The following is a 139782-nucleotide window of genomic DNA, read 5'->3' as shown; positions in this document are numbered from 1 at the left end:
TGTAAGAGGAATATTTAGATTCAGATTGTAGACTGAAAACATGCTTGTATGAATCACAGGGCTTTGGTACACATTATGGTATGCTAATAAATATTGTTTATTTATTGTTAAAATAAATAGATACTATATATGTTTGTATATATAATCTATAAATTATATATGATTATGTGTTATATTTATCAAAATTTATTTTGTCATGTATTTATTCATGCATGTAAATTATGCATATGTTATATACACATACATCTATACATGGCAGGTTAATGCGTTATATGTTATATCCAATGTTTACACACCTATATTTGTGTATGTGTATGCATGTGTGTGTTTGTACATACTTATGAGGATATATATTATGTACACATGCATATGTATTCTCAGTGTCTGAATTTGATGACTCAACACGTGACTTCTGTCCCTCCATGCATCTGCAGTTGGTGGGGCACGTGGCCTCAGGTACGGCGGTGGCTGTATATCATAAGATGCATAAATTATACTTCATGTCTTCCTAATATCATTCTCGGAGTTTAATTTTGGTTCTAGTTTGGGGCCCCCTTGATACTACGTGTTCTGTTCAACCTCCTCCGCCTCTGTGTGTGTTTACAGTAACGACAGATGTTATGGGCTGAACCGTGTCCCTAAAGTTCTGGTCTCAGTGTGACCGCGTTTGGAGGAAGGGTCCTCCATCTCCCGCAACCCCACCCTTCCCTACAGAGGGCCGTCTTTGTACTGCATGCCGATACGGACACACCTAGGAATGCATCCTGATCCTTTTTGCTAGCAGCGCCATGCAGGTGTATTTATTTTTCAGAACGTTGATCTTTTTCAGTTAGAATTACGTCTTGGAGATCCTCGCAGGCCAGTTCACGCCAATCTGCCTCGCACATGCGCACTGTTCTCTGGTCGCTCCCCGCATCTTCAGGTCAGACTCTCTCAGCCTGGGCTCTGTGGTGAGCGAGGTCGCTCTTTGCAGTCGGGCTGTGCTCTGTGTTCATGGTAGGAGGCTGAGCAGCACCCCTGGCCTCCGTCACTAGGCCCTCGGTGTCACCACCACCCTTCTCCTCGTCACGGTGGCCACCAAAGATGTCTTCGGACATTGCCAACGTTACCTGGAGAGCCAAACTGTCCCTGGTTGAAAAATAAGGTTGTGTGTGTACATACATATATATGTTTTCTCTGTCTCTGTCTCTCTCTGTCCTAGTCCAAGGCCCTTCCCCGTGAAAGTCATTTTCCAAGCACATTTTCTGCACTTTGAATGCTACGGAGATCGTGTTAAATGGGTCTCCACTTTCTCTGCCCGACTTGGTTGGGAGAAACCGTGACGTCCACTGCTCTGTCCATTCTAGCTGTGAGGAGCATTGCATACTATATATTCCTCTGCATTAATCTTTCGTCTCAACTTGGATTTACGTAGCTCTATTTTTCCTTTGCTGTGATTTCATCAACTCTTTATCTGTCTGTGTGTTTTTTGAAAGCCATCTCGAATCCTTTGTGAAATGAAGTGGACTACGGGTAAGCAAGCAAGAAGATATTCCGTCAAACAAAAGCCGCCTGTGCTTCAGCAGGAAACATGTTGCTGGTTACTTTTCTTTCCTGGAGCTTCCGGAGTTCGGCTTCTCTGATTGGCCCTGATGGGTAGACCCTGAGCCCTTTCCTTCCTGCAGGTGAAATGCGTACTTTGTGAACACCTGTCACTTTTCTCTACGATAATTTCCCCCACACTCTCAGCTGCCTTATTTTGATGCATAGTACAAGATGGACTGCATGATTCCTCAAAGTAGCAAATTGTGCATTATGCCAAAGTGGCAGGTGAGGCTGGAGGAGACACTCACCTGCACCGTGATAAAGGCCTCGCCCTCCTCTCGTCCACAGAGGTGGGGCTGCACGCTTCACAGTCATACCTCGTTTGTGGAAATCCAGGTAGATTATGTTTTTGATGGTCCCTGAAATTATTCTTATCCTGAAAGGCACACCTGCTAACACAGACTTTGAGTAAGGGTCACCCAAGTAAGGGAGAAAAGCGATTGGCTGAAGTCCCCCGAGACGCACCCCAGCCTCTCGTTCTGAGGTCCAGTCAGGGGTTGAACCACTTGTCTGTTCGTCTTCCCGTGCTGTGACCTGTTCCCCAAATCCAAATCATTACTCCGTGGTGTTTTCTCATACTTGTTTGTGCAAACACTGCTTTTTGGGACATTCACCCCAATTTGAGATCCTTGGTTAAGATTACACAGTCCTTTTTCTGTATGAAATTCACTCTTGACTTCATTTTCTTGATGTTACTGCATTTTTATTTCTGCACGTGAAAAAAACAGCATATATATATATAAAATCATGTATGTGGAATCAACTAGAACATGACTACTAAATAAAAACAATATTGGAAAAATATTTTTTCTTATTATTATACAAGACAGACATAACTTTTCTGGTGGCTTATTTTTTTGCTTATAAAAAACCAAAACCTTATTAGTTTTTAAAAAATAGCTTATAAGTACTTGAATATCTTCACAACCCCATCGTTCATGCATATCCTCTGTTCAAGAGACAGCTCTTTTCACTGGACTGTTTTGGGGCTAAGCCTCCAATCACGGAACAGACCTTGATGTATTTGGGATCCCGTGAGCCCTGGGCCTGTCTGCAGAACCGGAGCTTTGCAGGGGAAGACACGGAGGGAATCCCACAGAGGGACAGCTTCCCGCAGCACGGCATCCAGAGGCGACCATGGCCATAGACGTGCCCGCGCTGGCTGTGCATCCCTGTGAAGCTATTTTACGGGGGCAGTTGGCTGGAGCCCAGGGAAGGGGCCTCTTAGCGTTAGCCAGGAGCGACTGCTGAAGAAGATGAAGGCTGATCCTGGTGCCCTCACTCCTGTGCCCATTTGGGCCTCCCATCGGTGGTGACGGTGGTGAGGAGGGCGCATGCCTTCCAAGGGGTGCAGTGATGGAGGTGTCCCAGTCTTTTCTAGGACCTTCTCCCAGCAACTGTTTGATAGCAGAAGTCAGTTACTAAACACTGTGTACATTTATTGAAGCTGATGAGTCCCGGAGACATTTTCACTGAACATTTTACTGGTACCTGGGCACCGCTGGCCTTTGCAGGAATGTCAGGCACGGTTGCTATTGGTGCGGGAGCACTTCTCCGACTTCTGCACAAGGTCGGCCTAGAGAGGAAAGCTGGTGTCACACACAGCACAAGCAATGCTCATTTGTTTAAATACCAAGCATGCGAAGTAAGGGTTAACAGCACGTTAGATAACCGTCGATGTTTCTGTGCTGAGCTCTGGCACGCAATGCGGGAGAGCGAAGTGCACCCGGGCCAGGGAAGGGCAGAGTGTAGTATTTGGCTCCGATCCATCTTTATAGCCATTTCCTCAGACTCTCTTTTTAAAGTGGGGAAAGTAGCTTCTTAAAGGATTAACGTAGTTGGTAGGTACTGTTCTTTGTCTTCAAAAGGGCATGTAGTATAATGCATATTTGTGCATGCTCATGGTTGGGGGTTTGATTCCTCGTCGGGGCACATATCTCGGTTGTGAGTTTGATCCCTGGTTGGGGCACGTGTAGGGGGCAGCTGATTGATGTTTCTCTCTCTCACAGCAATGCTCCTCTCTCTCTAGGAGCAGTGGGAAGGTGTTCCTGGGTGAGGGTCAGAATGAAGAAATGGAAGTATGTCAATCAAATATTTTTTTAAATATATTTTATTGATCATGCTATTATAGTTGTTCAATCTCCCCCTTTATTCCCCTCCACCCTGCACACCCCCTCCCACCTGTATTCCTGCTCCAACCTCCCCCCACCATTAGTTCATGCCCATGGGTTGCACATATAAGTTCTTTGGCTTCTACATTTCCTATCCTATTCTTAACCCCACCCTGTCTATTTTCTACCTACCGTCTATGCTACTTACTCCCTGTACCTTTCTCCTCACTCTCCCCTTTCCCCCTTTCCCTCTGATAACCCTCCATGTGGTCTCCATTTCTGTGATTCTGTTCCTGTTCTAGTTGTTTGCTTAGTTTGTTTTTGGTTTTCTTTTTTTAGGTTCAGTTGTTGAGAGTCGTGAGTCTGTTGTCATTTCACTCTTCATATTTTTTATCTTCTTTTTCTTAGATAAGTCCCTTTAACATTTCATATAATAAGGACTTGGTGTTGATGAACTCCTTTAACTTGACCTTATCTGTGAAGCACTTTATCTGCTCTTTCATTCTAAATGATAGTTTTTCTGGGTAGAGTAATCTTGGATATAGGTCCTTGACTTCATGACTTTGAATACTTCTTGCCAGCTCCTTCTTGCCTGCAAGGTTTCTTTTGAGAAATCAGCTGATAGTCTTATGGGAACTCCTTTGTAGGTAACTATCTCCTTTTCTTTTGCTGCTTTTAGGATTCTCTCCTTACCTTTAATCTTGGCTAATGTAATTATGATGTGCCTTGGTGTGTGCTTACTTGGGTCCAACTTCTTTGGGACTCTCTGAGCTCCCTGGACTTCCTGGAAGTCTATTTCCTTGGCCAGACTGGGAAGTTCTTCATTATTTTTTCAAATAAGTTTTCAATTTCTTGCTCTTCTTCTTCTCCTTCTGGCATCCCTATGATTCAGATGTTGGAATGTTTAAAGTTGTCCTGGATGTTCTGAAGCCTTTCCTCATTTTTTTGAATTCTTGTTTCTTCATTCTCTTCTGGTTGAATGTTTCTTTCTTCCTTCTGCTCCAAACCATTGATTTGAGTCCTGGTTTCCTTCCCATCATTGTTGGTTCCCTGTACATTTTCTATTACTTCACTTTCCATAGCCTTCACTTTTTCCTTTATTTTGCAACCATACTCAACCAATCCCGTGAGCATCCTGATTGCCAGTGTTTTGAACTGTGCATCTGATATGTTGGTTATCTCTTCATCACTTAGTTATATTTTTTTCTGGAGCTTTGATCTGTTCTTTCATTTGGGCCATATTTCTTTGTCTCAGTGCACCTGTTACATAGTAAGGGGCGGAGCCTTAGGTGTTCACCAGGGTGGAGCAATCCACTTGGCTGTGCTGTGACGCTTTATGTGGGGAGGGGTCCAAGAGGGAACAATGCAGCCCACTCAGCTCTCAGCTGGCTTTCAGTCACTTCCCCCACCACCCACAAGCAAATTGGGCCCTTCTGGTGCTGATCCCCAGGTGGGTGGGTTTGTGTACAATCTAGGACCCTGTGGGTCTCTCCAATGAGCTCTCCTGTGAGGCTGGGAGTTCCTCCCACCACCTCAACACCCACAGGTGTTTTTAGTCAGGGGCTTTGAGGCTTTATTTCCCCGCACTGGAACCCTGGGTTGCGTGGTCTGCCTCACTCCCCAGTTGTTCCTCCCAGTTTGTCCGCTCAGAAATGTGGGACTGCCTGGTCTGCCAGCCACCTCACTGGGTCCATCAGCTGCCACCTGCCCACCTGGTCCTTTAGCTGCCTTCTTGCTGCGAGTCCTCTCCGCCCGGCTGCCCGGCTCTGCCCCTCCTACAGGTCTGGGTGAGTGTTTCTTCTTTATCTCCTTGGTTGTCGGCCTTCCACACAGTTCGATTTTCTGTCAGCTTTGGTTGTTTTTTTGTGTTTAAATTTGTCGTTGACATTTTTTTGGTTGTGCAAGGAGGTACAGTGTATTCACCTATGCCCCCATCTTGGCCAGAAGTTCTATAAATCAAATATTAACAAATAACATCAGAGATCCTTGTTATCTTTTCTTACACTTGGCTTCTTGCGGCTCACGCATTTCTGGGGGAAATAACCGAGGCAGGATCACCGTGGTACATAGAGGTGTGTGCAGAGTCTCTGTCCAAGGTGTGGCATGGGTCACACAGGTAAATGCCAGCATGGTAAACATGCTTGTCCGCCCCTCTACCCCATAGCTTTTGGGATAGCCAGTGAGTGCAGAACTGAACGTCAAGTCCAAAAAGATGAACTCTATTTCTATTTGGAGGACAGGAAAGGATTTGACGAGGAAGGAATACTGGTGGGGCCCTCAGAAGAAAGCCAAGACTGAGTTCTTCAGGAATTTGGGGGTGGCTTTGAAAGAGTGGGGGACATGAGGACTCGTGCCGTGCTCTGGTGTGGAGGGCACCAGAGAGACAGAGGGACAAGGACGTTTAGGATGTTTCTCTCTGGCTTCTGTAACTCACTGCCCACTTTGGACTTTGCTAAGAGGTTGCTGTGACTATTTATATTGTTATTATTCTTTCCTGATAACTAGGATTCGGAACGGACACGAACCACAAGGCACTGTAGCCTTCCGAAGAATGCGCACATTCTGTCTACCTACCCCTCCGCACCTATGTTCATTGTATGTTGCACAAATAGATCATGATAATGGAGAAATTTAAACAGTCCACAATTAGACACAATAATAAGTAGACGTCCAGCAGGAATCTGGTCACCTAGCTGTAACCACGTTTACATTTGGGGGCTACTCTCACAGGTTTTGTTCCTGTGCGTCTGCTAACATCCACGTCACCGCCCAGCTTGCGGATATCATCAGGAGGTGGTGACCTTGTGTCTTCCCTTTCTTTTCTGATGCTTCAACAATCATAGCTCATTCCCTGGCCAGAGTCGTGTGTTTAGGTTTCACCTGTGGCTGAAATCTCACGTGTAGATCTCAAGCCCACAGATACGTCTTCAGCATTTTCATTTCAGAAAGTATGTGAGGGTGCTTACGCAAACAAATGCTAGTCCCCTGCCACCACCACCGCCACCCCCGCCACCGCCGCTGAGCTTACCAACTTTTCATGATTTCCACAGAAAGTGAGAGCAATAAACCTAAGTCACGTGGGAGGAATTTATGTTCAGTTCAGCTTAATCATTACACATTGAACAGGCACCGATGGTTTTCCTTCCCTGTGTTCAGAGAAGAATAAGGCTCCCCTGTCCTTGCCCTGGAGGGTGTCTGATGATCGTCGGGCTGATTAGTATCGGATCTAGACAGCTGAGTCTGCTAAAACAGCTACTCATGTACTGACCACACACATCAGCGTGGGGCAGTTCTGGTCCGTCAAAATTCAGGGTCGTCGACAGGAGGCCAAGGTGCTAATTCTTATCTTTCGGAAAACTCATTCGTAACTGAGAATGGCTGCTTCCACAATCTGTTGTTGAATCACAAATCACCCCAAGACTCGGTGGCTTAAAACACAGCCGTTGCCTTGTTCCTTGCAGTGCTGCGGGCCGACGGGCTCAGCTTGGTGCTTGTCCCGTTCACCTCACTTGTTGGCTCTCAGAAAGTGAGTGGGGCGGGACCCTCCAGGTCCTACGTGGGGCAGCAGCACAGACCTCTCCCCCCCCCATCAGCCCCAGGCCCCTCCTCTTCACGGGACCCCCTCCTCTGGAAAGGGGAGTGGAAGGAACTCGGGGTCACCTGTACTCTACCACACTGGCTTAGGCTGAGATCCTTTTGTTTGTGGCTCAGCCAAATTTCCTGAGCGTTTAAGGTCAAATCTCTGTTTATTTCTGGCTCCCCACACTGTTACTGTTAATGGAGGAAAAAAAAAGATGCATTTACCTACAGCCAGATGCTGTCTCGACTGAAAAATTGATGAACTTGGACTAGCTGCATGAAAATCCGTCCGTACAAGTCAGCTGCCAGCACCGACAACTGGGAGACAGTTCTTGTCAGAGGGACAGAAGCACCTGCACTGGAAACACAGAGACGGGAAGAGATGATTTGGGGGTGCTGGGGGGCTGTGGGGCGGGGGAAAGCCCCGTGAGGACAGAGTCAGTGTCCCCAGGCAGAAACCTCTGGGAACACACAGCCGTGAGTGTGAGAAAGGCCGGCGGAGCCAGGACGCGTGTGCCACGGGCGGTGCAGGCGTGCAGATGCCCCGCAGTAACCTCGAAGCCCTGCGGCCTTGGTGAGCAGGGCTGAGGCTTTTGGACTCTACCCTCCAAACAACCGAGAACCAGACAGGACTTTGGACCAAGGGAGTGGTGAGATTAGAACTGCCCTTAAAATCCCCTCTGATAAGGAAATAAAAGAGGAAAGGGTTTGGGAAAAAGAAATGCACAGCGGGAGGTGGGCGTGGGGGGTGGGGCGAGGGGTGGGCAGTGTTATTACAAATGGAAAATGTAAACCCTAAGGACAGAATTAAGAGACTCCTGGGAGAAGTGGCCTGGCTGCTATTAATGCTTAAACAGGGACTATTAATCCCCGTCTTCTGGGAGGCAGACATCTCAACAGAAAATAATTGGGCATTTTCCATGGGAATTTCTTTTCTTTCTTTCTTTTTTTTTTTTTTTAAGATTTATTTATTTATTTTTAGAGAGGGAAGGGAGGGAGAGAGAGAAACATCGATGTGCGGTTGCTGGGGGCCGTGGCCTGCAACCCAGGTGTGTGGCCTGAGTGGGAATCGAACCTGTGATACTTTGGTTTGCAGCCTGAGCTCAATCCACTGAGCTATGCCAGCCAGGGCTACCATGGGAATTTCTGGGCACTTTTTATTTACTAGCTCATATCACCCACACAGTGATTTTAGGAAATAAGAGTCCATTTTACCCTCACCTTTATAGATCAGGAAAACAAGGCACAGAGAGGCATTAGATGACCTACCCAGAGTCCTTTTAACGGGTGGTTGCAGACAGTTCAATTTAGGCAGCCTCGCTGGTGGAGCGGAAGCTCTTAAACACAACCCCGTGCTGCCACCTCGTGGCTGTAAGCGGGAGGTGCAACAGTACAAGGGCCCGGGGCCCGCTGGGGAGGTCAGGCTCCTTAGAAGATGTGAACTTGCAGGAAATTAGGAAGGTTGGGCTGGAAGACGTCCAGACAGACGGAACAGCATGTGCAGGCTGCAGTCATGGAGCCATGCGCGGGGAACAAGACGATCTTAGTGAGTCAAGAGGAGAGGGGTGTGTTAGGAGGTACGCTGAGAGGTCTCCGCGGACCAGGTCCTGGGAGAGGCCTGGACTTTGTCCTGGAGCCAATGGGAAAGCACCGAAGACCTTTCTGTCTCGGGGGAGCTGTGATGCGGTTTGCTCTGGATATAAATTCCCTAGTAGCTACAGGACAATGGGCGCGGGAACCCAGGGAGGAGCAGCCTCTTGGAGAGGGGCAGTGGCTGAATCTCTGGGGGCTGATGGAGGGGGCGGAGAGCGTGGGTTGAAGAAGTGAGTGGGAGGCAGAGCGGTCGGGGTGAGAGGAGAAGAGAGAGTGGGCGCCAGTGGTCCGGTTGGTAGTCTGGTCCTAGGATCTGAAACAAAGAGAAAGCAGGACAGCAGGTTCAGGGACACCAAGAAAAAGACATGGTCACAGCAGTCACGGACTGCGCCTGGACCTCATCGCAGCCCACACCATTGGGGGCGTTTTGCCCCCCAGGAGAGATTTGGCACTGTCTGGAGACATCTGTGGTCGTTACAGCTGGTGGGGGTGCGCGCTAGTGGGTGCTAGGGGGAGCCCCCACAGCAAAGCATTCTGCACCCCCAAGAGTCAAAGGTGCCGGCCTCAGCATGCACCCAGCGCCGTGCCAGTGCTCAGCTGTGTGGCTGCTGGCGAGGAACCTGGTGCAGGCTGTGTGCAGGCCCCTTCCCCTGCATCTGTGCCCTGCATCTGTCTCCCATGCAGCGTGTGGGCCACAGCAGAAGAGACATTGCCCACACAATGCCTGTTTCAGAAGTCAGGCTGTGTTCGGGACAGATTCCCAGGCTGGGCACCCTAGCCGGTCTCTGGCCTACAATGGGGCTGTGTTCATCCAGGCTCCCAGCCCCTGTGAGGGGTTCATAGGCCTCTGTGGGTCCAGGACTACATTCTGAAGCTCAGACAGCTAGATTATGGCCCATTTCAGGGAAGTCCCTGGATATAGCAGGCAGCTAACAGGAGTCAGGATCTCCTGCACAGGTGTTCATTGTTCTGAGGGTAAGTTCCAGGCTTTTCTCAGGAGGCCATCCTTCCTGGGAGCAGAGAGTGGGGCCCCTGGGCCACCGCCCAACAGGACGGTCTTGTGGTGGAGACCTTGGGACAGAGGGTCAGGGGACAGTTTAAAAGTGGGGCTGGCCACAGGCATTTTAACCAAGTTATTTTCAGTTGAAAAGTTGTCTGAGAATATGAAACATATTAGAGCTAGGGGACAAAGGGTTTCTCCTTAGTGCAGATTCAGGGTGTGGCATTCAGAAGGCAGGTGACAGGACCCTGGGTGGGTGTCACCCAGATTTACTCCACCCACTGCCTGTGGGGCCTCAGCTGCCGGCTCAGAGGACAGTCCCAGCCTCCAGCCAACCTCCCCCGTCGTCTGATCGGCCTGCCATGCACTGGGCCTCCATCAGCCCTGTGAGGAGCCGGAGAGCAGGCACCTGGGTCTCCTCTGACCAGCTCTGCAGAGGGTTGGGGGTCATGGTCATGGCCTTGAGAGGCGGACGGCATGACCCAGAACGGCATGGACTTGGACTGACCAGAGCTGGGAGAGCAGGTGTTTTTCTTTGCCTTTCCCCCCCGGGAGCTGTTGGGAAGCACAGGGTCTTCCTCGGCCCAGCAGCTGTGGGGTGTGCTGTGAGGCTGGCCCTCCCTCCCAGCCAGCCTCCCGCCCTGCTCCTGCCCTGGAGTGGCCCTGTGCTGAGCTTCGGCACAGGCTCTGCTCTTAAAGGAGCCCAGTCTGGAAACACCGAGATGGTCTCCCCAATATCCACACTGCAATATAAAGTAAAGATGGGTAGCTGTGAATTGAGATCTGAAGCACTAGCTCAACTATGTAAAACACTGGTGTGTACTCATTTGTGTATATGCAGAAGGGAGAGAAAAAAAGATGAGCAACCCCTCCCCACCTCCCTGCAAAACAGCAAAGGGACAGAAATGAATCTCCATGTCCCCTGCTGAGGATGAACTACCAGGTCACCCCATGGTAAATCATTTAAAGAAATTCTGTTGGTTTGTGTTTATTTCAAAGGTAACACATACTTATTGTGGAAAAATTAGAAAAATGGAGAAAACTGACAAAACAAAAAGAATTCACTTGAACGTTACCTTCCCTAGAGATAAGCAGGAACGTCCGGTTTCTCCCAGGCCCGTTCCTTGCAGAACTCCCCCAGGGAGCGTCTCCCTGCCGCCAGCCCCGGGCACTGCAGGGGACTACTGGAGGCCAAGAAGTTTGGATGTGACATCGGCGGCCTTGACAAGGGTCCTTGGCTGAGACAGGAAAGTGGTTGCTTCGTGTGAGTCTGGATTCAGGAGGTCGCTTCTGGAGCAGAAGGGCCCGTGCATTTGCCTGTGAGGGCGGCCAGTCTTGTCAGTTACCGCGTGTGTGACCCCAGTGCTTCGGCCATTGGAGCTGGACGGAGAGATGACCATCGACCATTTCCTACGAAAGGCGCTGCTATGGGCTGATGGTGTCCTTCCAACCCTACTTCATATATTCACGTCCTAACCCCATGGCATCTCAGAATACGACCCTATGTAGTGATAGGACCTTTAAAGAAATAATTTAGATGAAAAGAGGTCATTGGAATGGGCCCTAATCCAATAAGCCTGGTGTCCCTCTAAGAAGAGGTGATTAGGACACCGAGAGAGATGGCCATCCACAGGCCACAGAGAGAGGTCTCAGCAAACAGGAACCACGCTGGCACCGTGATCTTGGACTCCCAGCCTCCAGAACCCTAAGGCGGTAGACTTGTGCTGTTGAAGTCGCTCAGTCTGGGGCCTTGGTTGAAACCGTGCAAGCAGTCTTACCCGGGCGTCTTTGCGAAAACGGTCACTTGTGGTGATGGCTGGAGTGAGCAGTGTGGATTCCCAGTTATACTCCGTGTCCTCTAATGCCTGAGAGTCCCTCTGCGGCCAGGTGGCTCAGGGAGGTTTCCTGCCACAAAACCTGAGTAGCAGGGCCTTGCCCGGGCTTTTCAAGGGCAGGGGATTCAGAGCGAGTTGACACACTGCGGCCCGTGGGCCAGATCGGACCTGCACCAGTTTTTGTTTGACCCATGCGCTAAGACTTAGTTTCATCATTTTTAGATGGTTGGGAAAACGTCAAGAGAACATAATATTTTGTGACAAATGAGAACAATATGAACTTCCAACTTCTGTGTCACAGAGTTTTGTCGGAACCCGGTCACGTCCATGCATTTTACTCACTGTTGGGCGTTTTGTGTGACCACGGCAGAGCTGAGTACTTGTGACAGAGACCGGGGCCTGCAGAGCCTGACATACTGCTATCCAGGGCTTCGCAGAAAACGTTGGCTGACCCCTGATGGGAGCACCGCCCGAGTCAGCGACGGGAAGGCGGCCTTGTCTGTCTGGAAAGGTCATTTCCTTCCAAGGCCACACGGCTGCAGGCCAGAGGCAAGATGAGGCTGCAGGCGCCGCCAGGAACCCGGCCGCCCAGGCCTTGGCCCCGTTGGGCATTGGGACTTCATCCCAACAGCGATGGGGAGCCATGACTGCGCATTAACTGGCACTCTTTCAGGCCAGCCTGGCCAGGCGCTAAAACATCACGTGTTGCACTGATCTAGGAGTAGAAAACCCTTTTTTACACTGCACTTCCTGGCAAGAGATGAGTTATTCTCCACCGATGGTGCTGTGAACAACCCGGTTCCAAGAAGAATGCTGCAAACCCACAGTGGTGGGTAGGTGCGCCGAGGGGGCTGGCTGGACTCCCTCCGCCCGTGGATGCTCGTGGACCCCCTGCCTCGGCTCAACACTTTTTGGTCGCAGCCTCAGCCCAGGTGGAAATGCACCGCCTTCTGACGCCTGACATCCCCCAGGCTGTCGGAGTGACGGTAACCCGATTCCCCCACCTGACAGCCCTGCCCCTTCTAAGAACTGTTTTAAAAACTCTGTGTATAGAGGTGCAGGAGGAGCTGAAGGACAGAGAGAAAAGTAACTGCCTGACAGGACTTCGCAGACTCTTCAGGCCTTGAAGGTTTGCAGACTCTCATATTTACCTTCTCTCCTTGTGGCAAAGTCAATGCTTAAGAGTTTGCGACTCTGGGGTACCAGTTTTAGGTAGAAAACCACCGGTTGAAGCCTGGACGGCCGTGGCAATAACATGGAGGTTCTTTAAAGAAACAGACACTCTCCTTGGGCACCCAGGACGAAGCAAGGCAGTGTGTGTGTGTGTGTGTGAAGCACGCCGAGCTCGCATTTGCTAGGAGCAAACTTTGTGGCTTTAGAACTCTGCTTGGCTCAGTTTCTCCACGGGGTCTGAAAAGGGACAGTATTTGCTGATATCGGGGGCGTGCAGGAGCCTGGTTCCAGTGTTTTGTCATGATAAGAGAGACAGGAAGTAAGGGGAGCAAATTGCAGGTTGTCAGAGCCAGGGAGGATACGCATTGTTCCTAATGTCAAGGAATGCAGAAACGCTTCCTCCCTTCACAGTCCTCCCCCCACCACCCCCCCAAACTAATTCCCATCGGAAATGCACTGGGGGAAGCCTGGCGGGTGCTTTAGAGGAAATGGGAAAACGGGAAGGGGAGGGGTGCTGTGAAGTCTCCTGGGTTTATGAACGTCGCAAGTGCCTTTCCCGTTGTCTCCCAGTGTTACTCCTGAGCTCTTTCTGTTTAGCAAATAAATGGATGAAGAGACGAAATGAACCGCCCTGCCACTGCTCACTGCTCACGTGGCCTTGGCCTTCCCTTTCTTCATACAAGGAGTGCGCTCTCTCCCACCGCTGGTGCCGAGGGCGAGGCTTTGAGGCCTGGGTCCCAGCAGACACCAGAGGGTGGGCCCTGAGGCGGGAGCCTGGTCTTTTAAGCACAAAGTCGCCGGTGCCTTTACCTGATAGGAACGGGACTGACTCACTCCCAGGCGTCATCTTTGTGATGTGAGACTTTCCAAAGAAAGATCTGGAACCCTAAGAAGCTGAGTGGGGTAATGTTGTGACCCTCCTTTTCTGCTCAAGTTCACTCTTGCGGAATACCGTGCATGTTTTTCATTTGGCCACGACTTTAAAACAGTATTGAAAGGGAATTGCTTGGAAATTGTTCCTTTGTGGTTGGTAATTTGTCAGTAACATTATACTCCAGGCTCCTTTATGAATGTGGAAATTCTTTATGCCCTGGAATGGGTGTTAGGGCAACTAGAAAAGTAGGAGGAGAAGGTCCTGTAAACAGACTCCGAGCAAGGCGTCGGGGGCCAGACCAGGGGCGTGGGGCTCCCTGTGTGCCTGGTTCCTACTCTGCTGGTTTCTATGCAGTAGAGTTCGTTTCTGTTTCTGTATCTCTTTTTTAAAAAAACAATTTACTGCTCTGGCTGGTGCAGCTCAGTGGATTGAGTGTGGGCTGCAAACCAGGCATCACAGGTTCGATTCCCAGTCAGGGCACATGCCTGGGTTGCAGACCATGGTCCCCAGCAACTGCACATTGATGTTTCTCTCTCTCTCTCCTTTCCCTCTCTAAAATATATATATATAAATAAAATCTTTAAAAAATTAAAAAAAAACAAAAAAACCCAATTTACTGCATTTTCCCATTACTGTTTAGCCCCCATATACCCCCGTTCTTCCCAATCACCACACTGCTGTCCATGCCCAGGAGTCCTTTCCCTTTTTGCCCGATTCTTTCACCCCCCACCCCCTTCCCCCCACAGCTGTCATCCTGCTCTCCATCTATGAGTCTGTCTCTATTTTGCTTGGTAGTTCAGTTTGTTTATTAGATTCCACATATGAGTGAAACCCACGGGATGGGAGAACATATTTGCCGGTACCTCTGATAAGGGGTTAATATCCAAAGTTTATAAGGAACTTACAAAACTCAACATCAAAAGAACAAACAATCCAATGAAAAAGGGGCTAAGGGCCTGAACAGAGACTTCCCCAAAGAGGACATACAGATGGCCAACAGACATTTGAAAAGATGCTCAGTGTCACTAATCATTGGAGAAACGCAGTTAAAAACCACAGATATCACCTCACACTGGTCAGAATGCCTATCATCTTTGTCTTTCAGTGGTAATGTGTGCCCTGGCTCACCCTGTAAAAGTTCATCACAAATCGTGTTTACTGTCCACGGCCACTGTCTACAGACTTGGGGGCTCCATATGAGACTCCCCGATATTCCTCCAGTTCTGGGGACCGGAAGTCGGAAACCCGCCTCACTGGGGGAGATCTGGGCATCATCAGCAGGACCTGGCCCTGCAGTGGGCTCTCAGGGGGGAATCTGCTTCCTGGCCTTGTCTGGATTCCGGAGGCTCCGTGCATTCCTTGAGGCAAAAACTGTGCTCACATCTCTTCGACCTCTTTCCATTCGCTGGTCCCTTTCTTCCTTCCGTGGAGTCAGAGCTCCCTCTGTCTTCTTTGCATCAGGACACTTGAGATTCCGTTCAGGTCCCACCCTGATAATCCAGGATAACCTTCCCAGTCTGGGATCTTTCATCACGTCTGCAGAGGCAGTGTGGCCTGCTGCTTTCAGAGTGGAAGGTTTCTGGGATGAGGGGACCATCATTCAGCGACCACGGCACCTTTTACTTGAACTTGAGTCACACCGAAGACTGAGAGGAGGATCATGCTTAGTTGGGGGGAAATCTCACAAGATCTGAAAATATTTGCAAAATAAACGGCCAGTGTCACTGCCTTAACAGTTAAGGTTTTTGCTTTAGGACATGTAGTTCGGTCAAAGAAAATGCTTCCGCCCTGGCTGGTGTGGCTCAGTGGATGGAGTGTCTACCTGTGAACTGAAAGGTCGTCAGTTTGATTCCAGGTCAGGGCACATGCCTGGGTTGCGGGCCAGGTCACCAGTTGGGGGCGTGTGGGAGGCAGCCGAACCATGTATCTCTCGTACATTGATGTTTCTCTCCCCCTCTTTCTCCCTCCCTTTCTAAAAATGAATAACTAAATAAAATCTTTAAAGAAAACCACAACTCTTGTTCTAAAAAAAAAAAAAAAGAAAGAAAGTGCTTCCTTTAGCATTCTTTAGAAATGTGACCTGCTAGCAAACAAAACATTTGTTTGCTGGAAATATGTTTTATTGGAATAGCAGCTCTTCATTATCAATTCTTATCTGTATTTCATGGATTGTTGCCATTGGCCCTGTCGTGACGACTTCCACTAATCCCCCCACTGGCCTGCACGCGAGGGGTTTTCCTTCGAGTTTCCCCATTTCTGGGACTTCCTTTCCCCAGTGGGTTCACAAGCCCATGGAGCTGTGGCAAAGTTCTGTTTTGCTCACACGAACTCATACAGGCAACAGGCTCCAGCCGAGGACACAGCCTGCTGGCGTTTGGCACCGTGTTTCATTTCCTCCGTGCCAGAAACAGGGAACGTCCTGTGGGTGGTGGCTGAAGGCTTGCTGGTGTGGAGGCATGTTTTAAATTGAGTCAACGTAGTTGTTTCAGCATTGATCTCAGTATCAGGAGATCCGGCTCTGCTCCCACTCCCTGAATAACTCGGGGCCAGCCCCTTGCCTTCTTGAGCCGTTGGGGCCTCCCTGTATAGCGAAGGACTTTGCTAGGTTGTCTGTTAGTGCCCCGTTGGGCTTCTCGTAAGGGAAGTCTAGCTGGCAAAGGCCGGCGTGAGGTCTCCTGGGTCATTACTGAGGCTCTCCCTCTGGCGCTTCTCTCCCGGAGGTCCCCAGAGTAACACAAATACCACTCAAAGTGCAGAGCCAAAAAACAAAGCCAGAATACACATAAAGAGAGAGAGAGAGTTTGGAAGCTGTAGGAAGTCATATCTGTTTGTTCTTTGGCCCGTGTGATGAAAGGGGCAGGCTATAGTCTGTGAACAAAGTTCGTGCTTCTCAGCGGCCCAGTCAAGCCCTGTGCCCGCACAGCCCGTCCCACCGCATGAACACTGACCCTCTTTCACTCATCACATGCCATACGATTTACGTACATGGCGTGAGCCAGGGATTGCTCTGGTCCTTAGGCTCTATTAACAGAGGTTTTAGGTTCACAGCACAATTGAGAGGAAGGTGCAGAAATTTCCTATCGACACCCTCCCTCATGGTGACATCAACATCTGAGACCAGAGTGGGGCATCTGGTGCGAATGACAAACCTGTAGTGACGCATCATTGTCATCCAAAGTACAGAGTTCACAGCACGGTTCACTCTCAGTGCTGTACATCCTACGGGTTTGTGCAAATACGTGAGGAAGTGTACCCATGATCATGGTTGGTATTGTAGTATTTTTTTACTGCCTTAAAAATTTCCTGTGCTCGGTGCCTGTTCACCCTTCCCCTCCATCCGCTAATTTCCTGGCAACCACCGATCCTTTTCCCGACTCTGTAGTTTTGCCTTTTCCCGAATGTCCGTGTCATTGAAATCACACATGATGTAGCCTTTCACGTTGGCTTTTTCAACTTAGTAATATGCGTTCAAGTTTCTTCACATCTTTTCCCTGGCTTTTTTTTTTCTTTTTCTTTAGCTCATTTCTTTTGGTGTTGAATGTGCCACTGTTTATTGATCTATTCACCTCTTGAAGGACATTGTGGTTGCTTCCAAATTTGGGATTTATGGCTAGAGCTGCTGGAAATATCTGTTTTTCTGTAGACATAAGTTTTCAACTTTTTTTGGATAAATACCAATGAGTCCAATGGCTGGGTTGAGTATGTTTGGGTTTTTTAAGAAACTGTCTTTCAAACTGTACTATTTGGTATTCCTACCAGCAACGACTAAGAGTTCTCATGCTCCACATCCCCCCAGCACCTGGTGCTGACTGTGTTTTGGATTTTGGCCATTCTGATAGGTAGGGAGTGGTGTCTCAATATTGTTTTCATTTGGGGTTTTCCTGATGACAGGTGGTGTGAGCATCTTTTCATGTGCTTATTTGCCGTCTACACTTCTTCTTTGGTAAGTTGTCTATTAAGGTCTTGGTCCGTTTTTTAACTGGGTTGTTTTTCTCCTCACTGTTGAGTTTTAAGAGTTCTTGGTATATTTTGGTAACAATCCTGTATTACATGTCTGTTTAGCAACTATTACCTCCCAGCCTGTGGTTTTCTTATCTTCTCATTCTCTTGACAATGTCTTTCACAGAGCTGACATTTTTATTTTGAATGAAGTCCAGCTTCCCAGTGATTGTGTTTATGGATGGTGCTCTTGGGATTATATTTTATAAATTCATTTTCATAGCCAAGATCATCTAGATTTTCTCCATGTTACCTTCCAGGAATTTTACAGTTTTTGTTTTTGTTTTTGTTGATTTGTAATGCAAAGCAGCTTAGCTATTTCTTTTGTGTCCTTGTCATCACTCATTGTGAGTTTATCCACTTCCATGACATTTTGCTTATGCAAGCGGTTCCCTTTCTTAGGTTATTTTTGGCAGCAGGTGTTAAGATTGTGACATACTGTTCTCTGCAGCTTAGTGACGTTATAATGTTCACGGGGGTGGGGTGGGGTGGAGTATAGCCTGGGGTAAGAGGGTCTTGGGCTGGAATATAAAAGCAATTTTGCTTTGAAATCATCACTTTATTTTTCTGAACCAAATAGTACAAAATAAATTGCTTAGAACATGATAATTAAAAAGTTGCTTTTTCTGCCCTGGCTGGTGTGGCTCAGTGGATTGAGTGCTGGCCTATGAACTTAAACGGTTGCTGGTTCGACTCCTGGTCGGGGCACATGCCTGGGTTGTGGGCCAGGTCCCCAGTGCAGGGTGCATGAGAGGCAACCACACATGGATGTTTCTCTCCCTCTTTCTCCCTCCCTTCCCCTCTGTCTAAAAATAAATAAATAAAGTTTTTTAAAAAAGTTGCTTTTCCATAACAGATAACTAGTCTCTCATTTCTCTTTTGGCTTTCTTCTTATGATTATGAATACCTCCCCTTTTTAAAAGAGTGTAATGATGAATGACTTTAACCTTTCTCCGTATCTGGCCATCTTATTTTATTTTTCTGCCTGAAGTGAACGGAGGAGAAAGGAGACCGAGGCGTAGACGAGAGAGCCTCAGATGGCATTAGAAGGCCTGGCGTGGAGGCCTGGCTCCCCATTCACTAGTTACCTCGTGCGGGAAAACTTACTCACCAGCCTGGGCCCCGTTCCCTTGTCTGAGACACGAGTGGTCGTCCTCGATGAGCACTAAGGTTCCTATGAAAATAACGCTGAACTCTAAGTAGGTCACTTTTTATAGTAGATATTCCCGCTCTAAGTGGACCCTTGAAAGACTTTTCAAATCTAGGTGTCTTAAAAGGGAGACCAAGATTACAGAGGAGGAAATGATGAGTCTACTGTTTTCCATTTCTTAATTTTTAAAATTCGAGTTCTGCTAAAATGGGTCACAGTTTCCACTAATCATGAAAAGGGCACTGGGCCTCTCTTGATCTCTGTCGCTGAGTAATCATCTTCCATTTCATTCCACCTGGAATTACAGGAGTTTTCTATGTTCATAACCTTTTTGGTGGTTCGGTAAAAGAGTGTCAACGCTGTCAGTGCTGATTTCCAGGAAACATGGATGTTAACCTTTTATCTTTCGTGTTGCAGTGTTTTACCTGCTCTGATAGAAACTCTAAGCGTTCTCTCCCACACCTTGAACTTGGGTGGGAAAAGTGATGCTAACAGTGACGATCTTTCCTGTAATAATAAAAAAGAAAGAAGTTGACATTTGCATGCTTTGGTGCAGCTTTCTCTTCCTGCCCGTTCGCTGACAGGTGCAGTCCCACTGCCCATGATTCATCGTCTACCTGTTGCTCTTACTCCGCATTGTGTCCAACAAGCATCTGTTTAGAAGGACAGAAGTCCAGGAATGTGCCACTCTGAGCTCGTGGCTTCTGCTCCAAAAGTTGAGGCTGCTAGGGGATGGCTCGACCTTTAAAAAAGACCGGTTAAAAAGCAGGTGGGATTCTACAGTGTTTGAAGTATTATATAATTATTGTTTTTAGAAAATAGATTTTATTTGTTTATTTTTAGGGAGATGGGAAGAGAGGAAGAGAGGGTGAGAAACATCAGTGTGAGCGAAAAACATCGTACGTGCCCCCACAGGGGACTGAACCCACAACCCGGGCATGCGCCCTGATTGAAAATCCAACCACTGACCTTTGGCTTTGCAGGATGATGTCTGAGCAACTGAGCCACACTGGTCAGGGCTGAAGTATTACATAATTCTTGCTGAGAAGGTGTGTGTGGAGTGGAGTTAGAAGTCAGTAGAAGTTACCCAGCTAAGCAAGCCAGCAGTCCCAAAGTGACTCCGTTTTCTCTGAATCCTTTTGTCGGTGAAGATGGCAATGAAAAGGAAAAGCAGCAAGTGAGACAGAGGAAAAGGCCAGAGAGGCTCGGGCGGGGCTTTAGGAACCACCAGGAGGAAGGCCTGGTTCTTGCCTCTGGCTGTGCAGAAAGGTCTTGTGTGAGTTATTTCCTGAAAAGCAGGAGCAATGATAAACTAAGCGAAGGAGATAATAATAGGTGGAAAACTGTACTTGGACAACAGTAAAAAAAAAAGAAGATAATAATAAAGAAGTCTGCTTTGCCTGAGCTCAAATCTGTGCATAGATGTTCTATTTATTTTATATTTTGGTCTTTTATTTTGGGACAATGTTGGACTTACGGAAAGTTATGGACACAGTGACCTAGCTCGCCCGAACGTGGCCAGCTCACCCAACTGTGGCACAAAGATCAAGACAGAGAGGACCTCCCCGGCACCAAGCTGTGGATTAAACTCCAGACCGGCTGGGATTTCACTGGTTTTCCTCACGTGTCCTTCTGACTAAGCTCCCCTCTAGGCGACCACAGTGCATTTAGTCACCCTGTCTCCTTAGGCTCCTCTGGTCTGTGACAGATTCAGTTTTTCCTTCTTTTTCATGACCTTGTCTACTTGGAGGAGTCAAAGCTTTTCAATTGTTTATCTTTGGAATTTAATCAGTTTGTTTTCTAAAAGTAGGTTTAAAAAGAAGTGGCGGCCCAGTGAGTCCCTTGTAGGGGGTGGAGTCTACCCCCACAGACCTGCTGTGACATTCCGAGAGGATCACGGTGGGGCGTGCCTGGAAGACGGCTGGCCTCAAGGAAGAATGTCTTGCAAGTCACTTTATTTGATCGAGGTCGTGGGTTCCTGGGGTAGCGCCGGAGCGGGGCTGTTTCTCCCCCACTCAGAGTTTCAGGGACCACGACCAGCAGAGGCGTGTCCGTTTCTTGAAACCCTGAGCTCACGGGAAGGAAGGAAAGTGCTTCCCTTTGCTCCCAGGGTGAGCAGGCAAGCGGAAGGTTCCCTGCAAATCTTAACAAAGCTGGGTTGTTTGGAGGAGGCTTTGTTTTGTTTTGTTAACATTTAACCCACCTGTCATTTAAAGTGTACCGTGTAACGTTTTGAGTCTATTGACAGGGCTGTGCAATCATCAAAACCATATTACGGGAGAACATTTCATTCCCCTCCCCCCCAAAGAGACCCCGTGCTTTGGTCGGCACTCCCGGTTTCTTCCCCTCGTCCAGCCCCTGCCTGCCACTCAGCCGTCTCGGGCCTCTCTGGGTTTCCCTGTTTTGGACATTTATGTAAGTGGAACCGGACACCACGTCCGGCTTCTTTCGCTTAACATAACGTTTTTGAGGTTCATCTACCTCGTAGCGTGTACCAGTAGTTCCTTTGTAAGTTTTGATGGATAAATTGTCCACTGTACGGATGCAGCACGTTGGATGTTCAGTGGCTGGCTCCATGAAAAGGGGAGGAGAAAGCTGGCAGAACTGCCACCTGGATGAGGGTGTGGCCTGGGCGAAAAAAGAGGGAAAGGACCGCTGTTTCCTCAAAGGGACTGGAGATGCAGAGAGCGGACACTTCTTGAAAGCAGGAACGGTTGTTCCCACATATCACGGGCCTTGTGTCTGTCTGTCTGTCCCTGCCTGGGGCCCAGCCCCGCTGCAGCCGCTCTGTGCGGCTGGGACACCCAGGTCCCCACCTGCTGAGACAGCGTTGCTCCATGTTAAGGACCTGTCCTCAGCCTTGGGGATGGGGAAACATTACCTCACTTTTTCCCAAATTCTGTTTTGATGTTCCAGAAGATAACACTAGGTGATGGGTTAAAAAAAAAACAAAAGGAGGAATTCTGTGATTAAATACTTTTGGGAAATGCCTTATGTTGCCCCCCTGGAGATTTGAAATGAATCCCAGGGTACAAATGCCTCTACAAAGACATCAGTTCAGTGTTTGGTTAATTTTCCTTAGCCCAGGGCCACCCGCAGTTACCCTTCCTCATCCCCAGGGACAGTGGTGGTCCACGGGAAAGGGTGGACAGTGCTTCTTCTCTGGGCGGCGCACTAGGACTCTGTCCCCTTGCCACTGAGCCAGGCTGATGACACAGCTCTGAAGGTGAGCTTTCTGTCCTGATCACTGGGCCAAGGCCACCTCCCAGGTCACAGTCCTGGAGACTACCCCTGTCTTGTTCTCCGTGTCACTCTGCTTTCATCGGTGCACCCCAGGGACCCGGCCCTGCCCTGGAAACTCAGCCCAGGGCTGGGGCTCTGTTAGCTCTTGTTGGCTTTCCCCATTGTTCTCTGCATCCTTGCCCACTTTACTGGGAAGGGCCCTCCCCAGGCTACTTGACATCCCTTGGGAAACTCCAGTTTCCTTCGTGCGGAGTGTCCCGACAACACGTCCTTCTGCCCGGATGACCTACAACTTACACAACGTCAAATTGCTGTGGTTTCCAACCACTCCACCCAAGTGCCCGGGTCCACACCCCCTTGTCCTGACATAGTTTATTAATTCCAAGGTACCATGTTTGAGACATGGCAGTGCCCTCCTGGAGTGTCTTGCAGATTTGTTGCTGACGTTGACATTGCACCAGGGCAGCATCAGTGCGTCCTCCTGGGAGTTCAGCTCTGTGCTGTGTTATTGCTGAAACACCGTGCACTTTAGAACCAGGCAGACTCAGGTTTTGATCTTGGCCGTGGCACTTAGTAACCATGTGACCTTGGCCCAGATACAAATTTCTCTGAGTTTCACTTTTCTCCTCTGTAGGATGAGGATTCACAAGCCTATCTCACGTGGTTGTTGTAAGGATTGGTTTAGAATTTGTTTATACACCATCACTATCAACAAGAATCCTATGATTTTGGGTATGAGCAGTTCTCAAATATTATTTTGAGAGACCCTGGAATAAACAATAGATATGCAATTCCCCAATAAAGACATTTTGTATGTTATGAGTTAATATTTGAAAATCACTTAAACAAGCCTGGAACGCGTGTACGAGCTCCGTCAGTGTTAAAAGAAGGGAAATTTATCTTTCTTCTTCCTTCTAGATTGTAAAGATTTTTGACCCACTGGCTTAGAGAAAAAAATGTAAAATCACTTCTATGGGGCTGCTGGTCACACCAGGACTTGGAGGTGGTGACCCCCTGCTTGGAGTGAGTTCCACCCCGAGATCACTGGACCACAGAAGACAAGCAGAACTCCCAGCAGCATGGGAGATCTGGGAAGTGGGCTACCTGAGAGGTGAAGTTCATGTGTTTTTAAAGAAATTCTAAGTAGGTATCCAGCACACTTCTGATTCCCATTCCATGTAGCAAACCCCCACGCATGCCCTTCTCTCAGGACGTGCCCCTTGCTCTTCCACCTCCACTTAGCTTCAACCCCAGGGTCACAACCTTTCCCCCTTAACCTGCCTCTGGTTATCCATGTCCTGTCCCCTAGACCCACATTAACACCAAGGAGAGACAACCCGCAATACCTAAGGACAAGCGGGATGTGACCGTGTGAGCATGGATTTCACAGTGGCCTCCAGAGAGGAAGATGAGAACCTGGTCAGCAGTCTCTCTCTCTCTCTCTCTCTCTCACCCTGGGGGAGCGGCCCCTGGGGGCAAGGGAGTTTGGCTGAGATGGTAGCACTTTTGAGGTGGGTTGTTTCTCCCTGGAAAGAAACTGAGTATGGGAGCTGCTGAACAAAGAGCCTCTGCCCTGCCTTTGGGGGGCTCGCTGGACCGCAGAGCCGGCCTTCTGCCCCAGAGCTCTCCTGGCAGATGCAGCATTTCAGCGAGAAGCTGCGATCCTGCAGCTGTGCCCAGGACAGAGGCAGCCTGTAGACCTTGAGCTGTGCAGCCAGCTGGCAAATCGTCAGTTGTGAGCCGTTTGCATGTGTCCATAACTTTGGTCTTTTTTTTTTTTCTTTTAAACTTTATTGGGGTGGCATTGGTTAATAAAATTATACAGGTTTCAGGTGTAAAACTCTGTCATACATCATGCGTGTATCGCATTGTGCACCAGCAGCTCGAGTCAAGTCTCCTTCCGCCACCAGGCGTGCCCTCTTCACCCCCTCCTGCCTCCCCCGCCTTAACTTACCTTTTGAAAAAATAAGCAGGAAATCTTCCACACCGGGTGCTATACAGTCTGCGTATCTCCTCTGTGTTACTCAGCTTAGGCATCCGGCCAGGAAAATTCCCCCTATCTAATGCGTCCACACGTTCCTGGTTTTATGGCTGAGCAGCTTGGGGACACGGGATCGGGAAAACACTGGTGTAAGTCAGAAAACAGCAGGTGTGTATCTTGGAGTGGCTGGTGCAGGTGGTTTGGGAAAAAGATGATCTTGACTCTGCAATGAACTTGTGTTAAGACTTTTACGAAACTATTCAGCGTGAGGTTGACTTATTGGTTGAGTTGAGGGAGTGAATCCTGAAGTTGCTCCCAACGCTGCAATCTTACCATGGATTTGAACACCTTCTCTCCTCCAAACCGATGTGCACTGGTAGAAAGTAGATGACAGGAATGAAATGGGTCTATATCCTTCACATTTCTCCACCAGGCTGGGTTTTCCTTTTTGGGAACTGACAAAAAGCACCAGAGTTGATTGGCTTTGGGCCCAGCACCAGGAAACTACCTGCTCAGCCCGGCAAGGGGGGTGGGGGGTGCTGCCGGGATGAAGGGCCTGGGAACAGTGCATCATTTGGTTTTCTAAGGAGAGGGAATTAAGTAACTCTCAGCACTGCGTGGTTATCTGAAAGAGGATAAATAAAAGGCAGAGAGCAGTGCCAAGGCTGGGAAATCACCATCTCAAGTGATATGAACCCTGGAATTCTGCCCAAAGGAAACAACCGCGCACAACTGGGAGCCCACTTTGTTACAGAAAAGACTCTGGGCAACGGAAAGTCCTTTTTGCGTGGTGGACTTGGGGAAAGGAATTCAGAGGAATACGCACTTTTTTTTTTTGGAGTAAACCCAAGGATTTGCAGAAATACTCCAAGGCTGTTATACTATCAGTGAAGCCTCTAATAAAAATTGTGACCTGCCTTCTCAGAAACATGAATGCTCCTACACACATAGACCCAACCTATTTTTTTAAAGACTTAATTCTTTTGAGCAGTTTCAGATTCACAGCAAACAGAGAGAAAAATGCGTAGATTCCCCTGCCCACCCTGCCCCCACATGCATAGCTCCCCCCACCGTCAGCATCCTGCATCACAGCGGTCCATTTGTCAACAATCAACGAACCTACGGTGACATGATATTATCACCTGAAGTTCATGGGTTACATAAGGATTCCCTCTTGGTGGTGTACATTCCATGAGTTTTGACAAGTGTATGATGACATGTATCTACCATTGTAGTATCATACTGAGTATCTCCACTGCCCTACAGTCCTGTGTTCCGCCTGTTCATCCCTCCCACCCTGGCAACCGTGATCTTTTTGTTGTGTCCATAGTTTTGTCTTTTCCAGAATGCCATGTATTCAGAATTGTACAGTAGGTACACTTTTCAGATTGGCTTCTTTCATCTAGTAACATGCATTTCAAGTTCCTCCATATCTTTTCATGGCTTGATAGCTTATTTCTTTTTAGTGCTGAATATTATTTCACCATCTGGATATACAACAGTTTATTTATCCATTCACTTACCGAAGGACATCTTGGTTACTTTCAAGTCTTGAAATTAAGAGTAAAGATGCTATGAACAGTTATGTGCAGGTTTCCTTCGTGTGGACCTAAACTTTCAACTCATTTGGGGAGATACTAAGGAGTACAATTGCTGGATCTTAGGATAGAAGTATGTCTGGTTTTGTAAGACACTGCCAAACTGCACCGTTCTGCATCCCCACCAGCAATGAACAAGGGTCCCTGGTGCTCTACACCCTCTTTAGCACCACAGTGGGAAACTTCTGCGGTGCTGAAGACAATGTTGAGAGAATGGGAAGACAGGACATAGGCTGGGAGGGAGTATTTGCAAAAGATACATGTGATAAGTAACTGTTACCCAAAATATACAAATAACTCTTAAAATTCAACAATAAGAAAACAAAAAAAACCCCATTAAAAATTGGCCAAAGATCTTCTTTAACAGACAGCTCACTAGAAAAGAAATAGCCAGCAAATTAACCTACGAAAAGATGCTCCACATTATATGTCATTGGGGAAATCCCAAATCTTTTACAGAGAAGGAGATTTAATGGCAATGAAATCTTATTTGTATATTATTTCTTTCAAGGACTATGCCTTTGAGGTTGTATCTAGATGTCATTGCTCTACCCAAGTTCATTTAAATTTTCTCCCATTTTATCTTCTAGGAGCTCTACAGGTGCAAAAGTATTTTATATTTGGGTCTAATATCCATTTTGAATTAATTTTTGTGAGGGTTTAAGGTCTGCATCTAGATTTGTGTGTGTGTTCTGTTTTGTACATGAATGTCCAAATTTTTTAGCGCTATCTGTTGAAAAGACTATCTTTGCTCCATTGTATTACTTTAGCTCCTTTGTCAAAGATCAATAGACTACACATATGTGGGTCTATTTCTAGTCTCTCTACTCTGTTCTATTGATCTGTTTGTCTATTCTTTCACCAATACTACACTGTCTTGATTACTGTAGTTTTATTTTAAGTCTTGAAGTTGGGTAGTATCAGTCCTCTGACTTTGTTCTTCTCCTTCAAAATTGTGTTGGCTACACCCAACATTTATGTACCATTTCTGGGATTTAATAAGTATCCTAAAGCACATCCATGGGTCTTAGGTATTCACACATTAAGATAAATAATCCTTTAGTTTAGAAGTATTATAGCAAAACTTCAGTAAGTGATAAAAGTAATAAAGCAAGAACAGTGAGGAAAGGTTTCATGGAAGACAGGATTACTTCTGGCAACCCCATGGAAGTCTGGGAAAGGTTACGGAGGAACAGAGGAATCAAGGTTGCTAAGATGGAAATTGAAGCAGAATAGTTGAAGAACTTTGGATTTGGGAATAAGGTAGATCAGGGTTGAAATTCCAATTCTGTTACAAGGTAGCCATGTGAATTCTGGCAAGGGTGGCTTAGCTTGATGCTTGACAGTGAGGTGTGCACTGATAACCCCCATCTTCCTCCTTCTATGTGGAAGAGACAGCTGTTGGAGAAAAGCATGGGTTGTAGGTTTGGACTGTTCTGGGCTCAAGTCCCAGCTCTGATGTTATGAGTTGGGTGACATGGGACAAGTTACTCAGTTTTCCAGATCTTCTCTCTCTAAGAGAGGCATAGAAAGATATACCCAAAGAATGATGAATATACATGTTATTGTAACAATTAAATAAATTAGTAAAAGTAAAATGTTACATAGGGAATACATTAATTAACAGCCATTAGTATGACAAAGGAGGCCAACTTCGTTTCAATGGAAGATATATCTTAAGAAGAAGTGGTGGATCTATGAAGGACTTAATGCCAAATCATAAATATTAGAGAGCTATTAATTTCCATTTTTCCCTTTCTCTAAAATTTCAAACTCAGTGTTGCTGCCAACCCTTCCACCCAAACTCTTCACCTCATTCTCTTTGTGTAACCCCTTCATCACCAGTTTTTGTTCACATTTCCTTCTTTACTTAAGGTCAAGCTTCTATAAAATAATCTTTTTTCCCCCCCAAAACAGCCCCCTAGGGAAGGTGAACTAGTCCACGATCCTCTTTTTCTGTCCTTGAGAACCAACTGGCTGGAACAATGGAGACCATGTGTCTCCACCTCATTATGATAATCTTCAGATCTAAGAGGTGAGGAGGCTGCTTCAATTTACCACCTTATTAACTCAGACATGAGTCCTGAGCCCCGAGGCCGAGGCCAAGGCCGTGGCAGCTGCGGTGGGAGGGAGGGGAATGAGTCAGAAGCCAAGTGTGAAGTGTGTAAAAGAATTTGTGACCAACAGATGTGGGAAATGAGGGCTGAGAGTCTTACTTGGAAGGTGACTTCAGTTGGTTCAGTCATCTGGCACACACCTAGAATCTCTATGTTCTGTGAGGTGTGGTACAGAGAAAGACAGAACAATACAGGTATTTACATGGTGCAAAAACGCAAAGTCTCATAGAAATTCAATCTTAAAAACTACTTCATTCAATTATGAAAATTGCATTGGAAAAGGAACCTTTGGATCACGTCTTGAGTGATCGATGGGACATGAACATCTCACAGCAGTGATGGGCCATGCAGGGGTAGGCGAATGGGAGGAATGAGTCCAGAAGTGGGCGAAGATAGAGTGGGGAGAGTCCCTTGAATCAGTATGTCCATGTTGCTGAGTGACAGACAAGATAAGAAGGGTTCTTAGGTTTCTTAATACTTCCTGGGTCATGGCATTGTCCATCAAGGGGCGTGGGCAGAGCTCCTGCAAGTGAGGACCCTCCTGCCTCCTAGGAGTCTCCCCTAGCCTGTGGATCTGTATGGTGAATCTTGTTCACCTTGGTTATACACACCTTCAGAGCCAGGGGCGGGCAAGGGGAGGCTGAATGCTTGGCTCCAAGAAGGGTGGGGCAGCCCTCAGAGACAGAAAAACAGTCCCTCTTTCCTCCACTCTTGTCTCTCTCCAAAGTCTCAGGCTGACAGGTGTTTTGCTCTCATTTTCCTAAGTAATGTTTCCCTTTTCTTCCTCATCTCCAAATCCTCATTTTGAATCATACCAACTTTTCCTCTTTCATTTTGACCACAGCCCCTGGGGCTGGTTCTGAGATGCGCATCTGAGATCCCTGGTTGAGTCTGTGAGCCTCATCCTCCCAGCCTGAGTAAGAGGAGGGGACTGGATGGTGCGTGTTGGGTCGTGCTCGGCTGCCTAGTCAGTCCTGCAAGCTGGATTCGGTTCAAGTGCTCAAGTATCGACCGTGACTGCATGCTGACAGAGGACTTTCTCCTCTAAAAGTCAAGTCTCTTCCTGAAATACAGGAAATCGTAAGTAGGTCACAAGAGAGGCAAGACTAAGAAGATCAGCAGTCTTTAAACGGCAGGAGTAGTTGAAGCCAAGGAGGAAGCTGGAGGAGGACTCCTTGCCAGGCCTGCTGGCAGAATGGCACACGTGCTGGGGAAAATTCTGTCCAGCGGTGTCACTCACGCTGTGGGTGGATTGCACACTCGTGTGGAATGACGGGACAGGTGTGGGCTGGGATTTGCTGTTTTTTTTTTTTACACAAGAAATTTTTACAGGTGCCGGAAGGTGGTCTTCTACATACATTTCAAAGTTTTTTTTTGCACCAACGCTGAGAGTGTTTTATTTATTTAACCCCCTTGCCCCCATACACATGTGAGTACATATTTTCACTCTGAGCCAAGGAAACACTAACTCTTGTTAATGGCTCAGATAAGTTTTGAAATACTAGTGAGAGAAAAGTGGACAACATCATTTCTCCTTTTGTATAAATTGTCACCTGTTAGATTTCCATATCCCACCATGTCATTTTTTTCTTTTTTTACAGATTTTATTTATTTATTTTTAGAGAGGAAAGGGAGGGAGATAGAGAGAGAGAGAAACATCAATGTGCGGTTGCTGGGGGTCATGGCCTGCAACCCAGGCATGTACCCTGACTGGGAATCCACCATGTCATTTTTAATATTTTCATGCATCACTAAATTTTCTAAGGACAGAGAGTAGTTCCAAAATATCTTTGTTTCCCTGACTGTGCCCAGCAGAGTGGACCTTCAATATGTCATTGGTTTCCTGTGTAAGAAATCTCCTTGAATAACTTAAAACCCGAAACACAGAATTTAGTACCTTATTTTCCTCTTCCTCTTTATTTTCTTCTCCTCTCTTCCCTTTTCCTTCTCTCCTTCCCCCCCTTCCCCTTGTATCCCGCTCAACTTCTGGGTTCAAATCTCACTTCTGTCACTTTCTACCTGCGACTCTGGGCAAGTTACTTCATATTTCTCTGTTGCAGTTTCCTCACGTGTTCAATAGAAATGACACCAGCATGTTATAAAGTATCTACCTTATAATGTTATTGTAATGATCAAATACATTCATATACATGAAGTACTTATAAAAGTGCCTGCTAATAAGTTGTTATGTAAGTGCTTGCTGTTAGTGCTTTTTTTTTCATTGATTTATCTTTCTAACTAAATTCATATGTTTTTTCTTTCCAACTACATTATGAGCCTCTCAACCACCAAGATGGTTTCTTGTGTCGACCACATTACTTAGTGTGGTGCAGGGGTGTCCAACCTTTTGGTGTCTCTGGGCCACACGGGAAGAAGAGTTGTCTTGGGCTACACCTTAGATATGCTGTGACACGTCATCACAAAAAAAAATCTCATAATGTTTTAAGTAAATTCACGATTTCATTTTGGACCACATTCACAGCCAACCTGGGCTGCATGAGGCCCACAGGCCGCGGGTTGGATACCCCTGCACTGTGGTAGAAACAATATCAGCCACAGTAGCTTGCGCTTCATTCTTCTTTGCATGGGACAAAGCACTTTCACTGTGATCGCCACCCCAGTCCGCTCAGTGACACTTGGATATGCATTTATTTGCACTTTGGTTGCAGAACTGAGGCTACAATGTGGTGGCTTGGTCAGGGCCACATGGCTAGTGTGTGACACAGGTGACACTAGCACTTAGTCCTTCTGAGGTCTGGTCCAGCGCTATTTTCTCTAGCCAGCTGGACAACATGGCAGATGTTCAACAAACACTTGTATCCGTTCATATGTGCATCTCTGAAATGTTTCTTTTTTCTCATTCTATAGAGGTATTTGGCCATTTTTTAAAATCAGTGTTGATTTCTCACTTATATATTTTGGCATAATTAAAATTCCTAAAAGTTTTTCAATTTTTCTAAAAAGTTTTCCTGCTAAAGTGTAAAGTTCAGTCTTCTCCTCTCCTCTGCTCCTCCTTCAATGAAAGCTGTCACTAGCTTTACTTCTCCAGGTGCTCAACATTATTCTCTACATTCCTGTAATTACTCTTACTCATCATGACATTCAACATGAGCCAGATGTCCTTGGAGGTGGAAGGATGAAGAGTATCACGTCTGAGTTACTTTCTTAGTTGCCTTCACTTGAAGACAAATACATTCCCTTTTGCATTGGCTAAATTGTGTGTCTAAGCCATCAACATATTCTGAACTACCAAACGTTGTGTGGAAGAATTACATTTTCTACTAGAGGCAGAGATGGGAAGTACATAGTGACATTTTTATCAATAAGTACAAGGGCCAGCACGTTTTGTAAAGTTGAGTAAGCACATTCTACTCTTGAATACCATTCTTTGGCACCGAAAAAGAAAAAGGAAATAAAGAGAAGTCAAAAGAGTGGTAAAAATACATCTTTTTTTTTTGATATAAGGAAAAGAATGGGGTGGGTGACAAAGAAAGAAAAGGAGAGAAAACAGGAAGAGGAAAAAGGAGAGAGAAAATAAGCTGAAATCCCAAGAGAAAGCCAAAGCAATATTAAAATGAAATAAATGAAAGAAAGAGACTCAAATGAAGATGTTTCCTGTGCTTGGCGTCAATGGGGCTTTGAGTTATCTGTTCTTGTAATAATCATATTTTAGAAGTGATTAGGAAACTCTATTAATTAGCAACTCCCTAAATAGTTTCAGGGTGGAGAAGCCTCCAGTGACTTTCATGGTGAGACACACAATTTCATAAAATTATATTACAGCTTTTTTTTTTTTTAACTTTTTACTCCCCAGTGGTCCTGCTCACCCTGTAGCTTGGGTAAAAACCATCTATTTCCATTGGCTAATATGTGGGAGAAAATTCCCTAGAAAACGTGGCCTGTATGACACAGAAGTTTGAGACAGACGATGTTCACCTGTCATCGTCCACCGAAGGTGTTGCGCGTGGGTCACCGGCCAGCAGTGACCACGGCACACTGTGGATGGCTCGACAATACGCGAGAAAAAACACACATGCACAGAGACAAACCAGTTTCTGTGGGGAAGTAGGGACAGAATGGCCACCCCCCCTAGTGGGGAGCGCGCTGATCCACCGTCCATACCTGCTTTTATTAGGCTCATGCTACATAATAACTCAGGTAACGTACAATACTCATTAGGGGAAGTAAGGAACATATAAAACAAAGAACTCTGCCGGTCTATTGAGTTGGGGGGTCAAAGAGCTGTAAGGCTGAGGAACAAACTAGCTTCCTCCTAAGACCCTCCTCATTCAACTAAGAGCATTCTTGGACAAAGAAGGTTTCACAGTAATTTACATGTTCTTTCTTAGGCCCGATCACCCCGGGAAATCCGCACTTCCCAGTACCGAGCTGCACTTCCCCGTCATTGTTTCAGGCTTAGGTGGAGCGCGGGAACTAAAGCCACCGAGAGATAAGGAGATTTTCTTCCGGACGCTGAGAACTCAGACTTTGTCAAAGCCGAGGAGTGAGGGTCCATCACCCCCTTTTTGCTGCAGCCCCCCAAGTCCTTCTTTTGGGGGGGGGGCCTCCCAAAAGTGATCGTGCCTGGCTTGGGTTGTTCCCCCGTGGGGAATCTTACCCGTCTTTGGCTAACCGACCAAGCTTTTTTGGGGGTTCCGCAGCAGAAACAGCATTACTGCCAGGGAGATAAGCTTTTTTCTCCTTGCCGGCTCACGGTTCCAAGGGCGTTCCCTTTAGCTTTAGCCTAGGCGGGGGTCTCAGCTTCTAATACCAGTCAGGGCGGTTCCCAACATATCCCCCCTTTTTTTAGTTTTTTTTAAAATCAATTGTGGTCGTTAAGCCTGTGAAACCTACTTTTGCTGTTTTCGAATGCAAATCAGAAGAAAAGCAACATCTACATACATCATAAGGCAATAATAGAAATATAAAGCAGAAACTAAATTCTATGGGTGGTGAATACCTAAATTTCTAAATTCAGTGCAAGAAAACATATTAAGGGAAAAAACAAAAGTAATAGGTCTGATTACATTTCAATCTTTGAGAGAAATTACACAGATATCAGGAAAGGCAAATTACAAGGCAGTTTGAGCATAATGCAAAGCCTGACTTTTTACAAGAGGATTTCTTAACAGGTGCAGTTCTGCGCACCGACTCATCACCTACTTTCTTACGTGGGTGTTGAGTTTTAATTTTACGCCTGCCAGAGTGGTTTCTCATACCTTCTCCCTTGTTTTCAGTTAGGACTGCTAAGGGTTCCATAAAGGTGGCTACCTGCTGGTCTCTGACACGACCCTGGGAAAACAATTTGCAAATACACCGAAGTACACAAATCAATATCACAATCAGTAAACAACCAGCAGCTCCAAAAACCCAAATTCTCAAATTAATTCCATCAAACCATGTTTTAGGATTCAGCCAATTAATATTTTCATTAAGGGCTTGAAAAATGTCCTGTTTGGTTAAACGTTGAATGTCCTGCAGCTGATGATGTAACTCCAACTGCAATTTATCAATTTGTCCTTTTAAGTTAGTGGAGAAAGCTCCCCTCAAGCGATGTTGTATATCAGTCCAAGTATGTTGGCTGGAATTCCACTGTAGCGGTGTGACACACAGTCTGGAGAAACCAGGGTCACAGGTTAGGTGTTGACGAATCACGAGAGCGTCCCTGGCGTTCGCCAATCCAGTCCAGTGCTGATTCAACTGCAGAAAGGCGGGTCAGGATCTCCTGATCTATTGAGCCTGTTGGACTAATTCTAAAGTAGCATTGATTAAACCATAAGTGCAACCAGGTGTTAACAAACTGTCGGACTCATAAGGAGAGCAGTGCATTGTTAAATGCTATAATGCCATTTGGATTCATTCATTTTTTTGGTCATATTCTGGAGATAACAGATTTGGAAAGAGTTGGAAGGCACAATTAAATCATAACCACTATTAACGACTGATCTTGTTAGATTTATGCAAAGAGACCTTATGTCATCATTCACTCCTTTAGAATGCCAAATTCTGGAGGGATCAGGTAGGGAGAAAAATATAAAGTGTGAAGGAAAATCCTTTTCCTTCTGCTATCTACCAGGCTTCTTAAAACTTTCACTTTCCACAGACCTTCTGCAATCATTCACAAACTCTCTATTCTTTTTCATTCACTTTCTGATATCCACCAAGATTGCATCTCCATGTCTTATACCTTCAATTACTAACACACACCACATAATTCTTTCTTAAAACGTTTACTTCCACAGACTTTCTGCAACATTCACAAACCTTCTAATCTTTCTTTCATACTCCTTCTGATATTCACCAAGATTGCATTTCCATGCCTTATACCTTCAATTATTAACTAACATCACATAACTTCTTTCCTAAAACTTTTACTTTTCCATTTATCTTTACAGTTTCCCATTTACATTCCTAGAGTGTGAAGTTTCAACCTTCCCTGGAATCCTCAATTTTCCTTTTTTCAGAGCAGATACAGAGCAAAATCCATCCTTCTCTGTGGGGGGGTGAAGGTGGGGGCCTCCGTGATCTGCTCACTCAATTTGCACACCGTTTCACTGTCAGAATCAGATTCATCATCATCTAGCTCTGTTTTCTTTGCCCAAATGAACTCGAGAGAATCCCTGACAAGCCTCCAGGTTACAAAGGTGTGTGCACCAATAGATATACCACTGTTTTGCAAAGATTTCAACCTTTCACCCACTTTTTCCCAAAACATCAATGTCTAACGTCCCTCTATCAGGAAATGAAGGACAACATTTTCTTATAGATTGCAAAAAGCTGCACCAAATGCTTTTCTTTCTTATACTTTGTTATACTTTCTTATACTTCCTTATACTTTGCTTCTTTAAGAACTTGTTGTAATATACGCAGAAAAGATTTCTGCCCTTTAGATAAGTTACAACCTATGTTTACCTCCCTTCTTTTTTTTTAAAGAAAAAAGCTTACTTTTATTTACTTTTTAATTGGCCAAAACAAATCACCTGATTACTTTTTTCAAGGCAAATCTTTTTTTTTTCCCCAAACTTGAGAATTAAATTACTATTTACCCAATTATAGGCGGTCGCGAAGAGAGAAACGACCTAGAAAAGAAAGACCTACTTCCCTGAAAATTCAACGCATCCCACGACAAGCCCGAAAAGAGTTCGGGGTCGTTGGCCCTTACCTGGGCTGTTAGCGCGCAAATCCACCCGAAGTTGATGCGTTGTCCACAGCGACGGCTCGTAGCCGCTGGTTCCAAGTGGTCTCGAACGGGGTCCCACCTCTGTGGTCCCGAATCGCTGCCCCACGCTTTGGGCGCCAGCTGTTGCGCGTGGGTCACCGGCCAGCAGTGACCACGGCACACTGTGGATGGCTCGACAATACGCGAGAAAAACACACATGCACAGAGACAAACCAGTTTCTGTGGGGAAGTAGGGACAGAATGGCCACCCCCTCTAGTGGGGAGCGCGCTGATCCACCGTCCATACCTGCTTTTATTAGGCTCATGCTACATAATAACTCAGGTAACGTACAATACTCATTAGGGAAGTAAGGAACATATAAAACAAAGAACTCTGCCGGTCTATTGAGTTGGGGGGTCAAAGAGCTGTAAGGCTGAGGAACAAACTAGCTTCCTCCTAAGACCCTCCTCATTCAACTAAGAGCATTCTTGGACAAAGAAGGTTTCACAGTAATTTACATGTTCTTTCTTAGGCCCGATCACCCCGGGAAATCCGCACTTCCCAGTACCGAGCTGCACTTCCCCGTCATTGTTTCAGGCTTAGGTGGAGCGCGGGAACTAAAGCCACCGAGAGATAAGGAGATTTTCTTCCGGACGCTGAGAACTCAGACTTTGTCAAAGCCGAGGAGTGAGGGTCCATCACCCCCTTTTTGCTGCAGCCCCCCCCAAGTCCTTCTTTGGGGGGCCTCCCAAAGTGATCGTGCCTGGCTTGGGTTGTTCCCTCCCGTGGGGAATCTTACCCGTCTTTGGCTAACCGACCAAGCTTTTTTGGGGGTTCCGCAGCAGAAACAGCATTACTGCCAGGGAGATAAGCTTTTTTCTCCTTGCCGGCTCACGGTTCCAAGGGCGTTCCCTTAGCTTTAGCCTAGGCGGGGGTCTCAGCTTCTAATACCAGTCAGGGCGGTTCCCAACACGAAGGAACGCAGCAGCAGCGCTCAGAAATTTTGAGTGGAAATATTGCAGAAGATGCTTAACTCGATCATCATGCGGGGTGTGACCTTTGAGGTGAGCTTCATGACTGTTTTGGGGTTTGCTCTGAAGCATTTGTACTGGTTGTTAACCCAGCACAGACCACAGTTTGTTCTGACTCATCTGCCATCGCTCACCCGAGACCCTTGCCTGGGAAGGGTTTGGGGTAAGGTCTGTAAGACAGAGGCAAACAGATGGGTCCTCTTGGTAATGAGGCCAAAGCTACCGTATCACCCCACGTAGCTGTAGTAGCTATTGAAACAATGATTTATTTACTTTTCCTGAACTGATATGTAGACCAAGCAGGTCGGCAGCTCCTGGATTGCGCTGGAGGGCATGGAGCGACATTCCAGTTGCTTATCTCGTTCTACTACTGGGTTTGCTCCCCGCGGGCACCTGGGAGCTCTGAAGAAATGTGCCCTACATGGTCACGTATGCAGTTGGAAGTGTCAAGGTAGGCACCTTGCCTACCTTCAGCAGAAGAAGAATGATCAGTATGGTGTGATGTAACACATTCAAGAAAAATAATAATATTCAAAATGGAAGCTTGCTTAGGGTCAGACCATGGTGCAACAAAGGGCAGTTTCATAAGCCTACTGGTTAACCTGGCTTATAAGCTGGTTACAATCATAAGGCTATAAAGAACACGTAGGAACGGAGAGTGGAATGATTACCAGACATGGGGGGATAGAGAAATCTCTATTTGGGGAGAAGGAAGTCAAATGGTACAAACCTGCAGTTCAAAGGTGAATGGCCATTTCTTCTTATTTAGTGGAAATGATGCTGCTAATTAATAAGATCGATAAAAGAACTTCTTTATATCATCGAACAGTATATTACTTCCAAGAGGGGTATTAGAGAGCAGGTATTTGCCCATTGCTCCTTTTCTGATGGAGATGCTGAGACCCAGAGAACTCAACGGCTGGCCCAGTCACTCAGCAAGCTGCTGGTGTGGTTAAGTAGTCATTATTCGGCTCTCATTCTCAAAGTAGCCCATTTTTCTAAAATTGTTTTATGGACACATTTTTCTAACTTAACAAAGCAACTTCACAATTGAAGTGTGAGAAAGCTACTAGCCCATTAAGCTACTTCCATTTAGGGTTTGCCTATGTTATCCTGCATATTCCAACACAACATATAATATAGTGTTGAGGTTCTCCCAGGGCTATTGATGAAGTTAGGAGTACAGTGAAAATTTTTTAAGGCTTACTGCGGTATTTTCATGAAAGTCTGGTATGACATGTTCCAAGAAATAAGGTTATTCTTTTTCCATCAGAGGCAATTTTTACTAGAAAACACTAAAACTATGAATACAAATAGCATTTAAAAATTGTGTTTCTAAATTCATTACTGCCTATACTAAGAAATGGGGTTCTTTTTATGTGTAGTTTCGAAAAGAGTTTATTTTTTCTAATTATAAAAGCAAGATGTGTTGTTGTAAGAAAATTGATAAATATAGAAACAATATGAAAATAAGGGGCAAGAGCCTCCTACTACTGGAGATAATTTCTGTTTCCACTCCAGTGAATTTCCTTCCAGTCTTTTTTTTTTACATGCATGAGTGTAAATATACGCAATTTCCGGTAATTAGTTAACATGTTATTTATAATTTTGAGGCCTACAATTCTCATTATCATTATGTTGCTAGCCATTTCCCCTTTCATAAAATGCTTCAGAATTATTTAAATGGCAACACATTATTCAATCTTATTGATAGCCTATACTTTATTTTAACCACATTACATTCTATTAGTAACCATTTGGGTATTTTCATTTTCTTTCTTTCTAAGTAGTGCTGCAAAGAACAGTTGTGTGTGTGTAATTTTTGCAAACATTTCGGATTAGATTCTTAGTAGGCATGGATGGGCTTAAGTAAGTGATCGGTCTCAGTCTTTCCTAGAGTAAGTCTAGAAATGTATAACAAATGGACAGCTGACCTCTTTTCTACAGAAGCATTGTAAACTTATGTAATACTGGAGTATTTAAACACCCCCTATTAGAACTGGGAACATGGGCTTTGAGCAGATGCCAGGCATAAGGACCTCATGAAACTGTGAGCTCTTATGTAAAGAACAGGACCTGCTCCAGTGGAGCGTGTGGCTGTGGTCCGTGACGGAGCAGCGTTCCCTCGCAAGTTGTTTTCTGCCTTGTCAGATTATCACAGATGATTTCTTCATGTCAGCTTTGCGAAAGCACGCAGGGGAATTTTCAATGTACAATAGACAGCTACCAAGATTTCATCACCAGAGCAATAACTGAGCTACATATTTAAAACCTTTGATCGTTTAAATAAATATATTCCGTACCCAGAGGCTCCTTTGGAAAGTACGGGAGTGCTAGGGCCTGCCCTCCACCTTTCCACTGGTTCTCTTCTTCCGGTTCTTCGATTTCCCTGGCAAATATTTACTTTGCGAGTTCAGGGTGTGGCATGCACATTTCAAAGAGCAGGCTCTCTTTGTGCCAGAAATAGAAAATTAAAAGTTCCCCTCCGTTAATGAGATAGAAGCTCAGCCATATCGCAGTAGCTGATAACGCTCAGGTGTTCACCACAGTTTAGACTCATAAACTGATAAAGAGGAGGCTGTCATTGGTTCCACAAAACCCTGAGTAAGTGCGTCAACTTCTGGATGTTGGGAAATGGACAGGGAATAGGGGCCTACCCAGCTGGAGGGTTCTGGTAAGCCTCTTTGCCATCTCAGGACAATTAAACTTGTGAACATTTTTGACCCTAAATTTCCATTTCTTGGATAGATGTGTGCATTTGTGTGTGCGTGTGTGCGTGTGCACGCACATATATGTGTCTGAGTGCATACGCATGTTTTATCATCCAAGACTAAGCAGAGGTGATTTTGGCAGCAGGAAAGAAGTGTCCCCGGCAATTTCACAAACCAGAACTGCACTGGGAGTTCTGTCAGAAACATTCATTGCATCCCATGGCAGCACAGTGGAGGAAAACAATTTTCTAGATGTCGGCAAAGAACATTTTTGTTTTTCCAATGTCAAAAACAAGCGTGAAAGTTTCATCTACTGGGCCTTCCAAAGACTGTGTGGGATGTTAGATGTTTGACCTGTGTTAAGTTTTCGTGATATTTGCTTTCAAGTGAAGGGACAGAGTGATTTCCTAGCTGGTCAAAATAGTTGAGAAGGAGATGGTAAAAGATGTTAGTGGGGTGATGGAGCATGCTATGAATGCTACCTTGAGACCCCAGAGGGTGGGCAAATCCTCACTGTTACGCATATCGGCTGCATAAGAGGACCCCGTGGTCTTCCTGGAGCTACTGTGCTGAGTGGAACCCTTCGACCTGCCATCTTAAAAAGTACTGCAGGTTATGTAGCCCAGTGTAATAATATGATGGGGACTTGGACAGGGAGAGGAAACAGGATTTTCAGCAGCCCTTTGGCAAGGCTGAACAGTCAGGCAAACAAAAGAACACAGTAACAAAATCATGCAAGAACTGGACATGAGCAGAGCGGTGGACCCCGCTGTGGGAAACCAGCTCATTTGGAGGAGAGAGAGAAGGAAGACCACCATGGCAATGAAGGTGATTACAGATCCAATTTTGCTGTTTCTGGGTGAGCCCACCACTGACTGGGAGGCTGGCACATTACATGTGGTTCTGCTGCTCCTGCAGAAGATGTGAAGGTAGGGAAGGAGCGCATCATCTTTGTTCATCAGGCTTGCTACGCCGTCTTTGAACAGCGCCACAGGCTACCCTGCTGGCTCTGGGAAAGAGGATGTTTTACGGTCCTGCGCAGGGAGCTTTGGCATAGTTTGCATCAGCTGGTAACCAGGGTGAGTCCTATAGCAACCTTGTGGATTTCTTCCCACATGTCGTTCATGAAGATTCCCCTTCTGTGACTACACTGAACCCCAGAAGGTGGGAAACTGGGTGCAACTGAAAAGTCTCCAAAAGGTAAAAAAAAAAAAAAAGAAAGCAATGCAGGGAGGAGTTAGCTGAATTTTATATCAATTCCTCTTCCCACAGAGAAACTATAAATCTGAACTGGATGGTTTCACAGCAGGTCAAAAGAGGAGCATGTGGTTTTCACATATCCAACCTATACCACATTTTTTGGTCATCAGTTCCAGTGGGTGTTCAAATACTCACTCAAAAATTGGCTTGGTGACTCCCAAACCTCCATTCCTGAGATAACAGCACCTGGTGTAAGTCGACTGGCTACAGGGGCTTTGACTTTGGTTTGCACAACAATGCTGCAGAAATTCAGAATGGAGCTGGCTTCTGGTTTCCCTGGACCTGCAAGGATTGCTTGAACAGTAGCACCTCAGGGGCACCTGCTTTGATTCTTGAAAATAAATAGTTTATGCATGAGTATAACAGTGGCTACTATAGAGTGGCATCATATACTTTTTTTGTTGAAAACTGTTATCTGACCTACTCCCTGTAAGGATTTTAGGGTACACCATGTATTGACAAATAGGTTGTATTTAACATTGGGCAGAAGCTGCAGGTCAGAGTGACATCCTGTGGCTACTCCTGTCTCGACTGTCTCTTTAGTAGTGACAGGTATTTTTTTGGCCTCTTTGAGAGCCTCAGAACTGTTAGGCCTTGGTTGTCCTGCATCTAATCTGTAAGTATTCCTCAGCATGACTAGACAGCTTTGCAACATAATGAATTTATGGGCCAAAGCTCTGTCTCAGGATAAATGGGACACGATAAACAAGGCTAATGCCTATGCAGGACATTCTGCAGAAGACCATTTTTACAAAACCAAGCTGTTCTCTTGGGGTCTGGAGAAATCATCTGGCATTAGCGTGTACAATGTTATTTTCTTCACAATTGGCTGCCTAAAATTGCTGTTTCTAAAAAAAAGCTTTTAGAAGCCATTTGTAGGAGTTATCTCTAGAATCCCAGGTCACATTATTTTTTTCAGACCACCTTTGATTTCGGCCCCAGGTATAGTGTCATGAGTTTAGACCACGTCACACTGACAACTCACCTTGAGCATGCTTGGTAAGCAGTCTTTCTGCTCTAAGACCTTCCCGGAGACTGCAGAAGAATGCTGAACCAATGTCTCCTCCCTCAAGCACAGCTTCAAGTCCAAGGGGGATTAACGCTCCTGTGGACAATCTTTAAGAGATGAGGGGTATGAACCAGCTGAAAAAGACTTCATCCACCATCATTCAGGGCAATAATTCTGGAAGACAGCTGTTTGTTTCTCAGGAGGTTAGAGTGGAATAAATTCCCCAGAGCTCACAGAATGACCTTGAATGTTTGTCCCCTCTCCACATCGCTGCCTCGCTCTTGGTTCCTGGGATTGTCTCATGAATAAGTGGTCTGCTCCCCAAGCTCTGCTTTAAGGGCAACCCGAACTAAGGTGTAAAGAAACAAGATGCAGCCCTGGCTGGTGTAGCTCAGTGGATTGAGCACAGGCTGTGAACCAAAGTGTCGCAGGTTCAATTCCCAGCCAGGGCACATGCCTGGGTTGCAGGCCATAACTCCCAGCAACCACACATTGATGTTTCTCTCTCTCTCTCTATCTCCCTCCCTTCCCTCTCTAAGAATAAATAAATAAAATCTTTAAAAAAAAGAAAAAAAAGAAACAAGATGCTTGGTTCGTTTCAAGCAGTCATTGTGAGAACTTGCATTTTTTTCATTGAAGTTATGGCTATTATTTTTATTTTTAATGATCTCTGCAATACCTCAGACTTTGGTATATACGATTAAGTTTGCATGGAAAGTACCATTTGTACTACCGTCTGGAAGAAATAAAAGCACAGGCTAATGACATACAATGCCATCCATTTGAGAACCAGAAAATAAGCCCTTGAGGAGGAAATGAACAACAATCCATTGACTTAGAGAAGAGGATCCCATGTCTAGATTCAGCTCAGGTCCTCGTGGCTGGACACTGATGAAGTCAAACACCTGTCTGGCTTCGGTGTCCTCATCTTTAAAGTTAAGGTATGGAACTAGATGGCCTCCACACTTCTCTAGCTTAGAAATTCTATAATTTGTCATTCCTCAAAACCATGGTAAAGACCATGTCTGTCCGTGAAGCTCAGCAACAGTCAAGACCCACCGGTGTGAAAATGGCAAACTTAGAGCTGTCTGGTTCTTTGTCCCCAACTCCCTTGTCAGAATAAAATATCATGCCTCCTTGCTTTCATGGCCCATTCCTTACTAAAATAACGGTCACCTAGTCGGTGCCCAATACATGCTGTTATAAAAAGAACTCCTACCATCTTCCAAAAGCTTTTCATGGCACCAATATCAGAAAGAGAACAGAAAGATGGAACTACCTTGGTCAGCATGACATAGCGTATGGTCATCTGTCATAGATGTGGAAAGGGAGTTAGGCAACAAATGGTCACATATCGTGAACAATGTCTATGAAAATGTTTCATACAGTATGAGTATGGCACCCTATATTGCCTTGTTACATAGTTATTGGTGTGTGTTTTAACTCTCTTATTATATGTAGTCTTGAATTCAGCCATTATCATATACTACTGAATACCTCACACTGAAGTCACTCGTCACATTTTTTTTTTTTTTGGAAAAAAAATAGAGTAAGAAACTGAGGTTCTACTATAACAGGCATTAGGACTCATCAGGAATGAGTCTGAGATTTGAAAAGAATGTTTAGAAAATAAAGTCCAGTGTGATAAATAGCCTTTTTAACAAATTAGGTTTGAAATAATTTTCTCATGTTAACCTCTCAGTGGTATGTACATTGACCTAAAAAATCCACTGAAGGTCACCTTTAAAAATTTTGTGAGGACTTTGAAATAGCACACCTATCAAACTAAGCGTGGGGAAATAAAATTGCAATCATTATAAAAATGTCAGAACTCAGTTCTCTTCTACAGTTATCAAAGGGAGAGGAAAGGAGAGACGTGCTTCAAAGATGAGGGAGGGAGGAGAAGAGGGAGAACACAGGAATGGGGGAAGAAGAAGAAGTGAGCACAGAACATGAGCAAGGATGAGTAGTCACAAGGAGGGAGGATCGTGGGCTGGAGCGTGTCAGATGTAGGTGGGTGGAGATTTTTTTCTGGTTATGAGCTTTACCGGGATATAATTCATGTACCATACAATTCAACCTTTTAAAGTGCACAGATCAATGTGTTTTAGCCTGTTCATAGGGTTATGCAAGCACCATCACTATTTTTAGAATAAAAAGAAACCACAGAACCATTAGCTGTCATTCTCCATTCCTCTCCCTTGACCCCGACACCCCAACCTAACCCTAGACAATCACTATTCTACATCTGTTTCTATAGCGTTGACGATTTTGAATGTTTCTTATAAATGAAATCGTATAACATGTGGTTGGTTTTCTTTCACTTGGTGTAATGTTTTCAAAGTTCGTCCATGCTCTAGTATCCATCAATACTACTGTCATCGTTATTGCCAAATACTGTTCTATTGTACATATTTGCTGAATTTGATTTTTCTGTTCATTAGTTTATGACATGTGGGTCGTTTCCACTTTTTGGCTGGTATGAATAATTCTGCCACAAACATTCATATACAAGGTTTTTTGTGGACATACCTTATCATTTCTCTTGGGTACAGATCTAGGAGTGGGATTGCTCAGGTGTATGGTAGTTCTAGGATCAACCCTTTGGGAACCGTCAAACTGTTTTCCAAAGTGACTGCTGCATTACTTCATCATCAACTGTGTATGAAGGGTTAGTTTCTCTACATCACCGCCAACACTTATCATCAGTCTTTTTGATTGTGCCATTCCCGTGGGTGTGAAGTGGCATGTCATTGTGGTTTTTATTTACAATTTCCTAAGGACTAAGGGTGGGGAGCGTTTTCTCCTGTGCTTCTTGGCCGTTTATTTATCTTTGTAGGAATGTCTATTCAGATATTTTAAAGTTGGGTTACTTATAATTTTGCTTTTAATTTGCAAAATCTTTTCACATATCCTGGATACACGTATAAGTCCTTTACAGATACTTGATTTGCAAATATTTCCTACCTTTCTGTGGGTTGCTTTTTTACATCTTTATAGTATCCTTAGAAGCACAAAAGATTGTAGCTTTGATATAGTTCAGTATATTTGTATTTTTTTATTTTGTTGTTTGAGATTTTGGTGCTGTATCTGAAAAATCATTGCCCAACCCAAGGTCATAAAGACTTACTCCCATGCTTTCTTTTAAGAGTTTCATAGTTTTAGTATATGTAGGTCTATGATCCATTTCGAGTTAATTTTTGTGTATGGGTGAGGTAGTGGTTTAACATCATTCTTTTGCATGTGGATGCCTAGTTGTGCCATCACCATTTGTTGAAAAGACCATTCTTTCCCCCATTGAATAGGTAAGCTGACCATTCACATGGAGGTTTATACCTGGCCTGTCAATTCCATTCCATTGATCTGTAGGTCTACCCTTATTCCGGTAGCACATGTCTTGATTGGTGTAGTTTTGCAGTAAGTTTTAGAACCAGGGAGTGTAAGTTCTTTGACATTGTTCTTCCTTTTCAACATTGTTTTGGCTATTTGGGATCCCTTGCAATTCCACATGAATTTGAGTGTTGGCTCTACCATTTCTGCTAAGAAGCTAGCTGGGATTTTGTCAGGAACTGTGTTGACTCTGTAGGTCAGTTTGGGAGAAGTGCCATTTTGACAATGTTACTTAAGTCTTCTAATCCATGACATCATATGTCTTTTTATTTATTTGGAAGTCTTTAATAATTTTTAGTTTTCAGTTATAATTTTAATTAATTTTGTTAAATTTAAACCAAAGTATTTTTAATATTTTTGATGCTATTATAATAGTCATTGTTTTCTTAATTTTATTTTCAGGTTATTCATTGATAGTGTATGGAAATATAATTGGTTTCTGTATATTGGTCTTGAATCTTGTAACTTTGTTGAACTCATAGGGTCCAATAGTTTTTTAGTGTTTTTTTTAGGATTTTCTATATACAAGATTACTTCATCTGCAAATTAAGATAGGTACTAATTCCTTTCTTATCTGGGTGCCTTTTCCCTCTTTTTTTGCTTAATTGTTCTGGCTAGAAACTCCAGCACAATGTTGACCAGAGGTGTGAGATCAGATATCCTTGTCTTGTTCTTAAACTCAGGTGGAAAGTATTCTGCCTTTCAGTATTGAGTATGGTGTTAGCTGTGGGATTTTCATAGATGATCTTTATCAGGTTGAGGAAGTTCTATACTACTCCTAATTTAGTGAGTCAATTCCTGGTTAGATTTTATCAAATGATTTTCATATGGTTTTTGTTTTTTATTGTTAGTATGTGTGCTACATATCCTAGGAAAAATCCCGCTTGGTTATATTTATATATGTTGCTGGATACAGCTTATTAGTATTTTATTGAGAATTTTTGTGTCTATATGAGATATTAGCCTGTAGTTTTCTTGTGATTTTTTTTCTTGTTTTCAAGAAAATCAATGTAAGACTGTCTTTATAGAATGAGTTAGAAATTCTTCCTTCTTCTACTTTCCGAAAACATTTGTGAAAAATTGATTTTAATTTTTTTGAGTGTTTGGTATAATTTACTAGTGAAGTCATCTGGGTCTGGACTTTTCTTTATAGAAATAGTTTTAGTTACCAATTTGGTATCTTTACTTATTATGAAATTATTCAAATATATTACATTTACTTGAGTCAGTCTCAGTAATTTTTGTCTGTCCAATAGTTTGTCCCTTTCATTTACATTATGTAATTTATTGGCATTCAGTTATTTATAGTATTCTCTTTAAGTCCTTTTTCATGTCTTCAATTTGGTATGGATATTCTCTTTTCAATTCTGGAGTTCAGCAATTTATCTTCTCTTCATTCTTCAGGCCAGCCTGCTCTTATTTCTTGATTAGTTCAGTTAAAGCTTGTTAATTTTGTTGATCTTTCTGAAGAACCAGTTCTTGGTTCCACTGATTTATTGTTTTGCTGTTCCCTATTTCTCTTATCTCTGCTATGTTTCCCTCTGAGCGGTGCTTTTTCTGAATCACATAAGTTTTTTTATTTTATCTTAAAGATTTTATTTATTTTTAGAGAGGGGAAGGGAGGGAGAAAAAGGAGAGAAACATTAATGCATGGCTGTCTCTCATGGGCCCTGTACTGGGGACCTGGCCTGTACCCCAGGCATGTGCCCTGACTGGGAATCAAACTGGAGACCCTTTGGTTCACAGGCCAGCCCTCAATCCATTGAGCCACACCAGCTAGGGCAGAATCACATGTTTTTGTATGTTGTATTTCATTTTCATTCATCTCAATGTATTTTCTCCTGTATTGATTTCTTCTTTGACATATTGCTGGCTTAGGAACATATTGTTTAATATCCATGTATTTGTGAACTTCCCAAATTTCCTTCTGTTACTGAATTCTCATTTAATTCCATTGTGGTTTGAAAACATACTTTGTATGATTGCAATCATTTTAAATTTATGAAGACTTGTTCTATGTCCTAGCATATGATTTCTACTGGAGAATGTTCTGTATGCACTTGAGAAGAATGCCTATTATGTTGATGTTGGATGAAGTGTTTTATAGATGTCTGTTAGTTGTATTTGGTGTAGAGTATTGCTCAAATATTTATTTTCTTATGGATCTTTTGTCTAGTTTTTAAAAATTATTATTTTATTAAATTATTTTATTAATTATTTTATTAATTATTTATTATTTTATTGTTCAATTACAGTTGTCTGCATTTACCCTCCACCACTCCCCCGAACCCCAGCCATCCCTACCTCCCTCCCTTGCTTCCACCTCCTGCCCTTGGTTTTGTCCATGTGTCCTTTATAGTTGTTCCTGAAAACCCTTCCCCCTTCTCCCCATTATCCCCTCCCCTCTCCCCTCTGAACTCTGTCAGTCTGTTCTTTATTTCAGTGTCTTTGGTTACATTTTGCTTGTTTCTTTGCTTTGTTGTTTAGGTTCCTGTTAAAGGTGAGACCATATGGTATTTTGTCTTTCACTGCCTGGCTTGTTTTGCTTAGCATAATGCTTTCCAGCTCCATCCATACTGTTGCAAAGGGTAGGAGCGCCTTCTTTCTTTTTGCTGAATAGAATTCCATTGTGTAAATGTACCACAGTTTTTTGATCCACTCATTTACTGATGGGCACTTAGGTTGCTTCCAACACTTGGCTATTGTAAATTGTGCTGCTGTGAACATTGGGGTGCATAGGTTCTTTTGGATTGATGTTTCAGGGTTCTTAGGATATAATCCCAGCAGTGGAATTCTACTTATTATTAAAAATATGGTATTGATGTATTCAAATTTTGTATAATTGTCTATTTTTCTTTTCAATTTTGTCAGTTTTGCTTTATGTATTTTGAGGTGCTGTTGATGTATATTTGCTCATAATTTTTATATCTTCTGGATGGATTGATCCTTTATCATTATAGAACTTCCTTTTCATTTCTAGTTACATTTTTGTTTTAAAATCTGTTTTTATCTTTTTAGATATAAGCATAGCAACTCCAGTTTTCTTTTATTTATTATTTGATGATGGTTTACCTTTTTTAACTCATTTGTGCTTAGTGGACAGTTTAAAAAATGATTTCAATGTTACTTATTCTTAAATGATCATATAATACAATTCACTTTTTTCTTTGGCTGTACAGCTTTATGATTTTAGACACACAGGTAGATATGTGTAACCATGCCCATAATAGCATAAAAATAATTCTATCACCCCCCCAACACATTTGCATTGCTTCTTTACAGTTCACCTGTCCTGCAAACCCAATCCCTAGCTCACAGTGATATTCTCCCTAGTGGAGGATTCTTATTACATTATTATTATTGCTGTTGTTGTTGTTGTTATATCATCATCATCACCATCACTATTATTTGACAATTGTTTTATTGATTAACCACTGACGATAGTCTTCTTCATTTTCAACCCTTCTGGAGTTTGGGTTGAGTCAATGGCCACATTAGCATGAGGAGTTTAGGGCAGGCGGGATTACTTGCTGGGCTGTCATATTGGTTAGAGTCCTGTAAATGAAGTAGTCTGAGAAGAGTTGATACAAAATAAAGAGGAAGCTGAGACCTGAGCCCCTTTTAAAAAAATCCTCACTTGAGAATATGTTTATTGATTTTAGAGAGAGAAGAAGGAAGAGAGAGTGGGAAATATCAATCCCATATGCCACATGGGACAGAACCCACAGCCTAGGTATGTGCCTGGATTGGGAATTGAACCCACAACCTTTGGGTGTATAGAATGATGCTCCAACCAACTTAGCCACCTGGTCAGGGTGAGGCTTGAGTGTTTCTTAAGGGTGGGTACTTTCCACAAAGGTTGGAGACAATTCTACAGCATTGTTATGTTACCTGATCTGAAAAGTAGCCTGGAAATTCAAGGTCTTTGGTGACAGCTGAGCACAAGCTGGCAATTGTAAATGGTTCTTGGGTATGTCTGGAATCCTCCCCCTCTCCGATTGGCTTTGGAAAGCAAACAGAGTATAACAATAGGAGTTCTGGAATGTTCCTTCGTGGGGCTGACCTTTGTATTGCTGCTAAGCCATGTCCTCTCTTTTCAGAGGTAAGAGATTAAGTTAAAACTGGATGGGAATCTTTGAAGGATGTGACAGGATTTTCCCCTCTCCTCCCCTTTCCCACTTTGACCTTCACACTTTCCCAACAAGAAGAGGAAGGCAGGAAGTTTTCCCTGTGGGTTTTTTCTTTGTGACGACATGATGGGGCAGGTCCATCGATGGGGAAAACCCCGTGGGAGAACACGCCTTTTGTGTACATTCCCAATATTTGCTATAAGTAGTGCCATCTAAGCCTCAGGTCGACACCAGAGCTTAGCAACTCTCCCAGGGCTCTGGGTACTCAGCACTGTGCACAGCTGTCCTGTGAGCTGAAAATGATGAGCAGTAGCAAGTGTTTGCTCATGGCTGCTTTGATGTCACTGCTGCTACTCCACCTCTGCAGCCAGTCAGAAGGTAAGTGTCTCTCTTCCTGCTTGCATGGAAGAAAGGACTAGCTTCATTTACCTCTGAGCCTTGAGCTCATCTGAGAGTCCCCAAAGGAAGGAAGCCTGTTAGAAAGTCTTCAAAAGGAATTGATGGGGGGGGGGCGTGTTGTCAGCTTATTGGTGAATGAAGATGGGAAGGGTTCTTGCTGCTTATCAGGCTTTTTCCTCTGTGCTGTCCACCCCAGCAGATTTTGGGGGGTAGGCAGCCTCAGAGAGACCCCTGAGCTCCAGCATTCTGCCAAAGCGCTATTTCTGGGAGTGATGTGAATTGGGTAATATTGCCAGTGAATGAAGTCATTCTGAAATGTAAGGAGTGCTTTTACATCCCCAACTTTCTCATCTCCCAATTACTTTCAGTGAAGTTTAAAGCTCATCCTTTGTGGCACCTGATTCTTCATTTCTGCAAGGCCTCTGGGACATCTCTTGCCAACTTTGTGATAACTTTTGTCCTCGTCTTACATCAGATTATAATGTGACTTGGATGAATGTCCAAGTAGTACTTTATTGCTGTAAGAGGACACCACTTTTAGCAACAGGTGTATTCCTAAAAATGAACCTGTTGGACTTTTATGAACAAAATGCAAAACTTCCATTAACTATTATAATTTCTGTAGCACTATAACTAGTGCTCTAGGTATAGCTCCTATAAAAGCAGCTTTTATAAATCACATTTTCCTTTGTAAAATCTTATCTTTCCCCTCAATACTCAGTAGCCAGGTAATAGATGGAAACCTGCCAATTTATTCATTTTCTGAATTTGGAAGTTTATCTATGAGAGTTTCTTCAAGTGGAAGTTACTCATATTCTCGAGTAATTATAATGGACTGAGCTAAGACAGTTTGTGTTTTATAGTAAAGATACTCCTTTTATGACAAGTTCTGTGCTTCTAAACTATATTATTTGAATTCCCCAGCATACAAACTATTTTCCAAGGGACTGGAAACTATGTTAAATTAGGTCTCAGAGACACTGGAACTGTTCCTCTAAATAGTCTATTTACCCAGTCCATCAGATTCCAGGTTTTCCACAACTGCAAGGAGTTTCCTAATACCCACCACAGAAGAGTCTGTTCCTGTGGGCTCAAAGCCTTTCATTTCTTTTTAACAGCAATGGCCTTTGACTGCTGCCTGCGGTATACGCGTCGCGTACTTCGTACCAGAAATATCAGGGGCTTCTCGAGACAGTACGCCAATGAAACTTGTGACATCGATGCAGTCGTGTGAGTTACTAATCGATTCTATTTCAGGAATAAAAAGTTTTTGCCTTTTTGGCCTTTCCTACAGAAATAACAAATGCGGCAAAGGTAGCTTTGTTTTAGGAGTGTATGCCTATTTCAAAGCTCACTTGTTTATATACATAGAAACAAATGTATATAAACATATATATTTCATTGTATTCAATGTATTGGGGCATAGAGTTATATAACATTCGAATGTCCAGTTCTGTAGTACGTCATCTGTGTTTTGCACCGGGCATTCACCACCCAAAGCCAGGAGCCCTTCTATGATGACAGAAGGAGACTTGACTCAAAACTCACTTTAATTAAGACTAGGATAAGGCACAAGTTTTGTTTTCAAAAAGAAGCATAGTAGGGGTAGGATCACTTTCTAAGATAAACTTATAGGCTACTAAAGTGCTGTCTCAGGAAAATGTGGAAGACGTAGACTTTAAAATGAGCATATTGTGCCAGGGAATGGTTGAGGCTGTAAGTGGAAATTCAGAGTAATTATACTGTCATTCCAATATTCTTGATATATAGAGGATATTATACTTTGGAATTATATATATAATATATAATAATATATATATTCTGGGGCTTTCTTTTTCTGCCATTGCATAGCAATTTGTTCAATTGTAGAGAAAGTCAGGGAGCGTCCCTTTCATTTCTTGCATCAAGCTTTATTGGGACAGTTTTTTTTTTCATTTTGTTTCACCTCTGAAATAAATGAAATGTTTAGTGTATAAAGCCATCAATTAAGATATGAAATTTCCATTGCATGTTCTGTGAAAAAGCCACTTAAAACTCTTTAAACACAAGTCAAATTTTCTGATTTTTCAGCTTCTACACAAAGAACGGATGGGCTGTGTGTGCAGATCCAACGAAGAAGTGGGTGACGCATGCCATTTTCGTCCTCAGGTATGATACAGTCACGACCTACTAGCCTCTCTGCAAACGTGTGGGGCAAGAGCGATGGACAGAGTGGTAGATCCTGGGCTTGCTGGGATGTTTTAGCCTAAGCACGGTGGAAGTTTGAAAAGGGAAACTGGAGCTGGACCATCCAAACAAGAATTCAATTGTTTCCACCTACAAAACTTTTTTATTTTTGAAAATTTAATCTTTCACATGATGTATTTGATTCCTCTCTGCATTTGATATCCATGAGCTGTTTGATTCTTGTGGCAGAAATGTCTCCTGTTTATATAATTTGCAGACTTCACGACATTCGTTTGTTAAAAACTGAGAAATAAACAGTGAGAAAGAGAACAGTGGTTCTGATTTACACTGACGATAAAAGAGTCACATCTTATCACCAGATAGAAGCCCTCTAACACCAGGGCGCTATAGACACAGAATTCAAAGACACAATGCAAGTGTTCACATCCTGTTTCTGTCATTAGCTCACTGAGTTTTGGTGGGTAGGGCTCTTCCTTTCTCAACTTCGGTGTCCTCATCTGCACTCAGGGCTGCTTCGCACCCCGAGATGAGAACAGGGAATGAGAGGCCATTGTGAGGCATGGGAGCACTTCCCACCAACTGGTCATTCTGTCATTGCTTATTGATTTCTTCTCTTTCTCTTTACAGCCAAAATGAGAACAGCCTGAAAATGTGATGCTCTCTGGAAGGGGATTGGATACAGCTGAAGAATAAAAAGAACCCCGCTGGGGTTGGTGGTTTCACGTGCACGTTGTTGAGGGTTTATCACTTAACTGATTTGTGTCATCGGACTTGTCCAGTTAACGAAGTTGATACCCATTGCATCATACTTTGCTTTGTTAAGCATTGCATCAGAGTCAAGCTATTTTATGTTAAGTTATTTATATATGTGGGCTTTGTGTATGTGTTTTGCTATTTAATAACAATTTCCCATGAACTATTTAGTACAATGTGTAAAATTGTGCACTGGAGAAATAAGATTATATGAACTTTTTTGCAAGCAGTAGACCTGTTTTTTTTGTTTTAAAGTATTTAACATTCTCTGTTTATATCATTTTCCCCTAAATTGTTGTAATTACCTATAAAAGATAAAAATGATGAGAATAAATATTAAAAATAAAAGAACTGAAAATTGTTTGTTGATTGAGTGGTATAGCATTTAAGGTATATTAAAAATATTTAAACTATAGTAGGAAATACAAACATTTTCTGGAAAATTGCATTCCTCATTTTCTCCTACCTAGTTATTCCCTTTATCTCTCTCCCTCATGATCCAGGACTTCATTCTATATGAATTACAATGGAAAGGGTTTCTTTTTTCTTCAAAGTCATCCAAACTGGAAATTAGAAAGATCCTTATAGCTGAGATTCATATCACAGTGTTTAGCGATATAAAATTTTTTCCTTTTTATTTATTTTTATCCCTACATTTTATTTATTCACTAAAAATTTTTATTATTGTTTAAGCTAGTAAAAACTTTTTAAAAAGAACAAATTGCACCCATATAACTGCAGGATCAAAGTCCGTTGATTTAAAAGTCTTGGAATACATGGATATTTTAGAAGATTTTAAGAGTGTTATATCATTCTTAGATATCTGGCCCTTCCTATGTTTAGACCATTGAAAAGGACAAAATTCTGCAAAAAATTAACTTAAAAATGCACCTGTATACTTTGTGACTATAGGAACAGAACAACCATTTTAATAATACCTTGAGAAATCACTTAGTCCGTCATTTTACCACCAGCCAGGGACCCAGAAATGGGCATCTCAGCGCAGGAACATTTCTCTACTTCAGAAGTTCTGCTGAGTCATCTTTCAGCTGTTTCCCAAAAAGAATGTGACCGCGTGAAAGGTTCTTAGAACCCAACAGAGTCTCATTAGCCAGAGGAGAGACGTCAACTTGTGAAACTTAGCAGGAACGCAGAAATCAGACAAACGGATGCTGAAACGTGTGGTGGCCAAAGCTCAGGATGTGCCTCGTCCCCACACTCAGGACAGTCTGCCTCAGATTCCAAAGGCTACTGGAAAGCTCCCTGCAGGCAGGAACGCTGATGATAGGACGCAGAGCCTAGACACACAAATCTATGAAGCCGGGCCGAGATGGATCACTTCGTGGAGAGCCAAGAGCTGTTAGTGGCTCAATAGGCCCTGAAGACATCTCCGTGCTCAGGAGGAATAACATTGAATCATCAGGGAAAGTATGCTCAATATCCTGTTTATTTGTTCATCCAACGTGGGTTTAGTACCTATGATAATGCCAGGCACTGAGCCAAAGGAAACTCGAGATACCAAGTGAGGACTTGGTCTTTGCTCCCAGGTAATCAGGGTTGAGTGTAGTTAGGAGGAGGGGATGACAGTGAACCAGCTATTATGACACATGGTGATTAGCACTTGGATAACGAAAATCACAGGGTGCTGTAGGCCATCAATAGTGAGGGCGTCCAGAAGGAAATCGGAAAGGAAGACTATTCCGTTGAACCATATTAACAGCCAGTGTTCAATGCTGTTGAACTACGAAGATGGCATTTGTACATGGTTCAGCCCAATACTTGAGCTGAGGCCTGAGGGGCCACCCAGTTGAAAAGGGACAGCAGGGGCTGTTTGGAAATATCTGGAGACATATTTTATTTGTCAGATGGTCTGCAGGTGGGGTACTATAGGTGTTCAGTAGGCAGGAGATAGGAATGCTAAACCTATTAGAATGCACAGGACAGTCTTGCACAATAGAAGTGTCCCACACAATACGTCAATCACGCCACCGACTGAGCAATACTGGGTAGGGCGGGTATAGGGGTGGAGCAGTTGAAGATTAAATGAAACTGTTACTTCAGCTATGTATAGTGGTTTGAACTTGAACACGGAAACACTGGGGAACCATTGAAAAAGTCAAAGCAAGAGAAAAGGCAGGTAGGATGGAAAATGGAAGCAAAGGGACCAGGGAGAGCTTCAGTGAACACGGTGAGAAATGGCAAGACTTCAGAAAAGCCATGCAGAAAGAAGAGTGCAGAAGAGAAAGGCTGTGATTCCTGAGAATCATCCCAGACCACCCCCCATCACACCTCCTCCAGCCACCCGCCCTTGGAACAGCCTCTCCCGAGAGGGCCATTGGTTGATTGCTGGGAGGCCTCACCAGGTGAGCCCAGCAGAGCCAGAAAAGGAAGCACATTTTTCTGGTGCTCCGAAGGTGTCTGAATGTTTTGGGACCAGGAATACTAATAACTACTAGCTGAGTTCTGGAGACTGAAATTTCTAGGTCAAAATGCCAATTACTAATCACAATGCCAACATTCCAGTGTCAAGTGCATGAGTATAAATAAGATCTTCCTGGTTTAGAATGTGGTTCAAGTATTCTCTTTTCTTGTGAATCATCTGTCCAGTTTTTCTACTTAATACTGAAAATGTGGCATTGACATATCCAAGTTTTATTGTTGAATTGTGTGGTCTTCCCTTTAATTTGGTCAGTTTTTGCTTCATATACCTGGAGGTGCTATATCGTCCAGATGGATTGATCCTTTATCATGATGGAACTTCCTCTTCATTTCTAGTTACGTGTTTTTGTTACTCCAGGGATTTTTAAAAACACAAAAACAATGTCATTAGCAAAGATGAAAAGATGAACACTAAATTCTTAATATCACCAAATATTCAGTCAATGTTCAGATTTTTCCATTTGCTTAAAAAAAGATTGTTTTTCATTTTTTTGGTGGTTTATTCATTTCACTGAAGTTCCAGGAAAGCTCCTGCACTGCGTTTGTTGCTCCTTTTTACTTTTAATCTGTGTTTGTTGCCATCAAGCTTGCCCCTTTCTCTTTTTCTTTTGCAAGTTGTTTTGGAGAAGCTGGGGCATTATTCTTAAGTTTCATACCTTCTGGGTTTTGTCGATTGCATGTCTATGCCGTCATTTAGCATGCCCCTGACTTTCAGTTGGAAATAGAAATTGAGTTAAAGCTTGAATCGGGGAGGGGGACGAGACCATTGCACAAGTGATATTCCGGTGTGAACTTGTCTAACCCGATGCCAGTCACAGGAATGAAAGGGGAGGCTGTGAGCCTGTGCTAAAGTCTTCAAGAAAAGTGAAGAACTGATCAAGGCCTGCCATTCATAGCCAGAGGGAAGGAAAGTCGATGGTCAGAATGTACTTCAAAGGAAGTGACGGGGAAGGTGTGTAGGGTTGGAGCCTTCCCATCAAGGAAGCACAAGAATGCTGGTCTCCACTTGCTCCTAACCCTGTGGTTGTCTTGAGAAGACCTTAGAGGAGGTGATGTTCTTGTCATAGACTCAGGTTTCAGCTAAGGCAAGGAGACGGGAGTAGAGGATGGAAGGACAGGGAAGAGTTGCCAGATGCAGCTGGCATGGGGGTGAGTTGGAGCCACACAACAGCATTGGGAGGGAGGCATTAAGAAGTAAGAGAAAGGACAGATGAATGTGAGGGTGTGGGTTTGGGGTGTAATCATGTCATTTATAACACTGAGATGTTAGGCACTAAGTGCTAATATCAGTTGCTACGATTGCTAATGCATTATCTCATTTATACATGAGGCAGGTGCTATTTTTATGTCATTGTGTGAATAGAAAAACCGAGGGTACAGGAATTAAGGAACTTACCCATGATCACACAGGCTTTAGAGATATGATGGAATTAGTTGGTGTCAAAGTTTCAAAAGGCATCTGGTATACAGGGGTCTCTGTGTCAGTGAAGACAGTAGCCCCTGTCGTGTCTGATGCTCCTTGATGTTGGTTCTTTTGTTGGTTATTTGTCATGCTAGTAGTCACCTGTGTGCTCTGCTGTTTTAGAAGGAATTAAAGTGTTAGGATATAGAACATTTTACCTGGTGTTGTGGTGTTTTCTTTTTTTTTTTCATCAAAAACCTTAAGAAGTCTGTTTCTTCCAGGGGAGAACGACACTTATGATGTGGGAGCTTCATTCACTAAGAGCACTGGGCAGATCAGACTCTGGTGCTTTTCCTTCCTGTTAAATCATGGTTTACTGAACAGAAGTTATGTTTCCTCCCATTCGATCAATAGGTATTTATTGAACACCTGCTGTGTGTCAGGCACTGCCCTGATCACTAGAGACGAGCAAAACAAAGTCTCTGCTTTCATATGACTTACAGAAGGACAGACAAAAGGCAAACAGGTGCCTGAAGAAATATATAATATGGAAGAAAATTAAAGTCATGAAAAGGTGGCAGGGGGTGGGGGTGGAGTACCTCTCTGTGTTTGTGAAAGCTCGTAATAATTTACCTTATTTTTCCCCAGAAATGATTCTGATGTCTCCCTCTTGGCTGAGAAAGGAACCTACATGAGGTAAGAAAGACAAATGGGATTCAACCCACCTAAGAGGTGGTCTCAATTTTCTGAGATAAAATAGGCGATGGAAGACTGCTGCACTAGGCCTTGGCTTCCTATGAATGAAAGGTTAGACCATGGATGAGAATCCCCAGCACTATCAACCATTCTTCATTGGGTTGACCTTTTTTTTTTTAACTTACCACGTATTGACTCTACTATGGGGCTAACTCAAGGGAGAAGAACTTAAATATGACTTCAAACTCACTTGGTGATTGGATTCGCACACCACAACATTCTTTCTATCCATAGAATTTGGTGATTTTGCAAATCTGTTGTCTTCCTCTGGCTGTAACTCAGTCAACACAGATAGACAGTATTTAAGACGAAGTTGGCACAGTTGTGCGGTTACAGAACCCTCGCTCTAGCAGGATACCACGTAGTCTCCATTTCTTTCATTGTTGGAATCGAGGCACTTTTAACAGTAAGTGGTCACAAGTTTGAAAAGCTAGTATGGGAAAACTTTTTCACTCTTCTTGTTTCCCTTCTCCTTCACTTGAATACCAATAACCTTATGTTAAGTGTAAATTCACCTACATTCCAGGGGAAAGTGCTGGATTTAGATTCATCCAGTCTCATATCACAGTGCATTTGGAGCTTAAAGTAAATTCAGGGAAGACAGGAGCTGCTGGATTGCTGAGTCATGAAATGCAGAGGCCGGCTCAGGGGGTTACAGGATCCAGAGAATGAGGGTCTCTTATGGGCTGAATTGTGTCATCTACTCAAAATTCATATGCTGAAGTCCTAACCCCTGCCACCTCAGAATGTGACCCTATGCGGAGGCAGGGCATTTAAGGAGGTAATTAAGGTTAAATGAGGTCATAAGGGTGGGCCTTAATCCAATGGCAGGCGTCCTTATGGGACGAGGAGATTAGGACACAGACACACACAGAGAAGATCATGTGAAAACACAGGGAGAAGATGGCCATCTACAAGCCGAGGAGAGGGGAAACCAACCCTACTGACACCTTGATCTTGGACCATCAGCCTGTAAAACTGTGAGAAAATGAACTAATTGTTTAAGCCTCCCAGGCTGTAGTATTTCTTGTGACAACTGTGGACGGCCAGCACAGGGACCCAGAAGAGCGAACGGACGCTGAACCGGGTCCTCTGGGATTTAGCACAGGTGTTCATGAACTCACTCTCCACATGGTTCGTGAACAGCATGGTTTTGCAAGAGATCTACCTCCAGTTCCCTGTGTGAATTCTTCTGCCACAGACGTTTTCTCATACCCATCACAGCCCTGTTATTGGGATGGAACGACGTTCATGGAATGGACTAGTCCTGGCAAAACTTAATTAATGAAAATCCATCTCACTTGAATCATCTGACAGCACTTTAATCACATCTCCAGATGGAAACGCACACATGTGGTTCTTATCTGAAAAAAAGGAAGGGTGTCACTGTCCCCCCATGCCACCCTCACTAATGGGAGCGGCAGAAAGCCCTCCCTTCTGTTTCTCGACACTCTGACAGCCTGCCCTTGGGTGAATACGTGCAAGGTAGAGGCTTCGAGTAGAAAGGCCAGATGGTATCTGTCTTCAATAAATTATTAGGCAGTTGCAATGATTGCGTTGACCTTTCGTCACCATGTCTCTGAGGTTCCCCGAACATCAGGTGCAATCTCATTTGGCCCAGATGTTGAGTTTCACTAGTTTCAGGGATTCTATTTCCTGAGTTTCCACCTTCAGGGCTCCTGGAGTGAGGTCCGCCTTCCCTCTTCCTCTTCCTGCCGTCACCTCACTGCTCAGCTCAGCTCTGACCCTGCCTGGGCCCGACTGGGCCTGCCTCTGCTCTCCCCACCCTGCTGTACGAACCATCCTGACGAGTTCCAGATGGGAACGCTGCCTAAAAGTGAGTCAGCTTCGGTGGAAATGTCAGCTGGAGTTGAGGGATGCTTTCTGTTTTACAGCTAAGGGTAGAGGTAAAAATCTTGTCCTCTCCAAAACAAACTTAAAAAAAAAACAACCTGGCAACAAAACCCCTAAATCACACATTTTAACATACAGTTAGTTAAGAAGAAGGAGGAAGGGGCTTTTTAAAAAAACCTATAAAAGCACTGCCTGTAGCAGAAATGCTATGGAAGTTCAGGGAATAGCCGTGAGCCCTGCCTGGGACTTTGCAGAAATCATCCCAAATCAGGAAACACCTGAGCTGAGCACGTGAGCACGTGTTTCAGGTGGGGAAAGGGACGCGTGTGCACACACATGTGCCTGTGTGCATGTTGCCGAAATGGCTGGAGATGACGGTGCGAGAGGCAGCTGTCACATTAAGGAAGTGACGTCACCCCTGAGACAATGGAAGGCCAGCAAAGGGACCCCAGCGGGGAGGGACACGGTCAGACTGGGTCGATTCCCCTCCGAGAGTGGCTGCCTCTCTTCTTGCTATTTACTCTCTTTTCCTTCCATTCATCTGTTTTGGTTTATCTTTTGAATCTTGTGCAATCCTTTCATTTCTTGATTCCTCCCTTTTCTTTCAACCTATTAGCAGGTTTTGATTCTTTCCCCAGCCAACTAAACCTCTCAATGTGTCACCCAAACGGTCCTCCTGTCACCATCCTTGTTCCGTTGCTTCCTTGTGCTACAAAACTGCACCTGAGGTCCAGTCCAGTCCTTCATCTTCCTCACCTGCAGGTGCCTCAGTGCTGGCCGGACTCCTCAGGGTTTGGTTCATGCTGTTGGACGTTCATCAGCTGCAAGGGCTCTAGCAGTGGCTGTCAAAGCGAAGGCTGCACTGGACAAAGTTAAATAAGCAAAGACGACTTTATTCAAGTCTATTGCGGCGAGGGACAGAGGTCATAACTACAGTCTGGGCTGAATTCCACTAAAGCAAGCCAGAAGAGTTTTTCAGAGTTGGGGGAGGGTGCTCCAGTTGATTTGTATTTGCTAACTGTTTCTACCCAAAAGGAAAGTAAATGTTTTTGTATCTTCATGAAAAGAAGTAGTTTTGTAACTCTGAGAAGGTGCCTCCCCGCCCCCAAGTCTGGCTCCCACCCTCCTACAGAGGCTGGGAGGCAGAAACATTGTGGTCTTTGACGATTATACTTCAAAGGGTCGGCCCCCAGGTCTTTGAGAAAGATACACTGGGTTGTAAAGCTAACAGGAGGCTTTTAAAACAACTTGCATCTCAAAGGGTCAGAGAACATTTACAATGACAAGTTTTCTCAAGTAGATGCTCTAAAGAAAAGGAAGTCAGCAGTCTGCAGGGAGGAAGATTCAGGTCTAAAGTTTGGTCACACTCTAAAGTTTTGTAACTCTGAGAAGGCGCTGTGACTGATCGAATGTGTCAAAAGTGGTTTGCGAAGTTTCGCCCTGGACATTCCTCGCTGGACAATGCTCCACAGTCCGGCAGACCAGCTGAAGTGGACAGCGGTCAGATCGGGACATTAACTGAGAACAACCACCATGCGGGAGATAGCCGACATACTCAAAATATCCAAATCGATAAAGTTATTGGTGACATGAAAAATATGTCTTTTATTTCATGGAAAAAACTAAATGGACTTTCTGGCCAAGCCAATACTTAGATATGTTGGCAAGCAATGAGTACCTCTGTGTTCACATTTGTAAAAGGCGGGTAATTCCAGTACTTGTCCTGCGAGGTGTTATGAGCTTTAGGGGAGTTTATACTTGTAGCCATACCTGGCATGTAGTAGGCACCTAATTGTTACCATTCTGACACTTGCACTTACTATAATTATTTTAATTATTTGTGTATCAGCTGGTTTCATGACCATCTCCTGTTTCTTTAAGTTCATTAAGACAGGTCTCTTTCCTGCTTTTTCTTACAATGTCCCCAGTACCAAAAACAGTGTTTGCACATAAAGAGGTCTCAATATATAATAGTTAAAGAAAATTACTTATGTAAAATATTAATCATACATGTGTTCAGAATACATGGGTATTTATACAGAGCAAATCTTCAAGAAAAAACAGTATTTATAGTATGATCTTAAATATTTTAGAAAACAAAGACATGTACATGCATAGAAAAAATAAAAAGAGAAACACCAATCTATTAATTTTTCTTAATTCTAGGCTTTGGGATAATCAATACATTTCATTTTCTCTTTGACATGTTTCGTTCTTTAAAAAAATATTCTGCCCTATACATATATTAACTTCATGATAAGGAAAAAATCTTTAGAAAAGAATATTACAGTTTTTTAAAAAAGATTATATTTACGTATTTTTAGAGAAAGGGGAAGGGAGATGTAAAAGAGGCAGAGAAACATCCGCCAGGCCTATAACATAGGCAAATGCCTTCACCGGGAATCGAACCGGTGACCCTTTGCTTTTGCAGGATGACACCCAAACAACTGAGACACGCCAGTCAAGACAAGAACACTAAAGTTTGGGTAGAAGTCTGGACTTGTTAAATATAGAAACAGCCACCTGGTTTCATCTCTGAGTTATTAAAAATAGAAATCCACAGAGACTCTGATTTATTTATTAGGTCTAGAGTGGGGTCTGAGGATTTTCACTTTTACATGTGCCCTGCCGATTCTCATGATTAAGGAAATTTGGTTCCTGGGAAAAGTCCATGGGGGAGGGCTCAGGCCTGCTCATCTCCTGAAGGTCACCATCAGCCTCTAGAAGTCCTACCAAGAGGAGTTCCCTGAGCTGGGAAATGATTAAGGAAAAAGGAAATGTTGATTAAGGAAAGACCAATTCTGTTTTCTTCCCCAAGGACTGGCCTTCCTGATCTGAAGGACATGGGTGAGATTTCTCTCCCTGCATGCTGGGATCAGATCACTGCCCACCCCAAGGAGCCAGAGAGAGCCGTGCAGGTGGGACAGCGCCCAGGATCACACATTTGGCAAGAGAGGGGGCTGGGAATCAGGCCCAGGTCAGCATGGCCCCGGAACCGATGCCCTTAGAGCTTCTGCAGAGGATGAGACCACCTGATTATTGGGAGCATTCTAGGCACACATAGCATGTCTTCCATGGAGTATAAGCTCCATGGAAGCTAGGGCCTTGCTCACCACCCTCTCCCAGGGCTCCGCAGAGTGACTGTCACATTGTAGGTACTCAGGGAATGCCTGCTACGTTAGTGAACAATGGTGTGTTCACCTGCTGAACTACAACAAAATAAATACGTGATTCTCTTTAGGGGGTTTGAACAACTAAATTGAGTTTTTTGTTCTCCTTTGTGAGTTTACTAATGCTTATTGACAATCACTGTTCTGGGAAGCAGGGACGGGGACTCCTAGACCTGACACCTGACTTTATCAGAAGCAGAATCTGCATGAATTTGTCAACCATGCACCTACTTGTGAACAGACCCAGATGGCTCTCCTGTTTGTTTGTTTGTTTACTAAGGTAAATTTTCTGCCCTAACGGTCAGATCAGACCATCTCTGTGAGAGTTAACTCTCATTTAGCCATCCAGTCTTTTGATTTTCAAAGAACTCAGTTTGGTTGGTGCCCCAATGAGGGGCGAGCATTTGAAGAAACGTGGGTGCAGATGTGGGCTAGCTTTGTCGTCATCACCGGGAAGCAACAGCCCGCAGCTTTGCCGTCAGAGGGAGACGGTTGGGGGCGGGTGGGCTTCCATTTCCAATTTTGTCTCAGCCTCTGCAAGGTGATTTGGGAAGAAACGTTGCCCCTCTGCCTTTGCTTTGTGACTTAAGTTTACTGTACACATGTCCCTAGTCACTTGTTTCTTTAAAAAGTACAGGTTTTTGTTGGTTGTTTGTTATTTTGTTTTGTTGAACTTTTTTCTGTTCTCTGTTTATGATAGGGTTGGACCCACAGAAGGGGCAAGGTGAACAAGCATCTGAAGGGAAGACCTCAGTGAAAATGGACGAGTTGTTCAGTAGGCAAGTGGACATGTGTTGGCATTTATTTCAGAAGAGCCCCAGATGCGGCATTAAATCCATTGCTGTGCAGTCTTGAAAGAAGTTGTTTCATTCTTTCTGTGAAGGTGGTTCTTCTTAATAGAGAGTTCCTGCTAAGTTGATAAATTATGACAGGCAGGAACATAAATCTGTGGGAGAGGAAGGTTGGGAAATATCAAAATGTCAGTATTGAGATTCTTGCGTCAGAGGCAGATTGGGTCTTGTGCTGTCAACGAGCCGTTTACAGCTTAAAACCCTACCTGCCTGTCCTTGTAGTTCTGTGCTGAGCAGGTTTACTCACCTGGAGAGCTTTTAAAAATACATCCTAGGCTCCACCCAGAGAGATTCTTTTTTTGTCAGCTTGGCGTGGAGTCACGTCATCTATTTTTTTCTCCAGTGTCCAAGGTGGTTGAATGTTCCCGATTTTGGAATCCCTGCCCAAGTGTTACGTTCATAGTATTTCAGAGTATCCTGTATTTTTAGATACTTGTTTTTCAGATTCACACAGTGTTATCAGTCAGAGTTCCATGTGTAAAAGGAAGACCACTCTAGTTATTTTAATTAAGAAAGATTTTAATAAAGGAAATTAGATCTTAGAAAATTACTGGAAGGTCTGAGAGGATGGGTTTCAAGTTGGGCCTCCAGGGATAATTTTAGAACCAGAAGGAACTGACCTAACCTAGCAGGGGAGCTAGGCTGGACTCAAGACTCTTGTTTTTTATAAAGATTTTATTTATTTATTTTTAGAGAGGGAAGGGAGGGAGAAAGAGAGAGAGAGAAACATCAATGTGTGGTTGCTGGGGGTCATGGCCTGCAACCCAGGCATGTGACCTGACTGGGAATCGAACCTGCAACACTTTAGTTCACAGCCCGCACTCAATCCACTGAGCTATGCCAGCCAGGGCGGAATCAAGACTCTTGATCGAACCACCAACAGTCAGTGATGATGCTGCTGCTGCCACCCCTTCGACCACCTGTAGACTACCCAGACTCTGGAAAATGGAGACCCTTCCCTGCGCCCAGACATCAGAAAACCTCATCCAGGGACCCCCATAACTCATTACCCTTGAGGCTGGAGAAAGATGTGGAATGACAGCAGAGAAACCTCATGTATTTGTAGCTCTGCCAGACAGCAAAAATCAGAGAAAAAGGACATAAAGACGACCCCGCCACTACATGCCAAATCTTGAACTAGTATATCTAATAGGGAGATCACGTCACATTCGGCACCTGAGGTGAAAGGGAGAGCATGAAATGCTACTTTAGCTTTCCCAGCTCTCCGAGGGGAGGAAGGAAGGTGGAATGGAGGTGGGGTGAGCCAATGTGCGATACCCATCACACAGAGAGAGCAAAGGAAGCTTTGGTACCAAGGGCATCTCTGTGAAGTAGAGAAAATCACTCGTCTGACTATTGTGGGGAATATATCAATAAATAGGAGTATGTCAGGAGGCAAGCACAGGGATTTGGGATTTGATCCTAAACCACTGAAGGATGAATAAAATGCCCGCATCTTTTTAGAAAGATCATTTTGACTGCAGGACCAAGGGTGGATTAGAGTAGACCAGCATCCAACCTGTTTTTAGTTTGGTGTTACCATGAATAAAAACTGCCACGGATATTCTTATAAAGTCTCCTTGTGGACCTATATTTTTATATCTCTTGGATAAATAAATAGGAGTAGAATTGCTGGGTCAGAGAGTGAATGTATATTTAGTTGTTTAAGGAACTGCCATACCTTTTTCCAAAACAGTTATGACAGTTTAAACTCCCACGGAACCATGTAAGGGAGTTCCATTTGTTCTCCATTGTTGCTAACATTTAATATTATCACTAAAGGAAAAATTTTTTTAGCCATTCTGTGTAATGGATTTTTTGTTTAATCTTTCAAATATGTGAAACATTATGACTTTTCCCTCATTTAAAATTTTTTTTAGTTTTTTATTATTTCTGGAGTCTTATTATCAATCAATCACAGAAATTAATGCCTTCAAGTGATTTTAGAGATTATCTAATTTTGTTGTTCTTGCAGGTATAGAAAATGAGGCTCAGGGACCTTATTTAAATATGTACTGAGAATGTTCTAGATTGCGACCATCAGAGCCCCGGCCCAGTGCTATCTGTATCCTAAAAGTCCCTGCCATGTAATTATGTGTTTTCCCCCCTTAGTAATGACATTCTCTTCTTGCAAAAAGTTGCTTATTCCTGACTTTTAAAAGTCAACATGGCTGACCAGAAGGACAAATGCGATTGTTTGGAATGGAGTTTTAGCCTCTTGTTTCATTAACTCATAACTCCCCAGGAAGTATCCATTCATCAGTTAGGAAACAATCTGATGGTTGCCGATAACTGAAAGGGTTAAAGCCTGGAGGTTCTTTTACTTCCCATGTCTCAAACATCACTTTTTCAGAACGTTAGGGCAACTGACAGAAACTTTCCAATGGCAAACACTCCCTTTTCTTATCAACATTTTAGGCATTTCTCTTTAAAGGGGATGACCTAGCGGATACATGCGTACCTAACATCGAATGTGAAGCATTTTTTTAAAGACACGTTATCTAAAAGAGAAAATATTGAAAGAGATGTAAAGATAAGGATTTTAAACCAGCTTATGACAGAAGCCCTACCCAAAAGATGTTTCAGAAAATTATAGGATATTAATTCACACATTCAGTTAACATCTGGTTTAAGGGAAACGTTTGTTTGTAGGTGGGGAAATTTTTATTAGCAACACTGGCATTCAGAAATAGTCCTTGAACTTGCGTTCATAAACGACAGTTCTTTTACGTTCTGTAGCTCTCCTCTGCCTCACTCCCACCACCACGCCAGTAAATGACTCCGGAGAAGCACAAAGACACAGTGTGGGGTCTTTCCCAAAGTTCTGTTTCACGCCTTTTAATAAAAATGTCCATCCATAAAGACTTGTGATTTTAGCACATGTACGGGTGGGCATGAATTGATTTACTTGGGGGGAGGGGGATGGTTTAAGGAGGGACTCCATGAGACGGGTAAGAATGCATTATGGTGCCTGCGGAGGCAGCAGGACTCCGCAGCAGTCCCTGGAAAGCTCAGATCTCCTGAATCCAGAACTGCTTTGTGAGGCAGAGGAGGGTGGTTTCCACCCCCCACCCCACCCCGAACTCAAGAAAGTGGAGACTCAGTGGTGTGCTCCATCCTTTGTCTTAGGGCGGAAGGCATTGGCTGTTTGCCCTGCCGCAGCCTCCCTCCCTCTGCTCTGCATCAAGGCTTGTATGACTTCACTGTATGGACCAGCAACACTTGTGGGTGGAGCTAATCTTTTTCCACGTTAAACAAAAATAAATGATCAGAGTAGAGACCATGCATACACACCTGACCACAAGTCCTCCTAGGATAGATCCTTGGAAAATATTTTCAGACTTGGAAATAAATCTGCAGTGATGGATGAACAGAAGGGCATTTTATGAATTAATAACTGCATGGGAGCACCTGCTACGCTCCAGCCATTGGGGTAGTGCCTGGAAGACAGAGATGAAGCTGCCCATTCATGCCCATCAAGTGGGCACAGGTTGGTGAGTTTATGTACCAAAAAGAATTCCCAAGGGTGCAGGTAGGAAGACAAATTGTTGCAACCTCTTCGGAAAACAGTTTGGTACTTTTTACTAAAGCTGAACATGACTCAACTGCTCTTTCTGATTCATACCCTTGAGAAACGCATGCGCACGTGTGCCAGGGTTCTCACACAGGAATGTTTTCATTAGCTTCAAACCAGTCCATCAACTGTGGAATAAACAGGTGAATGGCGGAAGCTTGCACGCCATGGAAATCTAGACAGACAGGAAGATGTACGCCCAGCAGCCAAAGGCACAGATGGCCTGGAATCTTAGACGCTTCCCTGAGTGAAAGAAAGAAGAAAAACAAAGGCATCTCCAGAAGGACCCCATTTCTCTAAAATTCAGAAACGGGAAAAGTAAACTTCATTGCTTAAGAATGCGTACAAAAGTGGTAAAACTCTGAAGAAAAGTGAGGCCGTGATCAGTATAAAGGCAAGGCTAACAGTTATTTTCAGGAGAGTAAGCAGGTTGTGACTAAAACTAAATACTTGAGTTTTCAGGGAGTGATGACCTGGGTAGAGGTGGTATGGATTTTCAAAGTTAATTATTTGATATACAGTATGTTCATTTTATGCACTGTTTCATATATTGCTCTATTGACATACTTTTAAGTCTTTGAAACCCTTTTTAAAGGTTATATTTACAATCCCACCCTGAGTTTTGATTGATAAGGAGGCTGAACCCAGGGGGCGACGGAAGCACAGATGACACCAGCTGACTAGACCAGCGGTGTCATCTGTGGGGAAAGACGGTGGGGAAAGACTGCAGCCTGGACGAGCTCGGAGGGACCGTGGGAGCCCAGAAGAGAAAGGGGACAAGAATTCGAGGTGGAGCTGAGGCTCAGTCTTGATGCCCAGATCCCAGGCTTGTGCGTCAGGGAATAAGAAATACCCTGGGGCTGGCAAGGCAGGTCAGAGGTCAGAAGATGTCCTTTTGGTGTCCAGGGAGTTTACTCCTGGCTCCTTTGAAGGAAGGACGTTTTTGTTATGAAGCAAGAACAAGAAGACCTAAAGAAAAGAGGAAGGAACTCAGGAAAACGTAGAGGGAAGAACTTAGGCATAGCCACAGAGAAGAGAGGATGAGAAATGAATCAGGAGGAAGCCGGAGGTACAATATTAAAGACATAGCATTGGCCGGTGTGGCTCAGTTGGTTGGGCGTCATATTGCAAAGTGAAAGCTTGCTGGTTCGATTCCTGGTCAGGGCTCACTGCTGGGTTGTGGGTTCGGTCCCGGTCGGGGCATGTCGACAGGCAGGCCATCCAATTGCCCATCAGTAGGTGAGTGGATAAAAGAAGTGTGGTCCATATACACAAAGGACGAGTGCTCGGCCATAAAAAATCTTACCATTTATGATGATATGGGTGTAACTAAAGGGTATACTCTAAGTGAAATAAGTCAGACAAAGGCAAATACCATATGATTTCATTTATATGTGGAGTGTAAAGAACAGAAAAAATGAACAACTGAAACAGAAATAGACTCACAGGCACAGAGAACAAACTGGTGGTTGCCAGAGGGGAGTAGGGTTGGTGGTCTGGGTGAAAAAGGTGGAGAAATTAAACAGTACAAATTGAAAGTTCAGCGTAGGGAATATAGTCAATAATTTTATAATAACTATGCATGTTGACAGGTGGGTACTTGAACCAGCAGGGGGATCACTTTGTAAATTATATGATTGTTTGACCTGCATACTGTATACCTGAAACTAATACAAAATAATACTGAATGTTGACCATAATTAAAAAATAAAATTTAAAAAAAGACCTTAGAATCTGGGTTGATAAGACCTTTTCCCTTCAGGTGAGGGAAGAGGAAGAAGATGAATGAAAGAGAAATGAAAAACAAAGTTTCAACAGGAAAAAAAAAAGAGAAATTGATCAGAAATGTCCAATAGGAATGTGAAGATTAAAAGTCCATGGGCAAGCCCTGCCTGGAGTGGTGCAGTTGTTTCATTGTTGTCCCGGAAACCGGAAGGTCACGGGTTTGCTTCCTGGCCAGGGCAGGCACCTGGGTTTCTGGTTCGGTCCTCAGTCAGGGTGCCCATGAAAGGCAACGAATTGGGATGTTTCTCTCTCCCATCGATGCTTCTCTCCTTTCCTTCCCCTCCCCTCTTAAGAAAACAGTTCGTGGGCAAGAATAGTATGAGGCTTGTTTTTAAAAGGACAGACATAGGAAATTGGAAGGGCTCAGATTTCAAATATCAACAAAATCAAGTAATGGAAAAACCTTTAGAAAAGAAACAAACATGGCTTAAGAGAAAAGCCCTAATAATTCAATCATTAAGATACTGAGGGGAGTAATCAGCCAAATGAAGCAAAAAACATTTAAGAGTTAGGATGCCAGTGAAAATATAGAAGAAGAAGAAGAAGAAGAAGAAGAAGAAGAAGAAGAAGAAGAAGAAGAAGAAGAAGAAGAAGAAGAAGAAGAAGAAGAAGAAGAAGAAGAAGAAGAAGAAGAAGAAGAAGAAGAAGAAGAAGAAGAAGAAGAAGAAGAAGAAGAAGAAGAAAGAGGAGGAGGAGGAGGAGGAGAAGGAGAAGGAGGAGAAGAAGGAGAAGAAGAAGGAGAAGAAGAAGGAGAAGAAGAAGGAGAAGAAGAAAGAAAGAATAAGAAGAAGAAGAAGAAGAAGAGGAGGAGGAGGAGGAGGAAGAAGAAGGGGAAGAAGGAGAAGAAGAAGAGGAAGAAGAAAGAATGTAAATGATTAGATTTTCTAAATTTCAGGACTCTTTGCATCGTACTCTGCTAAAAATCAAAGGGGGACAGAAAAGATGCCACCCTTTTTGGCTCCCTCCAAGTGGTTAAAGAGGAGGGAAACCAGCCATTCCGGGGAAGAATGGGGGACCTGGTCCAAGCTGGGAGGAGGGGAGGAAAGTGAGTAAAGGGATGCTAAAATCATGAGCTCACTTTTCCTTCGGGGTACGACGCTCCTTCCCCCAGAAAGGCAAGTTCCACTCCTGCTAAAGGAGCGGCTAGGAAGTGACCTCATGAAATTCTGCCTCTGCTCTAGGGTAATTTGTGCCTTTCATGATTTAACTCAGTCTACCACATCTTGACCTAGTTGAAAACTGGGTCAGACCATTTTCTTTTTAAACGGAAACCTAGAAACCGCCCTCCTTTCATCATATTCAGAGTTTGCACTATTTTCTATATTCGGTTTCTTTTCTAGCTTTTCAGAGATGCTCACAGGAACTGCTGGAGCCGGTGAGAGAGGCTGCACTGCGGGTCCACACAGGACTGGAAAGAAACCGGGGATTTCACCGGGCAGTGGGAGGGCTGACTGGCAGACCCCTCTTTGCATGCCCCTAGCGGTTTGCTTCGGTGACATTCAGCTCATTTCAGTTGCGACATATTTTCTTCTTTGAGCAACTAGGGAAGGACAGGCGAACTTCATTTAGGCTCCGGAAATGTACGTAAGGGCTGGAGAAGTGAGGACGCAATAATAAAAGAGGCAGCAGAAATAGGCGAGGGGCGCTGTCTACCCCATACGTCACAGACAGTGCCCTTTCTGGGGAGGGTATCGGGGCTCATCAGAGCCAACTTTCTCCTTTTCAAATGAGGAAACCGGGGACACAACCACCATTTGATCCATTTGTAGAGTAACCCTCAACATTGTTCCCCTGAAGCTGTCCACACGCTCTTGTCTTTTCTCTTCCTCTTTCTCCTCTTCAGTTGATTGTCTCCCTCTTCCCAGTTCTTCCTGCTCTTCCTTTCTCCATCCCCCATTCTTCCTCCATCAATTACCCTACTACCCTTCTTTCTTCCATCCATCTGTTCATCTGTCCGTCTGTTTCCCCGTCCATCCGACATCCTCTTCCTTGCTTTGTTCGTTTTTCCAAAAGAGCGCTTTTCAAATTTGCTAGTTTCCACTCTCAAAAACACTTAATTATTTTGTCCTTTCTTTCATTATGGTGTATGGCTAGGTATAGATCCATTTGAATAACTACATTGCCCTCTAAACAATGTAATAGTTCTAGGTGAGTTGTCATATTTCCATACATAAGAAACATCTGGGACGTTTGTTAAGATGCCAAAATTTTGGAGATACTCATTTAGTACTATTAGTGTTATTGTAAAAATGGATTTAATACTATTTGCTTAAGTACTTTATATACTTCGTATATTAGTATGTTGTTTAAGTACTTTGTATATGTATATATTGGCTAAATACTTTGTATACTTTGTATGTTTGCATATTGTTTAAGCATTTTGTATGCTTGGTATGTTTGTACATTATTTAAGTATTTTGTATGTTTGCATATTCTTTAAGCACTTTGAAAAGCACTTTGCAGAAATTACCTGTCTCCCAGACTCTGTGACTTTATAGGTTGGTTTTAACAAAGGAGGTGGGAGATTTATTGTAAAGGGGGTCGACTAACATAGAGTTAGCAATTCTTTATTTTTCAAAGCAAGGGCATTAAAAACAAATGAACAAAAAAAAATATGCCACCATTTCATTAAAGAAAAAATATCTTCGCACCACACACAGGGGAAGAGCAGTTTCAGAATAATGAAGACTTATCTCAAGGAAGCACAGGGAGTGCAGTCCTGCTGTTCATCTGAACGTGTGTTCTAAGTGAGAGAGTAGGTTCAAGACCGTAGACAGATAAAAATAAATACAACACAACTGTTTAACTGTGAGTGTATCCTTTTTCGCTTTGCAAGCTTGTCAATTTGCACATCTATCTTTGGTGTGGTGTGAAATGAAGTGACACTATCGTACTTCTTCCTAGATTTAATTTGGATCAGTTGGCATTGAAAGTCTGTTCTCACAGGCATACGTTGACAGAAATAAATGCAACTTCCACTCAGTCTAAAACATTCTGGATAGAGAGAAAGAAGGGGACTTGTGACTCCAACCATTTCTCCTGCTTCTTATTCTCAGTGACAGCTGCTGTGGGCGGTGATTTGCCGGATCAGGGAGGAGAGAGCCAGAGGCTGCAGGGTTCCCCCCACCCCCCGACTTCAGCCCCTCCTGCCCAGGGCTGGCCCCGAGCTGAGTGCCAGCACCTGGGTCTAGATAAGAGCAGTCCGGACCAGGGGAAGTGGCATCCCTCAAGGATATCTCATCTCACACGACTGCTTGGGTGCCGACCCGTCTTCTGCACCCTTGTACACGCGACACGGATTTGGGGACTGATGGTTCCCCAAAGCACACCAGCATTACCTGCATAGCTTTAGAAATGGGTAGGTATGCGGCCCGCTTCAGACCTATGGGATCAGAGTCTCTGGAACGGGTGTCTTGGCGTGTATATTTTTTAACACCACAAGTGGTCTGAGGCCCACCCTCATTAAGAGCCTTGCTGTGCGTCAGTGATTCCCACCCACGCTGCCCATTGTGTTAATGTGGGGAGCGATGCCTAGGCCTCACCCAGACTACTTACATCAGAATATCTGGTGGAGGAGGGAGCCAGGGCTTTAGTAGTTTCTAAAGGCTCCCTAGATGATTCTTACGTGTGGTCAATGTTGGGAATTACAGGGGAAAATAATGCTCGTATGCCGCATAATTTTGCCTACCATTTTAGGAGCCCAGTATTAAGGAATCCTGCATGTGACACTGAAGACGACAGTGAGCCACCCCTTGGTGTGACTTTATGAATCATGTGGGAGGCAGAGCCAGAGTAAGCGTTAGAATGCTAGCTAGCATTTCCTAAGCACTTGCAGAGTGCCTTGTCCTGCTCTAGGGGGTTGCACGTATTGCTGTTTCATAAGGACACCAGGAGCCCGGCACTGGTATAGTACAAGAGAGGGAATAAAGGTTAATTCAATTGCCTATCCTCATGCAGTTGGGTGGTGATGCAGCCTGGCTCTGCACCCACCCACCTGACCAGAATGCTGTGCGGGAGGGAGAAGTTAGGCTGGGAAAGGGTTTGCAGGAAGAGTGGTAAGCAGGGCAGCTGATGTCGGGGCTTGCAACGCTGGCCGTGAGAGTGAGGCCACGGAAGCCCTTGCTCACAGCAGGCTCGGAAGGAAAAGTGCACTTGGTGCGTGAAGGAAGCTGAGACTTGGCCCAGGCCAGACTTCCTCCTCCTGTTCCGACAGTCTCCCAGAGCTGTGTTCCCGGAGAAGGACAAGGGAACCGATTTATGAGTGTGAGGCCTGTGAACTGTGGCGGTCTCTCCTACTCCCATGTGGCTGCTCAAAGGAAAGGCGTTTGACCTGCAGGTACAGATTCGACGTGTGATCTCTAGAGGAAGGGCAGGAACAGCCCCTCTCCTTGGTGTTGTTCAGACTGTGCCGAGGGGATGAGCCATATTTCGAACAGGAGAAGGAACAAGGGGGAAATGTTGTCAGAGGGAAGGGCTGTACTCTAAAGGGCGCTGGAGACGATGGCATGGGGGGCCAGCGCAGTTTCAAGGTGGCCTTGAAGGACACTGGGCTTCTGCTGGGCTGTCCCGTCAAAGACCGGCAGGTTAGACTTGCTGGGTCCAGGCTCCAGAGTAGGGGACACAGGTGAGGGTTTGTCTTATTGGAAGAAAGATGACCTTAGAAGCCTAGGGAAGTGTATTCTCTATTGCTGGAAAGAACCTAGATAGACTGAACAATGACTCTCTGGAGGTGGGAACCGTCCAAGGTGTTGGCAACTTGACCTTCCGTGGTTCTGTGACGATCCCTCATGCTGTGAGTGAGGGTTTCTGAACAAGGGTTTATTGTCCCGGGGTTAGGTGTCAGGGGTACGGTGGTGAACACACCCACTTGGCGATTAGGGAAGCTGGAAATAAACAGCTTGTCACCTATGCTTATGATCACTTGCTCCCAGGACCTAGGAGTCTGATTCAGGTTATTTAGCACTGTGTTTCCTATTATATTTTAGAGTTAACCTCATCCTCTCTCCTTTTGTTCATATGCCCTATATTTTTCTTTTATTCTTTTTTTTAAAGATTTTATTTATTTATTTTTTAGAGAGAGAAGGGAGGGAGAAAGAGACAGAGAGAGAGAGAGAGAGAGAGAAACATCAATGTGCGGTTGCTGGGGGTCATGGCCTGCAACCCAGGCATGTACCCTGACTGGGAATCGAACCTGCAACTCTTTGGTTCGCAGCCCGTGCTCAATCCACTGAGCTACGCCAGCCAGGGCCCTCTCTTATTCTTTTAATATCTCCTTTTCTCTCCTCTATAACTGCCTGTTTTAGCTATTTTTTTCTCTTTTTTATCCTCTATTCTTCCCTTTGCCTCTTTCTTGTTATCCACTAATAAGTGGGTGGAATCAACACATTTATTAAATAATATCTAAGTACTATACTTACATGGGTATATACTTAAATATCTGTTCATTGCTTTATTCCTCATCATACTAAAAAGATTAAATAAACACAGTGTGCAGATATTTAAGTATCACACAGAACTTTCGTCAGGCCAATGAAATATTTTACTGAAAGAAAATGGGTTCCTTCTCTTGTCTAAACCCATCCTCAAAGGTAAACTTCCTCCCTGCACCTTGGGCTGGGAAGTACTGAGCAGTTTGTCATAGAAAGTAGATCACGCACTGTGTATTTTGTTACCGGATAATGAATGGCTTTCTTGTTCTGCTCCGGGTTGTCAGGTGCGAAGCACTTCTAGAAAAATAAGCTCGGCAGGACAGACAGCCCTGAAAGCTAACTTCACTTCATTGTTTTAAAAGTGGTGCTTTCCACTGTGGAGAAACACAGTTTGAATTTCTATTCTTTTGACCTCTGAAGGTTAAGTCATGGGTGAATTTTAAGAACAATCATTTCAAATAAGTCCTGCTTTAACATGAAAGTGGAGAGCATGTAATAACATATTTAGGAATTTTAACTTGAAAAGCACTAAAAAAAAAGAACACTCGAGGTGATTGTTGTGTATGAAATAGCACTTCCTGCTTCAAAAGAGAAAGAACCCGTGACGGTGCAGGTAGCAGGGGCTGCACAGAAACCCTGGCGTGGTCACCTGTGAACGACTTAACAAGCATACCTGCTGAACCAGTGATGTGGTCCAGAGGTTCCGGCGTGACATTGGCCCTGAGTTCAAAGCGGGGTTTTGCTCAGATAACTTCCCACCCCCCAAAAGAAATCAGACCCCAGTTGGAGCGATATTTCTTCTGGCTTCGTGCCCCATGAGATAACATCACAAATTCTTTTATTATCATTCTCACAATGTGGCATATATATTTTTTTCACTCATTATACCTCTGGGAAAGATTGGATGAATTACCAAACTGCTAAACAGGTAGATCTCTCAGTTGTTAAGGAATGAGGAACCAACATCTGATGCCATGTGCCAGGTGCTCTGTCAGGGGGTTTACACTCACGATCTTACTTATTTCCTGTAACAAGTTTTCCATAGTGGGTTATTAGTATGCATCTGCGATGCTGAGGCTCAGCTCTGAGAAGGCCGGGAAATTACCCACATTCTCATAAGACCTGGAGGCAGGATTCAAACTCCCATCTTTCTACTCCAACACTCCTGAAATTTCTATTGCAGCTGAAAACGTAGCCCAGATCTGGGCCTCCCCACTGCTTCTCCCATTCTATTTTAGAGAGGGCTGGGGTGGCAAGGTCACATGGGAGATCTGTGCTGGAAGGATGTCTGGGAAAGGTAGTCTTTGGTTTCTCAGCCTCCAGCTTGCATCAGGGCCCAGCACAAGGGTTTGGAATAGCCTGGGTGAAGCCAGTATCAGATTTTGCCACAGTCTCACCTTTGGCTACTTGACAACAGCGAACACCCTTCTTCCAGGACTTCACTTTCAAACCGCAATAACGACCACAAAAATGCTCTCATTATTATAGCGAAATCAACCCTCATGCAAATGGGAATACATGCAACTTCACTTCCAAAGCAGAGACCCAAAGTGTCATCAGTTGCAGCCTTCATCCCTGGCTCTTGTCTTCCCCTCTTTAGTTTAATTACGATCTTGTACTGTTACAGTCCAACCTGTGGACACAATGATAAACTGTCTCTCTGTAAAGCAAGAGGGAAAATGGAAAAAGACGAAGATATGACACAGCTTGGAGAGAAGAAATATGTCAACTACAGCTGATCATGAGGCTTCATTTAGTGTTTGTTATTTATAGCTTCTTCACTCCACTGCCAGTTCTTTGCCTCAGCCAGGGCCTCGGCAGGTTACGGTTCTTTATTCAGGGAATAACTCAACCTTCACGCACGAAGGGCACGAGTCTTAGTGAGGTCCTTGTGGTATTGGTTCCCCTGGTCTCCCGGTGACTTTTTCCACTTGACACGACATGATATGGGACAACCCCATAGGATTTCTTGGTTTGAGGACTATTCTCCCATTGTCTGCCTAATTCAACAGCAACTCCAGTTCCCCTTAGTAACCATTCTAATCTCCCCAGTGAAAGTGGTAACCCTCCTTTGTCCCCTGTTTATGCAGGGACGCAAGGAGCCTGAAATGGGCAAAGGGCAGTTCGTAGCTATGGGAACAAGGTGGACTCTGATGGTGGAATAATCGTGTCTGTGGCATCTCAGACTTCTAAACCAGCAGCACTGAAGATAATCAAACTTTTCACCTTTTGTGAATGAATTATTAGATGGAATGTTGAGAGATACCACTGTATTTCCATTTTTGGATCCCCAAACAATGTATTCTGACTGTGGTTGCTGGTTGGGAGCGAATAACCATGTCAGGGCTGACACACCCGGATCTGACCAAGTATTGTCTCCCACCAACCCTGGAACTGGTGCTCTGCGGCCCGTGGCTCCCAGGTGGTGAGGCTGTGGGCAGAACAGGGAACCCTGTGACTTCCTAATTCCTGAGCAGGGACACCATCCCCTGTTCAGAAGCCACATTGTTCGGATGGCATGGTGATGCTTGCCTCAGTCTGCTCAGATTGCTATAACGAAATACCACAGATGGGGAAGCTTCCAAACAATGAACGTTCAGTTCCCAGAGTTCTGGAGCCTGGAAGTCTGAGAGCAGGGAGCCAGCGTGGTTGGGTGAGGGCCCTCTTCCAGGCTGCAGACATGTCCCCACACGGGGTGAGAGAACAAGACCTCCCTCTGGGGCCTCTTTTATAAGAACGCTAATCCCATTCACCGGGGCTCCACCCTCACGATCCACTCACCTCCCAAAGACCCCGCTTCTCACACCATCACGCTGGGCATTAGGATGTCACCACATGGATTTGCAGTGGGGTGATTTTCCTGTGTTTGTTTTAAAATATTACTTTGTGGCAACCCTGTGTTCCGTTCAATAGACGCATGTGAAGTCAAAATCCTGGCTGAGCGACAGCCACGCCATGCTCGTCCGGGTTTGCTAGACAGCACCCCGCGCGTCCCGCAGGGACCGTGTGCCACGCGGCCCCGCTGACTCCCTGGGCTCAGTGAAGCTGTCTGCGCAGGTCTTCATTTGCCACGAAAGTGCTGCATTCTTAAAAGGAAAGGTAGGAGAGAATCGAATTTTAAACTTTAAAAACAATTTTAGGCTAACAGGCGAGCAAGATAGTTGGTTAAATAAAAGAACTAGTTAAAAAGGTCATCAACAGCCCTGAGCAGTGTGGCTCAGTTGGTGGGGTGTCACCCCGCAAAGCCAAGGGTTGCGGGTTTGATTCCCAGTCAGGGCACCTTACCGCGCTGCGGGCGTGGTCCCTGGTGAGGGTGCAGATGATGTTTCCCTCTTGTGTCCGTGTTTCTCTTGCTTTCTTTCTCCCTCCTTTCCCCTCTCTCTAAAAATAAATAAATAAAATCTTTAAGAAATATAAAAAGGCCATAAACACACACTTGAAACTTCTATAATATTTTACGTCAACTGTAATTAAAACACAAAACAAAACAAAAATCCTACTATAAAAATAAAAAGGCCCGCCCTGGCTGGCGTAGCTCAGTGGATTGAGCGTGGGCTGCAAACCAAAGCATCGCAGGTTCGATTCCCAGTCAGGGCACATGCCTGGGTTGCAGGCCATGGCCCCCAGCAACCGCACATTGATGTTTCTCTCTCTCTCTCTTTCTTCCTCCCTTCCCTCTCTAAAAATAAATAAATAAAATCTTTTAAAAAAGTAAAATAAAATAAAAAGGCCCGAAACAGGGAGAGGGAAGCTCAAGCTGTCCCCCCTCTCCGGGTCTCAGTTTCTCATCTGTTAAATGGGGACAATGGTCCTTGCTTCACACAGGTTTTGTGAAGATGAAATCAGATAATAATTGGTATAATACACGTATACAAACAGCCCTGGCGCAAACCTAGCACTCAGTAAATGTTAATGATCATTGTCCCACTGCTAGCAATTTGTGTGTCATTAGCAGGGCTATTCACACCACATGTTTTGATTTCTTACAGCTATGTCACTTATAATTATCCCTTTTTTATCATATATTCAAAAAATAATGGTTTTTTAAAATCCTCTTTCAAATATAGTAAATTATGGTGAAGAACACAGCAGCAACACATAAGAAAAGTTAAATGCAGTAGAAAACAATAAAGACATCTAGCTCGCCAATTTTGGATATTCTTTCAGAGCAAAGAGAAAGATACTTTTGCATTACAAAACCTCAACAAGTAATTACAAAATTATAAAACGGTAAACAAAAATCTGTCTTATCTACTGTTTTGGTATGTCGGGGCAATGACCTTCAAGAACAAGTTTCAGGAAACTGGAAGGGAGGCCTGTGACACCGTGCAGGCCTTGAACTCCTTTGTCTGGCCTGGCCCTGGGCTTTGGGAGGGAGCAAGTGTTACAGCTCAGAGATGTAACGTGTGTACACTGCTGTCCCCTACTGCCAGTGGGCTAGCCAGCAGCCAAGTAACCACGATGACTGGACTGCCAAAATCCTCTGAAGTGGTTAGATACTTAGATATACTGTGCAAACCATGTATTCCAGAGTTGGGTAATTCAGTTGCCAAGGTAGACAGCTGCAGTATAATAATGTTTAAAGATTTTTAGGGTGCCGGAACCATCAAGGGGTATATGGTGCACGGCACGTATTTACGTCATTTAATCTGTACGGGGATCCCATGAGGCAGCTACTGTTATTGTCCCCACTGTAAGCAGAGCAAACTGAAGTTCTAAAGGTGACTTTGCTAAGTAAGTGGCAGAATAGCATGCAAACTTCAAACTCCTCTGACTCATTTTTGTGTCCTTCCAAGGTCATGCTCCATTCCTAAAGAGGACAGAGTCGCCAACAGCATCATCAGTTTAACTCTCGGAAAGTCTACCCTAATCACACGTCACACCATCTTTCCCCCACTTCTTCTGAACTGAAAAGCAACTTGCAAGCAAATGCACTGGAAACAGAGTATGAACCAGATGGGGAAGGTGAGAGGGGTAAAGGCTTTTGTGGGAACAACACTATAGAAGGATCAGTAAGCCCCTGGACAAGGGTGGGGGACCATCGTGGCCCGCTGGGCTTGGCGGCCAGTCTGGGCAGCTCAATAAGCCCTGCCAGGGAGAATGAGCTGGGAGAAACCTGGGCCGGCCAGCTCCGGAAGTGCCCTCTTAAGTCTGGAGGCCCTGGAAGGGTGAAGGGACACCTTTTGGAATCCTGCCATCCACAGGTGACACTTTTTGTAATTTTTCCAAAGGCACAGGTTCAAGTGCACTTACCAGAAAGGGGTCAGATGCCGTCTTCTGGATGGGGGCTTGAGGCAGGAAAGGCCCAGTAGGGGTATTTCAGAGTCTGAGGTGTGAAACCCTCCCCTACCCCATACACTTGCATAAACTGAATTGAGCATGTGGAGAAGGTAATCCTTGCCTTGGTAAGACTTCAGAATGAATGGATCGCGTGGGAGGCTTATCAGATGGAAGGAGTAACAAGAATAACAGCCCAGAGCATGAATAAGTTGGCTGTGTGTTATGTGAGAGATGAATGAACGAAAGACGATGATTTGCTGATGAGTAACCAAAAGTTAAATGTCAGTGATGAGAAGGTCAGGACAGGAACTTCCATCTTCCAGCATGCAATCCACTGCTGTTCGCCTTCCCACATTTATTCTCTTGTGAAAACACAGACAGTACAAAATTATGGAGTCGTAGCATCAAAAAAGAAGTTAGGCCTCTCACCCTGTCCTGTCTCTCATCCAGTTTAACGCTGTGTTCTGCAGTGATCCAGCCTCCTCAGCTGAAGTGCTTCCTGTGCTGGGAAATTCTCAGGACCTTCGGAGACAGCCGAGTTCCAGGCTGGACACACAGCACAAAGTTCTTCACGTGCAACTGAAATTCATTTCCATGTGTCTGACTCTCTCTCTCTCTCTTTTAAAAATTATTTAAATTTATTTTTAGAGACGGGGGAAGAAGTAAGAAAGAGAGCGAGAGAAACATTGATTGGTTGCCTCTTGTACATGCCCTGACCTGGGACCAAACAGGTGACCGAGACATGTACCCTGCCCAGGAATTGAACTTGCAACCTTTCAGTTTTCCAGATGACGCCCAAACAACTGAGCCACGCCAATCAAGGCATATCTGGCTGTCTTACCCTTGAACTCTACCTGCACATTATCAGTTACTTTCTTTTCTAAACGGATCCCCAAACCCTCAAACGTCGAGCATGAATGGAGGACCAAGTGTGTACCAGGCACAGAAGGTGGTGTCCTGTCCCCCTCGAGTCCCTTTGTTCATGTTCTTTTAACCTTGTTCACGTCTTCTTAACCGTCATTGTTCTCCCCTCTTCTAAGTTCTCCCAGGCCATTTTTTTAAGGAGATATATTTAGATCTACAGGGCAAATAGTCATGTCTTAAGGAATGTAAACTAGTTTTAATATTTAGACTAATTGTTCTCACACTAATTAACATAACTAGGAAGGTACACCTGTTGTCAAATATCATTAAAAGGACTCCTACTGCATGTGAATGACTATCACAGTCATTGTCGGTCTGGATTATCATTTTAAATGGCAACAATGTGAAAAATATGCGTACACTCTTTCCCCAATTCCACACAAGCAACCTTAAGATAATACTTACTGTTATCTTCACCATCCTTAACACTCATGGAGTCAACAACACGGACTCGGTTAATTGGGAACTGCAATCATATCTTTCCAATGAGGAGGTTGAAGCCATAGGATATTCGAACTCAGCCCCAGATCGCAGGGCTGGTAGACGGCGGAGCCAGGCTTCAGGTCGGGTATTCTGCTCTAAGGAATTCGATCACCTGGAAAAGCTATTGTTTCTCGGCCCTGCCAGGGTGACCCACATGTCTTAGTAGGAGCCCATCTGTGAAATGCAAATGTGGTCACACCTGGAGATGGGGTCCCTCTCTATGGCTGCAATAGTTCCAAACCCACCTGAAGTCAAGTCTGATTCCTTCTCTAGGTGATTTCCCTGAAATATATATATATATATATATATTTTAGAATTAGGTCCCTTATACCTTATACCTGGAACATGCTTGGCATTTGTAGTCCTTGATACATACTTATTGAATGATTCAATTAGTGGTCCCCAGGCCCCACCTGTTTTCTGGCTCCAGGCAAGATCAGACACTTTGTGAGTCCTTCAGCAGGGCGGGGGCTGGCGTGGGAAGAAGGTAAAAAAGGGATGTGGCATCTCTGTGCCCCTGAGCCCCTCTTCTTGGATATCTATACAGCTGACCTCTCCTGTCAGGCTCTGAGCACCCAGATGTCCTCTTTCTAACTTTCTCTCCAGGAGGGAACTGGGCCTCTCTTTTCTATCTACTGCTTTTGATGAGGACCCCAAAGACAAGTGACCCGGTTCGTCAATGATCTATGCCATGGCTCTCTCCCGGAGGAGCTGGGTCACGTGGAAACTATCCAGTCCCACTGCAGCTGGGACTCCTGCCCTGCCATCCCACTTCAGTGCTGACCCTGAGTCCCCCAGGCTGACTCTGGCTGCCCTTCCTTGGCCCTCCTCCCTTCCCTCTCTCCTTCTCCCAGTTGTAGAGGTCCCCCAGCCCGTAGCTATCCTTCCCAGGGACCTTGTTGTCCTTCCCTCCTTCTGGCATCCACTGGTCTCTCCTCGTGCACTGAAGCATCTAAAACCCAATCAGCTAGGGAATTCCACTTCCTTCTCAGTCTTTCTGTGTCTCATTCCTATCCAGGGATGTGCCTAAGCAACCAGCTGACTGTCCCTGGCAGTCAGGGAAGACGGTTGAGAATACACGAAAGGCCTGATCACAGGGGAAGAGCGCTCGGTGTTGCTCAGCTCTGGCCAAGCCAATGTAACTTACTCCACTAGAGCAGTGGTTTACGAACTTCACCATTCATGCGAATCACCCAGAAAGCTTGTTCAAACAAGGATTGTTGGGCCTCACTGCCAACATTTCTGATTCTGTAGGTGGTGGGTGGGGCAAGGATTTGCATTTCTAACAAGTTTCCAGCTGATACCCAGGCTGTGGCTGGCCCAGAAGACAGCGTGAGAACTGAAGCCCAGAGTGGCTTTAATGCACAAGAATGAATTGGATTGGGGGGGAAAAGTTGATGCTGCTAATTTTTTAGTTTCAGGTTGTTTAAGGCAGGTCTCAGTGGGAAGAAACCAAGAGTGAAATGTTCCATTTATCTGTACAAATCCGTATGAATGGCAATTGTTGAGTGAGTGTGTCAAAGGTCAGATCGACAGAGAATGCCATGGAGTGATTTAAAGTGCGAGGAAGGTCTCCGCAGTAGCCCCCTGAGGAAGTCATTCCCAGTCAGCCGTGCACTGGGATGAGTGCCCATCACCTGGGCCATGTAGGAGATTTGGTTTTGCATATTTCTGTACATCATTCATAACTAAATTGGGGCCAATTTAGAATGAAACAACCATTTACTCAGGCTGAGAGGTTCACACAGCAGCTTCCAGAAATGAGTCAATGGTGAGTCAATTAAGCACGGATTTAACCTCAACTTAAACCAAGGCCAAGAGAGAAATCTGCCTGCACTCATGAACTTCACTTGCTCCTCTTTGGACTGCCACTTCATCTGCGTACAGCTCCACTGCCTTCCTAGAAAAGGGGATGGGGGACAGAGTGGGTACTCGTGACAAGCGTTGTGGGCTGGCAAGGTAGAACAGCAGGAGTCCTATTCAAGGGCAGAAAGGGCCTAGGTCCTTGGGGAGAACTGGGAGGAGAACTTTGGAAACAATGGACAGTCCTAGTGCTTGCACAACCAGATAAATACTCTCAAGTAAAGGCGAAAGTGAGGGTTACTGAACTCGGCTGCGGGAAGACTGGGCCGCAGCTCCAAGGGCCTGTGCCCCAGAGTTGATAAGGAGGGCTCTGGATACAGTGGGGACGTAGTTAGGACGTTCTTTAACCACTCATGTGGAGAACGTGCCTTAAGCTTCTTGAGCCAAGGAGGAGATGCCCAAATTTGCAGAGCTGGCACTCTTTCCTTAAGAATTAAAAGGTCAACCCGTGAGTTTGGTTTAAGGAAGTAGGGGAAATCCCAGAAATGAAGAGTGGGGAAGGGTAGTCGATAATCATGGGAACTCTTGGTTCCATAATTAGAGGATGCTGGAGGTTTAATTAGGGGTGAAACAGGGAGTGAACTTGAACTTGGGACTCTCTTAAGAAAACAGAAGTAGAGCCAAACAGTTTGATTGTCACCTGTATCTGATAACGTTCTGAACTGTGGGAAACAAAGTCCACTTTTCATTTTGGAATAATTTCAAACATATGGAGAAGTTGCAAGAGTAGAACAAGGAACTTCTCAAAAGAAATTGTCTAGAGTCAACATTTTGTTTACTGGCTTTGTCGTTTCTTATCAATCTGCCTATCCAATTACTCACACCTCTCCCAAACACACATCGTACTCATATATAATTTTTTCAAAACTCTTTGAGAGTTGATTGCAGATATTGTACCCTTTTCTCCCTAGATCTGAGGTGTTTTTTTTTAAAAGAATGGCATTCTCTTACATAACCAAAGAGAAATAAGCTAAATCAGGGAACTTAAACTGTGTTTCTATAATATTAACATAATCTGAACTCTGATCCCTATTCCCATTTCGTCCAGTTGTCCCAGTTGTGTCCTTCATAGCTAATACTTTTTTTTTCTGGGTCAGGATCCCAAGATCACTCAGTTTCACTTAGGTGTCCCCCCCCATCTCTTTATGGTCCTTTAATCTGGCATAGTTTTTCAGCCTGTCCTTCCTTTCTTGACTTTGACAGTTATTTTGAACACTTTCTTCTATTTGGCTTTCTCTGATGTCCCCTCATGATTCCAGGGAGGCAATGCATTGGGGCAGGAACCTCAGGGGACTGGTGTGCCCTTTCGGTTCGTGGTAACAGGTAGTACCCACGTCAGTTTGCCCCAGTGCTGATGATGTTAAATTTGACCACATGGTTAAACGGTGTCTGCCAGATTTCTCCACTCTACAGTTACTGTTTTCCCATAGGCCTGATTTTAAACGGCACGAACTTAAGCAGTCACATAGGTGAACAAAATCTGCCGAAGAGCCTCTTGTTGCTATGGATGAACTCTGCGCCCCTCCCTCCTTAGACCTTTCCCAGAGCCTTAATGATTAGGGCGAGGTTTGAGCTACACAGCACCTTGGATTCCACCTGGCTCCCCGTTTTCCAGGTGTGGATGCTTACTCCTGATGGGATGAGGTGAGTTTTGTGCTGCCCACTGGTATCCCTGGGCAGCAAAGGCTTTCCCATTTCCTTCATCTCTCCGGCCTTCTGAGGGTGTTATATGTCCTAGAGTTGACCCCGAAATCTGGAGACTCTATAACCTGATGATGTCCACGGGGTCCTGTCCTCAACGGGCCCGCCCAGGTCCTGTAGACCCACGCCTAGGGTCTCTTTTATGGAGTCTTATGTGGTTTCTCTCTTTCCCTGCCACCTTCTATTTTTCCTAGCATTACTGTCTTTTCCAGAGAACGCTGCTTTCTCAGAGTAAGGCAACTTTAGTGCCTTCTGACTCTGAGAAGTAATGAGGCTCAGCTGGGTGCAGGAATTGCTTAAGTTTGGGAAATTCCTACTTAGGGATTTGGAGGCCAAATTCCTTCAAGGAAATGGACGGTCTGCCTAACTGCCTCTTCCTGCCCCTGTCCACGGCCCTCCTGAGGAGCCCTGGAGGGGGCGGGCAAGTGAGTGATGATGGTGGCAAGAAATAGAACAGGCCAAGCGGAGGCCTGGAGAGCAGGGGTCCAGAGCGCAGGTGTAGGCTTCTGACGCACCGCCTTCCCACCCTCCGCCGCTCACTTGACCGAGACCTGGGGTAGTTCTTCACCTTCTCCAACTCTCAGTTGTCTCGTTCTCGAGATGGGGGTGGCATAAATGGTGCATAATTCATACTTTTGTTAAGACTGGGCGAGTATAGGTGTATAGGCGCTTGGTACAGTGTATGGCCCCACGTCGGCAAATGTAGGCTATTACACTGAGGTCATTTTGCTTTTGTGGGCACAGGGGCAGGGGATGAGGAGGACCCAGGAATGGAAAATGACAAAGGGATTTTTCTCCCATCCTTGCTTCTTGGAACCCAGTGGACTACAGGGTTTGCAGCTCAGGCAGTGGCCTAGGCCGGCGGTCCCCAGCTGCTCGCCTGCCCTTATGAGGTCACTCTTACTAAGGACACGAGGGGACCTGGTCCCTGCCCACCCCAGGCACCCAGGGGTGCAGATTCAGGAGGCAGCAACGTGGATGGAAGTGCTGTTTCGGTACCGCGCGCTCGAGCCCCCGGCTGCCCCTGGGAACCCAAAGGCAGACGCAGGTGACGGCGGGGGCAGGTCGTGCTCCCTGCGCGCGTCTCGCTGGGCCGGACTCCCCTCCCGCCCTGGGTCACCTGCAACCCGAGCAGCACCAGGCTCTAAGCTCTGCACCCGGTAGCCGGCCCAGGCGCCCGCGCATGCGCCCCGGCCTCCTGCCGCTGTTTGGCCGTTTCCATGACTACGAATTGGCTCCGCCTGGGGTCCCGGAGCGAGAAAATGAAGCTCAAGAGCCTCCTGCTCCGTTATTATCCGCCAGGTACCGGCCGGACCCCTCCACCTCCTGTGGGAGCCTGGACTCCGGCGTTGGGCGGGTCTGCTGTGGAAGAGGGTGCGGGGCCCAAGAGAGCAGCGCGCCCCCAGAATGAGGGGTCCCTGCGGGACAGGAAGCTGGGTGCTTCCCTGCCTGGTCTCCTCACTCGTTCAGATCCTTGACTCAAAACTTTAAAAATGACTCTCTTAGGAAGTCTCTAAACCTTTCCATTGCTGAGTTCGAGCGCTTTCTGGTTAGTTAGGAATGTGGGGTGCGGAGGGCGAGGCGGGGGTTGGCGATGTTCTGGGATGTTGGTTTCTGCGAGGGAAGACACCCGCAAGGGCCACGCTGGTTTTCTTTGATCAAAGTCGACGTGTGTGGAGCATGGAAAGAAAAACGCACGCTCAACGTGGCATTACGTTCGTGACCGTTTTCCAAACTGCCCGTATCAATCCATCGACACTTTATTATAGAGTGGGGATTGAAAGAAGGCCTTAGGCTTTGCTTCCAATGAGTTAAGGAAAAGATGAAGGAAGCCCCTATAGAATGCTATAGTTTCAGTAGGATAAACTTGTCTAGATCTCTTGTTTCATAGGCGAGGTTATGGTCACCTTTACAGAATATTTGAAGTCCACTGGTCACCCAGCTTGTTAGGGACTGAAATAGGAACAGAACTCTTGACTTCTAATTCAGACATCACCTTGGGAAAATCAGAAACTAAAGTAAAAAGTCTGGGAAACTTACCAGAGGCAGTAGATGACCACATGTACGCACCCAGTGAAAAGCTCAGGTCTCGCGACAAGATGGACCTGGTGGGTGACTTTCTCCGACGTGAAGTGAACATCTGTAGGAAACACACTCATTTTCTTCCTTTTAGAATTCCAATTAAAATAACACAAGAAGGCCCTAGATATGAGAGGTAGTCTATAGAAAATTTTAAATTGAAATGAACAGCTTGTTCTCTTTAAGCATTCCACAACCTGACTTGGTCTTTGCTTGGGTGTGGTCTGGTGCCAGTTCCCATAAATAGAGTGATAAATGAACGTCTTGCGTTCATTCCTTTGCTGTGGAGTGTAGGTCAAGGATCTGAGCTCTGGGATCATAACTGCTCTCGCTGTATCAAAATCTAGCAACTCGGGCAACTTGTTTGGACCTGTCCAGCGGCCAGGCGGATGGTGACACCGGCACCCATCTCCCAGGTCTTCTGACCCTTTCCGGTTACTCTGCCACTTACCTCGCTCCCTTCAGAGGAAACCTCCTGGAAAGCGTGTTGTTTGTTTCCAGTTTTTCTTCTCCCTTGGGCCTTGAACATTATTTTACCACGTTTTCACCCTCATTGCCCCACTGAAACTGCTCTTTTCAAGACCCCCAATCACCCCCAAATGGCTGAATCCCCTAATAGCACCGCAGTCCTTGCCTTTTTGTGCCTGACAGCAGCACTCCACCCACTTGTCCTTTCTGCCCTCCTTTGGCGTCCGGGCCACCTGTTTTATCCTCTCCTCCATTGTCACTCCTCAGTGCCTCGTGTTGACATCTCTTCTTTTGTTTTGCTCTTCATGTTGGAGTGTCCCAGAGCTCTGTCCTTGGATTTCTCTATCTATATTCACTAGGTAGGTGATCTCATCTATTCTCAAGGCTTCAGACCGCCCCCCCCGCCCCTCCCCCTGCAGTCCTGAGTGCCTAGCTGCCTGCCTGCCTGACTTCATTCGATGTCTGCTTACCTGGGCCTCCTGCGGTCTTCCTCACCTAGGTCAATGCTAGCTCTATGGCTCATGCCATAGCTGTGGACTCATCCTTTTCTCCTCTCTTGCACATTCCACATTAGGTCCAATAACAAACCCTTGCAGCTCACCTTCAAAATACATGTAGTCATTCACTGCTTCATGATGGGGATACATACTAAGAAATGTGTCCTTGGGCAATTTTGTGCAAACATCATAGAGTGCACTTACACAAACCTAGATGGTCTGGCCTACCGCACGCTTAGGCTAGATGGTATAGCCTATTGCTCCCAGACTACAAGCCTTCACAGCATCTGACTGTACAAGACAACGCAAGTTTAAATGAAGCACAGGAGAAAATGATGCAATCAAGAAGCGTGGTAAACACAGATGTATAAAGCTGCTGCTGGCATAACACAGCATGCTGTTTCACAGCAAACATTTTTTATATAAGCAAAAAGAGTATGTTCTAAAATAATGATGAAAGTATAGTAAATACAGAAGCCAGTGACATCGTTGTTTATTATCATCATCAAGTATTGTGCACTGTACATACTTGTATGTGCCACAGTGGTAGATGACTGGCAGCCAGTGGGTTTGTTTACCACCATCACCACACACTCGTGATCCTGTCGCTCTTTGGCTCTCCCGTGGCTTTTATTTAAAGTAAAAGGACCATGACCTCTGAGGCTATAATGTCCAAGGCCCTACAGGATCCTCACCTGCTTTTGCCTCCCTGACTTCCCCCTGCTTCCCCCTGCTTCCCCATCCAGTGACACCACTCTCCTTGGTGTGCTTTGGATGGGCTGGTTGTGCCCCGCTCAGGGTCTCTGTAGTTGCTGTTTTTTTTTTTTTCCTGGTGATCAGCTTCCCCTAGACACCTGCATAGCACTCTCACCATTTTTTTAAAGCTCTTTCCTAAAAAGTAAGTAGTAATGTGAAACCTCCCTTTCTAGAATTTCCAGTTTTTTCTCCAGATATTTATAGCCCATTCCTTGCTTTACCTCATCTTAGCATTACCTCATTTCAACATCATTTTATGTATGTATTTTAGTCTCCCCAACTGGAACAGAAGCTTCATGAGGGCAGGGACTTTGTCTATTTTGTCTACCACCATACCTCTAGCACTACAAATGGAGCATGATGCGTATATGGGTACGTCCATATTTGTTGAATAAATGAATGAGTTCAGTGAGATGATGTGTGTTAGGAATGCCTAAAACTCCACCTGCAATGTGACTAGGTTGACGTGATCTCCAAGGTCCATTCCAGCTGTAAGAGTCCAGGGTTCTCACGGCCATCTGACTCAAGTGAGACTCAAGCTTTAGACTCCTGCTTGCGACTACTGCCTTAATGATTATCTTCTAATGAGGGCATATCACTTAGCATGTTAGATGCTTAATTTTTGCATTCCAATCTTTGGTGAGCATGCATTGTATGCAGATTTCTGAGGTACTTCTGAAGAGCAGGTGGGTGCTGCAATAATGTTGTAAATAGGAAAAAAGTCACTCACCGCTGAATCATCCCCGTGGTACCTTTATCCCTCTGGTCTACAAAGCAATTTTGTTTCGCCTGCTAATCCTCTCCTTGCAATCCTCCCACCTTCCTTTGAGCAATGTGTAGGTCAGGAGCATTGTCTTGTTGGCATCCACTGAATGATCCCTCCCCCCACCTAAATTCCTGACTAAAGGTACGGAGCAAGAACGTGACTAATGAAACACCAGGCATTTCCTTTTCATCTTGGCTACAGTCATTAATTCACAAGCATTTCTCTTCACGAAGAGTAGGTGTTGAATACATGCTTTCCAAATGACTCAGGTATAACAGCCTTTGTCTTTTATTTATCGGGTAGAGTCCCTTGTTTTATGGCCAGGAGAAGGAATTAAATAAACATTAATTAAACTGATGAATGTTATCAGCACTTTAAAAGTTTCTGTTGACTGAATAGGATCTGAGTAAGGAATCCTCACGTCTTTTGAAGCTTAGCCTTTTACTACATTGCAGAATTGTGGGGTTAGTGGCTCCTTAACTCCGAGTTTTGGGAATTACACCTGTTGAGTAATAATTCACAACCAGGGGAAGATCCGGAATATTCAGATACCGTGGGAAACAATTGCTGAAGGACTACCTGTTTCAGGAACATCTTTGTGTATTTTATGGTCGTTTTCTTTACTGCCTGTGTCCCCGCCTCCTCCCACGTGCTAGCTCAGTGAGCATGGAAGGGGGACCACACTGCCTTGGCACTTGCCACAGTGAAAAAGTTAATGGACATGTTTTGGATTTTGTACTTCGCTTTTGAGATTCCAGTTGTATATCAGCCCAACTCATTTTTGGTAGTCAACCTAAAGACGTTTAACATTTTTCATTTCATTAGAAATAAGACAGTTGTGAACAAAGACAGTGGAATTGTATAAATGTGTTTGCTATCTTTTTAAAATTTGTTTCCTGTAGATGTTAGATTATGCTGGGTGGGCTATCAAATGCTAATTCTTTCCATTTTTTCCTGAGCTATAGATCATGATTATATTACTAATTCTTTGTTTATATCATTTATTTACTCAACTGTTACTGAATCCCTATTTTTCTCAATAATAAATAGTAAATATTGAGTACTCTTATCTATACTGTAAAAAACTTAAATTCACAGAGTCCTTGATGACAATGATGCTTTAAATTGATAGAAATGTTGTACATTTCAAGGTACTGTCTATGGAGTTTTCAATCAACTTTATGGGGATTTTGATCTTTAAGAATCAATATTCTATTAATGTTGATCCCTATCATTTTTCTTACTTTTTCTCCATGTTCTTATTTTTCTGCTACTTTTTAAATGTAAAAGTAATACTTATAACCAAATCATGAAAAATGCATAGCTAATGCATTTAAAGGATAGCTTCAATATTTCTTATTGAAGTTAGGGGTATTTTATTTTTTGGGGTCTATTTAATGATTACTGTTTTTCTTTGTTAGCAAATTGTTCAAGCTTTTTGTCAATATTTTAAAATTAAAATTATTTGAGTTTTATATTAAATTCATTAAGTTTGTATTTATAGTTAAAATTATTTTTTTCTGATTATCTTTTGTCTTTAACTTTGTGGTATCTTTACTGTGTAGAAGCTTAACATATTTCAGACAAATCCATCAATTTTTTCTTTTTTAGCTGTTGAGTTTTGCATCATACTTAATAAGCCAATTACAAACACTAAGATAAAAATATACTCTTATTATTTATACCAATTTATATTTTACTCTTAATATTAAAATTCTTTTTTTTTATTCAGGGAAAGATATTTATTTGTTTATATTTTTAAAAATATATTCTATTGATTATCCTATTACAATTGTCTCTTTTTTTTCTCCTTTGCACCCCTCTGCTTGGTACCCCTCTTCCCTCTGACAATCCCCTCTCTAGTTCATGTCCATGGGTTGTACATGTAAGTCTTTGGCTTCTGCATTTCCTGTACTGTATTTAACACCCTCCTGTCTATTTTGTACCTACCAATTATGCTTCTTATTCCCTGTACCTTTTCCCCCATTCTCCTCCTTCCCCCTCCCAGCTGATAACTCTCCAAATGATCTCTGTATCTATGATTTTGTTCCTGTTCTGGCTGTCTGCTTAGGGGTTTTTTTTTGGTTGTTGTTGGTTTTTTTTTCAGATTCAGTTGTTGATAGTTGTGAATTTGTTGCTATTTTAACCTTCATAGTTTTGATCTTCTTTTTCTTAAATAAGTCCCTTTAACACTTCATATAATAAGGGCTTGGTGATGATGAACTTCTTTAGCTTTACCTTATCTGGGAAGCACTTTATCTGCTTTTCCATTCTAAATGATAGCTTTGCTGGATAGAGTCATCTAGGTTGTAGGTCCTTGCTTTTTTTTTACTTGGAATATTTCTTGCCAGTCCCTTCTTGCCTGTAAGGTTTCTTTTGAGAAATCAGCTGATAGTCTTATGGGCACTCCTTTGTAGGTAAAGGTCTCCTTTTCTCTTGCTGCTTTTAAGATTCTCTCCTTATCTTTAATCTCAGGTAATATAATTATGATGTGATTTGGTGTGGTCCTCTTTGAGTCCAACTTGTTTGGGACTTTCTGTGCTTCCTGGACTTATATGTCTATTTCCTTTGCCAATTAGGGAAGTTTCCTTTCATTATTTTTTCAAATAAGTTTCAGTTTCTTGCTCATCCTCTTCTCCTTCTGGCACCCCTGTGATTCAGATGTTGGTGCATTTGGAGATGTCCCATAGGCTTCTTATATTAACCTTGCTTTTTTTGACTACTTGTTTCTTCTTGTTGTTCGGGTTGAATGCTCATTTTTTCTTTATGTTCCAAATCATTGATTTGAGTCCCAGCATCCCCCTGTTCACCGTTGGTTCACTGTAGATTTTTCTTTATTTCACTTCGTGTAACATTCATTTCTTCCTTTATGTTGTTGCCATATTCAATGAGTTCTTTGGGCATCCTGATCACCAGTGTTTAGAACTCTGCATCTGATAGGTTGGTTAGCTCCATTTCATTTAGTTCTTTTTCTGGAGTTTTGATCTGTTCTTTCATTTGGGCCATATTACTTTGTCTCCTCGATTTGGCAGCCTCCCTGTGTTTGTTTCTGCGTATTAGGTTGAGTTGTGTTGATTCTCTGTCTTAGAAAAAACACCTGTAAATTTTGTGGGGCAGAGCTTTAGGTAATTGCCAGAGTGGGGCAACCTCCTTCATTGCTTTGTGATTCTGTATGAGGGGAGGGCTCAGAGGGAGACAGTGTTGCTCTCTAGCTTCTGGAGGTTTGCCTGGTACTTGCCCTATTTCCAGTCACTTCACCCACACCCTGTATGTGACTGGCACCCTTCCAGCTGTTGCCCTGGTGCTGAATCCCAGAGTGGGTGGGTCTGCATATGTTTTAAGGTCATGCAGGCCCTTTAAGTGGAATCTCCTGAAAATTTGGCAGTTTTTTCCACTGCCCCGTCCCCTGGTGGTTGTTACAGCCAGAAGTTATGGGGACTTATATTCCTGGTGCTAGATCCCCGGGGTTGTGAGGGCTGGCTGGGCCTGGGATCACTTGCTCCCCAGTCATCTCTCCCAGTTTTTATCCACCACATGTGAATGTGGGTTCACCTATTCTGTCTCTGCCACAGCCTCTCCATGTCTCCTCGCCTCTCCATCCATCTCCAAGTTTCTGCCCTTCCTACCCATCTAGGTGAATGTGGCTTATTTTCTTGGTTGTTGGACTTCCATACAGTTTGGTTTTCTGACAGTTCTGGGTGTTGTTTGTTTTGAAGCCTAGCTGTAATTCTTTCTGTGATTGCACAAGAAGGCAAAATGTGTCTAGTTATGCGTCCATCTTGACCGGAAGTCCCTAAAATTTCTAATCAGCTTAGAATGTATTTTTGTACATCACGTGGTAGAATTATAGATTTATTTTTTCAAAATTCAGCTGATTTTTAAATCACTATTTATTGAATAATCTATTCTTCCCCCATTAATTTGAAATATTACCTTGACTTAATTTTTAAAATAAAGAAACTTCTCATATAAAGGTGGTTCTATTACATTGATCTCATTTTGCATCAGAATCACAATTTCTTGTTATAATATTTGGTAAATTTTCAAATTTTGAAATATAACATCATTATAATTACTTTAACTCCCTAGATTAATTTGGCATCTGTTATAACAAATTGTGTAGTGATTCTCAAATTGTAGGGGCCCTGGAACCTCATCAAAGTGGGGCCTCAGGATCCTATCTTTTTTCACAATAATGATATTTGCATTTTCAATGTATTGACATTTGCATGAATGGTACAGAAGCAGCGGAAGGTGAAGCTGCTGATTCCTCTCTACAAATTGAGCAGTGGCCCCAATCTCTAATGGCGGACATTGTTTTCCTCACCAGCACAGGCTTGCTTTAGTTCCAATAGCAGCTTAGTTTCCTGAGGCCTTGCAATGCTGCCCTGGTCTGCTTGGTTTTTCTGATGCTGCCAAGGCTGCTTGTTGCTCAGTTTCTGCTGGTACCACTTGCAAGGGCAGAAGGTTTATCCCAATATGCCTGTCCTCACTGGGTGACGTGGGAGTGGGGGACAAAACCCTGGCCCTGGTTATGCCTGTGACTTGAAAGGCAGGCGCATTGCTTAGGTACCTGGCTGTAGTGTGGCATCTGGGACACCCAGGGACTTCATTGCTGCCCTCCTGGAGGTGGATGACACTGCCCACAGATGGCCTGGTTGTTAAGTGGGGTCTGAAAGATCCTAGCTCTTCCCTAATGCTGCTAGAAATGAGCAGGATGGCTATCTGTGCCCCAGCAGAGGGGCGCACATTGGACAAGTCTGGGGCTCTGTTGCTGTGTCTGCTACGGGCAGATCAGACAGCTGCTGGGTGCGGCTTTGCGGTGGGAATGGGGCAACCAGGGGCACAAGCTGCCCAGCAGCGGTTAGGCCTCCCCATTAATTCTTTGTTTGAGCTCCCTTCTCGGTCTTTTGGCCACAGCAGGCAAGCTTTCTTGTGGTTGCTGTATGCCTTCGGTCCGCAGTGTGTGTCTGCAGGGAGATAAAAAGAGAATCCAGGGAATTTACCACATTGTCATTCCTCAAGCCTTGAGGCATCCGACCAGTCTGCCTTCTACCCAACTCAATTAAGTTGTTTTTTCTGATGAGTCATTTCACGGGTATTTGCTTGTATTTACAGGAAGGACCAAGAAATAATGAGTTTGCATGCTCTTGTTTTAGAATCAGACATCACTGTGCATGTTTTGAAAAATTCAAAACATTGAGAGATAAAAATAAAACAAATTGTCAAAGTAGATTGATTAACTTTTGACATCAATTGTCGTAAATGTTTTATAGCATGTTTGTTTGTTTATTTTTACAGGGATTATGTTGGAATATGAGAAGAGTGGGGAACTGAAGACCAAATCCATAGATTTGCTCGATCTCCGTCCCAGGTAAGCTGGCTGCACGTCGCACCATGTGTATCACGTCCAGTCTTTCATGGGAACGCCTGACACCAGGCGATGTGTGGATGAGCGGTGTGAATTCAGACAGTGCATTGCTTTCAGAAATGCTCTGTGCGGTGTTATTTCTGCTTGTTTCAGTGAGTGCTACTTGAGTGTTTTGCTTAGTGAGGAGAAGGTGGAAAATGGATCATTAGTCTGTCCTTTCCTTTTCTAAATACAACTTAAAAAAATAGACCTTTTAGTTTAGAATAGTTTTGGAAAAGTTGTGAAGAGAAATTCCCCACACACCCATACTCAGTATGCTCTGTTATTATCATCTTAGATTAGTGCAGTACATTTGTCAATAATTAATGAACCAGTACTGGTACAGTAATGAACCACAATAATAGTACTATGTTACTGTTAACTTAAAACTGTCTTTTATTCAGGTCTGTTTTGTTTGTCTCTCACCTAAACCTCTTTTTCTCTTCCAAGATCCCCTCCAGGATCTCACCTGACTTTCAATTGGCAAGTCTCCCCGGGCTGCTCCTGGCTGTGAGAGTTTCTCAGGCTTTCCTTGTTTTTGATGACTTTGACAGTTTGGAGGAGTGCTGGTCATTAAATTTTAACAATTTTACTGAGCTTGTTATTTTCTTGGTAGATAACCGTCTGATAGCGCCGGCTGCACGCCCTCTTCCTCATGAATTGCCCTGGGCCACGGTTCAGAGGACCAGATTTTTGTCTCTGAAGCTTGTGTGCGCAGAGGAAATCCCCCGGTGAGGTCGTGTTGGCCAGGACCCATTCCCTGTGGGAGATCGTATGCAAAACTCCGCTTCGAGAGACAGAATCAGAATAGTGGTTATACCTGTGTGAGCCTGCGTTCAGATAAGGCGAAGATATCCTCAGTGGGAGAGGGAAAAAAAGGACAAAAACACCGCGATGTGTGTTTTAGAGTAGCACCCCAGAGAAATAAGTGATTTTCCACTGTGGCTGTCCTTTTGCTTTGTCCTGGTTCATTGGGAGGGGACCAGAGACTGTCAGCAAAGGGCCCTCGCACAGAACCAAAATGTAACAGTAGCGAGCTGCTCTCTAGTTTTAAAATAAACCCAAACGAATGGCCTCATGGCTGGCCAGGGCAGCTGCCAGGTCTGGAATCTGGCTTAGGTGGAGAACAGGTGTGGCTGAGACCAGGCTGCTTAGGGTGGGGTCCATGTGTTATTCCCAAGAAAGTCCTCAGGAGGCATTTTTGTTGTTTAAATCAAAGAGTAAACAGTAGCAAAGATAATGTCATTGAATTTTGTCTGCATCAATCCTATCAACCCTATTTAACCTATTTTCAGGGAAGACAAGGCCTCGGATTAAATCAAGCCCTTTTGCTCTTTTTGTAAAGGGAACATATTATTCGTGCGGTTATGCCAGCAGGTGCAAAGTCCCGTTGTTAGGACACTCATTTTTTTTTTAGTCAGTAATGACATATTTGCACCTTCTACATGTAAAGTCCTAGATTCCAGTTTATGAGAAGCTATGAAGATGCTAATTGTAATTCCTACCTCCGTGGGCCGATTGCCTAATTTGAGAAACAATTTGTACGAAACAGAAGTACATCCTGTGAGCGGTGCAGATAAACTTTGACACGAGAGGCTACTTCCAGCTAGAGATTCAGAACAATGCAGATTTGTGTTTAAAAAGCATAGATCTTTAGGACGTTGTAGTCATCCTATAATGTCAATAAACGTCTCAAGGTTTTGTTTTTAAAGTGTATATACTTTTTTCTAGTTCTGCTCAAGAATCTGGAAGTGCCCTGGCTGGTGTAGCTCAGTGGATTGAGCGCGGGCTGTGAACCAAAGTGTTGTAGGTTAGATTCCCAGTGAGGGTACATGCCTGAGTTGCAGGCCATGACCCCCAGCATCTGCACATTGATGTTTCTCTCTCTCTCTCTTGCTCCCTCCCTTCCCTCTCTAAAAATAAATAAATAAAATCTTAAAAAAGAGTCAGTTAAAAAATAAAAGAATCTGGAAGTATCCTGCACCAAAAATGCTTGCATTATATATGCCACACTGGGGCTACTATGCTGGAAAACAGCAATTAGGATTGGACTGCAGGGTTGGGGTGTGTGGGCTAAATACCTGGTTAATTGAGATCTTGCTAAGAAATCTGTACCGATTCATAGCATTTGTTGGAAACTTTTCCAAAAGGCATTATTATGTTTTTAATTCTTATGAAAGCATGATTTTTTCACCAGCTGACTGTCTTGGAATTTATCAAAGGCATCATTATAAACCGTCTCTGCTTTATTTCCATTCCAAATATTCTGGTGGACTGTGTATTTCCTGAGAGCCAGGACCGTATCTTACACACTCCCAGCACCTCGGCGGCAGCAGGTTCTCAGTGAATGTGAACAGACTGAGTCATCTCCTAGCTCACGCCTTGCACAACACTGGAGCTTGGGAAGTGTTTATTGATGGAGAGAGGGAGGATACTCACCAGAGTTTGAGTTTCTGGGAAGTAGACACTGAGACAGCGGTAGGTGGGTAAAAGGTTGCTGGGCAGGGACACCTGTGACAGACCAAAGGCTGAAGCAGGGCTGGGCAGGGGGAGCCCTGAGCCACGATGGCACTGACTTGACCAAGATCTCTGATGGCCTAAAGGGGAGCTCTGGAGCACAGCCTGCTGGTTAGAAGGATCTCGCACAGGCTCAAAATGGCCTGACCCTAGCTAGCACCGCCCCTTTGCTCGGAGGTGGGCAGGGGCCGCGGAGAAGAGCGGGCCCTGAGTGCAAATACCGAGGTGGAAACCCGAAGTGGCTGCGGCGGGAGGTTGTCCACTGGAATCACCACCTCCCTTCCTTGAAGGGTGGGTGCTAGACAGTGCGCCCTAGATACGTGTTTGGTAAAATCACCCCATTTTAAGTGTTTTGTGGTTTATAGTCATTTGTAGTTGTCTTGATCTAATATTATTCTGGATGAGCAAAATTTGCCAGAATTGCTATAGACTATTTGAATACTGGGGAAAACCATGAATCTGGGCTTGTCAGACCAGTTCTCTTGCAGGGAAATCAGGTTCTTGCCAATAGGGAATATTAATTAAAATCATCATTATTCTTTGAATGTTTATTTTCCATCAGGTGCTTTTTCTTTCCTTAAAACTATATAAAACCTAACCTTTCTAATCCTAATTTTTTAAATCACAAAGATAATTACAATAAAAGCATAACATTAGAGGGTTGTTGCAGAATTAAACAAGAATATACATAAAGTGGAAAGTATAGTAGTACCAGGAAGATTTTTTAAAAAAATCTTATTTTATTTTAATTGTTGTTCAAGTACAGTTTTCTGCCTTTTACCTGCATCCCATCCCACCCCGAAGCCCTCCCCCCCTCCCTCCCGTTTCCACGCCCTCCCCTTGTTTTTGTCCATGTGTCCTTTATACTTGTTCCTGCAAATCCTTCCCCCTTTCCCCTGAAATTCCCTCCCCTCTGGTCATTGTTTCAGTGTATTTGGTTATATTTTGCTAGTTTGTTTGTTTTGTTGATTAGGTTCCTATTAAAGGTGAGATCATATGGTATTTGTCTTTCACTGCCTGGCTTATTTCACTTAGCATAATGCTTTCCAGCTCCATCTAAGCTGTTGCAAAGGGTAGGAGCTCCTTTCTTTCTTTCTTTCTTTCTTTCTTTCTTTCTTTCTTTCTTTCTTTCTTTCTTTCTTTCTTTCTTTCTTTCTTTCTTTCTTTCTTTCTTCCTTTCTTCCTTTCTTCCTTTCTTCCTTTCTTCCTTTCTTCCTTTCTTCCTTTCTTCCTTTCTTCCTTTCTTTCTTTCTTTCTTTCTTTCTTTCTTTCTTTCTTTCTTTCTTTCTTTCTTTCTTTCTTTCTTTCTTCTGCATAGAGTTCCATTGTGTAAATGTACCATCATTTTTGATCCATTCATTTACTGATGGGCACCTAGGTTGCTTCCAGCACTTGGCTATTGTAAATTGTGCTGCTATGGACATCGGGGTGCATAGGTCCTTTTGGATTGGTGTTTCAGGGTTCTTAGGATATAATCCAGCAGTGGAATTGCTGGGTCAAAAGGCAGATCCATTTTTAGTTTTCTGAGAAAATTCCATACTGTTTTCCATAGTGGTTGTACCAGTCTGCAGTCCCACCAACAGTGCACTAGGGTCCGCTTTTCTCCACAATCTCTCTAACACTTGTTGTTTGTTGCTTTGTTTGTGATGGCCAATCTGACCCTTGTGAAGTGGTATCTGATTGTGGTTTTAATTGGCATCTCTCTGATGGCTAGCAATACTGAGCATTTTTTTTCATGTGTCTCTGGACCCTCTGTATGTCCTCCTTGGAGAAGAGTCTGTTCAAGTCCTTTACCCATTTTTTAATTGGGTTGCTTGTCTTCTTAGAGTGGAGTCATGTGAGTTCTTTATATATTTTAGAGATTACACCATTGTCTGAGGTATCATTGGCAAATATGTTTTCCCATATGGTAGTACCAGGAACATTGAATACATGTTCACTTAAAAGAAAAAGAAGAAAAAAATAATACAGAGAAAAAGCTCATGTTCAGAACCAGCATGCACCTGGCCCCTTTAGGTAAGCCAACCAGAATGTTTGCACCCCCGACCCCTGCTCCCACGCAGAAGTCTCAGGCAAGGCAGGTGCCTTCTGGAGAACTCAGATGGCCTCCATCCCTGCCTCAGTGCTTTGTATTGAATCACAAGACCCCCCGCCCCCAGCCCCCCTCCCCCGCCACCCCAGAAATCTCTTGGTAGAGATGATGGTGTTCTTGACATTTTGTAAATGCTATGCTTTATGAAACAGTGCAACCTCCTGTAATGAATGCATATGTGATTTTTGGCCTGGGGAAAAGTAACGTTCTCCTTGGGAATTTCAGTACTGATGTGGATGCCCTAGTAGAAGAGATACAGAGAGCAGAGCCTCTGATCACAGCGTCACGGTCAGACCAAGTCAAACTTTTAATACAGAGACTGCAAGAGAAACTCGGCCAGCACAGCGACCACAAATTCTACCTCTTCAAGGTAATGCACGCTTTGAGAACGCGAGGTGGGACTTCAGTGAGTTACCTGAAGTCCGATTAATGTGAGGTGAAATACAAATCCTGTGTTTTTTTTTCCCTCAGTGCCTCACATATATTTGCCAAGGCTAAGTTTCAATGGATGTTTGTTGAATGAATGAAATTCAAACATAGGTTTAATAAAGGGGTTTAATAAAGATTTATAGTAAATATATTTTTCTTTATAATGATAAATTTAAGGATAAGCATTAAGGCAGCTTTAAGTTATTGAGTAATTAAAATTATTTCTTCCAATTAGAGTAATATTAAGAAGTTGTTTTTCATAGTATATCAATATTTCAGAAGTTCATGTGAAACAAATTATATTTCAGTAAATTATTTATTGATATGGATTATATAACAGCTTCATGCAATGTAAGTATGCTTACTTTTCTTCATACTTTTGATTATGAAATTAAAAGTATAACAAATACAGTCACTTATTACTTCAGGAACAGCTTTCATTTTTTTAATTAACACTTAATAGTTAATTCTAGAATTGCTTCATATTACATTAAATTTATATGATTTAAATATAATTATAATAAAATATAATTATTATTTACATACTTGACATATTCTATCTGACAAAATATTCAGGCAATCTTTTGTATTCATTCATCCATTCAGTTGAGGTTGTTCTTGTAAAATTTCTTTGTCCAGAAGGTGGCACTGTTTAACTTCAAATGGGAGTGCTATAACTAAACTTGACCTTGTAATTTCTCCTTTGAGGGGAATACTGATGACAGTGAGAGAAAGCACTATTAACAGTAGTTCTACTCCGGTGGCAGACATAACTGAGACTGTCCCAGCCTAGTCTATCACTCTGTCCATAAACAGACTAATTTATGTACATTTTTCCAATAAATATTAAGCATCCACTATGTGCCAGATAATGTAGGGGTTGAAAGAGAAATAAAATAAGACATATCATGACTCTAAAAGAGCTTTAAGATTCAAAAAGTAATACATTGTGAACATATTTAATATATTTCTTCTATACACTGTTCATGCACATATACAAAACCATGTGTACTATGTAAAAACTACTATAAATTAGTGCTACTTGATATTTTATAGCAATAATTTATCTTAAGGGTAAAGCAGAAAACACAGATTCAGCTATATTTTCATGATTATTCATAACTACCAAATATATGGTTGGTCAGCATAATAGAAGGTACAATGCATTTTTCCTCATTTGTTCACATACTGGGTATTGTCCACTTATTAATGTAATTAAGACAAACTTGAATATTTTTGTTGGTTTGAAGTTAAAATGAATTAATTAAATTTAATTTTATTTGAGCTAAAGCAAAGGTGTTTTCTTTCATTGAAGGTTCTCCGAGCACACATACTGCCACTGACGAATGTTGCCCTTAATAAATCGGGCTCTTGGTAAGCTTTTCTCTTTATTTTTTAAAAATAATTTTGCCCTGGCTGGCATAGCTCAGTGGATTGAGCGCGGGCTGTGAACCAAAGTGTTGCAGGTTCGATTCCCAGTCAGGGCACATGCCTGGGTTGCAAGCCACAGCCCCCAGCAACCACACATTGATGTTTCTCTCTCTCTCTCTCCCCCTTTCTTCCCTCTCTAAATAAATAAATAAATAAATAAAATCTTTAAAAAAATAATTTTATTAGACTTCACTTACAGAGCAGTTTTAGATTTCAGAGCACCAGAAGATAAAGAGACTTCTCGTGCACCCCCTGCCCACGCGCACCTCACAGCTTCCCCTCTGATGATGACGTCCCCCAAAGTGCCGGGCATTCATCACAACTGGAGGACCTACAGTGACAAACATTGTCACTCAAAGTCCACAGTTTTCGGGAGGGCTCGCTCTTGGCTTTGCAGGTCCTGGGAGTGGACAAATGTGTAATGACATGCACCCACCATTCTGGTGTCACGCAGAGCAGTTTCGCAGCCCACAGACTCCTCTGGGCTCTGCCTGTTCACTTCTGTTTTTATTTTTCTATTTCTATATAGTTCTATTATTTATAATATTTAACACTCATGGGAAAAATTCTTTTTAAAATATTGTATATGTGTAAGGTGTACAGCATGATGATTTGATATACATATACATAGTGAAGTAATTATTAGTCAAGCTAATTAGTATTATCATCCCACAGTTACCTTGTTTTGTGTGGGAAATTATTCTGTTGGCACATTTCCATTAATCCATATGGTGTCATTAGCTGTAGTCATCATTGCCTGTATATCAGATATCTAGACTTAGTCATCCTGTGTAATTGTAACTTTGTCACCTTGGACCAACACCTTCTGGTTTCTCCCATTCTCCAGTCCCTGGTAACTACTCCTGTTCTGCCCTCAGCTTCTATACCTTCAACTTCTCTTTAAGATTTCACATATAAATGAGATCAAATAGTATTCATCCTTCCCTATCTGGCTTATTTCACTTAGCATAATGTCATTTAGGTTCATCCATGCTTTCATAGCTGGATTTCCTTCTTTTTTAAAAAAATTTTGAAAAAGATCTTATTTATTTTTCGAGAGAGGGGAAGAGAGGGAGAAAGAGAGGGAGAGAAACATCAATGTGCTAAAGCTACATCAATCATCAGTCAGTTGCCTCTTGCACAACCCCAGCAGGGAACTTGGCCTGCAACCCAGGCATGTGCCCTGACTGGAACTCAAACCAGTGACCTTTTGGTTTGCAGGTCAGTTCTCAATCCGCTGAGCCACACCAGCCAGGGCAATTTCCTTCCTTCATATGACTGAATAATGTTCCATTACATATATCACATGTGCTTTATCCATTCATCCCTTGACGGACACTGAACACTGTTTCCATATCTTGGCTGTTGTGAATAGTACCGCAGCGAACGTGGGAGTGCAGGTGTCTCTGCGACAGTCTGGTTGCTTTTCCCTTGGGCCTGTACATCCACCCACAAGTGCAACTGCTAGACCATATGGTAGTTTTACTTTGAATTCTCGGGGAAACCATCATAGTGTCTTCCATAATGACCGCACCCATTTACGTCCCAGAAGGAGAGAAGGAGAGAATGCTCAGAGGAGGAGCACAGCTACGCTGCCTCTCCACCCGCCTGGTTGGTCAAGCTTAGACATCAGACTCTGTGTTCACTTTTTGTCATTCCCACTTGACATTCAGACTGGATATTCAATTTGGTGCCTTTTTTTTCTGTGTTGGGGAAATATTGTTCTTAATGGAACATGTAAGAAATAATTAAAATACTACTATTTTACTTTCAAATATTAGAGGTCAATATACGACCTTTCCTTTAGTAGACTAGTCATGTGGAAGAATTGTGAAATATTAAATGAATGTTTACTGAACACTTGTTAGTGTGCCAGCCATGCTCCGGGCCCTGGGGATGGCGGTGGTGAGCCAGGTGGGTAGAAGAACGAGCAGGTATGAAACGAACGGTGTGGGTCTCCAGAGACTAGCGCAGAGGTGGCTGTGGCTGCTGGGAGACAGCCAGGGCCGCTGGCCTGGTGCACCTTGGGCAGAAGTTTTGAATTTTCCTCTCGACTGCTGGAAAGCCTTTGAGGAAGGTTAAAAAAAATAGCTCCAGTTTTGGTGAGGAAAATCCACTTGTAAGGACTGTTTATGAGCCAAGACCCATCAGAAGATGGTTTCATTTGTGTAGGCAGGCAATGGAGGTGCTGGAGCTGGTGAGAGCGGCCACAGCAGGGATGCATTTGGGGGCTGGGGTGACGGAATTGACCGACAGGTGGTGTGTGGGATGTGAGCGGAAGAGAGGAACCAAGGATGGTACTAAGATTTTATGGTCTGGCCCACTGAAAGGTTGATGTTAGAATTGCAAAAAGTGTTAGTGATGATCATTATTTAATATAATTATTTTTGTTATGAGACTGGTTATTGGCAGGATTACTCTTTATTTTATTTATTGGCTCCGTTTTGGTTTGGGATGACATTGGGAAGTTTCCCAGGCAAAGGACTGAGATATTGCCTCCAATTTAACTGTCTGTTCTGCATACACAGTTTCCATTGTAAAAAGCATGATACGTGGGGATATCGCCTTGCAGGTAGAATTGAGGTCTCTATTAACTCACCTGGTGACTTATTTCTGTTCCTGCGTTAGCTTCATCACCGGGAGCTACGACCGCACCTGCAAGCTCTGGGACACGGCGTCTGGAGAGGAGCTGTACACCCTGGACGGGCACAGGAACGTGGTTTACGCCATAGCCTTCAACAACCCTTACGGGTAACGCCACATTCCCTCATTCCCCGTTCATCCATCCATTCATTTATTCATCCCTTCCTCCACCGATGGGGCTGGGAGGGGGGAGGAAAGTAGGAAGACAGAGAACTAAAATGTACTGTGTGCCTGATGCATGCTTTGAAACCCTTTTAAATAACCACCTTCAGTGCTTAAAGGAGTTTAGGGATTGGGATTACCGTCCTCAGGAAAGTGTATGAAGTTCCAGTTCCCGCCCCAGGATCACACAGTTTTAAAGTGGGGAGCAAGATGAGCTCAAGGAGGGCCGACTTTGTCCTTGGGAGCCCTCGGACTGGCAGTTCCTACTGGGATTTGTAGCACTGGGTTGGTGCTTCTGGAGAATGTGACACGCATTGGTAAAGTGGTCTACTTTGTTAGGAAGTTCATTTATGGCCTTACCAGATAGAAAACAATGTGTATAGTCACATGCTAAATAGCAGTACCAAATACAATAGAACGTTTTTAAACTGATCTGTAGTTCGTGGAGCCAGTGGACTTCCCAGGTTTTCTGTCTCTCTGCACGACGTACTGCTGACAGCCACGGCCCCTGAGTGCTTGCAGCAACTGGGCTAACCACTGGACGGGCAACTTCTCTGCCCACTGGTTAGGTTCTAAGCTTACCCAGAGTCGGTTGCGTTTGTCCATGAACCTGGTTATGCTGGTTGTGCTTTCGGTTGTAATTACTGTATTTTGCTGTGTATAATGTGCACTAATATTTGTGTGCATTATACATAGCATTATTATACCCATGATACATAATCGTTATACCCATATATAATGTGCATACTTATTTTCCCCTCAAAAATCTGGGCAAAAAAAAGTGTTCATTATACATGGCAAAATACATTACTTAATTTAATTAAATTTTGCTTATAACTAATGAAATATGAATGTGAAAATGAAGCTGTTTTTCTGTAAAAACACGGAAAAGGGAAATATTTGCAAAAACTTACTAAATGAAGTTGTAGATGAGGTTAATTTAAACATTGGAAAACACATTGTAAAAACTTTAAAAAATTCTGTATTTGGATTGTTCTGCATGTATTTTAAAGTTTAAGTTCTGATTGCATTTCAAAGAAGAAGTTGGAAATTGTGGAGGCTGGATATGGTGTATATATGGTTGCCCTAAGGCTGACAAGGAACTGAGTGATTAGCTGACCCACAGTCAAAGGAAAGGCCTCGGTCTCTTGTCAAAAGATTGGCAAATGAATGTGTATTTGTACTCATTTGAGTAAAAATTTAAACATGTCTTTTTTCATGATTGCCTGCTTTAACTGACTTTTTCCATTAACCAATTTGGTTTGAGAAACATGGTTCTTTTTTTTTTTTACTGATTATGCTATTACAGTTGTCCCATTTCCCCCCTTCACTCCCCTCCACCCCTGCACACCCTCTCCCACCCACATCCCCCCCCTTTAGTTCATGTCCATGTGTCATACTTATAAGTTCTTTAGCTTCTACATTTCTCATACTATTCTTACCCGTCCCCTCTGTCTATTTTCTACCTACCATCTATGCTAGTTATTCTCTATACCTTTCCCCCTCTCTCCTCTTCCCACTACCCTGTTGCTAACCCTCCATGTGATCTCCATTTCTGTGGTTCTTTTCCTGTTCTAGTTGTTTGCTTAGTTTCTTTTGGTTTTGCTTTAGATGTGGTTGTTAATAATTGTGAGTTTGCTGTCATTTTACTATACATGTTTTTTTTTAATCTTCTTTTCTTAGATAAGTCCCTTTAACATTTCATAAAATAAGGGCGTGGTGATGATGAACTCCTTTAACTTGACCTATCCGAGAAGCACTTTATCTGCCCTTCCATTCTAAATGAAAGCTTTGCTGGATAGAGCAATCTGGGATGTAGGTCCTTGTCTTTCATGACTTGGAATACTTCTTTCCAGCCCCTTCTTGCCTGTAAGGTCTCTTTTGAGAAATCAGCTGACAGTCTGATGGAAACATGGTTCTTCATTACAGTATGCTGATGACTAGGACCACACAGCAAATGGTTTGAAAGCTAAGACATGACTGTGACCCGTCCTGGGTACAGTCTTTGAGGACGACAGGGGACTGAGGCAGAAGCATGAGAGGTGGGAGCTGCAGCGCAGTGCTGGGGCCCCCCGGGACCCGGGGACTCTGGCCGCTCGGGGTGTTCGCTGGGGCCTTGTCAGGCGTGCTCAGTGGCCCCAGCCTCCCTGGTGAGGCTCCGGTCTCCCTCCCTGTTTCACCCCGAGAAACAGAGACGGGTGAGGTCGGAGCCTCTGTGCAGTTGGAACTCGGCTCCGGAGGACTGCGTCACTGTGAGAGGTGTGTGAACGTCGGAGGGACACGGTGAAAGCGCTGTCTCAGAAGAACCGTCCTGGCAGGAAGGAGGGACCAGAGGGTGCAGGTGGGAAGAAACAGGAGGCAGGGAGTTGAGTCAGGAAGCAGGTCAAGCAGCGCCTTCTCGGGGCGATGGGAACTGTCTGGGATAGTGGTGGAGGCAATACAGTGTATTTTATATGAGTTTGCTGCCCTAGAGTGAGAATTTTATATCACAGTTATTAAAGCCTTGATGTCTAGATGGCTAATGTCATGTCTTTTGAAAGTGTGATACATTTTCTGAGCATGCTAATTGTAACGGCAAAATCAAACTTCATTGGTATTTTAAAATGATTAAATGTTCCAATTAAACTACAGAAAATTTAACTTTGATGTATACATTTTTAAATTGTACAGAATGATCATTTTTATAATACCTAATTATAACAGCTTGTGGGAAAGAAAGGTTTTTATTAAAAATTATAAGTGATACTGTTTTATTTCTAGTATAATTTCTTTTAACCGACATGTTATTTAAAGGCTTTTGAAAGCATATCCTCTATAATACCACATCCTTTAACAGATGTGATATTTTCGGATGTGTATCTGAGAACAGTTTTTGAGGATGGAGTGGTAATAAGAAGCACTCCTCACTGTCTGGCCCTTGTATCGGGTTCTACCGAGAGCCCTTGGTGAGAACCCACTTGGCCAGCTCCCGTTGTCTTAGTCTGACTGCTCGGGTGTGCGTTGCAGTGGCGTTGTCACTGCACTTTGGGGCATTGGGGTTTCAGCAAAATGAGCTCAAGGCCGTTGCCAACAGAATAAGAGGGAGCGTTTATGTGTTTATACATTTGTGCGTGTGCATGAGAGAGAGAGAGAGGGAGATAAGGGGAGGAAGAGACATGAACTTCAACTGGATTGGTGTTCATCTGTTTAATATATTAGGTGAGGAGTAGGCTTTGATTCAATCTAGTAATTCTAAAAATATTGGAGTCAGTATCTTTTATAACATGGTGTCGTAGGGATGTAGAGAACAGCGTGTGTTAGAGCAGACCTTGATCAGGGAACAACAGCAACTTGAGGCTGATATCTCTGAGGCACAGGGAGCACGGAAAATGGAGGGAGGGGACTGACAGAAAACTCCCAGGGCTTTCAGGGTATTTTGAGCAGAATTTGAAGGACAGCTGCTGATGGAGAATGCCTTAGACTGGGTGTCACGAGAGAAAGCCCGGCAGAGTTTCCAGGTGCAGAATCAGCCTGTGGGATCGGCAGGGTATATTTTCCAGGAGACGCTGTCCCTGCAGCATTCCGGAAAGGGCCTCGCTTTCCTTGAGCATCAGAGAGAGACCAAAGGGGTACCCTGTGGGGGTCTGAGAACAGAGGAGAGATGCAGGGCACCATGCTAGTCTGAACCAACAGAAATTCTGCCGCTGTGCTGAGCACTTAGGTTTGCTTTGGGAGATGTATTTTGGATCTTAAGACCCCTCACACTTTTTAACAATGAGCTTGCACTTGAATGATAACCCATCTGGGTGAGCATTTGGATGACTTCCTATCAAGGACAGATGGGGTAAGGGGTGAAAGAGAAGGTTTTAGTCCCACAGTCGAAGGTTGAACAGGCTGCTCCGGTCTTCCCCGTGGGTGTGGATGGGGGCAGTGCCCCACGGTAGGCTGGGGGGGCCCTTGTCCGAAAGGGGCTGACGTCTTTATTACACGTCCTCCCTAAACCCTCCTCTGGCTCCTCATGACTGAGATAACGGGGCAGTGTTTTCCCTGAGGAGACACTCGCAGTCTGACTTATTAAACCTTATCTGGGCATGCGGTTAATTGGGTTTATCTTTTATCATTGTTTTTGTAAATCCAATGCTATCCTCTTTTAAGAGATGCACCAACAACTTTTCTGTGTTTATGTGACTTATTACACATTATTAATTTTTATTTGTTAGTCATTTTCTAAACTAAATCTTTTACTGTATTTATGGTACTGATTTAAAAAGTATTTTTACTCCTAAACATATACCTTTAATGTAAAGTATTTAAAATTAAACATACAAAATGATGCCATTAAAAAATGAGAGCTTTATTTTGTTACCTATGAAACAACTGTAGGATTGCATATTGCTTTAAAAGTGCAGTAAATTTCTGAGCAGATAGAGATTCATGCATTAATATCTTATCTTATCTTAACTCAGTGAGTCACATAACTGTGGTTGAATTTGATTTCCAAACCCACATTTTGCTTCCTTTGTCCTAGTGACAAAATTGCCACTGGGTCCTTCGACAAGACCTGCAAACTGTGGAGCGCAGAAACGGGGAAATGCTACCACACCTTTAGGGGCCACACGGCAGAAATAGTGAGTACCTGTGTTTCATTAGCCTTTCTATGCTGCTGTTCTGTTTTGTTTTTCCTTTCTTTTGTTTTGATAGACTGAGTTTTTTGGAGGAGTTTTTGGTTCACAGCCAGACTGAGGGGAAGGTAGAGAGGTTTCCCACACACTCCCTGTCCCCCTCCCCGCCCCCACCCCCACCCCCACCCCCACCCCCACCCCCACCCCCACACGGCATGTGCCATTATTCACGCCCTTCACTAGGGTGGTACACTTCTCACAAACGATGAGCCAGCGCTGACACATCATTGCTATGTCTTTCCCAGGATTCCATTCCGAAAGGTGTGGGTCTATCTTTATAATGAATTTTAAAATCCTATCTAGTATTTTTATGATATATCTATTTTGTTTAGTGGCGTTGATATTATTCGCAAACTACTCTAATTTTAATATGCTGCAGATGCCTGCATTGACTCAGTAGACATATAATATATGAGAACGATAGCCAAACTAACTTTTCTTTTTCATTCATATTTCTTTAAAGGACTGACTTGATGAGGGTTGATAAACTTCTTATAATAGCTTTTAAAATAACTTTCTGTATCATGTACAATACTTATGCTGATTGTTCTCGAGATATCATTAGAACTCAAATTTACATAAATAGTCGGACACTGTAAATAGCTTCTACTATTGGGAAGCCCTTGCCCTTGGCCAATTCTCTGACACATCTTATAGCAGTTAGTGAGATAATTAGCACCCCGTGGAACAAATGATAGCTGTTAAAAATAAACCGCATGCTTATTTTAGGAGTAAAATGTATTTATAGTCACCCTTCAAATCCATGCTGTATTCATCCAACTAGAGTTCATGCTGTGTTCGAGGTACTCTGCTAGACATGGGGGATATAGTGGTGAAAAATTATAATTGACTCTTTCATGGCATTCAGCGTGCACGAAGCATTTTCCTAAGTCCTTCCCATATGTATAGATTAGCTTAGTTGTGCTGCATAACAACCCTAAGAGAGAGGTACTTGGCCAGTGTACAGTTAGGAGACTGAGGCCTAGCGAGTTTAAGTACCTTTCCCACGGCCATAAGAAAGACATGGTCTTTACTACCATAGTGTGGCCACGTTTCCACATTCCCTTGGAATTTTGTAAAAGTTATCTTTGTGCATGGTTCCTAGGAGGACATTCATGTTTTTCATGGCTAACATCAATCCAATCCATGCCTACTAAGTAGTGCCTGTGTGTGAACCCTGGCCTGTGTGCTTGGGCTACCAAACCAGAATCAGACCTAGCTCTTGCCCTTCCGGCATTCTGAAATGTAGTGGAGGGAGTAGACATGCCATAGGTGTCTGGAAGTTGGTGGCGAATTTGGTGAGAGCACAGAGGGGAGCAGCCAAGGCTTCTCGGCTAAGGGAGGTGTTCAGGAAAGACTTTTCAAAGGGGTGGCATGTGCGTTCCGGGCAGAGGAGCCGCGCGGGCATGGTGTGCAACAGCAGCATGTGCTTGAGCGCTCGCGTGGCTCTGTGTGGCAGAGCGGTGCCCTTCGAACTTCCCTGTGGTGACATGCACAGAATGGGCTGGTGCAGATTTGCAGTCCACGCCAGAGGTGACATGCAAGGACTCTGGATAGTCCGGCTGCCTGGGTTAAGGGCATCAATGTGTTGGCATACTTACAACCTATTCAAAGCCAGGTCACAGGGTGTTTGTGACTGAAGTGGGAGAGGCCATGTTATAGACATACAAAGGGTCTCATGTGCTATGGTAGACTTTGGACTTGACCCTGCAGATATTGCTGTACTGGTCTATTTTTCTGGCAGTATGAAGGAGAGATGGGAGGTGGGTAAGATGAGAACTAGGGGCCAGTGGGGGCCCTTGATGCAGTCCAAGCACAAATAGTGAAAGCTTGTCATGAGGCAGGTGAGGAGCATGTGAGAGGGGCTGGGGTGTGAGGAGCACGGTTAGGTTGCCAGGTCAATACGAGGCATGAAGGCAAGAATAGGGGTCCAGGATGTTTCTCTGATTTCAGGCTTGGATGACTAGCGGTATCATTCGCCCATTCTGTACATAAAAGAGAAGGAGCAGGTTTGCTTCATATGACTCATGTGTCTTAGGCAGATTGACAAAAGCTGCCTGTGTGCTAACCAAACACAGGCATCCATTTGGCAGTGGGCTCTTTGGGGCTGAGCGTCAAGGTCTGGGCGGGAGACACGGATATGGGTCAGTGGCATCTGGATGCCCGTAGGAACCATTAAACCACTGAAATTTCTCAAAGGAAAAGTTAGGGTATGGGGAGAAGACTGATGGAACCTTGGCAGGGTGGAGGAGGGAAACCATTAAGAGATACAGAAGAAGAGAGAAGTAAGAGGAGGAAAGCAGAGCACGGTCAAAGCTGTGAAGGAGGAAAATATCGAGAACCCAGGGAGGTTAAGTGGAATGACCAGCCACACCCTTTGGGGTGGACATGCAGCTGGAGTGGTTAAGTGGGGCGGAAGAGTAGAAAGTGGGCAAACACTGAGTGATGGTAGACTGTTTTTGCAAGGAATTTAGTTTAGATGGGAAAGAAGGTAGTTAAGGGGCACATAGAGTCAAGGAGGGATTTGTCTTTATGTGGGAGAAGCTCAGGCATATTTAGGTCATTGGGCGGGATCTAGTCTGGTTGGTGGGCACATCTCCCCCAGGAGTGCAGGGGAGAAGGCAGTGTCTTAAACTAGGCAAAGGGATCCTCTGAATCTGAGACTGAAGAACAGGAAAGTGAGGCCCATTGAGGAAATTTCCACCTGATGGGTGAGTTTTCTCAGGGAAGTACTAGGAGGCCAGGTATCAGCTAAGGAGGACGGGCACGGGAGTGTGGGCAAGAGTGGGCAATGGGAGGATGTGGTGAGCTAAAGACCTGTTAGACAAAGTAGGGGATGGTCCTGAGGACACAGACGAGGCCAGAAGTCATGAATGAGCAACACTGGCGGTCTGCTCTGCTGTTTTCTTAAGTTGCTTTTGCTGAGTGATGAGGTAGGTACAGCAAATGTGTGGATAAAAAATTTCATCTTCATACAGGTTTCTAGGAGTTTTGCAGATGGTGCAGTCGAAAGATAGGGACTGAGAGTGTTGAAGATGCTGGCAGAAGCGATACTTCCAGGGGGTCAGTTTAATGGCAGATGATGGCCCAGGAGGAAAGGAAGTGGCCTTAATGAGATAGAAGGTACTCTGGTTGGAGAAGGGGGTGAGATAAGGAAGAGTGGCAGCTGAAGTTTTGAGAAACTGTAACTCGAGACTAGTGTATTGGTAGTGAATCTTCTAGAAAAGTTGATGCCAAGGTTAGGGTGTGGCCATGGAAGTGATGATCAGAAGGAGTCCAGGATCCGAGTCTGGAGGTATTGCATGGATGGCCCTCACCAAGGCCACCGAGACTTGGAATTGAGACTGGGCAGACAGCCAACGCCCTTGGTGAGTGAAGGGGCGTGATTGAAAGGACTGTGATGATAGCTGCAAGGAAGGTGGGGCGACGGGTTTTGTTCTTGTCCTTCGGTGGTCTGTACGTGGTAATGGGAGCCAGCGCCCCTGCAAAGGAGCAAGCGGCTTCCTCTCAAGAGGAGATTGCTTCAGGGTGCAACCTGCGGATTGCAGACTGCTCATAGTTGGTATTTTGCTGAGTATTTGTACAAAGAATTAGGTTGACTCTGCTAAGGTAATGCATCTTGAAGCTTTTCTACATAAAAATTAACAATTAAAATGCTGTATTTCTTTCTTTTTTTTAAAAGATTTTGTTTATTTTTTTAGAGAGGGAAGGGAGGGAGAAAGAGAGAGAGAGAGAGAAACATCAATGTGTGGTTGCTGGGGGTCGTGGCCTGCAACCCAGGCATGTACCCTGACTGGGAATTGAACCTGCAACACTTTGGTCCGCAGCCTGTGCTCAATTCACTGAGCTATGCCAGCCAGGGCTAAAACGCTGTATTTCTAAAACCTTTTTCATTTTATGTAACCCAGGTGTGCTTATCATTCAATCCTCAAAGCACATTGGTGGCTACAGGAAGTATGGACACAATGGCCAAACTGTGGGACATTCAGAATGGAGAGGAAGTCGTCACGTTAACCGTATGTTAGCAATGTTAATAACTTCAAGAGTTTTCTATTTTTTTATCAGCCATTCCTTAGGAGAAGCCTATCATTTGTGTTTGTTTTTGTTTGCATTTTTATTACAAAATTAGCTCAATGGTTACAAAGTTAGACAATGGCTTTTAGATGGGAGTGAAAGAGTTGTCCAGTAGGTTTGCTGGCTGTTCTCAACGATGTGGCTGGACATGCTGGGGAAGCCGGAGGAAGCCATGTTTATTTTGACTGACTTCAGCCTGTGGTCCACACCTGTAAGAGCTCAAAAACCATCATCATTTATCTGGCCAAAAGCAAAGTAGGTGGAGCCTGACACTTTTAGGAAAAGACAGAACTGGGGAACCTTGCTGGAAAATTCCTCAAGGGGATGCCTGTTGGTTCTCTGCTCCCCTACCCTCCAGCTTCTGTATTACACAAACTCTGAAAGGACAAGGGGCAAGTGGCGGGAGAGGAACAGGCCCAAGGGCACTGTCCCAGGGTGAATGCTGGTGCTGTGTCTCCACTGGGGCCCCTGCCTGTCCCCGCCACGAGTCTAGCACTTTCCAATGACCAGCTACTTTCTTTTTTCCTCCCCATCCCAAACCACCCAACAAACATAGAGCAGTTCTCTGTGGCAATAAGCAGGGACAGCTGGATAGGAAATCCAGTTTTCTTATTTTTTCAAATTATAAAGGAGTTAAACTCTTTTCTAGGAGAGCTTTTTCTAAGAAAGTTAAAAAATGACTACAATGACTAAGAAATGGCTGAAACAAGAGAGGAAAAAAAAGTGTTTTTAACTAACACTAAGAGTTTTTCTTCCTTAACTCAGAGTGCCTGGCTTTTTTGTGTGTGTGTGCCTAGTGTTATTAAAAAAGTGTCTTTCTGATCATTGTTCTCATCATTTCTGTGGGTCGCTGCCTCTTTACTGCTTCTTCCTCCAGAACATTCGAAAGGATGAGCCCTACCCAGCACACCTGTGTCCTGCCAGAGATTACATTGTGTGTGTGTGTTCAGAATTTTAATGTTTAGCTACGCTTGATTTTTGTTATTTGGAATAAACCAGAAATTTAATTTGTAAATGAACTTTTGTATTATTTAAAAAAGCAATTATGTGAATGCGCTAAAATAATGGGAAAAACAAAGGCTCTCCTCCAAGCAGAATCTACTGCAGAGAGGGGCTTTCTCACTGTCTCAGTGTCTTCGGTTCTGGACCCTAGCCAGGGGGAAGTCAGGCCAAAGGCCAGGTATTTTATTCATCAATTCATGTTAAATTATCATAAGAATTTCTATTTTTAAAGTTATTAACTTCACAAACCTTTTTCTTCTACTCATCACCTATTATTGGCCCATAAAGCCTACAGTCCTCTCTCGTGTCTCCAAGACATTGTGAAGGAGCCTTCTGAATGCCCAGACACGCCCTCTTCTTTTAAAACACAAACAAACAAACAAACAAATGGCTGCATTGAGTTAAAATGAACTTGCTTTAAGCGTATGTCCATTTTGAATAAACCTACAAAATTGTGCCGGCATCCCCCAAATCTAGGTTTAGAACATTTCTGTCACCCCGAAAAGACATTTCATGCCCAACTGCAGTCACGTGCCATTCCTACCCCAGCCCACCATTAATCTCCCCACCCACCCCCATATGCACAGCTTTGCCTTTTCTGGCATTTTCTTTTAGGCACTGATATTATGCCTTTGTAGCACCTGCTTTCCCTAGAAGTATGAGTGACGATGTCCGCCCTTTTTCAGGGACATTCAGCTGAAATCATCTCCTTGTCGTTCAACACCACGGGAGACAGAATCATCACAGGGTCCTTTGACCACACAGTTGTTGTGTGGGACGCTGGGGCTGGAAGGTACTCTGAATTTTTTAGAATTTTTCAACCCGGATCAGAGGGTTAAGAAGACAGATCTTTGTTATTTATTAGTTTAGTCTTAAATGTATTAACTGGGCTCTGCACTCCGTGGGACATAGGACTAGGGCACAAATAAGTATTTCATTCTTTAATGATATTTCTGATCTAAAAAAATATGTGATTTCTCAGAATTCTGAACAAAGAATGCCAATGAGGAACACGAAAGGGGAATGGTAGCAATACCTTGGTTATGTAGCTGTTATTCATCCCTTGTACTAGTAATCAAATTTCAATGGCTCGTGATTATGGCAGGCATGGCTATTGTGAATAAATAAAATCATGGCTAATTTCCCAAATTTAATTTAGCCCGAGAACTTCAGTTTCCTTCCTAATTATTTTTGGTTCTAGTTGCTAAGAAGGTAACTAAATTAGCCTCTTTGTGCTGTTAAACTGCACTCATGGACTTGTCTGCACTTGGACGGGAGGGGTTGTCGTCAGGGGCACCGATCAAGGAGGGGGCAACAAGGAATGAGAGACAGGAGGCGTCCTGCAGACACTGGGGGGGGCAGCTTCTGAGCCACCGAGGGCCCCCTCGTCGGGTGTAGGAACACTGCCGGAATTCCAGACTGCCTTTATTCTTTTATCCATGCCTGCCTGCGGTGTTATCTTGAGTAATGTTATCTTTGATTGTTTAAAATTTAAGTCTATGTGTGTTGAAATGAAAGTAGTAGTTGATTCCTTTTGAGCTACAGTAAAACCATCTTTGTTTAGTCACGAAAGACGTTATTTTGTGAAAACCAGAATTTAGACTCCTCCCTGAGTGGGTTTGCCATCACAAACTGTGCACATACGCCGACGTAAGGCATCTCTGAGTCATTTCCACTTTGCAGGAAGGTGTACACCTTAATCGGGCATTGCGCCGAGATCAGCAGTGCCGTCGTCAACTGGGACTGCTCTATGATACTGACCGGCTCTATGGACAAAACCTGCATGGTGAGCTCAAGTAACGGGTCTGCTTTGCGACTCTCACATCTGTGCTGTTCACTGTGTCAGACCCTCATGGCAACATTAACGACTTTTAAGGCACTATGAATTTAAGGTGTTAACTTATCAATAGCAATTGGTAATTTTTAAATTTCAAGTTTTGGATGCCTCAAGTGGAAAGGAACTATGATGTAGTAAAACAATTTTAATTGATTAAATGTATTAAGAGATGTTATTTTAAAAAGGCACATTATTTTTGTTTACTGTCCCTCTCTTCATTTATTAAACATTGATTAGGGTGAAGCTCAAGAAGTCTCAACACAGTGTCTCCCTGCCTTTATTTTAAAAAAACTTTTTATTGTTGTTCAATTACAGTTGTCCCCCATTTTTACTCCACTACTCTGCCCTGCCCTACCCACACCCCCTCTCCCACATTCTATCCTCCCCACCCGTTGAACTTGTCCATGGTCCATGGGTCCTTCGTACTTGTTCCTTGACTCGACCCTTCTTTCCCCCGTTATCCCCCTCCCCACTTCTCGTCCCTGCCTTTAAGTTTCTGTTACCAAGAGCTTATACTCTGGAATTATTATTTAATTACATATCAAATGTATTATAACCTCAATGAACTTTTCATTTTCTCACATTTTAGTTTTAGATCAACATTCTTGTCATGAAAAGAGCACATTTCCACTCCAGTCAGTGAAATGTACACTTTGAGATTTTTTTCCCCTAATGTAGTGTCCATTTGCACCACCCATTCTAAATGCCTTTCTTTGGTCTCCTGTGTGCCCAAAGTGTGCCTTGTCAGCTGATTAGCTGTGGCCTCTTGTCAAAAATCAAGGTAAAATGAACAGAATGTGTGTAGACTATCTACATGATTTTGGCACAGTGTCTAACCAGCCATAAAAATGTCATGAAGATTTCTTGTGGCCATCTTTGCATTTTAACAAGAAGTCATCGTCGTCGTCTTCTTCTGCTTTGTCATAATTGCAGTTGTGGGATGCTGCAAGTGGAAAATGCCTGGCAACACTAACAGGCCATGATGATGAAATTCTAGACTGCTGTTTTGATTACACTGGAAAGCTTATTGCAACCGCTTCAGCCGATGGTAGGACATCTGTTCATACATTTAACTTGGGGAGGGAGTAATGCTTTGTTTGAAAAACATGTGTGATTCTACACTATAGGTCATCCTCCTGAGGACCAGATTTGATAGACACTGTATCTGCCTCATCTCTGTATGTATGTTACTTCACTCTATCTGTATCATATTCTTGATAACCACATGCAGTGTTATACAAGGTCTGCATCACCTCCTTGACAGCCACAAATGATTTAATAGTAGGTCTTCATCACCTCTTTGGTGGCAATATACAATGGTATGTTCTGGGTCATCCCCCTGATGTTCATGCATTATGCTACACAATGTCAACCTCATCAACTTGACCACTGGCAATGGTCCTATTATAATAAATCTGCATTGTCTCCTTTATAACCACATGTGCTGCTCCACTATGTCTAACAAATCTTTGTGACGGACATATATGATGCTCTGCTATACCTTGTGTTCTTGATGACTAGCTACTATTCTATGCTGTGTCCATGCCATCTTATTGATAACCATCTCATCTTATTGAGGCTGGTGTTACATGTGCCTCAATTTCTAGAAGACCGCATATGATGCTGCAACACATCTGTGTCATTTCCCTGTTGACTACATTGGCCATTATATTATTTTGCTAGTGATTCATTTTAACTACCCAGTTTTTATTTCTTCCTTGTCTCTGTTTTAAAATTGTATTGTCCTACTAGGATTTTCAAAGGCAATTCTTTGATCATACATATAAGTTGTTTTTATATCCTGTAAATATAATACCTCTGAATCCGAACAATTTTATTTTTTGTTGTAATTTTTTCCATTATCATTAGTCCCCTTATACCCCTCTACCCCCACCCCCGCAATCATCACACTGTTGTCCGTGTCCATGAGTCCTTTTTCCATTTTGCTTGATCCCTCTACTCCCTAACCACCCACCTGAGCTGTCATCCTGCTCTCTGTCTATGACCTCTCTCTGTTTTGCTTGTTAGTTCGGTTTGTTTGCTAGATTCTACACATGAGTGACATCATATGGTATTGGTGTTCTCTGACTGGCTTATTTCACTTGGTATGATATTCTCCATGTCCATCTATACTGTTGCAAATGGTAACATTGCCTTCTTTTTAAAAATAATTGAGTAACATTCCATTGTGTAAATGCCCCATAGTTGTTTTTATCCACTCACCTACTGATGGACTCTTGGGCTGTTTCCATATCTTGGCTATTGTAAATACGCTGCGATGAGCATAGGGGTGCTCATGTTCTTTCAAATTAGTGTTTCAGGTTTCTTCAGATATATTCCCACAAGTGGGATTACTGGGTCAAAAGGCAGATCCAAGTTGAATTTTTGGTGGTATCTCCATATTTGCTGTTGGTGGGAATGCAGATTGGTGTTGCCACTGTGGAAAGCAGTGCACAATTTTTTTTTAAAGTAACTACTTATTTTTTCATTTTTCCAACAGATTTTTGCCTTTAAAAACCATCTCTTAACTATAAAATTAATCTTCTCTTTTCATTTTAAATATCATTCTCATTTATACAAAAACTCCATTCAATAAATGTATATATGGAATACTTACTTTGTACCAGGAATTGTTTTAGAAACAAGGGGTATATCAGTAAACAAAAGAGACAGAAATGCCTTTTCTCATGGAGAGGGAAACAATGACCAACACCACATATTTGTTTTATGTGAAATGTTAGAATATACAGAATGGTAGGAGTTGGTCAGTGCTGGGGGCGGGGTGGGTGGTGGTGGTGGGAAACAAGCAGGACTGGGAGATCAGGACACGAAAGAATGGATAAGAATGAAATACAAGTTCAATTCTTCTAGATTTGTTTTCCTTTGATCTGCTAGTTTTCCTAGCAGTGATTCTATTCTTTTCTTGTGTGATTAGCTATTACTTTAAAAAAACTCTTTTTCTCTTTTGGTGTGTTTTGTGAACCTCTTCTCATTCTGTGCCTCCTGAGAAGTACCAGTGTTTATACCAATCTTCTTTATTGATGTCTGGTCTTTGCTCCTCATTTCTTCCTTAAAATTGAATGTATCAGTGTAGTGAGCTACCTCTTCATCTGCATCTCTTTCTCTGTGTTACCTTTATCTTCCTCACTGGAATTATGCTGAAAGCTTAATTTTCTGTCTTACTCATATTTCTATCTTTAAAAAAAATTACAGTTTCAATGCTATCTGATTTCTGTATTTTCTGAAGGTTAAAAATGCTTTGGTGTTAATTTAGAGTATTGCTCCATGCAGAACATTCCCTTTTGTGTTATTAACAACCTCTTCAGACAAGTTGGTCCCTTGCCTTTGAGGCTTTTGAAATGTCCCACTAAATGGCAAGTTTTATATTTTTTATTATAGTCATTCTAAAATAGCAATTTTTATCACTTTGTCCACTTCCTCCTGAGTTGACATTGTCAGGAAGGCCAGTAATAATTTAAGATATTTTGCTTTTCTCGGATAGAAAATTAAGTAATCAAACCACCCTATCCTTGCTAATTTCACCTGTGTATAACGCTGTGATTTGCAATAAGAAAGTATCCTTCACCTGGCCTGACAGAGTTTACCTTTTTTTCTGATAAAAATTGCATTACTGCTATTTTTGTCCTCTGTGCTTATTTAACTCTTCCATTCCTCAATTCTAAAGAAATGTATACTTTTCCTTCTATTTATCTATACATCCATCCATCTATCCATCTGCCCGCCCACACTGCATCTATTTATCGAGTGGCACTTCTGAGCTCTGTGGATACAACAGGGAAGCAGGGAGAGATCATTCTCTCAGCTCTTTCTGTTGAAAAGGGCTTCCTCATGCCTGTTCTTTGTTCATTGAGTGGTGGCCGCTGTTCCTTCTCAGGGCCACTTGCACCTTCTTGTAACCTTAGGCTCATGTTTGGTGTATGATACTAAGCTTTCTGCCTATTATATCCCCAACCTACCAAGTCTTGTTTTCATTCCCTCTTTTTCCTTTAAAATCTTTTTTTTTATTCTGAATTGGCATCTCTTCGCCTTTTCTACCTTGGGACCCATGATCTCTTGCAATAAGCTCTTACCCAAGTGGGACCAGCTTGCGTTTACAGAATCAAGTGGCTGGCTCTCTATGTGGGCAAGAAGGCAAAGCTAACAGAGAGCTGTGTGCCAGAGGGATAGGTATGTAGATAATGGAAGGCTTGTGGTTCAAAGTTCTGTATTTCAGATGAAGTTATTTATATGAATATCTCCACTCCTCTCCAAAAGGAACAGCAAGAATTTTCAGTGCGGCCACAAGAAAATGCATTAGTAAATTGGAAGGTCACGAAGGTGAGATTTCAAAGGTGAGTTCCTTTCTCATTTGGAGCAATTTGTTTCCTTTCAAAAAATAGATAGCATGTTCAGTGTAAGTAGGCATATTGCCAAGCTACTAAAGTGTATCCAATTCTCTCCTTCTTTCTAGAAATCAGTTTCCTAAAGACTTTATTTTTAAGTATGTCCTCAAACTCAGAATAATAAGTGATTTCTAAAACTTTTCAGAAACCATAAACAGTGTTCCCCTCAGTCATTAGTAAACAATTTAATGAGCAGAAAGTACTTATTAAAGGTATTTAAGAAGTTGACCGAATGCTTGTCCTGGTTGTAGTGGACACACAAATTTTATTGTGCAAAGAAAACGTCATGTAGAAGTATCAAGTATTCTGTAAACTAGATGCAATTGAGGAAGTATTTCATGGAAATATTTAACACTCAAACAAAGTGGAATTTGTCTTTGTCCTTGGAATTGTGAGTGGGTAAGCAATAACATTTTTCTGTCTAGATTTTAATTTGCATGTATTAGTCCCTGCAATATCTTTCCCATCATGAAGGAACTGTTCTGGGTAAGAATAAGTACCAGGCTGGGAAGGTAACAGGTGCTTAGTAATGTCCTGTTTTTGCTGATTAAAAATGTGTTGGGAATCATCTTGCAAATTTGTCACAGCATTTTCTTTCTCTTTGCAGATCTCTTTCAACCCCCAAGGGAACCGTCTTCTAACAGGCAGCTCGGACAAAACAGCAAGAATCTGGGATGCTCAGACTGGCCAGTGCCTCCAGGTGCTCGAGGGGCACACCGATGAGATCTTCTCATGTGCTTTCAACTATAAAGGCAACATCATCATTACAGGTGGGGAGACATAGACACCATAGACTTGGCTTTCATTTTCAAGTGGCGCATAGGGACCCTAAGCTGAATGCAAAAGGAATTCACCTCCATCCCTACCTCTCTTCCAGGGGCCCTGGCTTATGTACATCTAGGGGTGCCCTATGTCCATTATTTAATTTTAGCTGCATCACAGAACCACAGGAGTGAGCCCTGCCACTGGCTGGAAGGCTTTGTGATTTTAAATTGTAGTTGTTCTACGCAAAATAAGAATTTGGTAGCCTGCCTTGCTGGTTACTACATCTCCCCAGGTACTGTCCATCGGATGGTTAATATTTGGCTGGTGTCCGTTAGGTGTTAGGAGCTGAAACAAGTCAGGACCCTGGGTTCTTCCCAGTTGGATTTTAGCTCATTAGAGATTTATTCTTTGAGTTAATTTGTGTTTCCCTTGCTCCTTTCCAAGCGTAAGTTGTTGTCCCCTGCTAACATGCAAAAACTTGGAGAAGAAAACACATATTGAGCATTTTTTAACCATTCACAATTTATTGTGAATTAATCATATTAACATTTTATAAGAACTGAATTGAGAATAGATTAGTGTAGATTGTGGAAAGGAGAGAAAAGTGACAAGAAGGTGGTATAATGTGAGTGCAGTGCCCCTGGAGGAGACTTGGCAGGGGTGGGTGTTGCAATAGTGGGGTGCCGTGACACCCTAAGAAGTCACTAAGACCCAGTGTGCCTAACTTAGTGACTCTCGATGTGCTGAGTAAATTTAAAAATTGCCTAACTATCTAATAAGTGCAGTGTCCCACATGCACGTTTGGCTTTGTGTGTTGGCTGCTTCATAGTCACACAACTTCAGGAGTGCTGTAAATAATCTCCCCGTTTGCCTTAAAATACCTCCCCCTTTCTTCTCAATTCTGAAGAAATTCTAAAATTACAGATTACTTTCTTTGGGTTTATCATTTTCGAGGGTTACTGACATGTAGCTACTCCTAAGAGAGTAGCACCAGAAGCCATATATTTTATTGTGAACAGCATGTCGAATCTGTTCCCGGGAAGAGGAAAGCGTGGGGGCTGTGATTAAAGGCACAGGATGCTCTGCAGGGGACTGCCGCCAAGGAGGGGAGAAGGAAGCCTGGCCGGGTTGGCAGAGGACCAGCCCCTCCCCGTCCACGTGCTTCTGTGAGGCAGCTCTGCAATGCCTCCCCCCTCAGCCACTTTTCATGAAGTCCCTGGAGAGCTTCGGGGAGGAACTTCCTTTGTCTGTGCCTTGTTGTAGTGCTGGCACTTTGGTTCCTGAGCTCTTTGAAAGGCGTTTTTATTGATTTAGTGCATCCCCAGGCACCAAGGTGCCACTGGCCCACTGGGCACTGGGGCTTATCAGAAAGGGGGTGATACGCTTGTCCTGCCAACAGCAGAGCCTTCTCTTTGTTTGAATTGATCTGCTCTCTGTTTTTGGCTGACCCCAGTGTCCACTGCACATGTTTTAGAGGACTGCCTAAGGCGAGGTGAAGCAGCACAAACTGAAAGGGAATTGGCCAGCGTGGTCGTTACATTTTTAAAGTGTAAGGTGCTTTTGGTGGAATGTGCAGTTTTCACAGGCTTTCCTCATCCATGTAGCCCTCACTTCTCATGTTGAGGGCATGTACCTGGCCTCTGGAGAAAACCACACCGGGACTGTCGTTTCCATAGGGGGAATGTGAGAGGTGACCCCTGGCAGAGGGGAGGGGTTGCTTTGGAAGAGAGTGGGTCATAGTCGTGGGGAGAGTAGGAAGGATGTAAGTTCTACATTTTAACTGATGGTGAGAAACATCTATTGACATTTGGATCTGCTCTAAAGTGAAATGCATTATCTTCTCATGTGCGAACACCGGCACCTGGAGATGTTCATGTTTGCTGTATTTCTACCTGGTGGTGGTGCTTGAGGGGAGGGCAGAGGGAACAGCAGAGAAGGATGGCTGACACGGTTGCAATCCCAGGTCCTCTGCAATTTTAGCCTACTATGGATCTTACTGGTGTGAGTAGGACGTGAACTTGTACATTTTCGGACTGACAGAATCGTGAGAGGGAGGGGGAGAGACAGTGTGAGAGAGGGAGGGAGAGAAGGAGAGAGAGAAAGGAAGGAAAGTAGGAAGGAAGGAAGGAAGGAAGAGAAATGAAAAGAAAATAAAAGAAAAAAGAAAAGAAAAGAAAAGGAAAAAAAGGAAAAGAAAAGAAAAAGAAAGAAAAAGGGAAAAAGATTCCCATTCCCCAGATAACTGATCTGAATGTCTCAGGAGCTTGGTGGGTAGGGGGGCACATTTAGCACACTGAAAATCAACAGTGACCCAGAAAAATGTCAACTTGTGTAAAGAGAGAGTGAAGTGAATAAAAAAGAAAAAATAACTTCGTGACATTTGTCCTAATAGGCAGCAAGGATAATACGTGCAGGATATGGCGCTGACTGGAGAGAGCCAGCGGACGAGCACACTTGCTCGCAGCGGGAACAGGATCCGGAGCCTCCCAGATGGCACACGCGCTGTGTTGATATTTCACGCGTTCTCTTTTCCCGTGAGTCAACTGTTTATACACTGTCCTTAGCTTCACAATATGACTATTAAAACTGGCGAAGTTGTATCATTTCTTGGTATCATTTGCTAGAGATGACAGGAAACACCCTACTGTTTGGAAAATGTCACTAGTAATTTCAGTTTTGTTTTATTTTTTAATAGCATCATGACACTAATAAATGAAACCAGAGTACTTTAACAATGTGTCTCCTAGATTCTACTTTGAAGGTTGTTATGTAGATTTCTGTTGAATAAAGATTTTGGAGAAATTCTGTGTGAATTGTATGTATTTATAATGCATTTTTAGGGGGACAGGTATGTTAAATATGTGATTAGAATTTTCATTACTTAGTTAGTTAGTTGACTTTTTTTCAGCTAAGAATAAGAAAGGAAGCTGGAATAGAAGGTTAATTTTTCTTCTTTCACATTCAAGAATGCATTTCCTCCACCCCCCCAAAAAGTTGAGGATCTACACTATAAAATTAAGGCAGCATGTAGAGAAAATCAAGTGAGTCTCACTTAATAACAAATATATTCTGGATTCCTAGTGGGCTGAAAAAAGTGTAGGCAGGTTTATAAGGGAGAGTTAAACAGAACAGACATTCAGATGACTGAATTATGAAATCTAGGTGGAAAACCATTGCTGTACTAGGGGAAATAACCAAACACCAATGTGACTGCAGCTGAGACACTAGAAATGTTTTATAAAAGGCTGTATTATGTTAAAGTGCTACATATTACAAGTTAATGTTTATATACATGTTACAAATTAAGTTGAAGGAAACAACACAAGATAAAACAAGTGATGTCTGAATCCAGAGCAAGAAAACTTTACAGAATTATTTTCCAGTACTAAAAATAGTAGTCATTGTGGTTTATCATGCATCAGACATTGGCCAACCATATAGTAGATAATCTCATTTGATCCCTCCAGCAACTGTTCCAAAGCAGGTGATTTTAAAGGGAAGAAGGTGAGTCACAGCAAAGATAAATAGGGCATCCAGATAGTAGGAGGTTGAACTCCAAAACACTGTGTTCTTAAGTGAGTGAGGTTTAATTATAGCAGGAGAGTATCAGATCTATCAGTAGGAAGATTTGGAGTAAGAATCACCTTTCAGATCATCTGTGTACGTCTAACCCTCAAGAGGAAGAAAAATAAAACAAAAGCAAAGTGAACAAAATTTCTGGGCGGCTGCTGGAAGGAGGAAGTTCAGAGATGGGGAAGACAAGGAGAACTTGGGTTCGAGGACACTAGACCGAAGTTTAGCTACTTCTTTTAAAGCTCTAAAGAAGCAGCAGATACAGGCTCTTCCTCTCTATCTCTCTGATGACTTTGGGGAAAGTGGTGATACCATTTGGTTTCATCACTCCAAATGGTCAGCTAATTACGGTTATGGAGACCACCCAATGCCTTCAGACCAGTATAGGTATAGGGAGCCCCGGCCAGAAAAAGACTTGTGCCTCTGATTTTCAGGTATTGAAGAATTTCTAAATACATTATTTATGAACGTTTCCAGGTATCACAACCTACTTAAAAATAAGTGTTTAAATGCCTAAAATCATAAGAAAAGGTATGATATACTCTTCTGTGTTGGGTCTCAGCCTACGGATAGTGATGCTATTGGCTAGGAGGCCCTCACCTGGGCCTATTACTGCTGTGGCTGCCCCCAGAGACATGTCGCCACCTGGAGCCAATGTCATGGCTGGACTGGCCCTTGTGGTTCTTTTTACAATTGCAAGATGCACCTCAGTAACAACCACCAGGGAGAGAAAAAGAGGGTGTGCAGACTTGGGCGTCTGCCTTTGTTACGGGCAAGGGCGGGGTGCCTGGGTTTTCCTGGGAAGTCGCGCGCAGTCAGGGAAATGCAGTGTTACTCAGGCAGTGAGTTCTCCAGGTTGCCCCAAAGGGAAACTTAATGGGTGGGTGAGCCCTGGCTTCCTACGCAGTTGTCTAGCTAGTAGCTGGGTCACGTAGCTGGCAGTGTTTATTCGAGATGGATGTCTTTGAAATGGATGCCTCAGCAATCCAAAGCTTAATGTCATGCACTTACACCGCAATAAAAAAGCTTATTGTCAGGCACTTACACTACATACGCCTATTTTATTTCCACCTGAAGTACTACTGTAGGGTTTAGTGATGTGTGTGGGCTCTGGAGTCAGAGTGCCTGGATGTACGCATCGTATGTTCTGTTTCCAAACTCTTAACTGTTGGCAAGTTACCTTTGCAATCTGTTTCAGTGTTCTCATCTGGAGAGTGGTAATAATAATAGTTCTTGTTTTGAGAGCTCTCTCTGGCACAGCACAAGCATGGTGGTAAATGCCTGCTATTATGCTTATGCTCAGTAGTTAGCAGTCATCTTTTAAAAATCGTGTGTCATATACAGACAAAAACTTCAGGAAGGAGCACGGTGTGATTTACTGATAAATCACAGATGAAATATAACTCACTTCATTTATTGTAGTTCTCTTGGGAAGAATTGTAAGTTGAATTTTTATCAATTAAATTAATATTGAAGAGCCCTGGGAAAATCTCCTTTTAAAGTTTCTCTGTTGAACAGAGGAGCTGAGATATAAGATCATCACTATAGGAGGTTATGGTCTAAGCCATCTCCATATATTTTGATTTCATGTAGGATTTATGAAAGTAGATCAATTGTCATAAAAATAAGATATCTTTTTTTTAACAATTCTTATCTAAAACTACAGTAGTTTGTGATTATGCTTAAAGGCAAAATAAATGCATCCTGAGCTAAATAATGTTTTTATACCTATAAATCTTATATTACACTTAAAAACACATCAGTAATCTTCTCATTGAAATTACAAGTAAATTTATTATCTTTTGTTTTTTTCCACTGCTGCTATTACTCTACAAATAATTTATCTTTTTGGATCTCCAAAGGAATGAAATTTGAAGTTAAAAAAAGCAATTAAGGTATTTAAAGACAGTTCTCAAACACAAGGAAATATACACTGAGTAAAAATACCTACAATCATTTTAGCTCTTTTACCATGATTATTTTATGTTTTTGTTTCTTTCAACTTTTAAACTCTATCTTGGATAGGATGTTTTGGGTGGCAAGTAACAAAGGGCAATTAGAACAAGGTCAGCCCCAAAGTCGTCTGTTCACAGGCAGGATGAATCAAGCACCTGGAGCGTGGGCACCTGCTTTCTGCCGTTCTTGCCGGCATCTGTCCTGTGTTTCCTCCCCAGGTGCAAGACGGTGGGCACAGCGTTCTTAGTTTAAGTAGCTTGACTCCTCTTCTAATGTCATCAAGTCCAGAAGAGAACATCTTGCCCCCCGTCCTATTACCATCCGCCCTAGCATTGTAGCAGTTCTAGTCCTGCTGACAGTGGAGTCACCCATCCCTTTTCCGCCCTTATTTCCTCTATCTCCCCACCGAATCATCAACATTTTCCTTCATTAAGAAACAAATTTCAGCTAGCCAGTCTTATTGCCATTTTAATCTATAATTCCATTACTCCCCTTCCACACTAAAATCCGAATCTTCTAGTTAATTTCCTTGCTTTCTTTGCCCTCTCAGATTATTTTTTTCTGAAATATAAAGAAAAATATCTCCAAATGTTTACGTATTTTACAGTTTACAAGGTTTGTATAAACTTGTTTATTTATTAAAGGAAATAGAATAGAGATTATTAGATCCCTACTTTGGAGGTGATGAAACATGCTTGGGAAAAGGAGGGCGGCTTGCCCTGGCTGTTACTGAAGGGTTGCCAGTTCAGTTCCATCAGGGTGCACGTCGGGGTCATGGACTCGATCCTCGGTTGAGGCAGAGAGAAAGAAACATGATGTGAAAGAAAAACACGGAGTGGCCGCCTCCTGCACATCGGTTGAGGACTGAGTTGGGGCATGTGCAGGAGGCGGCCGCTCCGTGTTTTTCTTTCACATCAATGTTTCCTTCTCTCTGCCCTCTCATCTCTCTTGAATGAGGATAAAATAAACCTTAAAAAAACGGAGTGTGGCTTGCTCGAGACCATTTGGCCAATAGGTGGCCAGACATGAGCTCAAACCTAGAGAGGCTGTGTCCTACAGATAGCCCAATGAGACTATTAAGTAGCGAGGCGCTGCGTATGAGCTTTCCCACGTGGTTGTGGACTGACATGTACGGCTCTTTTTTTTTTGCCTGAATTTATTTTTCATCTCTTGATAAATAAGTTTAAAAAATAAATATTATAAAACATGGTGATTTTTTCTCAGTTAATAAGAGTTTGAGTTTGGATCTTTATTTTGCATATAATTTTTTTTGTAGTTGAGTCCCAGTTCCAAATGGCCTGATAATTCTAAGTTCACTCTTATGCCAGCAATGATATTGTAACAGATTAGAAATATTTCTTCTAAACATTACAGAAACTAAATGAAAAATTAAAAATAATATCTTTTGGAAATATAAAGGTACAAATGCTTAGATTCATTTTTAAAACACGATTTCATTTATTTTTTTCTTTTAGAGAGAGGGGAAGGGAAGAAGAAAGAAAGGCAGAACAATATCAATGTGTGGTTGCCTCTCACGCGCCGCCCACTGGAGACCTGACCCACACCCAGGCATGTGCCCTGCCTGGGAATCAAACCAGCAACCCTTTGGTTTGCAGGCTTGTACTCAATCCCCTGAGCTACACCAGCCAGGGCTAAATGCTTATATTCTTATTGTTCACACTTACACAGTGAAAAGGTAGATATAATAATTACCTTGGAGCTCCTTTTGGTAATAGAAAGGCTTGCATGAGATCAAAAAACAAAGCTGCTCATCCTCAACTGGAAATTTTTCTCCCCTGTAACAATAGCCACAGTAAGATAAAACTGGGCTCCACTCATTATTACTATGGAATTCATTTCATAAATGGAGGTGTTAGACTCACTCTTTCCAAGACAAACACTCTTGCTAAGACAGTGGAAAAAGGACAAAGTCATATGTGTGTAAAACAGGGCTCCCCGTATATTAAAATATGTATTTGTTTAATTGCTTAGTAAAGTGGTCTAATCTTAACATCTTTGTATGAAACAAAGAATCTGAAAAAAAAAGGCTTCAGAAAATGTAGAGCAAGAGAGACCACAAGAAAAAGTCAAAATACTCATCACATTAAATAAATTGAGTTAATTTTGTTTAATGAAATTGATGCTTTATTAGATTAATATAATTAATGAATTATCACTATATGGATTTTCACCTCTGATTTATATAACTGCATTTATTTTTTTAAATATAGTTTATTGATTATTCTACTATGGTTGTCCCATTTCCCCCCCTTTATTCTCCTCCACCCTGCACACCCCCCTCCATCCTCATTCCCCCCTTAGTTCATGCCCATGGGTCATACATGCAAGTTCTTTTACTTCTCCAATTCCTATACTATTTGTAACCTCCGCCTCTCTGGTTTCTACCTACTGTTTATGCTACTCATTCCCTGTACCCTTTCCCCCATCCCACCCCCTCCCCTTCCCTGCTGATAACCCTCCATGTGATCTCCATTTCTGTGATTCTGTTCCTGTTCTAGTTGTTTGCTTAGTTCATTTTTTTTTAGGTTCAGTGTTGATAGTTATGAGTTTGTTGTCATTTTACTGTTCATATTTTTGATATTCTTCTTGTTCTTAGATAAGTCCCTTTAACATTTCCTATGATAAGGGCTTGGTGATGATGAACTCCTTGAACTTGACCTTATCTGGGAAGCACTTTACCTGCCCCTCCATTCTAAATGAGAGCTTTGCTGAACAGAGTATTCTTGGATGTAGGCCCTTGCCTTTCATGACTTTGAATACTTCTTTCCAGACCCTTCTTTCCTGTAAGATTTCTTTTGAGAAATCAGCTGATAGTCTTATGGGAACTCCTTTGTAGATAACTGCCTCCTTTTCTCTTGTACTTTCAAGATTCTTTCCTTCTCTTTAATCTTGAGAAATCTAATTATGATGTGCCTTGGTGTGCATTTCCTTGGGTACAAGGTCTTTGGGACTCTCTGAGCTTCCTGAACTTCCTGGAAGTCGATTTCCTTTGCCAGATCGGGGAAGTTCTCCTTCATTATTTTTTCAAATAACTTTTCAATTTCTTGCTCTTCCTTTTCTCCTTCTGGCACCCCTATGATGAGGATGTTGGAACATTTTAAAGTTGTCCTGGAGCTTCCTAAGTCTCTCCTCATTTTTTTGAATTCTTGGTTTTCATTCTGTTCTGGTTGAATGTTTCTTTCTTCTGGTCCAACCATTGATTTGAGTCATGGTTTTCTTCCTGTCATTGTTGGTTCTGTGTACATCTTCCTTTATTTCACTTTTCATAGGCTTTGCTTTTTCTTCTATTTTACAACCATACTCAACCAATTCTGTGAGCATCCTGATTACCAGTGTTTGAATTGTGCATCTGATAGGTTGGCTATCTCTTTGTTACTTAGTTGTATTTTTTCTGGAGCTTTGATCAGTTCTTTCATTTGGGCCATTTTTTTGGTCTCAGTATGCCTATTATGTAGTAAGGGGTGGGGCCTTATTTGCCAGGGAGGGGCAACCCACATTACTGCATTGTGTTGCTGTAAATGGGGGAGTGATATAAGAGGGAACAATGCCACTTGCTTGGCTATTGGCCTGCTTTCAGTCACTTTCATTGTTATCCACAAGAAAATTGGGCCCTTCTGGTGCTGATTCCCAGGTGGATGGGTTTGTGTATATTCTAGAACCCTATGGGTCTCTCTAATGAACTCTCCTGTGAGGCTGGGAGTTTCTTCCACCCCCGCAACCCCCACAGGTTTTTTCAGTCAGAGGTTTGAGGCTTTATCTCCCCACACTGGAACCTGCCGTTGCATGGTCTGTCTTGCTCCCCACTTGTTCCTCCCTATTTATATGCATGCAAATGTGGGACCACCTGCTCTGCCAGCCACCACGTCACCTTCTCCACCAGCCACCGTCTTGCCTGCCCTGGTCCTCCTTCCACCACCTTGCCATGAGCCCTCTCTGCCTGGCGACCCGTCTCTGCCCCTCCTACAGGTCTGGATGAATGTTTCTTCTTTAACTCCTTGGTTGTCGGATTTCCATACAGTTCAGTTTTCTGGCAGTTCTGGTTGTTTTTTGTTTTTATATTTGTTATTCTTCTTTTGATTGTTTGAGGAAGCACAGTGTATCTACCTATGTCTCCATGTTGGTGGAAAGTGACTTATATAACTGCATTTCTGACTCTGGATATTTCTCTAATGGTCAGTATTTATTTAAAAAGGATTTCATTTTTAAATGCAATTTGTTATTTCTGAGGTAGGTGATCAGTTTTCTTAGTTTTCACAGCATGATACTTAGTGTTTACCTTTTAGAAGCATATTATTTAGAGAAAAACCAAACATTGACTTTATTGGGGAAAAGACAGAAGCCATAAAGATATTGGTATTAATTCATTGGGTATATTTGAGGTTGGATTACAAACTTTCAACAATTATTATTTCTGAGACACTATGCTAGGAACTGTGTTTATAAGCAACTTAAGTTTTTAGTGGAAAAGTAGACTATGGAAGTTTGGGAATTTCTTTTTCAGAATTAAGAGTATATTTTTGAGAACACCAGTTAGTTTCTGATGTTTAGTATAATAACTAATGTAATTGACATCTTGGACATAAGAAATAAAACCTGAACAATGAAATAATTGAATCCTGATGGGAAAAATACTCTCTCATTATGGCATAAAATATGGCCCAGAAAGGGAGGTTTGAAGTTGGTATTTGATGCTTTTTAAAATTACAAGACCCAGAAGTTCTCAAAAAGTTTTTTTCTTAAAAATTCATTATTTGATGCTTTCCACCACTGCTTGGGTTATACGAGAGTATGCTTTTATTAGGAATGCCACTATGAGCACCATGCTCATCTTTTAGGTAAACCCAGTGGGAACCCACAGGCTTCTGAGACCAATGATAATAAATGGAAGATTTCATCTTTGAGTTGAGATTTCATCTTGGAGTCTTTTACTAAACCTTTTTACTGCTCTCTCACATCTTATTTTCTCTGAAATGCCCTGGTTTTTATAAGAAATGTCAGGATGGATATTGACTTAAAATATGGAGAAGAGTTGATAAAACTAAGTGTGTGTTTATATGAATGTGTGGTAGGGGTCCTTTTTGAATTACACGCATCAAAGCAAAACCATCATTTTCTCTCTAAATTTTCTTTTGAGTTTGGAGTTTTAGGTTTATTATCTAGAACTTAATGAGTTTATGACAATTTGTGGGCATGCAAGAGATGGGAATCCTGAACAGTTATATAGAAATTGTAAGTGCAATAAAGGCAAGGACTGATACTTATTTTACTTTTTGAAAAATGTTGGATGCATCTCTTTGAACAACGTTGCCATTGCTACTACTTTCTGCTTTGGGGTCTTAGTCAGGTAACTACCACAACAGATCAGATATTTGTGGTTTTTTTCTGAGCAATGAAGAACACACTTTTTATTGCTCCTAGTAATGAAAACTAGAATATGCTGCATGCCCAGGCTAGAGAACACACGAACGCCTGGGGCAAGTGTTGAGAGAGAGAGAGAGAGAGAGAGAGAGAGAGAGAGAGAGTGAGAGAGGAAGGAAGGAAGCGAGAGCAAGCACCAGTGAGCTTTTTTTGTTTCCCTGGGATTATAATTAGGAGCTTTTTCAAAATGACCAATCAACTTCCCAGACTTTTGTGGGCTTTTGATAGGTCTAGCTCCCAACCAATCCCTCCTTTCCCCAGGCTAGACTGGCAGGCCTCTTTTGGTTAAGCACCTCTCTGTGCATTTCCCAACAATCTGGTAGAGGAGGGGGAAAGAGAGGAGTGTTAATCCCCTTGGTGGAGCAAACTGTAATCCCCTGGGGTGTGAAGCTATAGCTTCTTGTCTAAGCAAGCAGGTTTATGCCCCCCCCCCCAGTTTATTAAACTCAATGTCTAATTCCCTTTCCTCTCTTTCTTATTAATGATTAGCTAACTACTTATAGTAATATTGCTCCTCACCCCCACCCCAAACACCTTAGGCTTTGCAATCTTACAAGTGTTGATGGATGAAGGTCTCGTCTTCTGTAGCTGCTTCTTGCCGTCAAAGGGGCATAGTCCTGCCTATCCCAAAGCCCAGAGAGTCTTATCTGCCAAAAGTGAAAACACAAAAAGCAAATAAGCTTGCACGTCTTTATGTTTTTATTTGTCCTCGTTTCTCAGCAGGTGGCAGTGTTTATCTTTTGGCAAAAACAGTCTTGCTTCTTCTTACAGCTACAAATGAAGGGTATAAAGAGTAAACTATTTTATATCCTTCACAGATCAGGGTTTTGTGAGGATATATAACAATGATCAGCGGGATAGCTTAAAGCTTAGGACCAGCTTGACGTATTTGGGGCAAATGACATACCTCATTAACTCTGATGCACTGTAGAGACATTTTTTCCATCTCTTTATGAGGACACAAACCAGTAAGGATGAAAATAGTTCTATTTTTCTGTATAGATCCCTTTGTGGGAATCAAGTTATAAGTATTTATTTTATAATGGTTCGGTACATCCGGAATCCAACATTCAATTATGTCTTTCAAAATTAATACTTGATTAGAGTGTGACATGGATTCCTTTTCATGTTTTAATAAAGTTTATTATAATTTCAGTGGGTTGAGAAGAATTGTGAGTACTCTGGATTGTATTATTTTAACATAACTGTAAATCAAAAGGATCAAACTGATTTGTGTTAGGTCATTAAAGACAAAGGTAAGTCTGAAACCACATTTCTAAGGACTACTTATTTATAAATGTGTCAAGGGAAACCATCCACTGTCACTTTCACTGCAGCAGGTGTTCAAGGTGTTAAAGACAAGTCAGTTTCACAGAGTAAAAAGATGTAGTATTGAGATAGTCCCTGATTGCCAAGTGTTCTGTTAAGGGGGAAATGGAGCAACTTTCTAATTGGTCTTCATGCACATTTGACAGCCCTTGGTTGGTGGCAAGGGAGCAACAAGCCGTTTGAGCCATTTCAAAAAGGAAAAAAAAGACTGTTCAGTGTTGTGGGTGGAGGGTTTTCTATTGTAGCCATTCCCTGGGGCAACTGTTTGGGGGTTCATTGGGTGCTTTGTTGCCATTAAAGTGCCATAATGATCTTTATTTGGGGGAGAGTGCCTGCCATGGCAGCCACTCATGGGTGACAGAAGTTTGGCTACTGAAAACATAGACTCAGGACTCAGAATACCTGTGTTAATATGCTGCTCAACCACTTCTTGGTTGTGGGACCTTGAGAATTCAAACACTCCTTGACTTAGTCTTCTCATCCATAAATTGGACTAATAATAATATAGTGAGGTTTGAGAAATTCATAGAGAGTCTAATACATCATAAACAATGAACAGGTAACTAATATTACTTGTGGACACTGCTTTAATGATTTGGAGTCAAAGAATTTAAGAGAAAAACTTTGCACATTCAATGTAAATTTTCTCATTAATTACTGTGGCTTGAGGTATCCGTGCAACAGACATCAAAACCTTCCAATCCACCTTCTCCTGGGAAACTGAAAGAGAGTGAAATAAATTCAAGTCAATATTTTCAGCACTTACCTCTCATACATTCTTAGGGATTCAAGCATGGGAATAAAATTTCGGTTCAGCTTAATAAACATGTGCTCATGACTCTGAATCTGCCCAGATTTCGGATTGCCCCTTTACAGCCTCTGGACGTCTAAGGAAAGCCTGTCCAGCCTACACAGCCATCAAAATCACTGTCGATGAAAAGGAAGGTGCAAATATCGCCAAGTGAAATTTCAACATTCTTCCTGAAACCCCCTTTTCAGTACTCGAGTAGATATTTACAATAGAAAAATCAGAGGAAATTTGTCAACTGCTTTAAAAAATATCTTAAAGGTGGAAATATTCCTCAGAGTGTCCCACTGGGTCTGTTAAAATTTCAGTGATTCCTACATATTGGAAGAGTTGACAAATGTCCTCAAATTTGAATTTTGATGACAGTGTCAATCAAAGAAGCCAGTGCCCTTCTATAAAAATGGTTACAGACACACCTCCCCTGGGCAGTTGCAGTGGGTCGCCCTGTACTCTTTTTGGAGTGGGCGTATGCCGGATGCGTGATGATCCCCTTGGAGTCTTCTGAGATACGGTTTCTGGTTCACTATCTTTCTTCATTTACACACACTATTTGTAGATATATCTCAGACACATCCTCTTGCTGTTCATTACGGAGTTAGTAATTCAAGGGGGAATGCCTGATTTTTTTTCCCCATGTAGATGTGTTTTTTTCCCTGTTTTCCCAGAGCAGTGCATATTCCTGAAGTGGAGGATGATGCTGGGCATTTCCCCCCAGGCCAGAAGGAACTTGCCTTCTAGACATGCCTGAGGCAAAAGGACATGTACATTTTTTTTTCTTAACTAGAAAATCTCCAACAGGTACTAGAGTAGCTGTTACAGTTATTAACTATTGGGTTATTACCATGAGCAAATCATTAGGTTGCTTCATATGAAATTGCTAAATCTGACAAATTTGGGTCCACAAAAACTAAATTTTATCTGGCTCAACCCAATATATTGCTGTGTATGTGCAGGGTGAGATATTTTTTTTTTTTGTCCAGGCTTGTCCTCCAACAGATCTTGAAGGTGGCCCACTCCCCACCCTCGCAGACTGGTGCTTTCCTCCCGCTGGGGGCAGATGGCAGGATTCAAACGTGGGCTGGTGGTCCTGGAGTCACTTTGTGATCCTGGGAGAGAAAGCCCATTTACCATGGTGTGTGACAGAGAGCTCGGACTTTGGAATAGGACAGTGCTCAGCTCATCGTCCTGTTGTTATGAACAAGTCATTTCACTTTTCTGAGTTTGTTTCCTTATCTATAGAATAGAAATACAATAATAGGATGAAATGAGGTGATACACAGAAGAAAAACCAGCTCACAAGGTCTGTCTGTGGTGTGGTTGGCAGCAGCTAACAATGTTCTTGACCTGCCATTCCTCCCTTGAGAATGCACCATTTCAAGGCTGGAATCAGGGCTGTCTCGTGTGATGAAGAGACGATCTCGTGTGACCTGCCCTTCTGGACGTGACAAGGGCAGCTGCTTGGTCTTTTTGGCGGCGGTGTGCCCACACCGCAGCCCCGAGCCTGCCCTGCTCAGATGTGCTGCTCAGCCACGCACGCAGGTTTTACCGAGTCCCTCGGGAAGAGCAAGTGGCCTGTGCTTAGAACAGCATCAGCTGCTTTGCTAAGTATTTGGGCTAATGCTCAACTCTAATTAAGTCTTAATGAAGTTTTCCTCAGCATTGGCTATATGTACGCACGTTGTTTCAGACCATCTTTTAAATATGTATAAGGTATTTTTAGATTTGGTTTGAAGGAGAGCGATAAAAATAGAACAATATGAATATACATGTATCTCAAGCAAGTCTCTTTAGCGAGAAGTCAGTTGCTGAAGAAATAAACATTATATGTTATAGATAAGTTATTAGTAAATGAATCGTGTCAGCAGGCTTCACCTTCAATTTTGGACAGCTCACTGAGGTAGGAATGTCATATCATATCAGATGTTCACATAATCCACTGCCTGAAGAAGTTCAAGTTTCCCATTCTCACATTTCAAGGCATCGGTGAGGGGATCCTAACCTGCATTTCTGGTCTAATCTTTCCTCCTCCCCAATATCCCATATGTTATGGGCTGAACTGTGCCCTCCCAGAATTTACATGGTGAGAAGTCTGAGTCCACTTCAGGATGCGAATGGAATGTAATTGCCTTTGGAGATGAGGCCTTGGAAGAAGTGATTAAGTTAAGATCTTTAGACTGGCTCCTAATCCAAGCTGACTGACATCCAAAGGGGAAATTTGGATACACAAAGAGACACCAGGGAGGTGTGTGCACAAGGGGAAAAAAACCCTGTGAGGACAGAGCAAGAAGTTAGCCGTCTGCCAGCTAAGGAGAAGCCCCAGAAGAAACCAAATGAGTCAACAGTTTGATCTTGGACTTCTGGCCTCCAGAATGGTGAGGAATAAACTTCTGTAGCTTAAGCCACTGGGTGTTGTTTTGGTGTGGCAGCAGCCCAAACAGACTGACACAGCACACTAGACCGTTCATCAGCTCTCAGATACGTGCCGGGCTTTCCTTTCTCTGTGGTTGTGCTTTCACCTACTGTCCCAGTCTGCTGGGCCACCATACCTGAACACCATAGACTGTGTGGCTTATACACAATAGAACTTTATTTCTCACATTTCTAGGGGCTGGGAAGTCTAAGATCAAAGTGCCAGCAGATTTAGTGTCTCGTGAGAGCCAAACTACGGATTCGTAGACAATCATTTTCTTGCTGCGTCCTCATATAGTGGGAGGGATAAAGGAGCTCTTTGGGGTCCCTTTTATAAGGACACTGATCTCATTCATGAGGGCTCCATCCTCACGACATAATCACCTTCCACCGTCCCCCACTTCCTAATACAATCCTCTTGTGTGTTAGTTTTCAAGATATGAATTGTGAAGGAATATAAACACTTAATCTATAGCACCTCCACACCCCAAGATTTCTTTTCCTGTATCTCTAGCTGGGCATGTTCCCCCGCATCCACCACCAGTGGTTTACAATTTTCCACAGACTTTTATTCTTGAACTCTTCTTTGTCTCTCCTACCCACAGTCACCCTTTCAAAGTAGAAAAAAATTCATTCATTACTGCCTTTTATAATTTTTAATCATGTTCTTTTTGAAAATAATAATAAACTAGGGTTTATGGGACTTGAACTGGTGATAAAAAAGACTGTGGGGTCTTTGGATGTAATTTGGTTTATTTTTAGAATGAAAAAGATTCATGCCTAATTTTGGTCTGAAGAGATGGTTCTGAAGAGATGGTTCTTATGGGGAAAGAAAGGTTGAAGAATGAGAAGAAAATTGGTCTTTGCTGGAACCAGGTGTTCAAGGTGTTCAAGGAGACAGACGAGTTTGTTACAGAGGAGACATAGGAAAGGTTGATATTGAAAGGAGAAGCATGGATTGAGCATGGGCTGCGAACCAAAGCATCGCAGGTTTGATTCCCAGTCAGGGCACATGCCTGGGTTGCAGACCACGGCCCCCAGCAACCGCACATTGATGTCTCTCTCTCTCTCCTTCTCCTTCCTTTCCCTCTCTAAAAATAAATAAATGAAATCTTTTAAAAAATCATTCTCTTTAAAAAAAAGAAAAAAAAGAAAGGAGAAGCAGCTCATAATCTGGGACTGGAGGGGAGGGTGTAAAGAGAATGGTCTTGCTAATGTTGGAGTTCATTATTTCTAAAATCATTAAGAGCAGAGCCCTGGAGCCAGCATTGAATCCCTCCACACATTATGCTGGATCAGTGACTAGTATGGTTTTAAAATTCTGTCTAATCTTCCTAGTTTTTCCCTGTTATATTATAATGGGTAAAATCATCACTGTCATCAAAGGATTAAATGGATAACACATGTAAAGGACTTAGCACAAAATCTAATAATAGTGATAATAATAATTCTTGTTACTATTGTCAATGTCCTCCAGCCAAAGACCACCAGGAATATGCCTGTCACTGAAAAAAATTGAGTTAATTGCTCTTTGGGGTGAAATGCATTCCCATGGAGAATCATGGGGCATCTCGGAAATAGAATGTTAGAAATAATTTACTGTGGGACTTGGGCTTCTGTTAGATTCTCAGGGGGAGAGTTTAGGGACTTTGTGCCTTTCTCTGGATTGGGTGATGTTGGGAAGTGGGGGTAATTCTTCGACTGGGCAGCTTCCTAAAGTGTATGCATGGGGAATGCAGACTAGAGCAAGGCTGCAGCTATAATTCATAAAAGAGTAACCACTATTCATATTAGCCTGGAGAGGAGGACATGTGGTCATTTTTGTGCTTTGAACGATGCTCATAATTTGTGGTCAGACATGATATTGGGTGGGTCTTGCTACTGTCTTGATCCATCACAGGTGGATAGTGGTCTTGTCTGATGTTGGTGTTCTGTGAGGCTGTTTATGAGAACATCAAGGCCTGGCCTGAGTGTCATGGCAGTAGCAACACCAGGGTCTGGCTGCTCATTGCCTGATGACCTTGGGTCCTGTGAAGCCATCTGCCAATAATGAAGTGTTTAGACACTATGAAGGCTATTGACGGTTTTTTGGGTGTGGTCACTGAAGAGTGATGGGCAGACCCGAAGGTCCAGCCAAGGTTGGAGACCACGGATGTGCTGTGGCCACATGCACTGTGGTTGTGTGATTCTCTCCCATGGTAATGGCCACACAGCACAGGTAAAAAGTAGACATGGTCTAGTGCTGGTTCTGGCCTGGGGTTTCCAGACAGACCAGGAAAAAAAAGGGTAGAAATTCAAAGTTGAGAGTGCCAATGGAAACAGTTCTGTTGGCTGGCTGGGAGGTATGGGCACTGCAATGACTAAAGACAGAATATGAGGGGACTGACCATGAAGAGGAGACTCGGAGTCTTTCAGAGACTTTCTGAGTAGAAGCTCTTTTGGGTAATGAGATGGTTTTTGGCTGGAAGAAGTTCAGGGTGTTGGAAATGAGGACATTAGGAAAAAAATGAAAACTCTTCATTGAAACATGGACAAGGCCAGTAGACTCTGAAGTCTCCTTGGCCATTTTGAATTTGTCAGACTTTCTGCCTCTTCCAAGATGTGACGCAGGTGAGGTTATGAGTACACCTGCCTCTGTCCGCCGTGACCCTCACATTCCCCTCCTCTGATAGCTGGCCTTCTCTCACATTCCATTTTTAGAATCTGCTCTACTCGGGTGAAGATGATACCTTTTGGACAGCCTCTGTGTTGCAGTGTGGGCTATGGAGCAGCTTTGCTGTCATCCCAAGGTCTCTGACACTGTGAGGATGGAGTGTTTTATTTTTGCCTCCTCTTCCCGGGGCTCTGGCACAAGTTCATGGAGAAGAGATGAGGTCAGAGAAAAATTTGGTGTGCCCATATACAGTTGGTTTTTTTTTACAAGACTATCTTCACTACCAGGGACTGATTTCCTTTGGAATAAACCCCAAAGCCCTTAGAAGGCTGCCTCTCAGGACCTCAGAAGAGAGTCTCTGCCTCTCAAGCTGGTTCCACCAGCAGGAGACAGGTCTTCTCTTCTCACTCTGAGCTGCTCCAGACTGTTGCATGCTAGACTCCTCCAAATAGCTGGTGACTGAGTGATTGCTTGATTTAATGAGTGAAACATGTAAATACAATCCATTGCTTTAGTGCTGATTTTCAAACGATTCGCTGTTCTTTAGAAGTTCCTTAAAGAATGTGGCACTGAGGGGCTGAGCACGTGTAACTCTGTTCTCCTCATCTGACTTTAGCAAGAGGAGCCTCATAAAAGACATTTTCTCCTTCCTGATTTAAGCCTGCAAGGAAAATGCACTTATAGAAAGTTTTTAATTTTTTTTTAATATGAGAGAGAGAGAGAGAGAGAGAGAGAGCGCACAAAGCAGACCCTCCATGCCCTCTATGACACCACCAGCTGAAAGAATAATTTGCATTTATCATATAAATTCTGGTCATGATCAATTCTTCCAAACTAATTTTCCTCCATAAACTTAAATGATCCTTTGCCCAGTCTAGCTTAAGTAATATGTCTGAGTGTGCCATTTGCAGTCTTTATATTTTTCCTTCCACAATCTCCACCTTTCAACCTCAGTTCATTATAAATTTCTCCGGGTCTCTATGGCTGGATGTTCTTGCTTCTTATGCTGAGTTCTGTAACATTTACTGTGCCTCATGGCTCACTGGTTGCATGGTCTACTTCCCTAACCAGACTGTTCCTTCCTTCCTTCCTTCCTTCATTCATCCACCCATTCATTTGACAAGTGTTTATTGGAGCCAGTTATGGGCCAGCATGATGCTAGGTACTGTGATTCACAATGAATAACATAGACACCTCTGACCTCAGAGTGTACAATTTAATGGGGGTTGGGGAGTATACTAGTCAAGGTTAAACCAAAAGATATACAATAAGAGACTTAGAGCAAGGAATTGGCTTACCTCACTGTGTGTGGAGGGGAGCATCTAGACATGCCTGAAATCCTTAGGGCAGGTGATCAGGATGAGTCGGATGAAGCTCTCAGGCAGTAACTGAAGCTGCTGTCCACAGGTAGAATAATTTCTCCTTCTGAGAAGCCCCAGGGCTACTCTTAGGGTCTTTTAACTCATTGAATCAAGCCCGTTCAGGTTACTTGGGATAATATTTCTTACTTAAAGTCAACTGATTATGGACTTTACTCACCTCTACACAATACCTTAATAGCAACTGCTAGATACTGTTTATTGAATAACCCAGGACTGTGGCCTCACCTAGCAGGTACATGACACTGACTGTCACAGAGAAGAATATGAAACCAATCACTAAAAAAAATATATTGCTAAGTTTTAGGAAGGAGAAAAATATTTATATTTTCTTTGTTTAATTGGAAGCTTAGACTTAAATTTAATGTTTAATTTTAAGACTTAACTGCACAGACTTCAGTCATTCCAGGAAATGAATGCAACTTTCAAATTCACTGAGTGGCAAACTAGGCATCTTTGGAAAATGCAGTGCTCAGGCCCTACTCTGGAACAATGAGACCAGTCTCTGTGGGTCTGGGCTCTGACACCAGTGTTCTGACAGTGATCCCCCAGGGATTCCTATATGTGGCCAGGTTTGAGAACAACTGCTGTACATCACTTTGAATTTTGTAGTTGTCCAGCTTAGAAGATGCTTTGCTATTGAAATGATCTTTTCGTCACCTTGGAAGTAAATGCCTATATAAATTAGAAATAAATAATTATTCTAGTTAAAAAATGAGTGTTGCTAAAGCCACTGAGATACTTGAAGTCATCGTAAGCCTATTGAGGGGAGGTACCACATATTATTTAGGTATCAATTGTGTTAGGTGAAGATTTGCTGCAATTAAAAAGTATCTCAATTCTCAGGAGGTTAATAAAATAGAAAT

At 43.4% G+C, this 139782-nt stretch overlaps 2 protein-coding genes and 1 long non-coding RNA gene across 4 annotated transcripts; 2 read left to right on the top strand and 1 right to left on the bottom strand.

Annotated features, from left to right (window-relative positions):
- Positions 1-48757: 48757 nt before the first annotated feature.
- Positions 48758-52228, top strand: CCL20 (C-C motif chemokine ligand 20). Its single transcript, XM_045855035.1, has 4 exons — positions 48758-48906; positions 50046-50157; positions 50998-51075; positions 51742-52228. Exons 1-4 carry the CDS (start codon positions 48828-48830, stop codon positions 51767-51769), a joined length of 297 nt encoding a protein of 98 aa, XP_045710991.1. The 5' UTR covers positions 48758-48827; the 3' UTR covers positions 51770-52228.
- A 21727-nt stretch (positions 52229-73955) lies between these two features.
- On the bottom strand, positions 73956-85563 carry LOC123829000. The gene is made up of 3 exons (XR_006787535.1): positions 85419-85563; positions 76413-76508; positions 73956-76213 (listed from the first exon to the last, which is right to left on the bottom strand). It is a non-coding gene; the product is annotated as an uncharacterized LOC123829000 (long non-coding RNA).
- Positions 83251-122103, top strand: DAW1 (dynein assembly factor with WD repeats 1). Of its 2 annotated transcripts, none has more exons than XM_045854491.1 (13): positions 83251-83321; positions 93246-93318; positions 98189-98333; positions 99708-99766; positions 102452-102574; positions 107136-107235; positions 111198-111305; positions 113052-113158; positions 114049-114151; positions 115136-115250; positions 118478-118554; positions 119213-119375; positions 121763-122103. In XM_045854491.1, the coding sequence occupies exons 2-13, from the start codon at positions 93251-93253 to the stop codon at positions 121795-121797; spliced, it is 1203 nt and encodes a 400-aa protein (XP_045710447.1). In that variant the 5' UTR covers positions 83251-83321; positions 93246-93250; the 3' UTR covers positions 121798-122103. The 2 variants fall into 2 exon arrangements, with proteins under 2 accessions (XP_045710447.1, XP_045710446.1); XM_045854490.1 differs by lacking the exon at positions 83251-83321 and adding an exon at positions 84561-84680.
- Positions 122104-139782: the final 17679 nt, after the last annotated feature.

The sequence above is a fragment of the Phyllostomus hastatus genome, unplaced genomic scaffold, assembly GCF_019186645.2.
Source record: "Phyllostomus hastatus isolate PE091 unplaced genomic scaffold, TTU_PhHast_1.1 phas_contig_137, whole genome shotgun sequence".
Lineage (NCBI taxonomy): Eukaryota > Metazoa > Chordata > Mammalia > Chiroptera > Phyllostomidae > Phyllostomus > Phyllostomus hastatus.
This window is presented reverse-complemented; position numbering and strand designations above follow the sequence as displayed.

Bases quoted from the DNA above. Each gene is read 5' to 3' on its own strand.
- CCL20 (XM_045855035.1), top strand. From the start codon at position 48,828: ATGATGAGCAGTAGCAAGTGTTTGCTCATGGCTGCTTTGATGTCACTG. The intron at 48,907-50,045 runs GTAAGTGTCTCT...TCTTTTTAACAG, and splicing joins CCTCTGCAGCCAGTCAGAAG to CAATGGCCTTTGACTGCTGC. The intron at 51,076-51,741 runs GTATGATACAGT...TTCTCTTTACAG, and splicing joins CATGCCATTTTCGTCCTCAG to CCAAAATGAGAACAGCCTGA.
- DAW1 (XM_045854490.1), top strand. From the start codon at position 84,599: ATGACTACGAATTGGCTCCGCCTGGGGTCCCGGAGCGAGAAAATGAAG. The intron at 113,159-114,048 runs GTACTCTGAATT...TCCACTTTGCAG, and splicing joins TGGGACGCTGGGGCTGGAAG to GAAGGTGTACACCTTAATCG. The intron at 114,152-115,135 runs GTGAGCTCAAGT...TCATAATTGCAG, and splicing joins CTATGGACAAAACCTGCATG to TTGTGGGATGCTGCAAGTGG.